Here is a 144,179-nt window from a genome sequence, read left to right as displayed (position 1 = left end):
TTGGGATGCTTTTCAACATAGTTTTAACCCTCTAGATGTAGAAGTAGGGGAATTAAGTGATTTTTCGCAAAACCTGAAAACGTCAAAAAATCTAATACCCGGCCAAGCCAAAAATGGCTGATTTTCAGCCAAAATTTTTTTTTACACAAATCAAACACGCACTATACCTCCTCTTTGGGAACTCTTTTGGGATGCTTTCCAACAGAGTTTTAACCCTCTAGATGTAGAAGTAGGAGAACTAAGTGATTTTTCGCAAAACCTGAAAACGTCAAAAAATCTAATACCCGGCCAAGCCAAAAATGTCTGATTTTCAGCCAAAATTTTTTTTCCCACAAATCAAACACGCACTATACCCCCTCTTTGGGAACTCTTTTGGGATGCTTTCCAACATAGTTTTAACCCCCTAGATGTAGAAGTAGGAGAATTAAGTGATTTTTCGAAAACCTGAAAACGTCAAAAAATCTAATACCCGGCCAAGCCAAAAATGGCTGATTTTCAGCCAAAATGTTTTTTTTCCACAAATCAAACACGCACTATACCCCCTCTTTGGGAACTCTTTTGGGATGCTTTCCAACATAGTTTTAACCCTCTAGATGTAGAAGTAGGGGAATTAAGTGATTTTTCGCAAAACCTGAAAACGTCAAAAAATCTAATACCCGGCCAAGCCAAAAATGGCTGATTTTCAGACAAAATTTTTTTTTCCACAAATCAAACACGCACTATACCCCCTCTTTGGGAACTCTTTTGGGATGCTTTCCAACAGAGTTTTAACCCTCTAGATGTAGAAGTAGGAGAACTAAGTGATTTTTCGCAAAACCTGAAAACGTCAAAAAATCTAATACCCGGCCAAGCCAAAAATGGCTGATTTTCAGCCAAATTTTTTTTTCCACAAATCAAACACGCACTATACCCCCTCTTTGGGAACTCTTTTGGGATGCTTTCCAACATAGTTTTAACCCTCTAGATGTAGAAGTAGGAGAATTAAGTGATTTTTCGCAAAACCTGAAAACGTCAAATAATCTAATAACCGGCCAAGCCAAAAATGGCTGATTTTCAGCCAAAATTTTTTTTCCCACAAATCAAACACGCACTATACCCCCTCTTTGGGAACTCTTTTGGGATGCTTTCCAACATAGTTTTAACCCTCTAGATGTAGAAGTAGGGGAATTAAGTGATTCTTCTGAAAACCTGAAAACGTCAAAAAATCTGATACCCGGCCAAGCCAAAAATGGCTGATTTTCAGCCAAATTTTTTTTTCCACAAATCAAACACGCACTATACCCCCTCTTTGGGAACTCTTTTGGGATGCTTTCCAACATAGTTTTAACCCTCTAGATGTAGAAGTAGGAGAACTAAGTGATTTTTCGCAAAACCTGAAAACGTCAAAAAATCTAATACCCGGCCAAGCAAAAAATGTCTGATTTTCAGCCAAAAATTTTTTTCCCACAAATCAAACACGCACTATACCCCTCTTTGGGAACTCTTTTGGGATGCTTTCCAACATAGTTTTAACCCTCTAGATGTAGAAGTAGGGGAATTAAGTGATTCTTCTCAAAACCTGAAAACGTCAAAAAATCTGATACCCGGCCAAGCCAAAAATGGCTGATTTTCAGCCAAAATTTTTTTTTCCACAAATCACACACGCACTATACCCCCTCTTTGGGAACTCTTTTGGGATGCTTTCCAACATAGTTTTAACCCTCTAGATGTAGAAGTAAGATAATTAAGTGATTTTTCGCAAAACCTGAAAACGTCAAAAAATCTGATACCCGGCCAAGCCAAAATTGGCAGATTTTCAGCCAAAATTTTTTTTTCCACAAATCAAACACGCCCTATACCCCCTCTTTGGGAACTCTTTTGGGATGCTTTCCAACAGAGTTTTAACCCTCTAGATGTAGAAGTAGGAGAACTAAGTGATTTTTCGCAAAACCTGAAAACGTCAAAAAATCTAATACCCGGCCAAGCCAAAAATGGATGATTTTCAGCCAAATTTTTTTTTCCACAAATCAAACACGCATTATACCCCCTCTTTGGGAACTCTTTTGGGATGCATTCCAACATAGTTTTAACCCTCTAGATGTAGAAGTAGGAGAATTAAGTGATTTTTCGCAAAACCTGAAAACGTCAAATAATCTAATAACCGGCCAAGGCAAAAATGGCTGATTTTCAGCCAAAATTTTTTTTTCCACAAATCAAACACGCACTATATCCCCTCTTTGGGAACTCTTTTGGGATGCTTTCCAACATAGTTTTAACTCCCTAGATGTAGAAGTAGGAGAATTAAGTGATTTTTCGAAAACCTGAAAACGTCAAAAAATCTAATACCCGGCCAAGCCAAAAATGGCTGATTTTTAGCCAAAATTTTTTTTTCCACAAATCAAACACGCACTATACCCCCTATTTGGGAACTCTTTTGGGATGCTTTCCAACATAGTTGTAACCCTCTAGATGTAGAAGTAGGAGAATTAAGTGATTTTTCGCAAAACCTGAAAACGTCAAAAAATCTAATACCCGGCCAAGCCAAAAATGGATGATTTTCAGCCAAATTTTTTTTCCCACAAATCAAACACACATTATACCCCCTCTTTGGGAACTCTTTTGGGATGCTTTCCAACATAGTTTTAACCCTCTAGATGTAGAAGTAGGAGAATTAAGTGATTTTTCGCAAAACATAAAAACGTCAAAAAATCTAATACCAGGCCAAGCCAAAAATGGCTGATTTTCAGACAAAAATGTTTTTCCCACAAATCAAACATGCACTATACCCCCTCTTTGGGAACTCTTTTGGGATGCTTTCCAACATAGTTTTAACCCTCTAGATGTAGAAGTAGGAGAATTAAGTGATTTTTCGCAAAACCTGAAAACGTCAAAAAATCTCATACCCGGCCAAAATAAAAATGGCTGATTTTCAGCCAAAATTTTTTTTCCTACAAATCAAACATGCACTATACCCCCTCTTTGGGAACTCTTTTGGGATGCTTTCCAACATAGTTTTAACCCTCTAGATGTAGTAGTAGGAGAACTAAGTGATTTTTCGCAAAACCTGAAAACGTCAAAAAATCTAATACCCGGCCAAGCCAAAAATGTCTGATTTTCAGCCAAATTTTTTTTCCCACAAATCAAACACGCACTATACCCCCTCTTTGGGAACTCTTTTGGGATGCTTTCCAACATAGTTTTAACCCTCTAGATGTAGAAGTAGGGGAATTAAGTGATTCTTCTCAAAACCTGAAAACGTCAAAAAATCTGATACCCGGCCAAGCCAAAAATGGCTGATTTTCAGCCAAATTTTTTTTTCCACAAATCAAACACGCACTATACCCCCTCTTTGGGAACTCTTTTGGGATGCTTTCCAACATAGTTTTAACCCTCTAGATGTAGAAGTAGGAGAACTAAGTGATTTTTCGCAAAACCTGAAAACATCAAAAAATCTAATACCCGGCCAAGCCAAAAATGTCTGATTTTCAGCCAAAATTTTTTTTTCCACAAATCAAACACGCACTATACCCCCTCTTTGGGAACTCTTTTGGGATGCTTTCCAACAGAGTTTTAACCCTCTAGATGTAGAAGTAGGAGAACTAAGTGATTTTTCGCAAAACCTGAAAACGTCAAAAAATCTAATACCCGGCCAAGCCAAAAATGGCTGATTTTCAGCCAAATTTTTTTTTCCACAAATCAAACACGCACTACCCCCTCTTTGGGAACTCTTTTGGGATGCTTTCCAACATAGTTTTAACCCTCTAGATGTAGAAGTAGGAGAATTAAGTGATTTTTCGCAAAACCTGAAAACGTCAAAAAATCTAATGCCCGGCCAAGCCAAAAATGTCTGATTTTCAGCCAAAATTTTTTTCCCACAAATCAAACACGCACTATACACCCTCTTTGGGAACTCTTTTGGGATGCTTTCCAACATAGTTTTAACCCTCTAGATGTAGAAGTAGGAGAACTAAGTGATTTTTCGCAAAACCTGAAAACGTCAAAAAATCTAATACCCGGCCAAGCCAAAAATGGCTGATTTTCAGACAAAAATGTTTTTCCCACAAATCAAACATGCACTATACCCCCTCTTTGGGAACTCTTTTGGGATGCTTTCCAACATAGTTTTAACCCTCTAGATGTAGAAGTAGGAGAATTAAGTGATTTTTCGCAAAACCTGAAAACGTCAAAAAATCTCATACCCGGCCAAAACAAAAATGGCTGATTTTCAGCCAAAATTTTTTTTCCTACAAATCAAACATGCACTATACCCCCTCTTTGGGAACTCTTTTGGGATGCTTTCCAACATAGTTTTAACCCTCTAGATGTAGTAGTAGGAGAACTAAGTGATTTTTCGCAAAACCTGAAAACGTCAAAAAATCTAATACCCGGCCAAGCCAAAAATGTCTGATTTTCAGCCAAATTTTTTTTCCCACAAATCAAACACGCACTATACCCCCTCTTTGGGAACTCTTTTGGGATGCTTTCCAACATAGTTTTAACCCTCTAGATGTAGAAGTAGGGGAATTAAGTGATTCTTCTCAAAACCTGAAAACGTCAAAAAATCTGATACCCGGCCAAGCCAAAAATGGCTGATTTTCAGCCAAATTTTTTTTTCCACAAATCAAACACGCACTATACCCCCTCTTTGGGAACTCTTTTGGGATGCTTTCCAACATAGTTTTAACCCTCTAGATGTAGAAGTAGGAGAACTAAGTGATTTTTCGCAAAACCTGAAAACATAAAAAAATCTAATACCCGGCCAAGCCAAAAATGTCTGATTTTCAGCCAAAATTTTTTTTTCCACAAATCAAACACGCACTATACCCCCTCTTTGGGAACTCTATTGGGATGCTTTCCAACAGAGTTTTAACCCTCTAGATGTAGAAGTAGGAGAACTAAGTGATTTTTCGCAAAACCTGAAAACGTCAAAAAATCTAATACCCGGCCAAGCCAAAAATGGCTGATTTTCAGCCAAATTTTTTTTTCCACAAATCAAACACGCACTACCCCCTCTTTGGGAACTCTTTTGGGATGCTTTCCAACATAGTTTTAACCCTCTAGATGTAGAAGTAGGAGAATTAAGTGATTTTTCGCAAAACCTGAAAACGTCAAAAAATCTAATGCCCGGCCAAGCCAAAAATGTCTGATTTTCAGCCAAAATTTTTTTCCCACAAATCAAACACGCACTATACACCCTCTTTGGGAACTCTTTTGGGATGCTTTCCAACATAGTTTTAACCCTCTAGATGTAGAAGTAGGAGAACTAAGTGATTTTTCGCAAAACCTGAAAACGTCAAAAAATCTAATACCCGGCCAAGCCAAAAAAGTCTGATTTTCAGCCAAAATTTTTTCTTCCACAAATCAAACACGCACTATACCCCCTCTTTGGGAACTCTTTTGGGATGCTTTCCAACATAGTTTTAACCCCCTAGATGTAGAAGTAGGAGAATTAAGTGATTTTTCGAACACCTGAAAACGTCAAAAAATCTAATACCCGGCCAAGCCAAAAATGGCTGATTTTCAGCCAAAATTTTTTTTTCCACAAATCAAACACGCACTATACCCCCTCTTTGGGAACTCTTTTGGGATGCTTTCCAACATAGTTTTAACCCTCTAGATGTAGAAGTAAGATAATTAAGTGATTTTTCGCAAAACCTGAAAACGTCAAAAAATCTGATACCCGGCCAAGCCAAAATTGGCAGATTTTCAGCCAAAATTTTTTTTTCCACAAATCAAACACGCCCTATACCCCCTCTTTGGGAACTCTTTTGGGATGCTTTCCAACAGAGTTTTAACCCTCTAGATGTAGAAGTAGGAGAACTAAGTGATTTTTCGCAAAACCTGAAAACGTCAAAAAATCTAATACCCGGCCAAGCCAAAAATGGCTGATTTTCAGCCAAATTTTTTTTTCCACAAATCAAACACGCACTATACCCCCTCTTTGGGAACTCTTTTGGGATGCTTTCCAACATAGTTTTAACCCTCTAGATGTAGAAGTAAGATAATTAAGTGATTTTTCGCAAAACCTGAAAACGTCAAAAAATCTGATACCCGGCCAAGCCAAAATTGGCAGATTTTCAGCCAAAATTTTTTTTCCCACAAATCAAACACGCACTATACCCCCTCTTTGGGAACTCTTTTGGGATGCTTTCCAACATAGTTTTAACCCTCTAGATGTAGAAGTAGGGGAATTAAGTGATTCTTCTGAAAACCTGAAAAAGTCAAAAAATCTGATACCCGGCCAAGCCAAAAATGGCTGATTTTCAGCCAAATTTTTTTTTCCACAAATCAAACACGCACTATACCCCCTCTTTGGGAACTCTTTTGGGATGCTTTCCAACATAGTTTTAACCCTCTAGATGTAGAAGTAGGAGAACTAAGTGATTTTTCGCAAAACCTGAAAACGTCAAAAAATCTAATACCCGGCCAAGCAAAAAATGTCTGATTTTCAGCCAAAATTTTTTTTCCCACAAATCAAACACGCACTATACCCCTCTTTGGGAACTCTTTTGGGATGCTTTCCAACATAGTTTTAACCCTCTAGATGTAGAAGTAGGGGAATTAAGTGATTCTTCTCAAAACCTGAAAACGTCAAAAAATCTGATACCCGGCCAAGCCAAAAATGGCTGATTTTCAGCCAAATTTTTTTTCCACAAATCAAACACGCACTATACGCCCTCTTTGGGAACTCTTTTGGGATGCTTTCCAACATAGTTTTAACCCTCTAGATGTAGAAGTAGGAGAATTAAGTGATTTTTCGAACACCTGAAAACGTCAAAAAATCTAATACCCGGCCAAGCCAAAAATGGCTGATTTTCAGCCAAAATTTTTTTTTCCACAAATCAAACACGCACTATACCCCCTCTTTGGGAACTCTTTTGGGATGCTTTCCAACATAGTTTTAACCCTCTAGATGTAGAAGTAAGATAATTAAGTGATTTTTCGCAAAACCTGAAAACGTCAAAAGATCTGATACCCGGCCAAGCCAAAATTGGCAGATTTTCAGCCAAAATTTTTTTTTCCACAAATCAAACACGCCCTATACCCCCTCTTTGGGAACTCTTTTGGGATGCTTTCCAACAGAGTTTTAACCCTCTAGATGTAGAAGTAGGAGAACTAAGTGATTTTTCGCAAAACCTGAAAACGTCAAAAAATCTAATACCCGGCCAAGCCAAAAATGGCTGATTTTCAGCCAAATTTTTTTTTCCACAAATCAAACACGCATTATACCCCCTCTTTGGGAACTCTTTTGGGATGCATTCCAACATAGTTTTAACCCTCTAGATGTAGAAGTAGGAGAATTAAGTGATTTTTCGCAAAACCTGAAAACGTCAAATAATCTAATAACCGGCCAAGGCAAAAATGGCTGATTTTCATCCAAAAATTTTTTTTCCACAAATCAAACACGCACTATATCCCCTCTTTGGGAACTCTTTTGGGATGCTTTCCAACATAGTTTTAACTCCCTAGATGTAGAAGTAGGAGAATTAAGTGATTTTTCGAAAACCTGAAAACGTCAAAAAATCTAATACCCGGCCAAGCCAAAAATGGCTGATTTTTAGCCAAAAATTTTTTTTCCACAAATCAAACACGCACTATACCCCCTATTTGGGAACTCTTTTGGGATGCTTTCCAACATAGTTTTAACCCTCTAGATGTAGAAGTAGGAGAATTAAGTGATTTTTCGCAAAACCTGAAAACGTCAAAAAATCTAATACCCGGCCAAGCCAAAAATGGATGATTTTCAGCCAAATTTTTTTTCCCACAAATCAAACACACATTATACCCCCTCTTTGGGAACTCTTTTGGGATGCTTTCCAACATAGTTTTAACCCTCTAGATGTAGAAGTAGGAGAATTAAGTGATTTTTCGCAAAACATAAAAACGTCAAAAAATCTAATACCAGGCCAAGCCAAAAATGGCTGATTTTCAGACAAAAATGTTTTTCCCACAAATCAAACATGCACTATACCCCCTCTTTGGGAACTCTTTTGGGATGCTTTCCAACATAGTTTTAACCCTCTAGATGTAGAAGTAGGAGAATTAAGTGATTTTTCGCAAAACCTGAAAACGTCAAAAAATCTCATACCCGGCCAAAACAAAAATGGCTGATTTTCAGCCAAAAATTTTTTTCCTACAAATCAAACATGCACTATACCCCCTCTTTGGGAACTCTTTTGGGATGCTTTCCAACATAGTTTTAACCCTCTAGATGTAGAAGTAGGAGAACTAAGTGATTTTTCGCAAAACCTGAAAACGTCAAAAAATCTAATACCCGGCCAAGCCAAAAATGTCTGATTTTCAGCCAAATTTTTTTTCCCACAAATCAAACACGCACTATACCCCCTCTTTGGGAACTCTTTTGGGATGCTTTCCAACATAGTTTTAACCCTCTAGATGTAGAAGTAGGGGAATTAAGTGATTCTTCTCAAAACCTGAAAACGTCAAAAAATCTGATACCCGGCCAAGCCAAAAATGTCTGATTTTCAGCCAAATTTTTTTTCCCACAAATCAAACACGCACTATACCCCCTCTTTGGGAACTCTTTTGGGATGCTTTCCAACATAGTTTTAACCCTCTAGATGTAGAAGTAGGGGAATTAAGTGATTCTTCTCAAAACCTGAAAACGTCAAAAAATCTGATACCCGGCCAAGCCAAAAATGTCTGATTTTCAGCCAAATTTTTTTTCCCACAAATCAAACACGCACTATACCCCCTCTTTGGGAACTCTTTTGGGATGCTTTCCAACATAGTTTTAACCCTCTAGATGTAGAAGTAGGAGAATTAAGTGATTTTTCGCAAAACATAAAAACGTCAAAAAATCTAATACCAGGCCAAGCCAAAAATGGCTGATTTTCAGACAAAAATGTTTTTCCCACAAATCAAACATGCACTATACCCCCTCTTTGGGAACTCTTTTGGGATGCTTTCCAACATAGTTTTAACCCTCTAGATGTAGAAGTAGGAGAATTAAGTGATTTTTCGCAAAACCTGAAAACGTCAAAAAATCTCATACCCGGCCAAAACAAAAATGGCTGATTTTCAGCCAAAATTTTTTTTCCTACAAATCAAACATGCACTATACCCCCTCTTTGGGAACTCTTTTGGGATGCTTTCCAACATAGTTTTAACCCTCTAGATGTAGAAGTAGGAGAACTAAGTGATTTTTCGCAAAACCTGAAAACGTCAAAAAATCTAATACCCGGCCAAGCCAAAAATGTCTGATTTTCAGCCAAATTTTTTTTCCCACAAATCAAACACGCACTATACCCCCTCTTTGGGAACTCTTTTGGGATGCTTTCCAACATAGTTTTAACCCTCTAGATGTAGAAGTAGGGGAATTAAGTGATTCTTCTCAAAACCTGAAAACGTCAAAAAATCTGATACCCGGCCAAGCCAAAAATGTCTGATTTTCAGCCAAATTTTTTTTCCCACAAATCAAACACGCACTATACCCCCTCTTTGGGAACTCTTTTGGGATGCTTTCCAACATAGTTTTAACCCTCTAGATGTAGAAGTAGGGGAATTAAGTGATTCTTCTCAAAACCTGAAAACGTCAAAAAATCTGATACCCGGCCAAGCCAAAAATGGCTGATTTTCAGCCAAATTTTTTTTTCCACAAATCAAACACGCACTATACCCCCTCTTTGGGAACTCTTTTGGGATGCTTTCCAACATAGTTTTAACCCTCTAGATGTAGAAGTAGGAGAACTAAGTGATTTTTCGCAAAACCTGAAAACATCAAAAAATCTAATACCCGGCCAAGCCAAAAATGTCTGATTTTCAGCCAAAATTTTTTTTTCCACAAATCAATCACGCACTATACCCCCTCTTTGGGAACTCTTTTGGGATGCTTTCCAACAGAGTTTTAACCCTCTAGATGTAGAAGTAGGAGAACTAAGTGATTTTTCGCAAAACCTGAAAACGTCAAAAAATGTAATACCCGGCCAAGCCAAAAATGGCTGATTTTCAGCCAAATTTTTTTTTCCACAAATCAAACACGCACTACCCCCTCTTTGGGAACTCTTTTGGGATGCTTTCCAACATAGTTTTAACCCTCTAGATGTAGAAGTAGGAGAATTAAGTGATTTTTCGCAAAACCTGAAAACGTCAAAAAATCTAATGCCCGGCCAAGCCAAAAATGTCTGATTTTCAGCCAAAATTTTTTTCCCACAAATCAAACACGCACTATACACCCTCTTTGGGAACTCTTTTGGGATGCTTTCCAACATAGTTTTAACCCTCTAGATGTAGAAGTAGGAGAACTAAGTGATTTTTCGCAAAACCTGAAAACGTCAAAAAATCTAATACCCGGCCAAGCCAAAAATGTCTGATTTTCAGCCAAATTTTTTTTTCCACAAATCAAACACGCACTATACCCCCTCTTTGGGAACTCTTTTGGGATGCTTTCCAACATAGTTTTAACCCTCTAGATGTAGAAGTAGGAGAACTAAGTGATTTTTCGCAAAACCTGAAAACGTCAAAAAATCTAATACCCGGCCAAGCCAAAAATGGCTGATTTTCAGCCAAATTTTTTTTTCCACAAATCAAACACGCACTATACCCCCTCTTTGGGAACTCTTTTGGGATGCTTTCCAACATAGTTTTAACCCTCTAGATGTAGAAGTAGGAGAATTAAGTGATTTTTCGCAAAACCTGAAAACGTCAAAAAATCTAATACCCGGCCAAGCCAAAAATGGCTGATTTTTAGCCAAAAAATTTTTTTCCACAAATCAAACACGCACTATACCCCCTATTTGGGAACTCTTTTGGGATGCTTTCCAACATAGTTTTAACCCTCTAGATGTAGAAGTAGGAGAATTAAGTGATTTTTCGCAAAACCTGAAAACGTCAAAAAATCTAATACCCGGCCAAGCCAAAAATGGATGATTTTCAGCCAAATTTTTTTTCCCACAAATCAAACACACATTATACCCCCTCTTTGGGAACTCTTTTGGGATGCTTTCCAACATAGTTTTAACCCTCTAGATGTAGAAGTAGGAGAATTAAGTGATTTTTCGCAAAACATAAAAACGTCAAAAAATCTAATACCAGGCCAAGCCAAAAATGGCTGATTTTCAGACAAAAATGTTTTTCCCACAAATCAAACATGCACTATACCCCCTCTTTGGGAACTCTTTTGGGATGCTTTCCAACATAGTTTTAACCCTCTAGATGTAGAAGTAGGAGAATTAAGTGATTTTTCGCAAAACCTGAAAACGTCAAAAAATCTCATACCCGGCCAAAACAAAAATGGCTGATTTTCAGCCAAAATTTTTTTTCCTACAAATCAAACATGCACTATACCCCCTCTTTGGGAACTCTTTTGGGATGCTTTCCAACATAGTTTTAACCCTCTAGATGTAGAAGTAGGAGAACTAAGTGATTTTTCGCAAAACCTGAAAACGTCAAAAAATCTAATACCCGGCCAAGCCAAAAATGTCTGATTTTCAGCCAAATTTTTTTTCCCACAAATCAAACACGCACTATACCCCCTCTTTGGGAACTCTTTTGGGATGCTTTCCAACATAGTTTTAACCCTCTAGATGTAGAAGTAGGGGAATTAAGTGATTCTTCTCAAAACCTGAAAACGTCAAAAAATCTGATACCCGGCCAAGCCAAAAATGTCTGATTTTCAGCCAAATTTTTTTCCCCACAAATAAAACACGCACTATACCCCCTCTTTGGGAACTCTTTTGGGATGCTTTCCAACATAGTTTTAACCCTCTAGATGTAGAAGTAGGGGAATTAAGTGATTCTTCTCAAAACCTGAAAACGTCAAAAAATCTGATACCCGGCCAAGCCAAAAATGTCTGATTTTCAGCCAAATTTTTTTTCCCACAAATCAAACACGCACTATACCCCCTCTTTGGGAACTCTTTTGGGATGCTTTCCAACATAGTTTTAACCCTCTAGATGTAGAAGTAGGGGAATTAAGTGATTCTTCTCAAAACCTGAAAACGTCAAAAAATCTGATACCCGGCCAAGCCAAAAATGGCTGATTTTCAGCCAAATTTTTTTTTCCACAAATCAAACACGCACTATACCCCCTCTTTGGGAACTCTTTTGGGATGCTTTCCAACATAGTTTTAACCCTCTAGATGTAGAAGTAGGAGAACTAAGTGATTTTTCGCAAAACCTGAAAACATCAAAAAATCTAATACCCGGCCAAGCCAAAAATGTCTGATTTTCAGCCAAAATTTTTTTTTCCACAAATCAAACACGCACTATACCCCCTCTTTGGGAACTCTTTTGGGATGCTTTCCAACAGAGTTTTAACCCTCTAGATGTAGAAGTAGGAGAACTAAGTGATTTTTCGCAAAACCTGAAAACGTCAAAAAATCTAATACCCGGCCAAGCCAAAAATGGCTGATTTTCAGCCAAATTTTTTTTTCCACAAATCAAACACGCACTACCCCCTCTTTGGGAACTCTTTTGGGATGCTTTCCAACATAGTTTTAACCCTCTAGATGTAGAAGTAGGAGAATTAAGTGATTTTTCGCAAAACCTGAAAACGTCAAAAAATCTAATGCCCGGCCAAGCCAAAAATGTCTGATTTTCAGCCAAAATTTTTTTCCCACAAATCAAACACGCACTATACACCCTCTTTGGGAACTCTTTTGGGATGCTTTCCAACATAGTTTTAACCCTCTAGATGTAGAAGTAGGAGAACTAAGTGATTTTTCGCAAAACCTGAAAACGTCAAAAAATCTAATACCCGGCCAAGCCAAAAATGTCTGATTTTCAGCCAAATTTTTTTTTCCACAAATCAAACACGCACTATACCCCCTCTTTGGGAACTCTTTTGGGATGCTTTCCAACATAGTTTTAACCCTCTAGATGTAGAAGTAGGAGAACTAAGTGATTTTTCGCAAAACCTGAAAACGTCAAAAAATCTAATACCCGGCCAAGCCAAAAATGGCTGATTTTCAGCCAAATTTTTTTTTCCACAAATCAAACACGCACTATACCCCCTCTTTGGGAACTCTTTTGGGATGCTTTCCAACATAGTTTTAACCCTCTAGATGTAGAAGTAGGAGAATTAAGTGATTTTTCGCAAAACCTGAAAACGTCAAAAAATCTAATACCCGGCCAAGCCAAAAATGTCTGATTTTCAGCCAAAATTTTTTTCCCACAAATCAAACACGCACTATACACCCTCTTTGGGAACTCTTTTGGGATGCTTTCCAACATAGTTTTAACCCTCTAGATGTAGAAGTAGGAGAACTAAGTGATTTTTCGCAAAACCTGAAAACGTCAAAAATCTAATACCCGGCCAAGCCAAAAATGTCTGATTTTCAGCCAAATTTTTTTTTCCACAAATCAAACACGCACTATACACCCTCTTTGGGAACTCTTTTGGGATGCTTTCCAACATAGTTTTAACCCTCTAGATGTAGAAGTAGGAGAACTAAGTGATTTTTCGCAAAACCTGAAAACGTCAAAAAATCTAATACCCGGCCAAGCCAAAAATGTCTGATTTTCAGCCAAAATTTTTTTCCCACAAATCAAACACGCACTATACCCCCTCTTTGGGAACTCTTTTGGGATGCTTTCCAACATACTTTTAACCCTCTAGATGTAGAAGTAGGGGAATTAAGTGATTCTTCTCAAAACCTGAAAACGTCAAAAAATCTAATACCCGGCCAAGCCAAAAATGTCTAATTTTCAGCCAAAATTTTTTTCCCACAAATCAAACACGCACTATACCCCCTCTTTGGGAACTCTTTTGGGATGCTTTCCAACATAGTTTTAACCCTCTAGATGTAGAAGTAGGGGAATTAAGTGATTCTTCTCAAAACCTGAAAACGTCAAAAAATCTGATACCCGGCCAAGCCAAAATTGGCAGATTTTCAGCCAAAATTTTTTTTCCCACAAATCAAACATGCACTATACCCCCTCTTTGGGAACTCTTTTGGGATGCTTTCCAACATAGTTTTAACCCCCTAGATGTAGAAGTAGGAGAATTAAGTTATTTTTCGCAAAACCTGAAAACGTCAAAAAATCTAATACCCGGTCAAGCCAAAAATGGCTGATTTTCAGCCAAAATTTTTTTTTCCACAAATCAAACACGCACTATACCCCCTCTTTGGGAACTCTTTTGGGATGCTTTCCAACATAGTTTTAACCCTCTAGATGTAGAAGTAGGAGAACAAAGTGATTTTTCGCAAAACCTGAAAACGTCAAAAAATCTAATACCCGGCCAAGCCAAAAATGTCTGATTTTCAGCCAAAATTTTTTTCCCACAAATCAAACACGCACTATACCCCCTCTTTGGGAACTCTTTTGGGATGCTTTCCAACATAGTTTTAACCCTCTAGATGTAGAAGTAGGGGAATTAAGTGATTCTTCTCAAAACCTGAAAACGTCAAAAAATCTGATACCCGGCCAAGCCAAAAATGGCTGATTTTCAGCCAATTTTTCTTTCCACAAATCAAACACGCACTATACCCCCTTTTTGGGAACTCTTTTGGGATGCTTTCCAACATAGTTTTAACCCTCTAGATGTAGAAGTAGGAGAACTAAGTGATTTTTTGCAAAACCTGAAAACGTCAAAAAATCTAATACCCGGCCAAGCCAAAAATGTCTGATTTTCAGCCAAAATCTTTTTTCCCACAAATCAAACACGCACTATACCCCTCTTTGGGAACTCTTTTGGGATGCTTTCCAACATAGTTTTAACCCTCTAGATGTAGAAGTAGGGGAATTAAGTGATTCTTCTCAAAACCTGAAAACGTCAAAAAATCTGATACCCGGCCAAGCCAAAAATGGCTGATTTTCAGCCAAATTTTTTTTTCCACAAATCAAACACGCACTATACCCCCTCTTTGGGAACTCTTTTGGGATGCTTTCCAACATAGTTTTAACCCTCTAGATGTAGAAGTAAGAGAATTAAGTGATTTTTCGCAAAACTTGAAAACGTCAAAAAATCTAATACCCGGCCAAGCCAAAAATGGCTGATTTTCAGCCAAATTTTTTCTTCCACAAATCAAACACGCACTATACCCCCTCTTTGGGAACTCTTTTGGGATGCTTTCCAACAGAGTTTTAACCCTCTAGATGTAGAAGTAGGAGAACTAAGTGATTTTTCGCAAAACCTGAAAACGTCAAAAAATCTAATACCCGGCCAAGCCAAAAATGGCTGATTTTCAGCCAAATTTTTTTTTCCACAAATCAAACACGCACTATATCCCCTCTTTGGGAACTCTTTTGGGATGCTTTCCAACATAGTTTTAACCCTCTAGATGTAGAAGTAAGAGAATTAAGTGATTTTTCGCAAAACCTTAAAACGTCAAAAAATCTAATACCCGGCCAAGCCAAAAATGTCTGATTTTCAGCCAAAAAATTTTTTCCCACAAATCAAACACGCACTATACCCCCTCTTTGGGAACTCTTTTGGGATGCTTTCCAACATAGTTTTAACCCTCTAGATGTAGAAGTAGGGGAATTAAGTGATTCTTCTCAAAACCTGAAAACGTCAAAAAATCTGATACCCGGCCAAGCAAAAAATGGCTGATTTTCAGCCAAATTTTTTTTCCACAAATCAAACACGCACTATACCCCCTCTTTGGGAACTCTTTTGGGATGCTTTCCAACATAGTTTTATCCCTCTAGATGTAGAAGTAGGTGAACTAAGTGATTTTTCGCAAAACCTGAAAACGTCAAAAAATCTAATACCCGGCCAAGCAAAAAATGTCTGATTTTCAGCCAAAAATTTTTTTCCCAGAAATCAAACACGCACTATACCCCTCTTTGGGAACTCTTTTGGGATGCTTTCCAACATAGTTTTAACCCTCTAGATGTAGAAGTAGGGGAATTAAGTGATTCTTCTCAAAACCTGAAAACGTCAAAAAATCTGATACCCGGCCAAGCCAAAAATGGCTGATTTTCAGCCAAATTTTTTTTTCCACAAATCAAACACGCACTATACCCCCTCTTTGGGAACTCTTTTGGGATGCTTTCCAACATAGTTTTAACCCTCTAGATGTAGAAGTAGGAGAATTAAGTGATTTTTCGCAAAACCTGAAAACGTCAAATAATCTAATAACCGGCCAAGGCAAAAATGGCTGATTTTCAGCCAAAATTTTTTCTTCCACAAATCAAACACGCACTATACCCCCTCTTTGGGAACTCTTTTGGGATGCTTTCCAACATAGTTTTAACCCCCTAGATGTAGAAGTAGGAGAATTAAGTGATTTTTCGAAAACCTGAAAACGTCAAAAAATCTAATACCCGGCCAAGCCAAAAATGGCTGATTTTCAGCCAAAATTTTTTTTTCCACATATCAAACACGCACTATACCCCCTCTTTGGGAACTCTTTTGGGATGCTTTCCAACATAGTTTTAACCCTCTAGATGTAGAAGTACGAGAACTAAGTGATTTTTCGCAAAACCTGAAAACGTCAAAAAATCTAATACCCGGCCAAGCCAAAAATGTCTGATTTTCAGCCAAATTTTTTTTAACACAAATCAAACACGCACTATACCCCCTCTTTGGGAACTCTTTTGGGATGCTTTCCAACATAGTTTTAACCCTCTAGATGTAGAAGTAGGGGAATTAAGTGATTCTTCTCAAAACCTGAAAACGTCAAAAAATCTGATACCCGGCCAAGCCAAAAATGGCTGATTTTCAGCCAAATTTTTTTTTCCACAAATCAAACACGCACTATACCCCCTCTTTGGGAACTCTTTTGGGATGCTTTCCAACATAGTTTTAACCCTCTAGATGTAGAAGTAGGAGAACTGTTGTGTATCCGCTTTTTGGGCTCCCCTGGTGGTTGCTGGTGGTACTGGTGACTTGTTTGCACTTTGCTGCTTCTGTTCACCTGCTTCCATCAGTGTTTGGGAGTTTCCTATTTAGCCTTGCTCTCCAGTCATTTCCTTGCCGGTCATCATTGTAACCTGAGCCTTCGGTTGCATGTTCCTGCTACTAGTCTGCTGATCAGCTAAGTGGACTTTGTCCTTTTGTTTTGTACCTTTTGTCCAGTTTGCAGTTTTTGTAATTCTCTGTAGCTGGAAGCTCTTGCGGGCTGAAATTGCCACTCCTGTGTCATGAGTTGACACAGGAGTCTTAAAGTAATTTCAGGATGGTTCTTGAAAGGGTTTTCAGTTGACCGTGAAGTCCTCTTTTGTATCCTTCTGCTATCTAGTAAGTGGACCTCTCTTTGCTAAATCTACTTTCATACTGTGTATGTCTTTTCCTCTTAATTCACCGTTATTACATGTGGGGGGCTGCTATCATCTTTTGGGGTATTTCCCTAGAGGTAAGCCAGGTCTGTTTCTTCCTCTACCAGGCGTAGTTAGTCCTCCGGCTGGCGCGTGGCATTTAGGAAGCCGTAGGTATACTCCCTGGCTACTGTTAGTTGTGTGGTAGATTTAGCTCACGGTCAACTCGAGTTTCCATCACCCGAGAGCTCGTTTGTTATTTATATGTTTCTTACGTTCCCTTGCCATTGGGAACCATGACAGTATGACCGGCCCGTGTTAAACTTATTGGCAGAAGAAAGGAGAGAAAAAAGAAGTCTGTAAATTTTTTTTTTTTTTTTCGTTTCCCCTATGCTTGCTCCATAGTTGTATCAGTTGTATTTCAGCTCTAATTACTGCCTTTGCCTTTCTCTCCTTATAATCCTTGAATGGCTCTGAGCTCACCTGTTTAAAGATGGACCCTCAGAGTTTGGCTGCAGGTTTAAATAATCTTGCTACGAAGGTTCAAAATTTACAAGATTTTGTTATGCATACTCCTATTTCTGAACCTAAAATCCCTACACCAGAGGTGTTTTCCGGAGATAGATCTCGGTTTCTGAATTTCAAATATAATTGTAAATTATTCCTTTCTCTCAGACCTCACTCCTCAGGAGATCCTGTCCAGCAAGGTTAAGATTGTAATTTCTTTGCTGCGAGGTGACCCTCAAAATTGGGCATTTTCATTGGCACCAGGGGATCCTGCGTTGCTCAATGTGGATGCGTTTTTCCTGGCTTTAGGGTTGCTTTATGAGGAACCTAATTTGGAGATTCAAGCTGAAAAAGCTTTAATAGCCCTATCTCAAGGGCAAGATGAAGCTGAGATATACTGCCAAAAATTTCGTAAATGGTCTGTGCTTACTCAGTGGAATGAGTGCGCCTTAGCGGCAAATTTCAGAGAGGGCCTTTCATAGGGCTCATCCAGATCGCCCTGGCGGTTCTTGTGAGGGTTCGGTGCCCCCTCCTTAAGGGGAGGGTACTGTTGTGTATCCGCTTTATGGGCTCCCCTGGTGGTTGCTGGTGGTACTGGTGACTTGTTTGCACTTTGCTGCTTCTGTTCACCTGCTTCCATCAGTGTTAGGGAGTTTCCTATTTAGCCTTGCTCTCCAGTCATTTCCTTGCCGGTCATCATTGTAACCAGAGCCTTCAGTTGCATGTTCCTGCTACTAGTCTGCTGATCAGCTAAGTGGACTTTGTCCTTTGGTTTTGTACCTTTTGTCCAGTTTGCAGTTTTTGTAATTCTCTGTAGCTGGAAGCTCTTGCGGGCTGAAATTGCCACTCCTGTGTCATGAGTTGACACAGGAGTCTTAAAGTAATTTCAGGATGGTTTTTGAAAGGGTTTTCAGTTGACCGTGAAGTCCTCTTTTATACGTATCCTTCTGCTATCTAGTAAGTGGACCTCTCTTTGCTAAGTCTACTTTCATACTGTGTATGTCTTTTCCTCTTAATTCACCGTTATTACATGTGGGGGGCTGCTATCATCTTTTGGGGTATTTCCCTAGAGGTAAGCCAGGTCTGTTTCTTCCTCTACCAGGCGTAGTTAGTCCTCCGGCTGGCGCGTGGCATTTAGGAAGCCGTAGGTATGCTCCCTGGCTACTGTTAGTTGTGTGGTAGATTTAGCTCACGGTCAACTCGAGTTTCCATCACCCGAGAGCTCGTTCGTTATTTATGTTTCTTACGTTCCCTTGCCATTGGGAACCATGACAGAGAACTAAGTGATTTTTCGCAAAACCTGAAAACGTCAAAAAATCTAATACCCGGCCAAGCCAAAAATGTCTGATTTTCAGCCAAAATTTTTTTTCCCACAAATCAAACACGCACTATACCCCCCTTTGGGAACTCTTTTGGGATGCTTTCCAACATAGTTTTAACCCTCTAGATGTAGAAGTAGGGGAATTAAGTGATTCTTCTCAAAACCTGAAAACGTCAAAAAATCTGATACCCGGCCAAGCCAAAAATGGCTGATTTTCAGCCAAATTTCTTTTTCCACAAATCAAACACGCACTATACCCCCTCTTTGGGAACTCTTTTGGGATGCTTTCCAACATAGTTTTAACCCTCTAGATGTAGAAGTAGGAGAATTAAGTAATTTTTCGCAAAACCTGAAAACGTCAAATAATCTAATAACCGGCCAAGGCAAAAATGGCTGATTTTCAGCCAAAATTTTTTTTTCCACAAATCAGAGACGCACTATACCCCCTCTTTGGGAACTCTTTTGGGATGCTTTCCAACATAGTTTTAACCCCCTAGATGTAGAAGTAGGAGAATTAAGTGATTTTTCGAAAACCTGAAAACGTCAAAAAATCTAATACCCGGCCAAGCCAAAAATGGCTGATTTTCAGCCAAAATTTTTTTTCCCACAAATCAAACACGCACTATACCCCCTCTTTGGGAACTCTTTTGGGATGCTTTCCAACATAGTTTTAACCCTCTAGATGTAGAAGTAGGGGAATTAAGTGATTTTTCGCAAAACCTGAAAACGTCAAAAAATCTGATACCCGGCCAAGCCAAAATTGGCAGATTTTCAGCCAAAATTTTTTTTTCCACAAATCAAACACGCCCTATACCCCCTCTTTGGGAAATCTTTTGGGATGCTTTCCAACATAGTTTTAACCCTCTAGATGTAGAAGTAGGAGAATTAAGTGATTTTTCGCAAAACCTGAAAACGTCAAAAAATCTAATACCCGGCCAAGCCAAAAATGGCTGATTTTCAGCCAAAATTTTTTTTTCCACAAATCAAACACGCACTATACCCCCTCTTTGGGAACTCTTTTGGGATGCTTTCCAACAGAGTTTTAACCCTCTAGATGTAGAAGTAGGAGAACTAAGTGATTTTTCGCAAAACCTGAAAACGTCAAAAAATCTAATACCCGGCCAAGCCAAAAATGGCTGATTTTCAGCCAAATTTTTTTTTCCACAAATCAAACACGCACTATACCCCCTCTTTGGGAACTCTTTTGGGATGCTTTCCAACATAGTTTTAACCCTCTAGATGTAGAAGTAGGAGAATTAAGTGATTTTTCGCAAAACCTGAAAACGTCAAATAATCTAATAACCGGCCAAGGCAAAAATGGCTAATTTTCAGCCAAAATTTTTTTTTCCACAAATCAAACACGCACTATATCCCCTCTTTGGGAACTCTTTTGGGATGCTTTCCAACATAGTTTTAACCCTCTAGATGTAGAAGTAGGGGAATTAAGTGATTCTTCTCAAAACCTGAAAACGTCAAATAATCTAATAACCGGCCAAGGCAAAAATGGCTGATTTTCAGCCAAAATTTTTTCTTCCACAAATCAAACACGCACTATACCCCCTCTTTGGGAACTCTTTTGGGATGCTTTCCAACATAGTTTTAACCCCCTAGATGTAGAAGTAGGAGAATTAAGTGATTTTTCGAACACCTGAAAACGTCAAAAAATCTAATACCCGGCCAAGCAAAAAATGGCTGATTTTCAGCCAAAATTTTTTTTTCCACAAATCAAACACGCACTATACCCCCTCTTTGGGAACTCTTTTGGGATGCTTTCCAACATAGTTTTAACCCTCTAGATGTAGAAGTAAGATAATTAAGTGATTTTTCTCAAAACCTGAAAACGTCAAAAAATCTAATACCCGGCCAAGCCAAAAATGGCTGATTTTCAGCCAAAATTTCTTTTCCCACAAATCAAACACGCACTATACCCCCTCTTTGGGAACTCTTTTGGGATGCTTTCCAACATAGTTTTAACCCTCTAGATGTAGAAGTAGGGGAATTAAGTGATTTTTCGCAAAACCTGAAAACGTCAAAAAATCTGATACCCGGCCAAGCCAAAATTGGCAGATTTTCAGCCAAAATTTTTTTTTCCACAAATCAAACACGCCCTATACCCCCTCTTTGGGAACTCTTTTGGGATGCTTTCCAACAGAGTTTTAACCCTCTAGATGTAGAAGTAGGAGAGCTAAGTGATTTTTCGCAAAACCTGAAAACGTCAAAAAATCTAATACCCGGCCAAGCCAAAAATGGCTGATTTTCAGCCAAATTTTTTTTCCACAAATCAAACACGCATTATACCCCCTCTTTGGGAACTCTTTTGGGATGCTTTCCAACATAGTTTTAACCCTCTAGATGTAGAAGTAGGAGAATTAAGTGATTTTTCGCAAAACCTGAAAACGTCAAATAATCTAATAACCGGCCAAGGCAAAAATGGCTGATTTTCAGCCAAAATTTTTTTTCCCACAAATCAAACACGCACTATATCCCCTCTTTGGGAACTCTTTTGGGATGCTTTCCAACATAGTTTTAACCCCCTAGATGTAGAAGTAGGAGAATTAAGTGATTTTTCGAAAACCTGAAAACGTCAAAAAATCTAATCCCCGGCCAAGCCAAAAATGGCTGATTTTCAGCCAAAATTTGTTTTCCCACAAATCAAACACGCACTATACCCCCTCTTTGGGAACTCTTTTGGGATGCTTTCCAACATAGTTTTAACCCCCTAGATGTAGAAGTAGGAGAATTACGTGATTTTTCGCAAAACATAAAAACGTCAAAAAATCTAATACCAGGCCAAGCCAAAAATGGCTGATTTTCAGACAAAAATGTTTTTCCCACAAATCAAACACGTACTATACCCCCTCTTTGGGAACTCTTTTGGGATGCTTTCCAACATAGTTTTAACCCTCTAGATGTAGAAGTAGGAGAATTAAGTGATTTTTCGCAAAACCTGAAAACGTCAAAAAATCTCATACCCGGCCAAAACAAAAATGGCTGATTTTCAGCCAAAATTTTTTTTCCTACAAATCAAACATGCACTATACCCCCTCTTTGGGAACTCTTTTGGGATGCTTTCCAACATAGTTTTAACCCTCTAGATGTAGAAGTAGGAGACTTAAGTGATTTTTCGCAAAACATAAAAACGTCAAAAAATCTAATACCAGGCCAAGCCAAAAATGGCTGATTTTCAGACAAAAAATTTTTTTCCACAAATCAAACACGCACTATACCCCCTCTTTGGGAACTCTTTTGGGTTGCCTTCCAACATAGTTTTAACCCTCTAGATGTAGAAGTAGGAGAATTAAGTGATTTTTCGCAAAACCTAAAAACGTCAAAAAATCTAATACCCGGCCAAGCCAAAAATGGCTGATTTTAAGCCAAAATTTTTTTTCCACAAATCAAACATGCACTATACCCCCTCTTTGGGAACTCTTTTGGGATGCTTTCCAACATAGTTTTAACCCCCTAAATGTAGAAGTAGGAGAATTAAATGATTTTTCGCAAAACCTGAAAACGTCAAAAAATCTAATACCCGGCCAAGCCAAAAATGGCTGATTTTCAGCCAAAAATTTTTTTTCCACAAATCAAACACGCACTATACCCCCTCTTTGGGAACTCTTTTGGGATGCTTTCCAACATAGTTTTAACCCTCTAGATGTAGAAGTAGGAGAATTAAGTGATTTTTCGCAAAACATAAAAACGTCAAAAAATCTAATACCCAGCCAAGCCAAAAATGGCTGATTTTCAGCCAAAATTTGTTTTTCCACAAATCAAACACGCACTATACCCCCTCTTTGGGAACTCTTTTGGGATGCTTTCCAACATAGTTTTAACCCTCTAGATGTAGAAGTAGGAGAATTAAGTGATTTTTCGCAAAACCTGAAAACGTCAAAAAATCTAATACCCGGCCAATTGGCTGATTATCAGCCAAAATTTTTTTTCCACAAATCAAACACGCACTATACCCCCTCTTTGGGAACCCTTTTGGGATGCTTTCCAACATAGTTTTAACCCTCTAGATGTAGAAGTAGGAGAATTAAGTGATTTTTCGCAAAACCTGAAAACGTCAAAATATCTAATACCCGGCCAAGCCAAAAATGGCTGAGTTTCAGCCAAAAAAATTTTTCCCACAAATCAAACATGCACCATACCCCCTCTTTGGGAACTCTTTTGGGATGCTTTCCAGCATGGTTTTAACCCTCTAGATGTAGAAGTAGGAGAATTAAGTGATTTTTCGCAAAACCTGAACATGTAAAAAAATCTCATACCCGGCCAAGCCAAAAATGGCTGATTTTCAGCCAAATAATTTTTTTCCACAAATCAAACACGCACTATACCCCCTCTTTGGGAACTCTTTTGGGATGCTTTCCAACATAGTTTTAACCCTCTAGATGTAGAAGTAGGAGAATTAAGTGATTTTTCGCAAAAGCTGAAAACGTCAAAAAATCTAATACCCGGCCAAGCCAAAAATGGCTGATTTTCAGCCAAAATTTTTTTTCCCACAAATCAAACACGCACTATACCCCCTCTTTGGGAACTCTTTTGGGATGCTTTCCAACATAGTTTTAACCCTCTAGATGTAGAAGTAGGAGAATTAAGTGATTTTTCGCAAAACCTGAAAACGTCAAAAAATCTAATACCCGGCCAAGCCAAAAATGGCTGATTTTCAGCCAAATTGTTTTTTCCTCAAATCAAACATGCACTATACCCCCTCTTTGGGAACTCTTTTGGGATGCTTTCCAACATAGTTATAACCCTCTAGATGTAGAAGGAGAATTAAGTGATTTTTCGCAAAACCTGAAAACGTTAAAAAATCTAATACCCGGCCAAGCCAAAAATGGCTGATTTTTAGCCAAAAAACTTTTTTTCACAAATCAAACACGCACTATACCCCCTCTTTGGGAACTCTTTTGGGATGCTTTCCAACATAGTTTTAACCCTCTAGATGTAGAAGTAGGAGAATTAAGTGATTTTTCGCAAAACCTGAAAACGTCAAAAAATCTAATACCCGGCCAAGCCAAAAATGGCTGATTTTCAGCCAAAAAATTTTTTCCCACAAATAAAACACGCACTATACCCCCTCTTTGGGAACTCTTTTGGGATGCTTTCCAACATAGTTTTAACCCTCTAGATGTAGAAGTAGGAGAATTAAGTGATTTTTCGCAAAACCTGAAAACGTCAAAAAATCCCGGCCAAGCCAAAAATGGCTGATTTTTAGCCAAAATTTTTTTTTCCACAAATCAAACTCGCACTATACCCCTTTTTTGGGAACTCTTTTGGGATGCTTTCCAACATAGTTTTAACCCTCTAGATGTAGAAGTAGGAGAATTAAGTGATTTTTCGCAAAACCTGAAAACGTCAAAAAATCTAATACCCGGCCAAGCCAAAAATGGCTGATTTTCAGACAAAAATTTTTTTTCCACAAATCAAACACGCACTATACCCCCTCTTTGGGAACTCTTTTGGGTTGCCTTCCAACATAGTTTTAACCCTCTAGATGTAGAAGTAGGAGACTTAAGTGATTTTTCGCAAAACATAAAAACGTCAAAAAATCTAATACCAGGCCAAGCCAAAAATGGCTGATTTTCAGACAAAAAATTTTTTTCCACAAATCAAACACGCACTATACCCCCTCTTTGGGAACTCTTTTGGGTTGCCTTCCAACATAGTTTTAACCCTCTAGATGTAGAAGTAGGAGAATTAAGTGATTTTTCGCAAAACCTAAAAACGTCAAAAAATCTAATACCCGGCCAAGCCAAAAATGGCTGATTTTAAGCCAAAATTTTTTTTCCACAAATCAAACATGCACTATACCCCCTCTTTGGGAACTCTTTTGGGATGCTTTCCAACATAGTTTTAACCCCCTAAATGTAGAAGTAGGAGAATTAAATGATTTTTCGCAAAACCTGAAAACGTCAAAAAATCTAATACCCGGCCAAGCCAAAAATGGCTGATTTTCAGCCAAAAATTTTTTTTCCACAAATCAAACACGCACTATACCCCCTCTTTGGGAACTCTTTTGGGATGCTTTCCAACATAGTTTTAACCCTCTAGATGTAGAAGTAGGAGAATTAAGTGATTTTTCGCAAAACATAAAAACGTCAAAAAATCTAATACCCAGCCAAGCCAAAAATGGCTGATTTTCAGCCAAAATTTGTTTTTCCACAAATCAAACACGCACTATACCCCCTCTTTGGGAACTCTTTTGGGATGCTTTCCAACATAGTTTTAACCCTCTAGATGTAGAAGTAGGAGAATTAAGTGATTTTTCGCAAAACCTGAAAACGTCAAAAAATCTAATACCCGGCCAATTGGCTGATTATCAGCCAAAATTTTTTTTCCACAAATCAAACACGCACTATACCCCCTCTTTGGGAACCCTTTTGGGATGCTTTCCAACATAGTTTTAACCCTCTAGATGTAGAAGTAGGAGAATTAAGTGATTTTTCGCAAAACCTGAAAACGTCAAAATATCTAATACCCGGCCAAGCCAAAAATGGCTGAGTTTCAGCCAAAAAAAATTTTCCCACAAATCAAACATGCACCATACCCCCTCTTTGGGAACTCTTTTGGGATGCTTTCCAGCATGGTTTTAACCCTCTAGATGTAGAAGTAGGAGAATTAAGTGATTTTTCGCAAAACCTGAACATGTAAAAAAATCTCATACCCGGCCAAGCCAAAAATGGCTGATTTTCAGCCAAATAATTTTTTTCCACAAATCAAACACGCACTATACCCCCTCTTTGGGAACTCTTTTGGGATGCTTTCCAACATAGTTTTAACCCTCTAGATGTAGAAGTAGGAGAATTAAGTGATTTTTCGCAAAAGCTGAAAACGTCAAAAAATCTAATACCCGGCCAAGCCAAAAATGGCTGATTTTCAGCCAAAATTTTTTTTCCCACAAATCAAACACGCACTATACCCCCTCTTTGGGAACTCTTTTGGGATGCTTTCCAACATAGTTTTAACCCTCTAGATGTAGAAGTAGGAGAATTAAGTGATTTTTCGCAAAACCTGAAAACGTCAAAAAATCTAATACCCGGCCAAGCCAAAAATGGCTGATTTTCAGCCAAATTGTTTTTTCCTCAAATCAAACATGCACTATACCCCCTCTTTGGGAACTCTTTTGGGATGCTTTCCAACATAGTTATAACCCTCTAGATGTAGAAGGAGAATTAAGTGATTTTTCGCAAAACCTGAAAACGTTAAAAAATCTAATACCCGGCCAAGCCAAAAATGGCTGATTTTTAGCCAAAAAACTTTTTTTCACAAATCAAACACGCACTATACCCCCTCTTTGGGAACTCTTTTGGGATGCTTTCCAACATAGTTTTAACCCTCTAGATGTAGAAGTAGGAGAATTAAGTGATTTTTCGCAAAACCTGAAAACGTCAAAAAATCTAATACCCGGCCAAGCCAAAAATGGCTGATTTTCAGCCAAAAAATTTTTTCCCACAAATAAAACACGCACTATACCCCCTCTTTGGGAACTCTTTTGGGATGCTTTCCAACATAGTTTTAACCCTCTAGATGTAGAAGTAGGAGAATTAAGTGATTTTTCGCAAAACCTGAAAACGTCAAAAAATCCCGGCCAAGCCAAAAATGGCTGATTTTTAGCCAAAATTTTTTTTTCCACAAATCAAACTCGCACTATACCCCTTTTTTGGGAACTCTTTTGGGATGCTTTCCAACATAGTTTTAACCCTCTAGATGTAGAAGTAGGAGAATTAAGTGATTTTTCGCAAAACCTGAAAACGTCAAAAAATCTAATACCCGGCCAAGCCAAAAATGGCTGATTTTCAGCCAAAATTTGTTTTTCCACAAATCAAACACGCACTATACCCCCTATTTGGGAACTCTTTTGGGATGCTTTCCAACATAGTTTTAACCCTCTAGATGTAGAAGTAGGAGAATTAAGTGATTTTTCGCAAAACCTGAAAACGTCAAATAATCTAATAACCGGCCAAGGCAAAAATGGCTGATTTTCAGCCAAAATTTTTTTTCCCACAAATCAAACACGCACTATATCCCCTCTTTGGGAACTCTTTTGGGATGCTTTCCAACATAGTTTTAACCCCCTAGATGTAGAAGTAGGAGAATTAAGTGATTTTTCGAAAACCTGAAAACGTCAAAAAATCTAATCCCCGGCCAAGCCAAAAATGGCTGATTTTCAGCCAAAATTTGTTTTCCCACAAATCAAACACGCACTATACCCCCTCTTTGGGAACTCTTTTGGGATGCTTTCCAACATAGTTTTAACCCCCTAGATGTAGAAGTAGGAGAATTACGTGATTTTTCGCAAAACATAAAAACGTCAAAAAATCTAATACCAGGCCAAGCCAAAAATGGCTGATTTTCAGACAAAAATGTTTTTCCCACAAATCAAACACGTACTATACCCGCTCTTTGGGAACTCTTTTGGGATGCTTTCCAACATAGTTTTAACCCTCTAGATGTAGAAGTAGGAGAATTAAGTGATTTTTCGCAAAACCTGAAAACGTCAAAAAATCTCATACCCGGCCAAAACAAAAATGGCTGATTTTCAGCCAAAATTTTTTTTCCTACAAATCAAACATGCACTATACCCCCTCTTTGGGAACTCTTTTGGGATGCTTTCCAACATAGTTTTAACCCTCTAGATGTAGAAGTAGGAGACTTAAGTGATTTTTCGCAAAACATAAAAACGTCAAAAAATCTAATACCAGGCCAAGCCAAAAATGGCTGATTTTCAGACAAAAATTTTTTTTCCACAAATCAAACACGCACTATACCCCCTCTTTGGGAACTCTTTTGGGTTGCCTTCCAACATAGTTTTAACCCTCTAGATGTAGAAGTAGGAGAATTAAGTGATTTTTCGCAAAACCTAAAAACGTCAAAAAATCTAATACCCGGCCAAGCCAAAAATGGCTGATTTTAAGCCAAAATTTTTTTTCCACAAATCAAACATGCACTATACCCCCTCTTTGGGAACTCTTTTGGGATGCTTTCCAACATAGTTTTAACCCCCTAAATGTAGAAGTAGGAGAATTAAATGATTTTTCGCAAAACCTGAAAACGTCAAAAAATCTAATACCCGGCCAAGCCAAAAATGGCTGATTTTCAGCCAAAAATTTTTTTTCCACAAATCAAACACGCACTATACCCCCTCTTTGGGAACTCTTTTGGGATGCTTTCCAACATAGTTTTAACCCTCTAGATGTAGAAGTAGGAGAATTAAGTGATTTTTCGCAAAACATAAAAACGTCAAAAAATCTAATACCCAGCCAAGCCAAAAATGGCTGATTTTCAGCCAAAATTTGTTTTTCCACAAATCAAACACGCACTATACCCCCTCTTTGGGAACTCTTTTGGGATGCTTTCCAACATAGTTTTAACCCTCTAGATGTAGAAGTAGGAGAATTAAGTGATTTTTCGCAAAACCTGAAAACATCAAAAAATCTAATACCCGGCCAATTGGCTGATTATCAGCCAAAATTTTTTTTCCACAAATCAAACACGCACTATACCCCCTCTTTGGGAACCCTTTTGGGATGCTTTCCAACATAGTTTTAACCCTCTAGATGTAGAAGTAGGAGAATTAAGTGATTTTTCGCAAAACCTGAAAACGTCAAAATATCTAATACCCGGCCAAGCCAAAAATGGCTGAGTTTCAGCCAAAAAATTTTTTCCCACAAATCAAACATGCACCATACCCCCTCTTTGGGAACTCTTTTGGGATGCTTTCCAGCATGGTTTTAACCCTCTAGATGTAGAAGTAGGAGAATTAAGTGATTTTTCGCAAAACCTGAACATGTAAAAAAATCTCATACCCGGCCAAGCCAAAAATGGCTGATTTTCAGCCAAATAATTTTTTTCCACAAATCAAACACGCACTATACCCCCTCTTTGGGAACTCTTTTGGGATGCTTTCCAACATAGTTTTAACCCTCTAGATGTAGAAGTAGGAGAATTAAGTGATTTTTCGCAAAAGCTGAAAACGTCAAAAAATCTAATACCCGGCCAAGCCAAAAATGGCTGATTTTCAGCCAAAATTTTTTTTCCCACAAATCAAACACGCACTATACCCCCTCTTTGGGAACTCTTTTGGGATGCTTTCCAACATAGTTTTAACCCTCTAGATGTAGAAGTAGGAGAATTAAGTGATTTTTCGCAAAACCTGAAAACGTCAAAAAATCTAATACCCGGCCAAGCCAAAAATGGCTGATTTTCAGCCAAATTGTTTTTTCCTCAAATCAAACATGCACTATACCCCCTCTTTGGGAACTCTTTTGGGATGCTTTCCAACATAGTTATAACCCTCTAGATGTAGAAGGAGAATTAAGTGATTTTTCGCAAAACCTGAAAACGTTAAAAAATCTAATACCCGGCCAAGCCAAAAATGGCTGATTTTTAGCCAAAAAACTTTTTTCCACAAATCAAACACGCACTATACCCCCTCTTTGGGAACTCTTTTGGGATGCTTTCCAACATAGTTTTAACCCTCTAGATGTAGAAGTAGGAGAATTAAGTGATTTTTCGCAAAACCTGAAAACGTCAAAAAATCTAATACCCGGCCAAGCCAAAAATGGCTGATTTTCAGCCAAAATTTTTTTTCCCACAAATAAAACACGCACTATACCCCCTCTTTGGGAACTCTTTTGGGATGCTTTCCAACATAGTTTTAACCCTCTAGATGTAGAAGTAGGAGAATTAAGTGATTTTTCGCAAAACCTGAAAACGTCAAAAAATCCCGGCCAAGCCAAAAATGGCTGATTTTTAGCCAAAATTTTTTTTTCCACAAATCAAACTCGCACTATACCCCTTTTTTGGGAACTCTTTTGGGATGCTTTCCAACATAGTTTTAACCCTCTAGATGTAGAAGTAGGAGAATTAAGTGATTTTTCGCAAAACCTGAAAACGTCAAAAAATCTAATACCCGGCCAAGCCAAAAATGGCTGATTTTCAGCCAAAATTTGTTTTTCCACAAATCAAACACGCACTATACCCCCTATTTGGGAACTCTTTTGGGATGCTTTCCAACATAGTTTTAACCCTCTAGATGTAGAAGTAGGAGAATTAAGTGATTTTTCGCAAAACCTGAAAACGTCAAATAATCTAATAACCGGCCAAGGCAAAAATGGCTGATTTTCAGCCAAAATTTTTTTTCCCACAAATCAAACACGCACTATATCCCCTCTTTGGGAACTCTTTTGGGATGCTTTCCAACATAGTTTTAACCCCCTAGATGTAGAAGTAGGAGAATTAAGTGATTTTTCGAAAACCTGAAAACGTCAAAAAATCTAATCCCCGGCCAAGCCAAAAATGGCTGATTTTCAGCCAAAATTTGTTTTCCCACAAATCAAACACGCACTATACCCCCTCTTTGGGAACTCTTTTGGGATGCTTTCCAACATAGTTTTAACCCCCTAGATGTAGAAGTAGGAGAATTACGTGATTTTTCGCAAAACATAAAAACGTCAAAAAATCTAATACCAGGCCAAGCCAAAAATGGCTGATTTTCAGACAAAAATGTTTTTCCCACAAATCAAACACGTACTATACCCCCTCTTTGGGAACTCTTTTGGGATGCTTTCCAACATAGTTTTAACCCTCTAGATGTAGAAGTAGGAGAATTAAGTGATTTTTCGCAAAACCTGAAAACGTCAAAAAATCTCATACCCGGCCAAAACAAAAATGGCTGATTTTCAGCCAAAATTTTTTTTCCTACAAATCAAACATGCACTATACCCCCTCTTTGGGAACTCTTTTGGGATGCTTTCCAACATAGTTTTAACCCTCTAGATGTAGAAGTAGGAGACTTAAGTGATTTTTCGCAAAACATAAAAACGTCAAAAAATCTAATACCAGGCCAAGCCAAAAATGGCTGATTTTCAGACAAAAATTTTTTTTCCACAAATCAAACACGCACTATACCCCCTCTTTGGGAACTCTTTTTTGTTGCCTTCCAACATAGTTTTAACCCTCTAGATGTAGAAGTAGGAGAATTAAGTGATTTTTCGCAAAACCTAAAAACGTCAAAAAATCTAATACCCGGCCAAGCCAAAAATGGCTGATTTTAAGCCAAAATTTTTTTTCCACAAATCAAACATGCACTATACCCCCTCTTTGGGAACTCTTTTGGGATGCTTTCCAACATAGTTTTAACCCCCTAAATGTAGAAGTAGGAGAATTAAATGATTTTTCGCAAAACCTGAAAACGTCAAAAAATCTAATACCCGGCCAAGCCAAAAATGGCTGATTTTCAGCCAAAAATTTTTTTTCCACAAATCAAACACGCACTATACCCCCTCTTTGGGAACTCTTTTGGGATGCTTTCCAACATAGTTTTAACCCTCTAGATGTAGAAGTAGGAGAATTAAGTGATTTTTCGCAAAACATAAAAACGTCAAAAAATCTAATACCCAGCCAAGCCAAAAATGGCTGATTTTCAGCCAAAATTTGTTTTTCCACAAATCAAACACGCACTATACCCCCTCTTTGGGAACTCTTTTGGGATGCTTTCCAACATAGTTTTAACCCTCTAGATGTAGAAGTAGGAGAATTAAGTGATTTTTCGCAAAACCTGAAAACATCAAAAAATCTAATACCCGGCCAATTGGCTGATTATCAGCCAAAATTTTTTTTCCACAAATCAAACACGCACTATACCCCCTCTTTGGGAACCCTTTTGGGATGCTTTCCAACATAGTTTTAACCCTCTAGATGTAGAAGTAGGAGAATTAAGTGATTTTTCGCAAAACCTGAAAACGTCAAAATATCTAATACCCGGCCAAGCCAAAAATGGCTGAGTTTCAGCCAAAAAATTTTTTCCCACAAATCAAACATGCACCATACCCCCTCTTTGGGAACTCTTTTGGGATGCTTTCCAGCATGGTTTTAACCCTCTAGATGTAGAAGTAGGAGAATTAAGTGATTTTTCGCAAAACCTGAACATGTAAAAAAATCTCATACCCGGCCAAGCCAAAAATGGCTGATTTTCAGCCAAATAATTTTTTTCCACAAATCAAACACGCACTATACCCCCTCTTTGGGAACTCTTTTGGGATGCTTTCCAACATAGTTTTAACCCTCTAGATGTAGAAGTAGGAGAATTAAGTGATTTTTCGCAAAAGCTGAAAACGTCAAAAAATCTAATACCCGGCCAAGCCAAAAATGGCTGATTTTCAGCCAAAATTTTTTTTCCCACAAATCAAACACGCACTATACCCCCTCTTTGGGAACTCTTTTGGGATGCTTTCCAACATAGTTTTAACCCTCTAGATGTAGAAGTAGGAGAATTAAGTGATTTTTCGCAAAACCTGAAAACGTCAAAAAATCTAATACCCGGCCAAGCCAAAAATGGCTGATTTTCAGCCAAATTGTTTTTTCCTCAAATCAAACATGCACTATACCCCCTCTTTGGGAACTCTTTTGGGATGCTTTCCAACATAGTTATAACCCTCTAGATGTAGAAGGAGAATTAAGTGATTTTTCGCAAAACCTGAAAACGTTAAAAAATCTAATACCCGGCCAAGCCAAAAATGGCTGATTTTTAGCCAAAAAACTTTTTTCCACAAATCAAACACGCACTATACCCCCTCTTTGGGAACTCTTTTGGGATGCTTTCCAACATAGTTTTAACCCTCTAGATGTAGAAGTAGGAGAATTAAGTGATTTTTCGCAAAACCTGAAAACGTCAAAAAATCTAATACCCGGCCAAGCCAAAAATGGCTGATTTTCAGCCAAAAATTTTTTTCCCACAAATAAAACACGCACTATACCCCCTCTTTGGGAACTCTTTTGGGATGCTTTCCAACATAGTTTTAACCCTCTAGATGTAGAAGTAGGAGAATTAAGTGATTTTTCGCAAAACCTGAAAACGTCAAAAAATCCCGGCCAAGCCAAAAATGGCTGATTTTTAGCCAAAATTTTTTTTTCCACAAATCAAACTCGCACTATACCCCTTTTTTGGGAACTCTTTTGGGATGCTTTCCAACATAGTTTTAACCCTCTAGATGTAGAAGTAGGAGAATTAAGTGATTTTTCGCAAAACCTGAAAACGTCAAAAAATCTAATACCCGGCCAAGCCAAAAATGGCTGATTTTCAGCCAAAATTTGTTTTTCCACAAATCAAACACGCACTATACCCCCTATTTGGGAACTCTTTTGGGATGCTTTCCAACATAGTTTTAACCCTCTAGATGTAGAAGTAGGAGAATTAAGTGATTTTTCGCAAAACCTGAAAACGTCAAATAATCTAATAACCGGCCAAGGCAAAAATGGCTGATTTTCAGCCAAAATTTTTTTTCCCACAAATCAAACACGCACTATATCCCCTCTTTGGGAACTCTTTTGGGATGCTTTCCAACATAGTTTTAACCCCCTAGATGTAGAAGTAGGAGAATTACGTGATTTTTCGCAAAACATAAAAACGTCAAAAAATCTAATACCAGGCCAAGCCAAAAATGGCTGATTTTCAGACAAAAATGTTTTTCCCACAAATCAAACACGTACTATACCCCCTCTTTGGGAACTCTTTTGGGATGCTTTCCAACATAGTTTTAACCCTCTAGATGTAGAAGTAGGAGAATTAAGTGATTTTTCGCAAAACCTGAAAACGTCAAAAAATCTCATACCCGGCCAAAACAAAAATGGCTGATTTTCAGCCAAAATTTTTTTTCCTACAAATCAAACATGCACTATACCCCCTCTTTGGGAACTCTTTTGGGATGCTTTCCAACATAGTTTTAACCCTCTAGATGTAGAAGTAGGAGACTTAAGTGATTTTTCGCAAAACATAAAAACGTCAAAAAATCTAATACCAGGCCAAGCCAAAAATGGCTGATTTTCAGACAAAAATTTTTTTTCCACAAATCAAACACGCACTATACCCCCTCTTTGGGAACTCTTTTTTGTTGCCTTCCAACATAGTTTTAACCCTCTAGATGTAGAAGTAGGAGAATTAAGTGATTTTTCGCAAAACCTAAAAACGTCAAAAAATCTAATACCCGGCCAAGCCAAAAATGGCTGATTTTAAGCCAAAATTTTTTTTCCACAAATCAAACATGCACTATACCCCCTCTTTGGGAACTCTTTTGGGATGCTTTCCAACATAGTTTTAACCCCCTAAATGTAGAAGTAGGAGAATTAAATGATTTTTCGCAAAACCTGAAAACGTCAAAAAATCTAATACCCGGCCAAGCCAAAAATGGCTGATTTTCAGCCAAAAATTTTTTTTCCACAAATCAAACACGCACTATACCCCCTCTTTGGGAACTCTTTTGGGATGCTTTCCAACATAGTTTTAACCCTCTAGATGTAGAAGTAGGAGAATTAAGTGATTTTTCGCAAAACATAAAAACGTCAAAAAATCTAATACCCAGCCAAGCCAAAAATGGCTGATTTTCAGCCAAAATTTGTTTTTCCACAAATCAAACACGCACTATACCCCCTCTTTGGGAACTCTTTTGGGATGCTTTCCAACATAGTTTTAACCCTCTAGATGTAGAAGTAGGAGAATTAAGTGATTTTTCGCAAAACCTGAAAACATCAAAAAATCTAATACCCGGCCAATTGGCTGATTATCAGCCAAAATTTTTTTTCCACAAATCAAACACGCACTATACCCCCTCTTTGGGAACCCTTTTGGGATGCTTTCCAACATAGTTTTAACCCTCTAGATGTAGAAGTAGGAGAATTAAGTGATTTTTCGCAAAACCTGAAAACGTCAAAATATCTAATACCCGGCCAAGCCAAAAATGGCTGAGTTTCAGCCAAAAAATTTTTTCCCACAAATCAAACATGCACCATACCCCCTCTTTGGGAACTCTTTTGGGATGCTTTCCAGCATGGTTTTAACCCTCTAGATGTAGAAGTAGGAGAATTAAGTGATTTTTCGCAAAACCTGAACATGTAAAAAAATCTCATACCCGGCCAAGCCAAAAATGGCTGATTTTCAGCCAAATAATTTTTTTCCACAAATCAAACACGCACTATACCCCCTCTTTGGGAACTCTTTTGGGATGCTTTCCAACATAGTTTTAACCCTCTAGATGTAGAAGTAGGAGAATTAAGTGATTTTTCGCAAAAGCTGAAAACGTCAAAAAATCTAATACCCGGCCAAGCCAAAAATGGCTGATTTTCAGCCAAAATTTTTTTTCCCACAAATCAAACACGCACTATACCCCCTCTTTGGGAACTCTTTTGGGATGCTTTCCAACATAGTTTTAACCCTCTAGATGTAGAAGTAGGAGAATTAAGTGATTTTTCGCAAAACCTGAAAACGTCAAAAAATCTAATACCCGGCCAAGCCAAAAATGGCTGATTTTCAGCCAAATTGTTTTTTCCTCAAATCAAACATGCACTATACCCCCTCTTTGGGAACTCTTTTGGGATGCTTTCCAACATAGTTATAACCCTCTAGATGTAGAAGGAGAATTAAGTGATTTTTCGCAAAACCTGAAAACGTTAAAAAATCTAATACCCGGCCAAGCCAAAAATGGCTGATTTTTAGCCAAAAAACTTTTTTCCACAAATCAAACACGCACTATACCCCCTCTTTGGGAACTCTTTTGGGATGCTTTCCAACATAGTTTTAACCCTCTAGATGTAGAAGTAGGAGAATTAAGTGATTTTTCGCAAAACCTGAAAACGTCAAAAAATCTAATACCCGGCCAAGCCAAAAATGGCTGATTTTCAGCCAAAAATTTTTTTCCCACAAATAAAACACGCACTATACCCCCTCTTTGGGAACTCTTTTGGGATGCTTTCCAACATAGTTTTAACCCTCTAGATGTAGAAGTAGGAGAATTAAGTGATTTTTCGCAAAACCTGAAAACGTCAAAAAATCCCGGCCAAGCCAAAAATGGCTGATTTTTAGCCAAAATTTTTTTTTCCACAAATCAAACTCGCACTATACCCCTTTTTTGGGAACTCTTTTGGGATGCTTTCCAACATAGTTTTAACCCTCTAGATGTAGAAGTAGGAGAATTAAGTGATTTTTCGCAAAACCTGAAAACGTCAAAAAATCTAATACCCGGCCAAGCCAAAAATGGCTGATTTTCAGCCAAAATTTGTTTTTCCACAAATCAAACACGCACTATACCCCCTATTTGGGAACTCTTTTGGGATGCTTTCCAACATAGTTTTAACCCTCTAGATGTAGAAGTAGGAGAATTAAGTGATTTTTCGCAAAACCTGAAAACGTCAAATAATCTAATAACCGGCCAAGGCAAAAATGGCTGATTTTCAGCCAAAATTTTTTTTCCCACAAATCAAACACGCACTATATCCCCTCTTTGGGAACTCTTTTGGGATGCTTTCCAACATAGTTTTAACCCCCTAGATGTAGAAGTAGGAGAATTAAGTGATTTTTCGAAAACCTGAAAACGTCAAAAAATCTAATCCCCGGCCAAGCCAAAAATGGCTGATTTTCAGCCAAAATTTGTTTTCCCACAAATCAAACACGCACTATACCCCCTCTTCGGGAACTCTTTTGGGATGCTTTCCAACATAGTTTTAACCCCCTAGATGTAGAAGTAGGAGAATTACGTGATTTTTCGCAAAACATAAAAACGTCAAAAAATCTAATACCAGGCCAAGCCAAAAATGGCTGATTTTCAGACAAAAATGTTTTTCCCACAAATCAAACACGTACTATACCCCCTCTTTGGGAACTCTTTTGGGATGCTTTCCAACATAGTTTTAACCCTCTAGATGTAGAAGTAGGAGAATTAAGTGATTTTTCGCAAAACCTGAAAACGTCAAAAAATCTCATACCCGGCCAAAACAAAAATGGCTGATTTTCAGCCAAAATTTTTTTTCCTACAAATCAAACATGCACTATACCCCCTCTTTGGGAACTCTTTTGGGATGCTTTCCAACATAGTTTTAACCCTCTAGATGTAGAAGTAGGAGACTTAAGTGATTTTTCGCAAAACATAAAAACGTCAAAAAATCTAATACCAGGCCAAGCCAAAAATGGCTGATTTTCAGACAAAAATTTTTTTTCCACAAATCAAACACGCACTATACCCCCTCTTTGGGAACTCTTTTGGGTTGCCTTCCAACATAGTTTTAACCCTCTAGATGTAGAAGTAGGAGAATTAAGTGATTTTTCGCAAAACCTAAAAACGTCAAAAAATCTAATACCCGGCCAAGCCAAAAATGGCTGATTTTAAGCCAAAATTTTTTTTCCACAAATCAAACATGCACTATACCCCCTCTTTGGGAACTCTTTTGGGATGCTTTCCAACATAGTTTTAACCCCCTAAATGTAGAAGTAGGAGAATTAAATGATTTTTCGCAAAACCTGAAAACGTCAAAAAATCTAATACCCGGCCAAGCCAAAAATGGCTGATTTTCAGCCAAAAATTTTTTTTCCACAAATCAAACACGCACTATACCCCCTCTTTGGGAACTCTTTTGGGATGCTTTCCAACATAGTTTTAACCCTCTAGATGTAGAAGTAGGAGAATTAAGTGATTTTTCGCAAAACATAAAAACGTCAAAAAATCTAATACCCAGCCAAGCCAAAAATGGCTGATTTTCAGCCAAAATTTGTTTTTCCACAAATCAAACACGCACTATACCCCCTCTTTGGGAACTCTTTTGGGATGCTTTCCAACATAGTTTTAACCCTCTAGATGTAGAAGTAGGAGAATTAAGTGATTTTTCGCAAAACCTGAAAACGTCAAAAAATCTAATACCCGGCCAATTGGCTGATTATCAGCCAAATTTTTTTTTCCACAAATCAAACACGCACTATACCCCCTCTTTGGGAACCCTTTTGGGATGCTTTCCAACATAGTTTTAACCCTCTAGATGTAGAAGTAGGAGAATTAAGTGATTTTTCGCAAAACCTGAAAACGTCAAAATATCTAATACCCGGCCAAGCCAAAAATGGCTGAGTTTCAGCCAAAAAATTTTTTCCCACAAATCAAACATGCACCATACCCCCTTTTTGGGAACTCTTTTGGGATGCTTTCCAGCATGGTTTTAACCCTCTAGATGTAGAAGTAGGAGAATTAAGTGATTTTTCGCAAAACCTGAACATGTAAAAAAATCTCATACCCGGCCAAGCCAAAAATGGCTGATTTTCAGCCAAATAATTTTTTTCCACAAATCAAACACGCACTATACCCCCTCCTTGGGAACTCTTTTGGGATGCTTTCCAACATAGTTTTAACCCTCTAGATGTAGAAGTAGGAGAATTAAGTGATTTTTCGCAAAAGCTGAAAACGTCAAAAAATCTAATACCCGGCCAAGCCAAAAATGGCTGATTTTCAGCCAAAATTTTTTTTCCCACAAATCAAACACGCACTATACCCCCTCTTTGGGAACTCTTTTGGGATGCTTTCCAACATAGTTTTAACCCTCTAGATGTAGAAGTAGGAGAATTAAGTGATTTTTCGCAAAACCTGAAAACGTCAAAAAATCTAATACCCGGCCAAGCCAAAAATGGCTGATTTTCAGCCAAATTGTTTTTTCCTCAAATCAAACATGCACTATACCCCCTCTTTGGGAACTCTTTTGGGATGCTTTCCAACATAGTTATAACCCTCTAGATGTAGAAGGAGAATTAAGTGATTTTTCGCAAAACCTGAAAACGTTAAAAAATCTAATACCCGGCCAAGCCAAAAATGGCTGATTTTTAGCCAAAAAACTTTTTTCCACAAATCAAACACGCACTATACCCCCTCTTTGGGAACTCTTTTGGGATGCTTTCCAACATAGTTTTAACCCTCTAGATGTAGAAGTAGGAGAATTAAGTGATTTTTCGCAAAACCTGAAAACGTCAAAAAATCTAATACCCGGCCAAGCCAAAAATGGCTGATTTTCAGCCAAAAATTTTTTTCCCACAAATAAAACACGCACTATACCCCCTCTTTGGGAACTCTTTTGGGATGCTTTCCAACATAGTTTTAACCCTCTAGATGTAGAAGTAGGAGAATTAAGTGATTTTTCGCAAAACCTGAAAACGTCAAAAAATCCCGGCCAAGCCAAAAATGGCTGATTTTTAGCCAAAATTTTTTTTTCCACAAATCAAACTCGCACTATACCCCTTTTTTGGGAACTCTTTTGGGATGCTTTCCAACATAGTTTTAACCCTCTAGATGTAGAAGTAGGAGAATTAAGTGATTTTTCGCAAAACCTGAAAACGTCAAAAAATCTAATACCCGGCCAAGCCAAAAATGGCTGATTTTCAGCCAAAATTTGTTTTTCCACAAATCAAACACGCACTATACCCCCTATTTGGGAACTCTTTTGGGATGCTTTCCAACATAGTTTTAACCCTCTAGATGTAGAAGTAGGAGAATTAAGTGATTTTTCGCAAAACCTGAAAACGTCAAAAAATCTAATACCCGGCCAATTAAAAAATGGCTGATTATCAGCCAAAATTTTTTTTCCACAAATCAAACACGCACTATACCCCCTCTTTGGGAACCCTTTTGGGATGCTTTCCAACATAGTTTTAACCCTCTAGATGTAGAAGTAGGAGAATTAAGTGATTTTTCGCAAAATCTGAAAACGTCAAAATATCTAATACCCGGCCAAGCCAAAAATGGCTGAGTTTCAGCCAAAAAATTTTTTCCCACAAATCAAACATGCACCATACCCCCTCTTTGGGAACTCTTTTGGGATGCTTTCCAGCATGGTTTTAACCCTCTAGATGTAGAAGTAGGAGAATTAAGTGATTTTTCGCAAAACCTGAACATGTAAAAAAATCTAATACCCGGCCAAGCCAAAAATGGCTGATTTTCAGCCAAAATTTTTTTTCCACAAATCAAACACGCACTATACCCCCTCTTTGGGAACTCTTTTGGGATGCTTTCCAACATAGTTTTAACCCTCTAGATGTAGAAGTAGGAGAATTAAGTGATTTTTCGCAAAAGCTGAAAACGTCAAAAAATCTAATACCCGGCGAAGCCAAAAATTGGCTGATTTTCAGCCAAAATTTTTTTTCCCACAAATCAAACACGCACTATACCCCCTCTTTGGGAACTCTTTTGGGATGCTTTCCAACATAGTTTTAACCCTCTAGATGTAGAAGTAGGAGAATTAAGTGATTTTTCGCAAAACCTGAAAACGTCAAATAATCTAATACCCGGCCAAGCCAAAAATGGCTGATTTTTAGCCAAAAAACTTTTTTCCACAAATCAAACACGCACTATACCCCCTCTTTGGGAACTCTTTTGGGATGCTTTCCAACATAGTTTTAACCCTCTAGATGTAGAAGTAGGAGAATTAAGTGATTTTTCGCAAAACCTGAAAACGTCAAAAAATCTAATACCCGGCCAAGCCAAAAATGGCTGATTTTCAGCCAAAAATTTTTTTCCCACAAATAAAACACGCACTATACCCCCTCTTTGGGAACTCTTTTGGGATGCTTTCCAACATAGTTTTAACCCTCTAGATGTAGAAGTAGGAGAATTAAGTGATTTTTCGCAAAACCTGAAAACGTCAAAAAATCTAATACCCGGCCAAGCCAAAAATGGCTGATTTTTAGCCAAAATTTTTTTTTCCACAAATCAAACTCGCACTATACCCCTTTTTTGGGAACTCTTTTGGGATGCTTTTCAACATAGTTTTAACCCTCTAGATGTAGAAGTAGGAGAATTAAGTGATTTTTCGCAAAACCTGAAAACGTCAAAAAATCTAATACCCGGCCAAGCCAAAAATGGCTGATTTTCAGCCAAAATTTGTTTTTCCACAAATCAAACACGCACTATACCCCCTCTTTGGGAACTCTTTTGGGATGCTTTCCAACATAGTTTTAACCCTCTAGATGTAGAAGTAGGAGAATTAAGTGATTTTTCGCAAAACCTGAAAACGTCAAAAAATCTAATACCCGGCCAATTAAAAAATGGCTGATTATCAGCCAAAATTTTTTTTCCACAAATCAAACACGCACTATACCCCCTCTTTGGGAACCCTTTTGGGATGCTTTCCAACATAGTTTTAACCCTCTAGATGTAGAAGTAGGAGAATTAAGTGATTTTTCGCAAAACCTGAAAACGTCAAAATATCTAATACCCGGCCAAGCCAAAAATGGCTGAGTTTCAGCCAAAATTTTTTTTCCCACAAATCAAACATGCACCATACCCCCTCTTTGGGAACTCTTTTGGGATGCTTTCCAACATGGTTTTAACCCTCTAGATGTAGAAGTAGGAGAATTAAGTGATTTTTCGCAAAACCTGAACATGTAAAAAAATCTAATACCCGGCCAAGCCAAAAATGGCTGATTTTCAGCCAAAATTTTTTTTCCACAAATCAAACACGCACTATACCCCCTCTTTGGGAACTCTTTTGGGATGCTTTCCAACATAGTTTTAACCCTCTAGATGTAGAAGTAGGAGAATTAAGTGATTTTTCGCAAAAGCTGAAAACGTCAAAAAATCTAATACCCGGCGAAGCCAAAAATTGGCTGATTTTCAGCCAAAATTTTTTTTCCCACAAATCAAACACGCACTATACCCCCTCTTTGGGAACTCTTTTGGGATGCTTTCCAACATAGTTTTAACCCTCTAGATGTAGAAGTAGGAGAATTAAGTGATTTTTCGCAAAACCTGAAAACGTCAAAATATCTAATACCCGGCCAAGCCAAAAATGGCTGAGTTTCAGCCAAAAAATTTTTTCCCACAAATCAAACATGCACCATACCCCCTCTTTGGGAACTCTTTTGGGATGCTTTCCAGCATGGTTTTAACCCTCTAGATGTAGAAGTAGGAGAATTAAGTGATTTTTCGCAAAACCTGAACATGTAAAAAAATCTAATACCCGGCCAAGCCAAAAATGGCTGATTTTCAGCTAAATAATTTTTTTCCACAAATCAAACACGCACTATACCCCCTCTTTGGGAACTCTTTTGGGATGCTTTCCAACATAGTTTTAACCCTCTAGATGTAGAAGTAGGAGAATTAAGTGATTTTTCGCAAAAGCTGAAAACGTCAAAAAATCTAATACCCGGCCAAGCCAAAAATGGCTGATTTTCAGCCAAAATTTTTTTTCCCACAAATCAAACATGCACTATACCCCCTCTTTGGGAACTCTTTTGGGATGCTTTCCAACATAGTTTTAACCCTCTAGATGTAGAAGTAGGAGAATTAAGTGATTTTTCGCAAAACCTGAAAACGTCAAAAAATCTAATACCCGGCCAAGCCAAAAATGGCTGATTTTCAGCCAAATTGTTTTTTCCTCAAATCAAACATGCACTATACCCCCTCTTTGGGAACTCTTTTGGGATGCTTTCCAACATAGTTATAACCCTCTAGATGTAGAAGGAGAATTAAGTGATTTTTCGCAAAACCTGAAAACGTCAAAAAATCTAATACCCGGCCAAGCCAAAAATGGCTGATTTTCAGCCAAAAAATTTTTTCCCACAAATAAAACACGCACTATACCCCCTCTTTGGGAACTCTTTTGGGATGCTTTCCAACATAGTTTTAACCCTCTAGATGTAGAAGTAGGAGAATTAAGTGATTTTTCGCAAAACCTGAAAACGTCAAAATATCTAATACCCGGCCAAGCCAAAAATGGCTGAGTTTCAGCCAAAAAATTTTTTCCCACAAATCAAACATGCACCATACCCCCTCTTTGGGAACTCTTTTGGGATGCTTTCCAGCATGGTTTTAACCCTCTAGATGTAGAAGTAGGAGAATTAAGTGATTTTTCGCAAAACCTGAACATGTAAAAAAATCTAATACCCGGCCAAGCCAAAAATGGCTGATTTTCAGCTAAATAATTTTTTTCCACAAATCAAACACGCACTATACCCCCTCTTTGGGAACTCTTTTGGGATGCTTTCCAACATAGTTTTAACCCTCTAGATGTAGAAGTAGGAGAATTAAGTGATTTTTCGCAAAAGCTGAAAACGTCAAAAAATCTAATACCCGGCCAAGCCAAAAATGGCTGATTTTCAGCCAAAATTTTTTTTCCCACAAATCAAACATGCACTATACCCCCTCTTTGGGAACTCTTTTGGGATGCTTTCCAACATAGTTTTAACCCTCTAGATGTAGAAGTAGGAGAATTAAGTGATTTTTCGCAAAACCTGAAAACGTCAAAAAATCTAATACCCGGCCAAGCCAAAAATGGCTGATTTTCAGCCAAATTGTTTTTTCCTCAAATCAAACATGCACTATACCCCCTCTTTGGGAACTCTTTTGGGATGCTTTCCAACATAGTTATAACCCTCTAGATGTAGAAGGAGAATTAAGTGATTTTTCGCAAAACCTGAAAACGTCAAAAAATCTAATACCCGGCCAAGCCAAAAATGGCTGATTTTCAGCCAAAAAATTTTTTCCCACAAATAAAACACGCACTATACCCCCTCTTTGGGAACTCTTTTGGGATGCTTTCCAACATAGTTTTAACCCTCTAGATGTAGAAGTAGGAGAATTAAGTGATTTTTCGCAAAACCTGAAAACGTCAAAAAATCTAATACCCGGCCAAGCCAAAAATGGCTGATTTTTAGCCAAAATTTTTTTTTCCACAAATCAAACTCGCACTATACCCCTTTTTTGGGAACTCTTTTGGGATGCTTTCCAACATAGTTTTAACCCTCTAGATGTAGAAGTAGGAGAATTAAGTGATTTTTCGCAAAACCTGAAAACGTCAAAAAATCTAATACCCGGCCAAGCCAAAAATGGCTGATTTTCAGCCAAAATTTGTTTTTCCACAAATCAAACACGCACTATACCCCCTCTTTGGGAACTCTTTTGGGATGCTTTTCAACATAGTTTTAACCCTCTAGATGTAGAAGTAGGAGAATTAAGTGATTTTTCGCAAAACCTGAAAACGTCAAAAAATCTAATACCCGGCCAATTAAAAAATGGCTGATTATCAGCCAAAATTTTTTTTCCACAAATCAAACACGCACTATACCCCCTCTTTGGGAACCCTTTTGGGATGCTTTCCAACATAGTTTTAACCCTCTAGATGTAGAAGTAGGAGAATTAAGTGATTTTTCGCAAAACCTGAAAACGTCAAAATATCTAATACCCGGCCAAGCCAAAAATGGCTGAGTTTCAGTCAAAAATTTTTTTCCCACAAATCAAACATGCACCATACCCCCTCTTTGGGAACTCTTTTGGGATGCTTTCCAACATGGTTTTAACCCTCTAGATGTAGAAGTAGGAGAATTAAGTGATTTTTCGCAAAACCTGAACATGTAAAAAAATCTAATACCCGGCCAAGCCAAAAATGGCTGATTTTCAGCCAAAATTTTTTTTCCACAAATCAAACACGCACTATACCCCCTCTTTGGGAACTCTTTTGGGATGCTTTCCAACATAGTTTTAACCCTCTAGATGTAGAAGTAGGAGAATTAAGTGATTTTTCGCAAAAGCTGAAAACGTCAAAAAATCTAATACCCGGCGAAGCCAAAAATTGGCTGATTTTCAGCCAAAATTTTTTTTCCCACAAATCAAACACGCACTATACCCCCTCTTTGGGAACTCTTTTGGGATGCTTTCCAACATAGTTTTAACCCTCTAGATGTAGAAGTAGGAGAATTAAGTGATTTTTCGCAAAACCTAAAAACGTCAAATAATCTAATACCCGGCCAAGCCAAAAATGGCTGATTTTTAGCCAAAAAACTTTTTTCCACAAATCAAACACGCACTATACCCCCTCTTTGGGAACTCTTTTGGGATGCTTTCCAACATAGTTTTAACCCTCTAGATGTAGAAGTAGGAGAATTAAGTGATTTTTCGCAAAACCTGAAAACGTCAAAAAATCTAATACCCGGCCAAGCCAAAAATGGCTGATTTTCAGCCAAAATTTTTTTTCCCACAAATAAAACACGCACTATACCCCCTCTTTGGGAACTCTTTTGGGATGCTTTCCAACATAGTTTTAACCCTCTAGATGTAGAAGTAGGAGAATTAAGTGATTTTTCGCAAAACCTGAAAACGTCAAAAAATCTAATACCCGGCCAAGCCAAAAATGGCTGATTTTCAGCCAAAATTTTTTTTCCCACAAATCAAACATGCACTATACCCCCTCTTTGGGAACTCTTTTGGGATGCTTTCCAACATAGTTTTAACCCTCTAGATGTAGAAGTAGGAGAATTAAGTGATTTTTCGCAAAACCTGAAAACGTCAAAAAATCTAATACCCGGCCAAGCCAAAAATGGCTGATTTTCAGCCAAATTGTTTTTTCCTCAAATCAAACATGCACTATACCCCCTCTTTGGGAACTCTTTTGGGATGCTTTCCAACATAGTTATAACCCTCTAGATGTAGAAGGAGAATTAAGTGATTTTTCGCAAAACCTGAAAACGTCAAAAAATCTAATACCCGGCCAAGCCAAAAATGGCTGATTTTCAGCCAAAAAATTTTTTCCCACAAATAAAACACGCACTATACCCCCTCTTTGGGAACTCTTTTGGGATGCTTTCCAACATAGTTTTAACCCTCTAGATGTAGAAGTAGGAGAATTAAGTGATTTTTCGCAAAACCTGAAAACGTCAAAATATCTAATACCCGGCCAAGCCAAAAATGGCTGAGTTTCAGCCAAAAAATTTTTTCCCACAAATCAAACATGCACCATACCCCCTCTTTGGGAACTCTTTTGGGATGCTTTCCAGCATGGTTTTAACCCTCTAGATGTAGAAGTAGGAGAATTAAGTGATTTTTCGCAAAACCTGAACATGTAAAAAAATCTAATACCCGGCCAAGCCAAAAATGGCTGATTTTCAGCTAAATAATTTTTTTCCACAAATCAAACACGCACTATACCCCCTCTTTGGGAACTCTTTTGGGATGCTTTCCAACATAGTTTTAACCCTCTAGATGTAGAAGTAGGAGAATTAAGTGATTTTTCGCAAAAGCTGAAAACGTCAAAAAATCTAATACCCGGCCAAGCCAAAAATGGCTGATTTTCAGCCAAAATTTTTTTTCCCACAAATCAAACATGCACTATACCCCCTCTTTGGGAACTCTTTTGGGATGCTTTCCAACATAGTTTTAACCCTCTAGATGTAGAAGTAGGAGAATTAAGTGATTTTTCGCAAAACCTGAAAACGTCAAAAAATCTAATACCCGGCCAAGCCAAAAATGGCTGATTTTCAGCCAAATTGTTTTTTCCTCAAATCAAACATGCACTATACCCCCTCTTTGGGAACTCTTTTGGGATGCTTTCCAACATAGTTATAACCCTCTAGATGTAGAAGGAGAATTAAGTGATTTTTCGCAAAACCTGAAAACGTCAAAAAATCTAATACCCGGCCAAGCCAAAAATGGCTGATTTTCAGCCAAAAAATTTTTTCCCACAAATAAAACACGCACTATACCCCCTCTTTGGGAACTCTTTTGGGATGCTTTCCAACATAGTTTTAACCCTCTAGATGTAGAAGTAGGAGAATTAAGTGATTTTTCGCAAAACCTGAAAACGTCAAAAAATCTAATACCCGGCCAAGCCAAAAATGGCTGATTTTTAGCCAAAATTTTTTTTTCCACAAATCAAACTCGCACTATACCCCTTTTTTGGGAACTCTTTTGGGATGCTTTCCAACATAGTTTTAACCCTCTAGATGTAGAAGTAGGAGAATTAAGTGATTTTTCGCAAAACCTGAAAACGTCAAAAAATCTAATACCCGGCCAAGCCAAAAATGGCTGATTTTCAGCCAAAATTTGTTTTTCCACAAATCAAACACGCACTATACCCCCTCTTTGGGAACTCTTTTGGGATGCTTTTCAACATAGTTTTAACCCTCTAGATGTAGAAGTAGGAGAATTAAGTGATTTTTCGCAAAACCTGAAAACGTCAAAAAATCTAATACCCGGCCAATTAAAAAATGGCTGATTATCAGCCAAAATTTTTTTTCCACAAATCAAACACGCACTATACCCCCTCTTTGGGTACCCTTTTGGGATGCTTTCCAACATAGTTTTAACCCTCTAGATGTAGAAGTAGGAGAATTAAGTGATTTTTCGCAAAACCTGAAAACGTCAAAATATCTAATACCCGGCCAAGCCAAAAATGGCTGAGTTTCAGCCAAAAATTTTTTTCCCACAAATCAAACATGCACCATACCCCCTCTTTGGGAACTCTTTTGGGATGCTTTCCAACATGGTTTTAACCCTCTAGATGTAGAAGTAGGAGAATTAAGTGATTTTTCGCAAAACCTGAACATGTAAAAAAATCTAATACCCGGCCAAGCCAAAAATGGCTGATTTTCAGCCAAAATTTTTTTTCCACAAATCAAACACGCACTATACCCCCTCTTTGGGAACTCTTTTGGGATGCTTTCCAACATAGTTTTAACCCTCTAGATGTAGAAGTAGGAGAATTAAGTGATTTTTCGCAAAAGCTGAAAACATCAAAAAATCTAATACCCGGCGAAGCCAAAAATTGGCTGATTTTCAGCCAAAATTTTTTTTCCCACAAATCAAACACGCACTATACCCCCTCTTTGGGAACTCTTTTGGGATGCTTTCCAACATAGTTTTAACCCTCTAGATGTAGAAGTAGGAGAATTAAGTGATTTTTCGCAAAACCTGAAAACGTCAAAATATCTAATACCCGGCCAAGCCAAAAATGGCTGAGTTTCAGCCAAAAAATTTTTTCCCACAAATCAAACATGCACCATACCCCCTCTTTGGGAACTCTTTTGGGATGCTTTCCAGCATGGTTTTAACCCTCTAGATGTAGAAGTAGGAGAATTAAGTGATTTTTCGCAAAACCTGAACATGTAAAAAAATCTAATACCCGGCCAAGCCAAAAATGGCTGATTTTCAGCTAAATAATTTTTTTCCACAAATCAAACACGCACTATACCCCCTCTTTGGGAACTCTTTTGGGATGCTTTCCAACATAGTTTTAACCCTCTAGATGTAGAAGTAGGAGAATTAAGTGATTTTTCGCAAAAGCTGAAAACGTCAAAAAATCTAATACCCGGCCAAGCCAAAAATGGCTGATTTTCAGCCAAAATTTTTTTTCCCACAAATCAAACATGCACTATACCCCCTCTTTGGGAACTCTTTTGGGATGCTTTCCAACATAGTTTTAACCCTCTAGATGTAGAAGTAGGAGAATTAAGTGATTTTTCGCAAAACCTGAAAACGTCAAAAAATCTAATACCCGGCCAAGCCAAAAATGGCTGATTTTCAGCCAAATTGTTTTTTCCTCAAATCAAACATGCACTATACCCCCTCTTTGGGAACTCTTTTGGGATGCTTTCCAACATAGTTATAACCCTCTAGATGTAGAAGGAGAATTAAGTGATTTTTCGCAAAACCTGAAAACGTCAAAAAATCTAATACCCGGCCAAGCCAAAAATGGCTGATTTTCAGCCAAAAATTTTTTTCCCACAAATAAAACACGCACTATACCCCCTCTTTGGGAACTCTTTTGGGATGCTTTCCAACATAGTTTTAACCCTCTAGATGTAGAAGTAGGAGAATTAAGTGATTTTTCGCAAAACCTGAAAACGTCAAAATATCTAATACCCGGCCAAGCCAAAAATGGCTGAGTTTCAGCCAAAAAATTTTTTCCCACAAATCAAACATGCACCATACCCCCTCTTTGGGAACTCTTTTGGGATGCTTTCCAGCATGGTTTTAACCCTCTAGATGTAGAAGTAGGAGAATTAAGTGATTTTTCGCAAAACCTGAACATGTAAAAAAATCTAATACCCGGCCAAGCCAAAAATGGCTGATTTTCAGCTAAATAATTTTTTTCCACAAATCAAACACGCACTATACCCCCTCTTTGGGAACTCTTTTGGGATGCTTTCCAACATAGTTTTAACCCTCTAGATGTAGAAGTAGGAGAATTAAGTGATTTTTCGCAAAAGCTGAAAACGTCAAAAAATCTAATACCCGGCCAAGCCAAAAATGGCTGATTTTCAGCCAAAATTTTTTTTCCCACAAATCAAACATGCACTATACCCCCTCTTTGGGAACTCTTTTGGGATGCTTTCCAACATAGTTTTAACCCTCTAGATGTAGAAGTAGGAGAATTAAGTGATTTTTCGCAAAACCTGAAAACGTCAAAAAATCTAATACCCGGCCAAGCCAAAAATGGCTGATTTTCAGCCAAATTGTTTTTTCCTCAAATCAAACATGCACTATACCCCCTCTTTGGGAACTCTTTTGGGATGCTTTCCAACATAGTTATAACCCTCTAGATGTAGAAGGAGAATTAAGTGATTTTTCGCAAAACCTGAAAACGTCAAAAAATCTAATACCCGGCCAAGCCAAAAATGGCTGATTTTCAGCCAAAAATTTTTTTCCCACAAATAAAACACGCACTATACCCCCTCTTTGGGAACTCTTTTGGGATGCTTTCCAACATAGTTTTAACCCTCTAGATGTAGAAGTAGGAGAATTAAGTGATTTTTCGCAAAACCTGAAAACGTCAAAAAATCTAATACCCGGCCAAGCCAAAAATGGCTGATTTTTAGCCAAAATTTTTTTTTCCACAAATCAAACTCGCACTATACCCCTTTTTTGGGAACTCTTTTGGGATGCTTTCCAACATAGTTTTAACCCTCTAGATGTAGAAGTAGGAGAATTAAGTGATTTTTCGCAAAACCTGAAAACGTCAAAAAATCTAATACCCGGCCAAGCCAAAAATGGCTGATTTTCAGCCAAAATTTGTTTTTCCACAAATCAAACACGCACTATACCCCCTCTTTGGGAACTCTTTTGGGATGCTTTTCAACATAGTTTTAACCCTCTAGATGTAGAAGTAGGAGAATTAAGTGATTTTTCGCAAAACCTGAAAACGTCAAAAAATCTAATACCCGGCCAATTAAAAAATGGCTGATTATCAGCCAAAATTTTTTTTCCACAAATCAAACACGCACTATACCCCCTCTTTGGGAACCCTTTTGGGATGCTTTCCAACATAGTTTTAACCCTCTAGATGTAGAAGTAGGAGAATTAAGTGATTTTTCGCAAAACCTGAAAACGTCAAAATATCTAATACCCGGCCAAGCCAAAAATGGCTGAGTTTCAGTCAAAAAATTTTTTCCCACAAATCAAACATGCACCATACCCCCTCTTTGGGAACTCTTTTGGGATGCTTTCCAACATGGTTTTAACCCTCTAGATGTAGAAGTAGGAGAATTAAGTGATTTTTCGCAAAACCTGAACATGTAAAAAAATCTAATACCCGGCCAAGCCAAAAATGGCTGATTTTCAGCCAAAATTTTTTTTCCACAAATCAAACACGCACTATACCCCCTCTTTGGGAACTCTTTTGGGATGCTTTCCAACATAGTTTTAACCCTCTAGATGTAGAAGTAGGAGAATTAAGTGATTTTTCGCAAAAGCTGAAAACGTCAAAAAATCTAATACCCGGCGAAGCCAAAAATTGGCTGATTTTCAGCCAAAATTTTTTTTCCCACAAATCAAACACGCACTATACCCCCTCTTTGGGAACTCTTTTGGGATGCTTTCCAACATAGTTTTAACCCTCTAGATGTAGAAGTAGGAGAATTAAGTGATTTTTCGCAAAACCTAAAAACGTCAAATAATCTAATACCCGGCCAAGCCAAAAATGTCTGATTTTTAGCCAAAAAACTTTTTTCCACAAATCAAACACGCACTATACCCCCTCTTTGGGAACTCTTTTGGGATGCTTTCCAACATAGTTTTAACCCTCTAGATGTAGAAGTAGGAGAATTAAGTGATTTTTCGCAAAACCTGAAAACGTCAAAAAATCTAATACCCGGCCAAGCCAAAAATGGCTGATTTTCAGCCAAAATTTTTTTTCCCACAAATAAAACACGCACTATACCCCCTCTTTGGGAACTCTTTTGGGATGCTTTCCAACATAGTTTTAACCCTCTAGATGTAGAAGTAGGAGAATTAAGTGATTTTTCGCAAAACCTGAAAACGTCAAAAAATCTAATACCCGGCCAAGCCAAAAATGGCTGATTTTTAGCCAAAATTTTTTTTTCCACAAATCAAACTCGCACTATACCCCTTTTTTGGGAACTCTTTTGGGATGCTTTCCAACATAGTTTTAACCCTCTAGATGTAGAAGTAGGAGAATTAAGTGATTTTTCGCAAAAGCTGAAAACGTCAAAAAATCTAATACCCGGCCAAGCCAAAAATGGCTGATTTTCAGCCAAAATTTTTTTTCCCACAAATCAAACATGCACTATACCCCCTCTTTGGGAACTCTTTTGGGATGCTTTCCAACATAGTTTTAACCCTCTAGATGTAGAAGTAGGAGAATTAAGTGATTTTTCGCAAAACCTGAAAACGTCAAAAAATCTAATACCCGGCCAAGCCAAAAATGGCTGATTTTCAGCCAAATTGTTTTTTCCTCAAATCAAACATGCACTATACCCCCTCTTTGGGAACTCTTTTGGGATGCTTTCCAACATAGTTATAACCCTCTAGATGTAGAAGGAGAATTAAGTGATTTTTCGCAAAACCTGAAAACGTCAAAAAATCTAATACCCGGCCAAGCCAAAAATGGCTGATTTTCAGCCAAAAAATTTTTTCCCACAAATAAAACACGCACTATACCCCCTCTTTGGGAACTCTTTTGGGATGCTTTCCAACATAGTTTTAACCCTCTAGATGTAGAAGTAGGAGAATTAAGTGATTTTTCGCAAAACCTGAAAACGTCAAAATATCTAATACCCGGCCAAGCCAAAAATGGCTGAGTTTCAGCCAAAAAAATTTTTCCCACAAATCAAACATGCACCATACCCCCTCTTTGGGAACTCTTTTGGGATGCTTTCCAGCATGGTTTTAACCCTCTAGATGTAGAAGTAGGAGAATTAAGTGATTTTTCGCAAAACCTGAACATGTAAAAAAATCTAATACCCGGCCAAGCCAAAAATGGCTGATTTTCAGCTAAATAATTTTTTTCCACAAATCAAACACGCACTATACCCCCTCTTTGGGAACTCTTTTGGGATGCTTTCCAACATAGTTTTAACCCTCTAGATGTAGAAGTAGGAGAATTAAGTGATTTTTCGCAAAAGCTGAAAACGTCAAAAAATCTAATACCCGGCCAAGCCAAAAATGGCTGATTTTCAGCCAAAATTTTTTTTCCCACAAATCAAACATGCACTATACCCCCTCTTTGGGAACTCTTTTGGGATGCTTTCCAACATAGTTTTAACCCTCTAGATGTAGAAGTAGGAGAATTAAGTGATTTTTCGCAAAACCTGAAAACGTCAAAAAATCTAATACCCGGCCAAGCCAAAAATGGCTGATTTTCAGCCAAATTGTTTTTTCCTCAAATCAAACATGCACTATACCCCCTCTTTGGGAACTCTTTTGGGATGCTTTCCAACATAGTTATAACCCTCTAGATGTAGAAGGAGAATTAAGTGATTTTTCGCAAAACCTGAAAACGTCAAAAAATCTAATACCCGGCCAAGCCAAAAATGGCTGATTTTCAGCCAAAAAATTTTTTCCCACAAATAAAACACGCACTATACCCCCTCTTTGGGAACTCTTTTGGGATGCTTTCCAACATAGTTTTAACCCTCTAGATGTAGAAGTAGGAGAATTAAGTGATTTTTCGCAAAACCTGAAAACGTCAAAAAATCTAATACCCGGCCAAGCCAAAAATGGCTGATTTTTAGCCAAAATTTTTTTTTCCACAAATCAAACTCGCACTATACCCCTTTTTTGGGAACTCTTTTGGGATGCTTTCCAACATAGTTTTAACCCTCTAGATGTAGAAGTAGGAGAATTAAGTGATTTTTCGCAAAACCTGAAAACGTCAAAAAATCTAATACCCGGCCAAGCCAAAAATGGCTGATTTTCAGCCAAAATTTGTTTTTCCACAAATCAAACACGCACTATACCCCCTCTTTGGGAACTCTTTTGGGATGCTTTTCAACATAGTTTTAACCCTCTAGATGTAGAAGTAGGAGAATTAAGTGATTTTTCGCAAAACCTGAAAACGTCAAAAAATCTAATACCCGGCCAATTAAAAAATGGCTGATTATCAGCCAAAATTTTTTTTCCACAAATCAAACACGCACTATACCCCCTCTTTGGGAACCCTTTTGGGATGCTTTCCAACATAGTTTTAACCCTCTAGATGTAGAAGTAGGAGAATTAAGTGATTTTTCGCAAAACCTGAAAACGTCAAAATATCTAATACCCGGCCAAGCCAAAAATGGCTGAGTTTCAGTCAAAAAATTTTTTCCCACAAATCAAACATGCACCATACCCCCTCTTTGGGAACTCTTTTGGGATGCTTTCCAACATGGTTTTAACCCTCTAGATGTAGAAGTAGGAGAATTAAGTGATTTTTCGCAAAACCTGAACATGTAAAAAAATCTAATACCCGGCCAAGCCAAAAATGGCTGATTTTCAGCCAAAATTTTTTTTCCACAAATCAAACACGCACTATACCCCCTCTTTGGGAACTCTTTTGGGATGCTTTCCAACATAGTTTTAACCCTCTAGATGTAGAAGTAGGAGAATTAAGTGATTTTTCGCAAAAGCTGAAAACGTCAAAAAATCTAATACCCGGCGAAGCCAAAAATTGGCTGATTTTCAGCCAAAATTTTTTTTCCCACAAATCAAACACGCACTATACCCCCTCTTTGGGAACTCTTTTGGGATGCTTTCCAACATAGTTTTAACCCTCTAGATGTAGAAGTAGGAGAATTAAGTGATTTTTCGCAAAACCTAAAAACGTCAAATAATCTAATACCCGGCCAAGCCAAAAATGGCTGATTTTTAGCCAAAAAACTTTTTTCCACAAATCAAACACGCACTATACCCCCTCTTTGGGAACTCTTTTGGGATGCTTTCCAACATAGTTTTAACCCTCTAGATGTAGAAGTAGGAGAATTAAGTGATTTTTCGCAAAACCTGAAAACGTCAAAAAATCTAATACCCGGCCAAGCCAAAAATGGCTGATTTTCAGCCAAAATTTTTTTTCCCACAAATAAAACACGCACTATACCCCCTCTTTGGGAACTCTTTTGGGATGCTTTCCAACATAGTTTTAACCCTCTAGATGTAGAAGTAGGAGAATTAAGTGATTTTTCGCAAAACCTGAAAACGTCAAAAAATCTAATACCCGGCCAAGCCAAAAATGGCTGATTTTTAGCCAAAATTTTTTTTTCCACAAATCAAACTCGCACTATACCCCTTTTTTGGGAACTCTTTTGGGATGCTTTCCAACATAGTTTTAACCCTCTAGATGTAGAAGTAGGAGAATTAAGTGATTTTTCGCAAAACCTGAAAACGTCAAAAAATCTAATACCCGGCCAAGCCAAAAATGGCTGATTTTCAGCCAAAAATTTTTTTTTCCACAAATCAAACACGCACTATACCCCCTCTTTGGGAACTCTTTTGGGATGCTTTCCAACATAGTTTTAACCCTCTAGATGTAGAAGTAGGAGAATTAAGTGATTTTTCGCAAAACCTGAAAACGTCAAAAAATCTAATACCCGGCCAATTAAAAAATGGCTGATTATCAGCCAAAATTTTTTTTCCACAAATCAAACACGCACTATACCCCCTCTTTGGGAACCCTTTTGGGATGCTTTCCAACATAGTTTTAACCCTCTAGATGTAGAAGTAGGAGAATTAAGTGATTTTTCGCAAAACCTGAAAACGTCAAAATATCTAATACCCGGCCAAGCCAAAAATGGCTGAGTTTCAGCCAAAAAATTTTTTCCCACAAATCAAACATGCACCATACCCCCTCTTTGGGAACTCTTTTGGGATGCTTTCCAACATGGTTTTAACCCTCTAGATGTAGAAGTAGGAGAATTAAGTGATTTTTCGCAAAACCTGAACATGTAAAAAAATCTAATACCCGGCCAAGCCAAAAATGGCTGATTTTCAGCCAAAATTTTTTTTCCACAAATCAAACACGCACTATACCCCCTCTTTGGGAACTCTTTTGGGATGCTTTCCAACATAGTTTTAACCCTCTAGATGTAGAAGTAGGAGAATTAAGTGATTTTTCGCAAAAGCTGAAAACGTCAAAAAATCTAATACCCGGCGAAGCCAAAAATTGGCTGATTTTCAGCCAAAATTTTTTTTCCCACAAATCAAACACGCACTATACCCCCTCTTTGGGAACTCTTTTGGGATGCTTTCCAACATAGTTTTAACCCTCTAGATGTAGAAGTAGGAGAATTAAGTGATTTTTCGCAAAACCTGAAAACGTCAAAATATCTAATACCCGGCCAAGCCAAAAATGGCTGAGTTTCAGCCAAAAAAAATTTTCCCACAAATCAAACATGCACCATACCCCCTCTTTGGGAACTCTTTTGGGATGCTTTCCAGCATGGTTTTAACCCTCTAGATGTAGAAGTAGGAGAATTAAGTGATTTTTCGCAAAACCTGAACATGTAAAAAAATCTAATACCCGGCCAAGCCAAAAATGGCTGATTTTCAGCTAAATAATTTTTTTCCACAAATCAAACACGCACTATACCCCCTCTTTGGGAACTCTTTTGGGATGCTTTCCAACATAGTTTTAACCCTCTAGATGTAGAAGTAGGAGAATTAAGTGATTTTTCGCAAAACCTGAAAACGTCAAAAAATCTAATACCCGGCCAAGCCAAAAATGGCTGATTTTCAGCCAAAATTTTTTTTCCCACAAATCAAACACGCACTATACCCCCTCTTTGGGAACTCTTTTGGGATGCTTTCCAACATAGTTTTAACCCTCTAGATGTAGAAGTAGGAGAATTAAGTGATTTTTCGCAAAACCTGAAAACGTCAAAAAATCTAATACCCGGCCAAGCCAAAAATGGCTGATTTTCAGCCAAATTGTTTTTTCCTCAAATCAAACATGCACTATACCCCCTCTTTGGGAACTCTTTTGGGATGCTTTCCAACATAACCCTCTAGATGTAGAAGGAGAATTAAGTAATTTTTCGCAAAACCTGAAAACGTCAAAAAATCTAATACCCGGCCAAGCCAAAAATGGCTGATTTTCAGCCAAAAATTTTTTTCCCACAAATAAAACACGCACTATACCCCCTCTTTGGGAACTCTTTTGGGATGCTTTCCAACATAGTTTTAACCCTCTAGATGTAGAAGTAGGAGAATTAAGTGATTTTTCGCAAAACCTGAAAACGTCAAAAAATCTAATACCCGGCCAAGCCAAAAATGGCTGATTTTTAGCCAAAATTTTTTTTTCCACAAATCAAACTCGCACTATACCCCTTTTTTGGGAACTCTTTTGGGATGCTTTCCAACATAGTTTTAACCCTCTAGATGTAGAAGTAGGAGAATTAAGTGATTTTTCGCAAAACCTGAAAACGTCAAAAAATCTAATACCCGGCCAAGCCAAAAATGGCTGATTTTCAGCCAAAATTTGTTTTTCCACAAATCAAACACGCACTATACCCCCTCTTTGGGAACTCTTTTGGGATGCTTTCCAACATAGTTTTAACCCTCTAGATGTAGAAGTAGGAGAATTAAGTGATTTTTCGCAAAACCTGAAAACGTCAAAAAATCTAATACCCGGCCAATTAAAAAATGGCTGATTATCAGCCAAAATTTTTTTTCCACAAATCAAAACGCACTATACCCCCTTTTTGGGAACCCTTTTGGGATGCTTTCCAACATAGTTTTAACCCTCTAGATGTAGAAGTAGGAGAATTAAGTGATTTTTCGCAAAACCTGAAAACGTCAAAATATCTAATACCCGGCCAAGCCAAAAATGGCTGAGTTTCAGCCAAAAAATTTTTTCCCACAAATCAAACATGCACCATACCCCCTCTTTGGGAACTCTTTTGGGATGCTTTCCAACATGGTTTTAACCCTCTAGATGTAGAAGTAGGAGAATTAAGTGATTTTTCGCAAAACCTGAACATGTAAAAAAATCTAATACCCGGCCAAGCCAAAAATGGCTGATTTTCAGCCAAAATTTTTTTTCCACAAATCAAACACGCACTATACCCCCTCTTTGGGAACTCTTTTGGGATGCTTTCCAACATAGTTTTAACCCTCTAGATGTAGAAGTAGGAGAATTAAGTGATTTTTCGCAAAAGCTGAAAACGTCAAAAAATCTAATACCCGGCGAAGCCAAAAATTGGCTGATTTTCAGCCAAAATTTTTTTTCCCACAAATCAAACACGCACTATACCCCCTCTTTGGGAACTCTTTTGGGATGCTTTCCAACATAGTTTTAACCCTCTAGATGTAGAAGTAGGAGAATTAAGTGATTTTTCGCAAAACCTGAAAACGTCAAAATATCTAATACCCGGCCAAGCCAAAAATGGCTGAGTTTCAGCCAAAAAATTTTTTCCCACAAATCAAACATGCACCATACCCCCTCTTTGGGAACTCTTTTGGGATGCTTTCCAACATGGTTTTAACCCTCTAGATGTAGAAGTAGGAGAATTAAGTGATTTTTCGCAAAACCTGAACATGTAAAAAAATCTAATACCCGGCCAAGCCAAAAATGGCTGATTTTCAGCCAAAATTTTTTTTCCACAAATCAAACACGCACTATACCCCCTCTTTGGGAACTCTTTTGGGATGCTTTCCAACATAGTTTTAACCCTCTAGATGTAGAAGTAGGAGAATTAAGTGATTTTTCGCAAAAGCTGAAAACGTCAAAAAATCTAATACCCGGCGAAGCCAAAAATTGGCTGATTTTCAGCCAAAATTTTTTTTCCCACAAATCAAACACGCACTATACCCCCTCTTTGGGAACTCTTTTGGGATGCTTTCCAACATAGTTTTAACCCTCTAGATGTAGAAGTAGGAGAATTAAGTGATTTTTCGCAAAACCTGAAAACGTCAAAATATCTAATACCCGGCCAAGCCAAAAATGGCTGAGTTTCAGCCAAAAATTTTTTTCCCACAAATCAAACATGCACCATACCCCCTCTTTGGGAACTCTTTTGGGATGCTTTCCAGCATGGTTTTAACCCTCTAGATGTAGAAGTAGGAGAATTAAGTGATTTTTCGCAAAACCTGAAAACGTCAAAATATCTAATACCCGGCCAAGCCAAAAATGGCTGAGTTTCAGCCAAAAAATTTTTTCCCACAAATCAAACATGCACCATACCCCCTCTTTGGGAACTCTTTTGGGATGCTTTCCAACATGGTTTTAACCCTCTAGATGTAGAAGTAGGAGAATTAAGTGATTTTTCGCAAAACCTGAACATGTAAAAAAATCTAATACCCGGCCAAGCCAAAAATGGCTGATTTTCAGCCAAAATTTTTTTTCCACAAATCAAACACGCACTATACCCCCTCTTTGGGAACTCTTTTGGGATGCTTTCCAACATAGTTTTAACCCTCTAGATGTAGAAGTAGGAGAATTAAGTGATTTTTCGCAAAAGCTGAAAACGTCAAAAAATCTAATACCCGGCGAAGCCAAAAATTGGCTGATTTTCAGCCAAAATTTTTTTTCCCACAAATCAAACACGCACTATACCCCCTCTTTGGGAACTCTTTTGGGATGCTTTCCAACATAGTTTTAACCCTCTAGATGTAGAAGTAGGAGAATTAAGTGATTTTTCGCAAAACCTGAAAACGTCAAAATATCTAATACCCGGCCAAGCCAAAAATGGCTGAGTTTCAGCCAAAAAATTTTTTCCCACAAATCAAACATGCACCATACCCCCTCTTTGGGAACTCTTTTGGGATGCTTTCCAGCATGGTTTTAACCCTCTAGATGTAGAAGTAGGAGAATTAAGTGATTTTTCGCAAAACCTGAACATGTAAAAAAATCTAATACCCGGCCAAGCCAAAAATGGCTGATTTTCAGCTAAATAATTTTTTTCCACAAATCAAACACGCACTATACCCCCTCTTTGGGAACTCTTTTGGGATGCTTTCCAACATAGTTTTAACCCTCTAGATGTAGAAGTAGGAGAATTAAGTGATTTTTCGCAAAAGCTGAAAACGTCAAAAAATCTAATACCCGGCCAAGCCAAAAATGGCTGATTTTCAGCCAAAATTTTTTTTCCCACAAATCAAACACGCACTATACCCCCTCTTTGGGAACTCTTTTGGGATGCTTTCCAACATAGTTTTAACCCTCTAGATGTAGAAGTAGGAGAATTAAGTGATTTTTCGCAAAACCTGAAAACGTCAAAAAATCTAATACCCGGCCAAGCCAAAAATGGCTGATTTTCAGCCAAATTGTTTTTTCCTCAAATCAAACATGCACTATACCCCCTCTTTGGGAACTCTTTTGGGATGCTTTCCAACATAGTTATAACCCTCTAGATGTAGAAGGAGAATTAAGTAATTTTTCGCAAAACCTGAAAACGTCAAAAAATCTAATACCCGGCCAAGCCAAAAATGGCTGATTTTCAGCCAAAAATTTTTTTCCCACAAATAAAACACGCACTATACCCCCTCTTTGGGAACTCTTTTGGGATGCTTTCCAACATAGTTTTAACCCTCTAGATGTAGAAGTAGGAGAATTAAGTGATTTTTCGCAAAACCTGAAAACGTCAAAAAATCTAATACCCGGCCAAGCCAAAAATGGCTGATTTTTAGCCAAAATTTTTTTTTCCACAAATCAAACTCGCACTATACCCCTTTTTTGGGAACTCTTTTGGGATGCTTTCCAACATAGTTTTAACCCTCTAGATGTAGAAGTAGGAGAATTAAGTGATTTTTCGCAAAACCTGAAAACGTCAAAAAATCTAATACCCGGCCAAGCCAAAAATGGCTGATTTTCAGCCAAAATTTGTTTTTCCACAAATCAAACACGCACTATACCCCCTCTTTGGGAACTCTTTTGGGATGCTTTCCAACATAGTTTTAACCCTCTAGATGTAGAAGTAGGAGAATTAAGTGATTTTTCGCAAAACCTGAAAACGTCAAAAAATCTAATACCCGGCCAATTAAAAAATGGCTGATTATCAGCCAAAATTTTTTTTCCACAAATCAAACACGCACTATACCCCCTTTTTGGGAACCCTTTTGGGATGCTTTCCAACATAGTTTTAACCCTCTAGATGTAGAAGTAGGAGAATTAAGTGATTTTTCGCAAAACCTGAAAACGTCAAAATATCTAATACCCGGCCAAGCCAAAAATGGCTGAGTTTCAGCCAAAAATTTTTTTCCCACAAATCAAACATGCACCATACCCCCTCTTTGGGAACTCTTTTGGGATGCTTTCCAACATGGTTTTAACCCTCTAGATGTAGAAGTAGGAGAATTAAGTGATTTTTCGCAAAACCTGAACATGTAAAAAAATCTAATACCCGGCCAAGCCAAAAATGGCTGATTTTCAGCCAAAATTTTTTTTCCACAAATCAAACACGCACTATACCCCCTCTTTGGGAACTCTTTTGGGATGCTTTCCAACATAGTTTTAACCCTCTAGATGTAGAAGTAGGAGAATTAAGTGATTTTTCGCAAAAGCTGAAAACGTCAAAAAATCTAATACCCGGCGAAGCCAAAAATTGGCTGATTTTCAGCCAAAATTTTTTTTCCCACAAATCAAACACGCACTATACCCCCTCTTTGGGAACTCTTTTGGGATGCTTTCCAACATAGTTTTAACCCTCTAGATGTAGAAGTAGGAGAATTAAGTGATTTTTCGCAAAACCTGAAAACGTCAAAATATCTAATACCCGGCCAAGCCAAAAATGGCTGAGTTTCAGCCAAAAATTTTTTTCCCACAAATCAAACATGCACCATACCCCCTCTTTGGGAACTCTTTTGGGATGCTTTCCAACATGGTTTTAACCCTCTAGATGTAGAAGTAGGAGAATTAAGTGATTTTTCGCAAAACCTGAACATGTAAAAAAATCTAATACCCGGCCAAGCCAAAAATGGCTGATTTTCAGCCAAAATTTTTTTTCCACAAATCAAACACGCACTATACCCCCTCTTTGGGAACTCTTTTGGGATGCTTTCCAACATAGTTTTAACCCTCTAGATGTAGAAGTAGGAGAATTAAGTGATTTTTCGCAAAAGCTGAAAACGTCAAAAAATCTAATACCCGGCGAAGCCAAAAATTGGCTGATTTTCAGCCAAAATTTTTTTTCCCACAAATCAAACACGCACTATACCCCCTCTTTGGGAACTCTTTTGGGATGCTTTCCAACATAGTTTTAACCCTCTAGATGTAGAAGTAGGAGAATTAAGTGATTTTTCGCAAAACCTGAAAACGTCAAAATATCTATTACCCGGCCAAGCCAAAAATGGCTGAGTTTCAGCCAAAAAATTTTTTCCCACAAATCAAACATGCACCATACCCCCTCTTTGGGAACTCTTTTGGGATGCTTTCCAGCATGGTTTTAACCCTCTAGATGTAGAAGTAGGAGAATTAAGTGATTTTTCGCAAAACCTGAAAACGTCAAAATATCTAATACCCGGCCAAGCCAAAAATGGCTGAGTTTCAGCCAAAAAATTTTTTCCCACAAATCAAACATGCACCATACCCCCTCTTTGGGAACTCTTTTGGGATGCTTTCCAACATGGTTTTAACCCTCTAGATGTAGAAGTAGGAGAATTAAGTGATTTTTCGCAAAACCTGAACATGTAAAAAAATCTAATACCCGGCCAAGCCAAAAATGGCTGATTTTCAGCCAAAATTTTTTTTCCACAAATCAAACACGCACTATACCCCCTCTTTGGGAACTCTTTTGGGATGCTTTCCAACATAGTTTTAACCCTCTAGATGTAGAAGTAGGAGAATTAAGTGATTTTTCGCAAAAGCTGAAAACGTCAAAAAATCTAATACCCGGCGAAGCCAAAAATTGGCTGATTTTCAGCCAAAATTTTTTTTCCCACAAATCAAACACGCACTATACCCCCTCTTTGGGAACTCTTTTGGGATGCTTTCCAACATAGTTATAACCCTCTAGATGTAGAAGGAGAATTAAGTGATTTTTCGCAAAACCTGAAAACGTCAAAAAATCTAATACCCGGCCAAGCCAAAAATGGCTGATTTTCAGCCAAAAAATTTTTTCCCACAAATAAAACACGCACTATACCCCCTCTTTGGGAACTCTTTTGGGATGCTTTCCAACATAGTTTTAACCCTCTAGATGTAGAAGTAGGAGAATTAAGTGATTTTTCGCAAAACCTGAAAACGTCAAAAAATCTAATACCCGGCCAAGCCAAAAATGGCTGATTTTTAGCCAAAATTTTTTTTTCCACAAATCAAACTCGCACTATACCCCTTTTTTGGGAACTCTTTTGGGATGCTTTCCAACATAGTTTTAACCCTCTAGATGTAGAAGTAGGAGAATTAAGTGATTTTTCGCAAAACCTGAAAACGTCAAAAAATCTAATACCCGGCCAATTAAAAAATGGCTGATTATCAGCCAAAATTTTTTTTCCACAAATCAAACACGCACTATACCCCCTCTTTGGGAACCCTTTTGGGATGCTTTCCAACATAGTTTTAACCCTCTAGATGTAGAAGTAGGAGAATTAAGTGATTTTTCGCAAAACCTGAAAACGTCAAAATATCTAATACCCGGCCAAGCCAAAAATGGCTGAGTTTCAGCCAAAAATTTTTTTCCCACAAATCAAACATGCACCATACCCCCTCTTTGGGAACTCTTTTGGGATGCTTTCCAACATGGTTTTAACCCTCTAGATGTAGAAGTAGGAGAATTAAGTGATTTTTCGCAAAACCTGAACATGTAAAAAAATCTAATACCCGGCCAAGCCAAAAATGGCTGATTTTCAGCCAAAATTTTTTTTCCACAAATCAAACACGCACTATACCCCCTCTTTGGGAACTCTTTTGGGATGCTTTCCAACATAGTTTTAACCCTCTAGATGTAGAAGTAGGAGAATTAAGTGATTTTTCGCAAAAGCTGAAAACGTCAAAAAATCTAATACCCGGCGAAGCCAAAAATTGGCTGATTTTCAGCCAAAATTTTTTTTCCCACAAATCAAACACGCACTATACCCCCTCTTTGGGAACTCTTTTGGGATGCTTTCCAACATAGTTTTAACCCTCTAGATGTAGAAGTAGGAGAATTAAGTGATTTTTCGCAAAACCTAAAAACGTCAAATAATCTAATACCCGGCCAAGCCAAAAATGGCTGATTTTTAGCCAAAAAACTTTTTTCCACAAATCAAACACGCACTATACCCCCTCTTTGGGAACTCTTTTGGGATGCTTTCCAACATAGTTTTAACCCTCTAGATGTAGAAGTAGGAGAATTAAGTGATTTTTCGCAAAACCTGAAAACGTCAAAAAATCTAATACCCGGCCAAGCCAAAAATGGCTGATTTTCAGCCAAAATTTTTTTTCCCACAAATAAAACACGCACTATACCCCCTCTTTGGGAACTCTTTTGGGATGCTTTCCAACATAGTTTTAACCCTCTAGATGTAGAAGTAGGAGAATTAAGTGATTTTTCGCAAAACCTGAAAACGTCAAAATATCTAATACCCGGCCAAGCCAAAAATGGCTGAGTTTCAGCCAAAAAATTTTTTCCCACAAATCAAACATGCACCATACCCCCTCTTTGGGAACTCTTTTGGGATGCTTTCCAACATGGTTTTAACCCTCTAGATGTAGAAGTAGGAGAATTAAGTGATTTTTCGCAAAACCTGAACATGTAAAAAAATCTAATACCCGGCCAAGCCAAAAATGGCTGATTTTCAGCCAAAATTTTTTTTCCACAAATCAAACACGCACTATACCCCCTCTTTGGGAACTCTTTTGGGATGCTTTCCAACATAGTTTTAACCCTCTAGATGTAGAAGTAGGAGAATTAAGTGATTTTTCGCAAAAGCTGAAAACGTCAAAAAATCTAATACCCGGCGAAGCCAAAAATTGGCTGATTTTCAGCCAAAATTTTTTTTCCCACAAATCAAACACGCACTATACCCCCTCTTTGGGAACTCTTTTGGGATGCTTTCCAACATAGTTATAACCCTCTAGATGTAGAAGGAGAATTAAGTGATTTTTCGCAAAACCTGAAAACGTCAAAAAATCTAATACCCGGCCAAGCCAAAAATGGCTGATTTTCAGCCAAAAAATTTTTTCCCACAAATAAAACACGCACTATACCCCCTCTTTGGGAACTCTTTTGGGATGCTTTCCAACATAGTTTTAACCCTCTAGATGTAGAAGTAGGAGAATTAAGTGATTTTTCGCAAAACCTGAAAACGTCAAAAAATCTAATACCCGGCCAAGCCAAAAATGGCTGATTTTTAGCCAAAATTTTTTTTTCCACAAATCAAACTCGCACTATACCCCTTTTTTGGGAACTCTTTTGGGATGCTTTCCAACATAGTTTTAACCCTCTAGATGTAGAAGTAGGAGAATTAAGTGATTTTTCGCAAAACCTGAAAACGTCAAAAAATCTAATACCCGGCCAAGCCAAAAATGGCTGATTTTCAGCCAAAATTTGTTTTTCCACAAATCAAACACGCACTATACCCCCTCTTTGGGAACTCTTTTGGGATGCTTTCCAACATAGTTTTAACCCTCTAGATGTAGAAGTAGGAGAATTAAGTGATTTTTCGCAAAACCTGAAAACGTCAAAAAATCTAATACCCGGCCAATTAAAAAATGGCTGATTATCAGCCAAAATTTTTTTTCCACAAATCAAACACGCACTATACCCCCTCTTTGGGAACCCTTTTGGGATGCTTTCCAACATAGTTTTAACCCTCTAGATGTAGAAGTAGGAGAATTAAGTGATTTTTCGCAAAACCTGAAAACGTCAAAATATCTAATACCCGGCCAAGCCAAAAATGGCTGAGTTTCAGCCAAAAAATTTTTTCCCACAAATCAAACATGCACCATACCCCCTCTTTGGGAACTCTTTTGGGATGCTTTCCAACATGGTTTTAACCCTCTAGATGTAGAAGTAGGAGAATTAAGTGATTTTTCGCAAAACCTGAACATGTAAAAAAATCTAATACCCGGCCAAGCCAAAAATGGCTGATTTTCAGCCAAAATTTTTTTTCCACAAATCAAACACGCACTATACCCCCTCTTTGGGAACTCTTTTGGGATGCTTTCCAACATAGTTTTAACCCTCTAGATGTAGAAGTAGGAGAATTAAGTGATTTTTCGCAAAAGCTGAAAACGTCAAAAAATCTAATACCCGGCGAAGCCAAAAATTGGCTGATTTTCAGCCAAAATTTTTTTTCCCACAAATCAAACACGCACTATACCCCCTCTTTGGGAACTCTTTTGGGATGCTTTCCAACATAGTTTTAACCCTCTAGATGTAGAAGTAGGAGAATTAAGTGATTTTTCGCAAAACCTAAAAACGTCAAATAATCTAATACCCGGCCAAGCCAAAAATGGCTGATTTTTAGCCAAAAAACTTTTTTCCACAAATCAAACACGCACTATACCCCCTCTTTGGGAACTCTTTTGGGATGCTTTCCAACATAGTTTTAACCCTCTAGATGTAGAAGTAGGAGAATTAAGTGATTTTTCGCAAAACCTGAAAACGTCAAAAAATCTAATACCCGGCCAAGCCAAAAATGGCTGATTTTCAGCCAAAATTTGTTTTTCCACAAATCAAACACGCACTATACCCCCTCTTTGGGAACTCTTTTGGGATGCTTTCCAACATAGTTTTAACCCTCTAGATGTAGAAGTAGGAGAATTAAGTGATTTTTCGCAAAACCTGAAAACGTCAAAAAATCTAATACCCGGCCAATTAAAAAATGGCTCATTATCAGCCAAAATTTTTTTTCCACAAATCAAACACGCACTATACCCCCTCTTTGGGAACCCTTTTGGGATGCTTTCCAACATAGTTTTAACCCTCTAGATGTAGAAGTAGGAGAATTAAGTGATTTTTCGCAAAACCTGAAAACGTCAAAATATCTAATACCCGGCCAAGCCAAAAATGGCTGAGTTTCAGCCAAAATTTTTTTTCCCACAAATCAAACATGCACCATACCCCCTCTTTGGGAACTCTTTTGGGATGCTTTCCAACATGGTTTTAACCCTCTAGATGTAGAAGTAGGAGAATTAAGTGATTTTTCGCAAAACCTGAACATGTAAAAATATCTAATACCCGGCCAAGCCAAAAATGGCTGATTTTCAGCCAAAATTTTTTTTCCACAAATCAAACACGCACTATACCCCCTCTTTGGGAACTCTTTTGGGATGCTTTCCAACATAGTTTTAACCCTCTAGATGTAGAAGTAGGAGAATTAAGTGATTTTTCGCAAAAGCTGAAAACGTCAAAAAATCTAATACCCGGCGAAGCCAAAAATTGGCTGATTTTCAGCCAAAATTTTTTTTCCCACAAATCAAACACGCACTATACCCCCTCTTTGGGAACTCTTTTGGGATGCTTTCCAACATAGTTTTAACCCTCTAGATGTAGAAGTAGGAGAATTAAGTGATTTTTCGCAAAACCTGAAAACGTCAAAATATCTAATACCCGGCCAAGCCAAAAATGGCTGAGTTTCAGCCAAAAAATTTTTTCCCACAAATCAAACATGCACCATACCCCCTCTTTGGGAACTCTTTTGGGATGCTTTCCAGCATGGTTTTAACCCTCTAGATGTAGAAGTAGGAGAATTAAGTGATTTTTCGCAAAACCTGAACATGTAAAAAAATCTAATACCCGGCCAAGCCAAAAATGGCTGATTTTCAGCTAAATAATTTTTTTCCACAAATCAAACACGCACTATACCCCCTCTTTGGGAACTCTTTTGGGATGCTTTCCAACATAGTTTTAACCCTCTAGATGTAGAAGTAGGAGAATTAAGTGATTTTTCGCAACAGCTGAAAACGTCAAAAAATCTAATACCCGGCCAAGCCAAAAATGGCTGATTTTCAGCCAAAATTTTTTTTCCCACAAATCAAACACGCACTATACCCCCTCTTTGGGAACTCTTTTGGGATGCTTTCCAACATAGTTTTAACCCTCTAGATGTAGAAGTAGGAGAATTAAGTGATTTTTCGCAAAACCTGAAAACGTCAAAAAATCTAATACCCGGCCAAGCCAAAAATGGCTGATTTTCAGCCAAATTGTTTTTTCCTCAAATCAAACATGCACTATACCCCCTCTTTGGGAACTCTTTTGGGATGCTTTCCAACATAGTTATAACCCTCTAGATGTAGAAGGAGAATTAAGTGATTTTTCGCAAAACCTGAAAACGTCAAAAAATCTAATACCCGGCCAAGCCAAAAATGGCTGATTTTCAGCCAAAAAATTTTTTCCCACAAATAAAACACGCACTATACCCCCTCTTTGGGAACTCTTTTGGGATGCTTTCCAACATAGTTTTAACCCTCTAGATGTAGAAGTAGGAGAATTAAGTGATTTTTCGCAAAACCTGAAAACGTCAAAAAATCTAATACCCGGCCAAGCCAAAAATGGCTGATTTTTAGCCAAAATTTTTTTTTCCACAAATCAAACTCGCACTATACCCCTTTTTTGGGAACTCTTTTGGGATGCTTTCCAACATAGTTTTAACCCTCTAGATGTAGAAGTAGGAGAATTAAGTGATTTTTCGCAAAACCTGAAAACGTCAAAAAATCTAATACCCGGCCAAGCCAAAAATGGCTGATTTTCAGCCAAAATTTGTTTTTCCACAAATCAAACACGCACTATACCCCCTCTTTGGGAACTCTTTTGGGATGCTTTCCAACATAGTTTTAACCCTCTAGATGTAGAAGTAGGAGAATTAAGTGATTTTTCGCAAAACCTGAAAACGACAAAAAAACTAATACCCGGCCAATTAAAAAATGGCTGATTATCAGCCAAAATTTTTTTTCCACAAATCAAACACGCACTATACCCCCTCTTTGGGAACCCTTTTGGGATGCTTTCCAACATAGTTTTAACCCTCTAGATGTAGAAGTAGGAGAATTAAGTGATTTTTCGCAAAACCTGAAAACGTCAAAATATCTAATACCCGGCCAAGCCAAAAATGGCTGAGTTTCAGCCAAAAAATTTTTTCCCACAAATCAAACATGCACCATACCCCCTCTTTGGGAACTCTTTTGGGATGCTTTCCAACATGGTTTTAACCCTCTAGATGTAGAAGTAGGAGAATTAAGTGATTTTTCGCAAAACCTGAACATGTAAAAAAATCTAATACCCGGCCAAGCCAAAAATGGCTGATTTTCAGCCAAAATTTTTTTTCCACAAATCAAACACGCACTATACCCCCTCTTTGGGAACTCTTTTGGGATGCTTTCCAACATAGTTTTAACCCTCTAGATGTAGAAGTAGGAGAATTAAGTGATTTTTCGCAAAAGCTGAAAACGTCAAAAAATCTAATACCCGGCCAAGCCAAAAATTGGCTGATTTTCAGCCAAAATTTTTTTTCCCACAAATCAAACACGCACTATACCCCCTCTTTGGGAACTCTTTTGGGATGCTTTCCAACATAGTTTTAACCCTCTAGATGTAGAAGTAGGAGAATTAAGTGATTTTTCGCAAAACCTGAAAACGTCAAAATATCTAATACCCGGCCAAGCCAAAAATGGCTGAGTTTCAGCCAAAAAATTTTTTCCCACAAATCAAACATGCACCATACCCCCTCTTTGGGAACTCTTTTGGGATGCTTTCCAGCATGGTTTTAACCCTCTAGATGTAGAAGTAGGAGAATTAAGTGATTTTTCGCAAAACCTGAACATGTAAAAAAATCTAATACCCGGCCAAGCCAAAAATGGCTGATTTTCAGCTAAATAATTTTTTTCCACAAATCAAACACGCACTATACCCCCTCTTTGGGAACTCTTTTGGGATGCTTTCCAACATAGTTTTAACCCTCTAGATGTAGAAGTAGGAGAATTAAGTGATTTTTCGCAAAAGCTGAAAACGTCAAAAAATCTAATACCCGGCCAAGCCAAAAATGGCTGATTTTCAGCCAAAAATTTTTTTCCCACAAATCAAACACGCACTATACCCCCTCTTTGGGAACTCTTTTGGGATGCTTTCCAACATAGTTTTAACCCTCTAGATGTAGAAGTAGGAGAATTAAGTGATTTTTCGCAAAACCTGAAAACGTCAAAAAATCTAATACCCGGCCAAGCCAAAAATGGCTGATTTTCAGCCAAATTGTTTTTTCCTCAAATCAAACATGCACTATACCCCCTCTTTGGGAACTCTTTTGGGATGCTTTCCAACATAGTTATAACCCTCTAGATGTAGAAGGAGAATTAAGTGATTTTTCGCAAAACCTGAAAACGTCAAAAAATCTAATACCCGGCCAAGCCAAAAATGGCTGATTTTTAGCCAAAAAACTTTTTTCCACAAATCAAACACGCACTATACCCCCTCTTTGGGAACTCTTTTGGGATGCTTTCCAACATAGTTTTAACGCTCTAGATGTAGAAGTAGGAGAATTAAGTGATTTTTCGCAAAACCTGAAAACGTCAAAAAATCTAATACCCGGCCAAGCCAAAAATGGCTGATTTTCAGCCAAAAATGTTTTTCCCACAAATAAAACACGCACTATACCCCCTCTTTGGGAACTCTTTTGGGATGCTTTCCAACATAGTTTTAACCCTCTAGATGTAGAAGTAGGAGAATTAAGTGATTTTTCGCAAAACCTGAAAACGTCAAAAAATCTAATACCCGGCCAAGCCAAAAATGGCTGATTTTCAGCCAAAATTTGTTTTTCCACAAATCAAACACGCACTATACCCCCTCTTTGGGAACTCTTTTGGGATGCTTTCCAACATAGTTTTAACCCTCTAGATGTAGAAGTAGGAGAATTAAGTGATTTTTCGCAAAACCTGAAAACGTCAAAAAATCTAATACCCGGCCAATTAAAAAATGGCTGATTATCAGCCAAAATTTTTTTTCCACAAATCAAACACGCACTATACCCCCTCTTTGAAAACCCTTTTGGGATGCTTTCCAACATAGTTTTAACCCTCTAGATGTAGAAGTAGGAGAATTAAGTGATTTTTCGCAAAACCTGAAAACGTCAAAATATCTAATACCCGGCCAAGCCAAAAATGGCTGAGTTTCAGCCAAAAAATTTTTTCCCACAAATCAAACATGCATCATACCCCTTCTTTGGGAACTCTTTTGGGATGCTTTCCAACATGGTTTTAACCCTCTAGATGTAGAAGTAGGAGAATTAAGTGATTTTTCGCAAAAGCTGAAAACGTCAAAAAATCTAATACCCGGCCAAGCCAAAAATTGGCTGATTTTCAGCCAAAAATTTTTTTCCCACAAATCAAACACGCACTATACCCCCTCTTTGGGAACTCTTTTGGGATGCTTTCCAGCATGGTTTTAACCCTCTAGATGTAGAAGTAGGAGAATTAAGTGATTTTTCGCAAAACCTGAACATGTAAAAAAATCTAATACCCGGCCAAGCCAAAAATGGCTGATTTTCAGCCAAATAATTTTTTTCCACAAATCAAACACGCACTATACCCCCTCTTTGGGAACTCTTTTGGGATGCTTTCCAACATAGTTTTAACCCTCTAGATGTAGAAGTAGGAGAATTAAGTGATTTTTCGCAAAAGCTGAAAACGTCAAAAAATCTAATACCCGGCCAAGCCAAAAATGGCTGATTTTCAGCCAAATTGTTTTTTCCTCAAATCAAACATGCACTATACCCCCTCTTTGGGAACTCTTTTGGGATGCTTTCCAACATAGTTATAACCCTCTAGATGTAGAAGGAGAATTAAGTGATTTTTCGCAACACCTGAAAACGTCAAAAAATCTAATACCCGGCCAAGCCAAAAATGGCTGATTTTTAGCCAAAAAACTTTTTTCCACAAATCAAACACGCACTATACCCCCTCTTTGGGAACTCTTTTGGGATGCTTTCCAACATAGTTTTAACCCTCTAGATGTAGAAGTAGGAGAATTAAGTGATTTTTCGCAAAACCTGAAAACGTCAAAAAATCTAATACCCGGCCAAGCCAAAAATGGCTGATTATCAGCCAAAAATTTTTTCCCACAAATCAAACACGCACTATACCCCCTCTTTGGGAACTCTTTTGGGATGCTTTCCAACATAGTTTTAACCCTCTAGATGTAGAAGTAGGAGAATTAAGTGATTTTTCGCAAAACCTGAAAACGTCAAAAAATCTAATACCCGGCCAAGCCAAAAATTGGCTGATTTTCAGCCAAAATTTTTTTTCCACAAATCAAACTCGCACTAAACCCCCTCTTTGGGAACTCTTTTGGGATGCTTTCCAACATAGTTTTAACCCTCTAGATGTAGAAGTAGGAGAATTAAGTGATTTTTCGCAAAACCTGAAAACGTCAAAAAATCTAATACCCGGCCAAGCCAAAAATGGCTGATTTTCAGCCAAAATTTTTTTTTCCACGAATCAAACACGCACTATACCCCCTCTTTGGGAACTCTTTTGGGATGCTTTCCAACATAGTTTTAACCCCCTAAATGTAGAAGTAGGAGAATTAAGTGATTTTTCGCAAAACCTGAAAACGTCAAAAAATCTAATACCCGGCCAAGCCAAAAATGGCTGATTTTCAGCCAAAATTTGTTTTTCCACAAATCAAACACGCGCTATACCCCCTCTTTGGGAACTCTTTTGGGATGCTTTCCAACATAGTTTTAACCCTCTAGATGTAGAAGTAGGAGAATTAAGTGATTTTTCGCAAAACCTGAAAACGTCAAAAAATCTAATACCCGGCCAATTAAAAAATGGCTGATTATCAGCCAAAATTTTTTTTCCACAAATCAAACACGCATTATACCCCCTCTTTGGGAACCCTTTTGGGATGCTTTCCAACATAGTTTTAACCCTCTAGATGTAGAAGTAGGAGAATTAAGTGATTTTTCGCAAAACCTGAAAACGTCAAAATATCTAATACCCGGCCAAGCCAAAAATGGCTGAGTTTCAGCCAAAATTTTTTTTCCCACAAATCAAACATGCACCATACCCTCTCTTTGGGAACTCTTTTGGGATGCTTTCCAGCATGGTTTTAACCCTCTAGATGTAGAAGTAGGAGAATTAAGTGATTTTTCGCAAAACCTGAACATGTAAAAAAATCTAATACCCGGCCAAGCCAAAAATGGCTGATTTTCAGCCAAATAATTTTTTTCCACAAATCAAACACGCACTATACCCCCTCTTTGGGAACTCTTTTGGGATGCTTTCCAACATAGTTTTAACCCTCTAGATGTAGAAATAGGAGAATTAAGTGATTTTTCGCAAAAGCTGAAAACGTCAAAAAATCTAATACCCGGCCAAGCCAAAAATGGCTGATTTTCAGCCAAATTGTTTTTTCCTCAAATCAAACATGCACTATACCCCCCTTTGGGAACTCTTTTGGGATGCTTTCCAACATAGTTATAACCCTCTAGATGTAGAAGGAGAATTAAGTGATTTTTCGCAAAACCTGAAAACGTCAAAAAATCTAATACCCGGCCAAGCCAAAAATGGCTGATTTTTAGCCAAAAAACTTTTTTCCACAAATCAAACACGCACTATACCCCCTCTTTGGGAACTCTTTTGGGATGCTTTCCAACATAGTTTTAACCCTCTAGATGTAGAAGTAGGAGAATTAAGTGATTTTTCGCAAAACCTGAAAACGTCAAAAAATCTAATACCCGGCCAAGCCAAAAATTGGCTGATTTTCAGCCAAAATTTTTTTTCCCACAAATCAAACACGCACTATACCCCCTCTTTGGGAACTCTTTTGGGATGCTTTCCAACATAGTTTTAACCCTCTAGATGTAGAAGTAGGAGAATTAAGTGATTTTTCGCAAAACCTGAAAACGTCAAAATATCTAATACCCGGCCAAGCCAAAAATGGCTGAGTTTCAGCCAAAACATTTTTTCCCACAAATCAAACATGCACCATACCCCCTATTTGGGAGCTCTTTTGGGATGCTTTCCAGCATGGTTTTAACCCTCTAGATGTAGAAGTAGGAGAATTAAGTGATTTTTCGCAAAACCTGAACATGTAAAAAAATCTAATACCCGGCCAAGCCAAAAATGGCTGATTTTCAGCCAAATAATTTTTTTCCACAAATCAAACACGCACTATACCCCCTCTTTGGGAACTCTTTTGGGATGCTTTCCAACATAGTTTTAACCCTCTAGATGTAGAAGTAGGAGAATTAAGTGATTTTTCGCAAAAGCTGAAAACGTCAAAAAATCTAATACCCGGCCAAGCCAAAAATGGCTGATTTTCAGCCAAATTGTTTTTTCCTCAAATCAAACATGCACTATACCCCCTCTTTGGGAACTCTTTTGGGATGCTTTCCAACATAGTTATAACCCTCTAGATGTAGAAGGAGAATTAAGTAATTTTTCGCAAAACCTGAAAACGTCAAAAAATCTAATACCCGGCCAAGCCAAAAATTGGCTGATTTTCAGCCAAAATTTTTTTTCCACAAATCAAACTCGCACTAAACCCCCTCTTTGGGAACTCTTTTGGGATGCTTTCCAACATAGTTTTAACCCTCTAGATGTAGAAGTAGGAGAATTAAGTGATTTTTCGCAAAACCTGAAAACGTCAAAAAATCTAATACCCGGCCAAGCCAAAAATGGCTGATTTTCAGCCAAAATTTTTTTTTCCACAAATCAAACACGCACTATACCCCCTCTTTGGGAACTCTTTTGGGATGCTTTCCAACATAGTTTTAACCCCCTAAATGTAGAAGTAGGAGAATTAAGTGATTTTTCGCAAAACCTGAAAACGTCAAAAAATCTAATACCCGGCCAAGCCAAAAATGGCTGATTTTCAGCCTAAATTTTTTTTCCACAAATCAAACACGCACTATACCCCCTTTTTGGGAACCCTTTTGGGATGCTTTCCAACATAGTTTTAACCCTCTAGATGTAGAAGTAGGAGAATTAAGTGATTTTTTGCAAAACCTGAAAACGTCAAAATATCTAATACCCGGCCAAGCCAAAAATGGCTGAGTTTCAGCCAAAAATTTTTTTCCCACAAATCAAACATGCACCATACCCCCTCTTTGGGAACTCTTTTGGGATGCTTTCCAACATGGTTTTAACCCTCTAGATGTAGAAGTAGGAGAATTAAGTGATTTTTCGCAAAACCTGAACATGTAAAAAAATCTAATACCCGGCCAAGCCAAAAATGGCTGATTTTCAGCCAAAATTTTTTTTCCACAAATCAAACACGCACTATACCCCCTCTTTGGGAACTCTTTTGGGATGCTTTCCAACATAGTTTTAACCCTCTAGATGTAGAAGTAGGAGAATTAAGTGATTTTTCGCAAAAGCTGAAAACGTCAAAAAATCTAATACCCGGCGAAGCCAAAAATTGGCTGATTTTCAGCCAAAATTTTTTTTCCCACAAATCAAACACGCACTATACCCCCTCTTTGGGAACTCTTTTGGGATGCTTTCCAACATAGTTTTAACCCTCTAGATGTAGAAGTAGGAGAATTAAGTGATTTTTCGCAAAACCTGAAAACGTCAAAATATCTAATACCCGGCCAAGCCAAAAATGGCTGAGTTTCAGCCAAAAAAATTTTTCCCACAAATCAAACATGCACCATACCCCCTCTTTGGGAACTCTTTTGGGATGCTTTCCAGCATGGTTTTAACCCTCTAGATGTAGAAGTAGGAGAATTAAGTGATTTTTCGCAAAACCTGAACATGTAAAAAAATCTAATACCCGGCCAAGCCAAAAATGGCTGATTTTCAGCTAAATAATTTTTTTCCACAAATCAAACACGCACTATACCCCCTCTTTGGGAACTCTTTTGGGATGCTTTCCAACATAGTTTTAACCTTCTAGATGTAGAAGTAGGAGAATTAAGTGATTTTTCGCAAAAGCTGAAAACGTCAAAAAATCTAATACCCGGCCAAGCCAAAAATGGCTGATTTTCAGCCAAAATTTTTTTTCCCACAAATCAAACACGCACTATACCCCCTCTTTGGGAACTCTTTTGGGATGCTTTCCAACATAGTTTTAACCCTCTAGATGTAGAAGTAGGAGAATTAAGTGATTTTTCGCAAAACCTGAAAACGTCAAAAAATCTAATACCCGGCCAAGCCAAAAATGGCTGATTTTCAGCCAAATTGTTTTTTCCTCAAATCAAACATGCACTATACCCCCTCTTTGGGAACTCTTTTGGGATGCTTTCCAACATAGTTATAACCCTCTAGATGTAGAAGGAGAATTAAGTGATTTTTCGCAAAACCTGAAAACGTCAAAAAATCTAATACCCGGCCAAGCCAAAAATGGCTGATTTTCAGCCAAAAATTTTTTTCCCACAAATAAAACACGCACTATACCCCCTCTTTGGGAACTCTTTTGGGATGCTTTCCAACATAGTTTTAACCCTCTAGATGTAGAAGTAGGAGAATTAAGTGATTTTTCGCAAAACCTGAAAACGTCAAAAAATCTAATACCCGGCCAAGCCAAAAATGGCTGATTTTTAGCCAAAATTTTTTTTTCCACAAATCAAACTCGCACTATACCCCTTTTTTGGGAACTCTTTTGGGATGCTTTCCAACATAGTTTTAACCCTCTAGATGTAGAAGTAGGAGAATTAAGTGATTTTTCGCAAAACCTGAAAACGTCAAAAAATCTAATACCCGGCCAAGCCAAAAATGGCTGATTTTCAGCCAAAATTTGTTTTTCCACAAATCAAACACGCACTATACCCCCTCTTTGGGAACTCTTTTGGGATGCTTTCCAACATAGTTTTAACCCTCTAGATGTAGAAGTAGGAGAATTAAGTGATTTTTCGCAAAACCTGAAAACGTCAAAAAATCTAATACCCGGCCAATTAAAAAATGGCTGATTATCAGCCAAAATTTTTTTTCCACAAATCAAACACGCACTATACCCCCTCTTTGGGAACCCTTTTGGGATGCTTTCCAACATAGTTTTAACCCTCTAGATGTAGAAGTAGGAGAATTAAGTGATTTTTCGCAAAACCTGAAAACGTCAAAATATCTAATACCCGGCCAAGCCAAAAATGGCTGAGTTTCAGCCAAAAATTTTTTTCCCACAAATCAAACATGCACCATACCCCCTCTTTGGGAACTCTTTTGGGATGCTTTCCAACATGGTTTTAACCCTCTAGATGTAGAAGTAGGAGAATTAAGTGATTTTTCGCAAAACCTGAACATGTAAAAAAATCTAATACCCGGCCAAGCCAAAAATGGCTGATTTTCAGCCAAAATTTTTTTTCCACAAATCAAACACGCACTATACCCCCTCTTTGGGAACTCTTTTGGGATGCTTTCCAACATAGTTTTAACCCTCTAGATGTAGAAGTAGGAGAATTAAGTGATTTTTCGCAAAACCTAAAAACGTCAAATAATCTAATACCCGGCCAAGCCAAAAATGGCTGATTTTTAGCCAAAAAACTTTTTTCCACAAATCAAACACGCACTATACCCCCTCTTTGGGAACTCTTTTGGGATGCTTTCCAACATAGTTTTAACCCTCTAGATGTAGAAGTAGGAGAATTAAGTGATTTTTCGCAAAACCTGAAAACGTCAAAAAATCTAATACCCGGCCAAGCCAAAAATGGCTGATTTTCAGCCAAAATTTTTTTTCCCACAAATAAAACACGCACTATACCCCCTCTTTGGGAACTCTTTTGGGATGCTTTCCAACATAGTTTTAACCCTCTAGATGTAGAAGTAGGAGAATTAAGTGATTTTTCGCAAAACCTGAAAACGTCAAAAAATCTAATACCCGGCCAAGCCAAAAATGGCTGATTTTTAGCCAAAAATTTTTTTTCCACAAATCAAACTCGCACTATACCCCTTTTTTGGGAACTCTTTTGGGATGCTTTCCAACATAGTTTTAACCCTCTAGATGTAGAAGTAGGAGAATTAAGTGATTTTTCGCAAAACCTGAAAACGTCAAAAAATCTAATACCCGGCCAAGCCAAAAATGGCTGATTTTCAGCCAAAATTTGTTTTTCCACAAATCAAACACGCACTATACCCCCTCTTTGGGAACTCTTTTGGGATGCTTTCCAACATAGTTTTAACCCTCTAGATGTAGAAGTAGGAGAATTAAGTGATTTTTCGCAAAACCTGAAAACGTCAAAAAATCTAATACCCGGCCAATTAAAAAATGGCTCATTATCAGCCAAAAATTTTTTTCCACAAATCAAACACGCACTATACCCCCTCTTTGGGAACCCTTTTGGGATGCTTTCCAACATAGTTTTAACCCTCTAGATGTAGAAGTAGGAGAATTAAGTGATTTTTCGCAAAACCTGAAAACGTCAAAATATCTAATACCCGGCCAAGCCAAAAATGGCTGAGTTTCAGCCAAAAAATTTTTTCCCACAAATCAAACATGCACCATACCCCCTCTTTGGGAACTCTTTTGGGATGCTTTCCAACATGGTTTTAACCCTCTAGATGTAGAAGTAGGAGAATTAAGTGATTTTTCGCAAAACTTGAACATGTAAAAATATCTAATACCCGGCCAAGCCAAAAATGGCTGATTTTCAGCCAAAATTTTTTTTCCACAAATCAAACACGCACTATACCCCCTCTTTGGGAACTCTTTTGGGATGCTTTCCAACATAGTTTTAACCCTCTAGATGTAGAAGTAGGAGAATTAAGTGATTTTTCGCAAAAGCTGAAAACGTCAAAAAATCTAATACCCGGCGAAGCCAAAAATTGGCTGATTTTCAGCCAAAATTTTTTTTCCCACAAATCAAACACGCACTATACCCCCTCTTTGGGAACTCTTTTGGGATGCTTTCCAACATAGTTTTAACCCTCTAGATGTAGAAGTAGGAGAATTAAGTGATTTTTCGCAAAACCTGAAAACGTCAAAATATCTAATACCCGGCCAAGCCAAAAATGGCTGAGTTTCAGCCAAAAAATTTTTTCCCACAAATCAAACATGCACCATACCCCCTCTTTGGGAACTCTTTTGGGATGCTTTCCAGCATGGTTTTAACCCTCTAGATGTAGAAGTAGGAGAATTAAGTGATTTTTCGCAAAACCTGAACATGTAAAAAAATCTAATACCCGGCCAAGCCAAAAATGGCTGATTTTCAGCTAAATAATTTTTTTCCACAAATCAAACACGCACTATACCCCCTCTTTGGGAACTCTTTTGGGATGCTTTCCAACATAGTTTTAACCCTCTAGATGTAGAAGTAGGAGAATTAAGTGATTTTTCGCAAAAGCTGAAAACGTCAAAAAATCTAATACCCGGCCAAGCCAAAAATGGCTGATTTTCAGCCAAAATTTTTTTTCCCACAAATCAAACACGCACTATACCCCCTCTTTGGGAACTCTTTTGGGATGCTTTCCAACATAGTTTTAACCCTCTAGATGTAGAAGTAGGAGAATTAAGTGATTTTTCGCAAAACCTGAAAACGTCAAAAAATCTAATACCCGGCCAAGCCAAAAATGGCTGATTTTCAGCCAAATTGTTTTTTCCTCAAATCAAACATGCACTATACCCCCTCTTTGGGAACTCTTTTGGGATGCTTTCCAACATAGTTATAACCCTCTAGATGTAGAAGGAGAATTAAGTGATTTTTCGCAAAACCTGAAAACGTCAAAAAATCTAATACCCGGCCAAGCCAAAAATGGCTGATTTTCAGCCAAAAAATTTTTTCCCACAAATAAAACACGCACTATACCCCCTCTTTGGGAACTCTTTTGGGATGCTTTCCAACATAGTTTTAACCCTCTAGATGTAGAAGTAGGAGAATTAAGTGATTTTTCGCAAAACCTGAAAACGTCAAAAAATCTAATACCCGGCCAAGCCAAAAATGGCTGATTTTTAGCCAAAATTTTTTTTTCCACAAATCAAACTCGCACTATACCCCTTTTTTGGGAACTCTTTTGGGATGCTTTCCAACATAGTTTTAACCCTCTAGATGTAGAAGTAGGAGAATTAAGTGATTTTTCGCAAAACCTGAAAACGTCAAAAAATCTAATACCCGGCCAAGCCAAAAATGGCTGATTTTCAGCCAAAATTTGTTTTTCCACAAATCAAACACGCACTATACCCCCTCTTTGGGAACTCTTTTGGGATGCTTTCCAACATAGTTTTAACCCTCTAGATGTAGAAGTAGGAGAATTAAGTGATTTTTCGCAAAACCTGAAAACGACAAAAAAACTAATACCCGGCCAATTAAAAAATGGCTGATTATCAGCCAAAATTTTTTTTCCACAAATCAAACACGCACTATACCCCCTCTTTGGGAACCCTTTTGGGATGCTTTCCAACATAGTTTTAACCCTCTAGATGTAGAAGTAGGAGAATTAAGTGATTTTTCGCAAAACCTGAAAACGTCAAAATATCTAATACCCGGCCAAGCCAAAAATGGCTGAGTTTCAGCCAAAAATTTTTTTCCCACAAATCAAACATGCACCATACCCCCTCTTTGGGAACTCTTTTGGGATGCTTTCCAACATGGTTTTAACCCTCTAGATGTAGAAGTAGGAGAATTAAGTGATTTTTCGCAAAACCTGAACATGTAAAAAAATCTAATACCCGGCCAAGCCAAAAATGGCTGATTTTCAGCCAAAATTTTTTTTCCACAAATCAAACACGCACTATACCCCCTCTTTGGGAACTCTTTTGGGATGCTTTCCAACATAGTTTTAACCCTCTAGATGTAGAAGTAGGAGAATTAAGTGATTTTTCGCAAAAGCTGAAAACGTCAAAAAATCTAATACCCGGCCAAGCCAAAAATGGCTGATTTTCAGCCAAAATTTTTTTTCCACAAATCAAACACGCACTATACCCCCTCTTTGGGAACTCTTTTGGGATGCTTTCCAACATAGTTTTAACCCTCTAGATGTAGAAGTAGGAGAATTAAGTGATTTTTCGCAAAAGCTGAAAACGTCAAAAAATCTAATACCCGGCCAAGCCAAAAATTGGCTGATTTTCAGCCAAAATTTTTTTTCCCACAAATCAAACACGCACTATACCCCCTCTTTGGGAACTCTTTTGGGATGCTTTCCAACATAGTTTTAACCCTCTAGATGTAGAAGTAGGAGAATTAAGTGATTTTTCGCAAAACCTGAAAACGTCAAAATATCTAATACCCGGCCAAGCCAAAAATGGCTGAGTTTCAGCCAAAAATTTTTTTCCCACAAATCAAACATGCACCATACCCCCTCTTTGGGAACTCTTTTGGGATGCTTTCCAGCATGGTTTTAACCCTCTAGATGTAGAAGTAGGAGAATTAAGTGATTTTTCGCAAAACCTGAACATGTAAAAAAATCTAATACCCGGCCAAGCCAAAAATGGCTGATTTTCAGCTAAATAATTTTTTTCCACAAATCAAACACGCACTATACCCCCTCTTTGGGAACTCTTTTGGGATGCTTTCCAACATAGTTTTAACCCTCTAGATGTAGAAGTAGGAGAATTAAGTGATTTTTCGCAAAAGCTGAAAACGTCAAAAAATCTAATACCCGGCCAAGCCAAAAATGGCTGATTTTCAGCCAAAAATTTTTTTCCCACAAATCAAACACGCACTATACCCCCTCTTTGGGAACTCTTTTGGGATGCTTTCCAACATAGTTTTAACCCTCTAGATGTAGAAGTAGGAGAATTAAGTGATTTTTCGCAAAACCTGAAAACGTCAAAAAATCTAATACCCGGCCAAGCCAAAAATGGCTGATTTTTAGCCAAAAAACTTTTTTCCACAAATCAAACACGCACTATACCCCCTCTTTGGGAACTCTTTTGGGATGCTTTCCAACATAGTTTTAACCCTCTAGATGTAGAAGTAGGAGAATTAAGTGATTTTTCGCAAAACCTGAAAACGTCAAAAAATCTAATACCCGGCCAAGCCAAAAATGGCTGATTTTCAGCCAAAAATGTTTTTCTCACAAATAAAACACGCACTATACCCCCTCTTTGGGAACTCTTTTGGGATGCTTTCCAACATAGTTTTAACCCTCTAGATGTAGAAGTAGGAGAATTAAGTGATTTTTCGCAAAACCTGAAAACGTCAAAAAATCTAATACCCGGCCAAGCCAAAAATGGCTGATTTTCAGCCAAAATTTGTTTTTCCACAAATCAAACACGCACTATACCCCCTCTTTGGGAACTCTTTTGGGATGCTTTCCAACATAGTTTTAACCCTCTAGATGTAGAAGTAGGAGAATTAAGTGATTTTTCGCAAAACCTGAAAACGTCAAAAAATCTAATACCCGGCCAATTAAAAAATGGCTGATTATCAGCCAAAATTTTTTTTCCACAAATCAAACACGCACTATACCCCCTCTTTGAAAACCCTTTTGGGATGCTTTCCAACATAGTTTTAACCCTCTAGATGTAGAAGTAGGAGAATTAAGTGATTTTTCGCAAAACCTGAAAACGTCAAAATATCTAATACCCGGCCAAGCCAAAAATGGCTGAGTTTCAGCCAAAAAATTTTTTCCCACAAATCAAACATGCATCATACCCCTTCTTTGGGAACTCTTTTGGGATGCTTTCCAACATGGTTTTAACCCTCTAGATGTAGAAGTAGGAGAATTAAGTGATTTTTCGCAAAAGCTGAAAACGTCAAAAAATCTAATACCCGGCCAAGCCAAAAATTGGCTGATTTTCAGCCAAAAATTTTTTTCCCACAAATCAAACACGCACTATACCCCCTCTTTGGGAACTCTTTTGGGATGCTTTCCAGCATGGTTTTAACCCTCTAGATGTAGAAGTAGGAGAATTAAGTGATTTTTCGCAAAACCTGAACATGTAAAAAAATCTAATACCCGGCCAAGCCAAAAATGGCTGATTTTCAGCCAAATAATTTTTTTCCACAAATCAAACACGCACTATACCCCCTCTTTGGGAACTCTTTTGGGATGCTTTCCAACATAGTTTTAACCCTCTAGATGTAGAAGTAGGAGAATTAAGTGATTTTTCGCAAAAGCTGAAAACGTCAAAAAATCTAATACCCGGCCAAGCCAAAAATGGCTGATTTTCAGCCAAATTGTTTTTTCCTCAAATCAAACATGCACTATACCCCCTCTTTGGGAACTCTTTTGGGATGCTTTCCAACATAGTTATAACCCTCTAGATGTAGAAGGAGAATTAAGTGATTTTTCGCAAAACCTGAAAACGTCAAAAAATCTAATACCCGGCCAAGCCAAAAATGGCTGATTTTTAGCCAAAAAACTTTTTTCCACAAATCAAACACGCACTATACCCCCTCTTTGGGAACTCTTTTGGGATGCTTTCCAACATAGTTTTAACCCTCTAGATGTAGAAGTAGGAGAATTAAGTGATTTTTCGCAAAACCTGAAAACGTCAAAAAATCTAATACCCGGCCAAGCCAAAAATGGCTGATTATCAGCCAAAAATTTTTTCCCACAAATCAAACACGCACTATACCCCCTCTTTGGGAACTCTTTTGGGATGCTTTCCAACATAGTTTTAACCCTCTAGATGTAGAAGTAGGAGAATTAAGTGATTTTTCGCAAAACCTGAAAACGTCAAAAAATCTAATACCCGGCCAAGCCAAAAATTGGCTGATTTTCAGCCAAAATTTTTTTTCCACAAATCAAACTCGCACTAAACCCCCTCTTTGGGAACTCTTTTGGGATGCTTTCCAACATAGTTTTAACCCTCTAGATGTAGAAGTAGGAGAATTAAGTGATTTTTCGCAAAACCTGAAAACGTCAAAAAATCTAATACCCGGCCAAGCCAAAAATGGCTGATTTTCAGCCAAAATTTTTTTTTCCACGAATCAAACACGCACTATACCCCCTCTTTGGGAACTCTTTTGGGATGCTTTCCAACATAGTTTTAACCCCCTAAATGTAGAAGTAGGAGAATTAAGTGATTTTTCGCAAAACCTGAAAACGTCAAAAAATCTAATACCCGGCCAAGCCAAAAATGGCTGATTTTCAGCCAAAATTTGTTTTTCCACAAATCAAACACGCGCTATACCCCCTCTTTGGGAACTCTTTTGGGATGCTTTCCAACATAGTTTTAACCCTCTAGATGTAGAAGTAGGAGAATTAAGTGATTTTTCGCAAAACCTGAAAACGTCAAAAAATCTAATACCCGGCCAATTAAAAAATGGCTGATTATCAGCCAAAATTTTTTTTCCACAAATCAAACACGCATTATACCCCCTCTTTGGGAACCCTTTTGGGATGCTTTCCAACATAGTTTTAACCCTCTAGATGTAGAAGTAGGAGAATTAAGTGATTTTTCGCAAAACCTGAAAACGTCAAAATATCTAATACCCGGCCAAGCCAAAAATGGCTGAGTTTCAGCCAAAATTTTTTTTCCCACAAATCAAACATGCACCATACCCTCTCTTTGGGAACTCTTTTGGGATGCTTTCCAGCATGGTTTTAACCCTCTAGATGTAGAAGTAGGAGAATTAAGTGATTTTTCGCAAAACCTGAACATGTAAAAAAATCTAATACCCGGCCAAGCCAAAAATGGCTGATTTTCAGCCAAATAATTTTTTTCCACAAATCAAACACGCACTATACCCCCTCTTTGGGAACTCTTTTGGGATGCTTTCCAACATAGTTTTAACCCTCTAGATGTAGAAATAGGAGAATTAAGTGATTTTTCGCAAAAGCTGAAAACGTCAAAAAATCTAATACCCGGCCAAGCCAAAAATGGCTGATTTTCAGCCAAATTGTTTTTTCCTCAAATCAAACATGCACTATACCCCCCTTTGGGAACTCTTTTGGGATGCTTTCCAACATAGTTATAACCCTCTAGATGTAGAAGGAGAATTAAGTGATTTTTCGCAAAACCTGAAAACGTCAAAAAATCTAATACCCGGCCAAGCCAAAAATGGCTGATTTTTAGCCAAAAAACTTTTTTCCACAAATCAAACACGCACTATACCCCCTCTTTGGGAACTCTTTTGGGATGCTTTCCAACATAGTTTTAACCCTCTAGATGTAGAAGTAGGAGAATTAAGTGATTTTTCGCAAAACCTGAAAACGTCAAAAAATCTAATACCCGGCCAAGCCAAAAATTGGCTGATTTTCAGCCAAAATTTTTTTTCCCACAAATCAAACACGCACTATACCCCCTCTTTGGGAACTCTTTTGGGATGCTTTCCAACATAGTTTTAACCCTCTAGATGTAGAAGTAGGAGAATTAAGTGATTTTTCACAAAACCTGAAAACGTCAAAATATCTAATACCCGGCCAAGCCAAAAATGGCTGAGTTTCAGCCAAAACATTTTTTCCCACAAATCAAACATGCACCATACCCCCTATTTGGGAGCTCTTTTGGGATGCTTTCCAGCATGGTTTTAACCCTCTAGATGTAGAAGTAGGAGAATTAAGTGATTTTTCGCAAAACCTGAACATGTAAAAAAATCTAATACCCGGCCAAGCCAAAAATGGCTGATTTTCAGCCAAATAATTTTTTTCCACAAATCAAACACGCACTATACCCCCTCTTTGGGAACTCTTTTGGGATGCTTTCCAACATAGTTTTAACCCTCTAGATGTAGAAGTAGGAGAATTAAGTGATTTTTCGCAAAAGCTGAAAACGTCAAAAAATCTAATACCCGGCCAAGCCAAAAATGGCTGATTTTCAGCCAAATTGTTTTTTCCTCAAATCAAACATGCACTATACCCCCTCTTTGGGAACTCTTTTGGGATGCTTTCCAACATAGTTATAACCCTCTAGATGTAGAAGGAGAATTAAGTAATTTTTCGCAAAACCTGAAAACGTCAAAAAATCTAATACCCGGCCAAGCCAAAAATTGGCTGATTTTCAGCCAAAATTTTTTTTCCACAAATCAAACTCGCACTAAACCCCCTCTTTGGGAACTCTTTTGGGATGCTTTCCAACATAGTTTTAACCCTCTAGATGTAGAAGTAGGAGAATTAAGTGATTTTTCGCAAAACCTGAAAACGTCAAAAAATCTAATACCCGGCCAAGCCAAAAATGGCTGATTTTCAGCCAAAATTTTTTTTTCCACAAATCAAACACGCACTATACCCCCTCTTTGGGAACTCTTTTGGGATGCTTTCCAACATAGTTTTAACCCCCTAAATGTAGAAGTAGGAGAATTAAGTGATTTTTCGCAAAACCTGAAAACGTCAAAAAATCTAATACCCGGCCAAGCCAAAAATGGCTGATTTTCAGCCAAAATTTGTTTTTCCACAAATCAAACACGCGCTATACCCCCTCTTTGGGAACTCTTTTGGGATGCTTTCCAACATAGTTTTAACCCTCTAGATGTAGAAGTAGGAGAATTAAGTGATTTTTCGCAAAACCTGAAAACGTCAAAAAATCTAATACCCGGCCAAGCCAAAAATGGCTGATTTTCAGCCAAAATTTGTTTTTCCACAAATCAAACACGCGCTATACCCCCTCTTTGGGAACTCTTTTGGGATGCTTTCCAACATAGTTTTAACCCTCTAGATGTAGAAGTAGGAGAATTAAGTGATTTTTCGCAAAACCTGAAAACGTCAAAAAATCTAATACCCGGCCAATTAAAAAATGGCTGATTATCAGCCAAAAATTTTTTTCCACAAATCAAACACGCACTATACCCCCTCTTTGGGAACCCTTTTGGGATGCTTTCCAACATAGTTTTAACCCTCTAGATGTAGAAGTAGGAGAATTAAGTGATTTTTCGCAAAACCTGAAAACGTCAAAATATCTAATACCCGGCCAAGCCAAAAATGGCTGATTTTCAGCCAAATAATTTTTTTCAACAAATCAAACACGCACTATACCCCCTCTTTGGGAACTCTTTTGGGATGCTTTCCAACATAGTTTTAACCCTCTAGATGTAGAAGTAGGAGAATTAAGTGATTTTTCGCAAAAGCTGAAAACGTCAAAAAATCTAATACCCGGCCAAGCCAAAAATGGCTGATTTTCAGCCAAATTGTTTTTTCCTCAAATCAAACATGCACTATACCCCCTCTTTGGGAACTCTTTTGGGATGCTTTCCAACATAGTTATAACCCTCTAGATGTAGAAGGAGAATTAAGTGATTTTTCGCAAAACCTGAAAACGTCAAAAAATCTAATACCCGGCCAAGCCAAAAATGGCTGATTTTTAGCCAAAAAACTTTTTTCCACAAATCAAACACGCACTATACCCCCTCTTTGGGAACTCTTTTGGGATGCTTTCCAACATAGTTTTAACCCTCTAGATGTAGAAGTAGGAGAATTAAGTGATTTTTCGCAAAACCTGAAAACGTCAAAAAATCTAATACCCGGCCAAGCCAAAAATGGCTGATTTTCAGCCAAAAATTTTTTTCCCACAAACAAAACACGCACTATACCCCCTCTTTGGGAACTCTTTTGGGATGCTTTCCAACATAGTTTTAACCCTCTAGATGTAGAAGTAGGAGAATTAAGTGATTTTTCGCAAAACCTGAAAACGTCAAAAAATCTAATACCCGGCCAAGCCAAAAATGGCTGATTTTTAGCCAAAATTTTTTTTTCCACAAATCAAACTCGCACTATACCCCTTTTTTGGGAACTCTTTTGGGATGCTTTCCAACATAGTTTTAACCCTCTAGATGTAGAAGTAGGAGAATTACGTGATTTTTCGCAAAACCTGAACATGTAAAAAAATCTAATACCCGGCCAAGCCAAAAATGGCTGATTTTCAGCCAAATAATTTTTTTCCACAAATCAAACACGCACTATACCCCCTCTTTGGGAACTCTTTTGGGATGCTTTCCAACATAGTTTTAACCCTCTAGATGTAGAAGTAGGAGAATTAAGTGATTTTTCGCAAAAGCTGAAAACGTCAAAAAATCTAATACCCGGCCGAGCCAAAAATGGCTGATTTTCAGCCAAAATTTTTTTTCCCACAAATCAAACACGCACTATACCCCCTCTTTGGGAACTCTTTTGGGATGCTTTCCAACATAGTTTTAACCCTCTAGATGTAGAAGTAGGAGAATTAAGTGATTTTTCGCAAAACCTGAAAACGTCAAAAAATCTAATACCCGGCCAAGCCAAAAATGGCTGATTTTCAGCCAAATTGTTTTTTCCTCAAATCAAACATGCACTATACCCCCTCTTTGGGAACTCTTTTGGGATGCTTTCCAACATAGTTATAACCCTCTAGATGTAGAAGGAGAATTAAGTGATTTTTCGCAAAACCTGAAAACGTCAAAAAATCTAATACCCGGCCAAGCCAAAAATGGCTGATTTTTAGCCAAAAAACTTTTTTCCACAAATCAAACACGCACTATACCCCCTCTTTGGGAACTCTTTTGGGATGCTTTCCAACATAGTTTTAACCCTCTAGATGTAGAAGTAGGAGAATTAAGTGATTTTTCGCAAAACCTGAAAACGTCAAAAAATCTAATACCCGGCCAAGCCAAAAATGGCTGATTATCAGCCAAAATTTTTTTCCCACAAATCAAACACGCACTATACCCCCTCTTTGGGAACTCTTTTGGGATGCTTTCCAACATAGTTTTAACCCTCTAGATGTAGAAGTAGGAGAATTAAGTGATTTTTCGCAAAACCTGAAAACGTCAAAAAATCTAATACCCGGCCAAGCCAAAAATGGCTGATTTTTAGCCAAAATTTTTTTTTCCACAAATCAAACTCGCACTATACCCCTTTTTTGGGAACTCTTTTGGGATGCTTTCCAACATAGTTTTAACCCTCTAGATGTAGAAGTAGGAGAATTAAGTGATTTTTCGCAAAACCTGAAAACGTCAAAAAATCTAATACCCGGCCAAGCCAAAAATGGCTGAGTTTCAGCCAAAATTTGTTTTTCCACAAATCAAACACGCACTATACCCCCTCTTTGGGAACTCTTTTGGGATGCTTTCCAACATAGTTTTAACCCTCTAGATGTAGAAGTAGGAGAATTAAGTGATTTTTCGCAAAACCTGAAAACGTCAAAAAATCTAATACCCGGCCAATTAAAAAATGGCTGATTATCAGCCAAAATTTATTTTCCACAAATCAAACACGCACTATACCCCCTCTTTGGGAACCCTTTTGGGATGCTTTCCAACATAGTTTTAACCCTCTAGATGTAGAAGTAGGAGAATTAAGTGATTTTTCGCAAAAGCTGAAAACGTCAAAAAATCTAATACCCGGCCAAGCCAAAAATGGCTGATTTTCAGCCAAAAATTTTTTTCCCACAAATCAAACACGCACTATACCCCCTCTTTGGGAACTCTTTTGGGATGCTTTCCAACATAGTTTTAACCCTCTAGATGTAGAAGTAGGAGAATTAAGCGATTTTTCGCAAAACCTGAAAACGTCAAAAAATCTAATACCCGGCCAAGCCAAAAATGGCTGATTTTCAGCCAAATTGTTTTTTCCTCAAATCAAACATGCACTATACCCCCTCTTTGGGAACTCTTTTGGGATGCTTTCCAACATAGTTATAACCCTCTAGATGTAGAAGGAGAATTAAGTAATTTTTCGCAAAACCTGAAAACGTCAAAAAATCTAATACCCGGCCAAGCCAAAAATGGCTGATTTTTAGCCAAAAAACTTTTTTCCACAAATCAAACACGCACTATACCCCCTCTTTGGGAACTCTTTTGGGATGCTTTCCAACATAGTTTTAACCCTCTAGATGTAGAAGTAGGAGAATTAAGTGATTTTTCGCAAAACCTGAAAACGTCAAAAAATCTAATACCCGGCCAAGCCAAAAATGGCTGATTATCAGCCAAAAATTTTTTCCCACAAATCAAACACGCACTATACCCCCTCTTTGGGAACTCTTTTGGGATGCTTTCCAACATAGTTTTAACCCTCTAGATGTAGAAGTAGGAGAATTAAGTGATTTTTCGCAAAACCTGAAAACGTCAAAATATCTAATACCCGGCCAAGCCAAAAATGGCTGAGTTTCAGCCAAAAATTTTTTTCCCACAAATCAAACATGCACCATACCCCCTCTTTGGGAGCTCTTTTGGGATGCTTTCCAGCATGGTTTTAACCCTCTAGATGTAGAAGTAGGAGAATTAAGTGATTTTTCGCAAAACCTGAACATGTAAAAAAATCTAATACCCGGCCAAGCCAAAAATGGCTGATTTTCAGCCAAATAATTTTTTTCCACAAATCAAACACGCACTATACCCCCTCTTTGGGAACTCTTTTGGGATGCTTTCCAACATAGTTTTAACCCTCTAGATGTAGAAGTAGGAGAATTAAGTGATTTTTCGCAAAAGCTGAAAACGTCAAAAAATCTAATACCCGGCCAAGCCAAAAATGGCTGATTTTCAGCCAAAATTTTTTTTCCCACAAATCAAACACGCACTATACCCCCTCTTTGGGAACTCTTTTGGGATGCTTTCCAACATAGTTTTAACCCTCTAGATGTAGAAGTAGGAGAATTAAGTGATTTTTCGCAAAACCTGAAAACGTCAAAAAATCTAATACCCGGCCAAGCCAAAAATTGGCTGATTTTCAGCCAAAATTTTTTTTCCACAAATCAAACTCGCACTAAACCCCCTCTTTGGGAACTCTTTTGGGATGCTTTCCAACATAGTTTTAACCCTCTAGATGTAGAAGTAGGAGAATTAAGTGATTTTTCGCAAAACCTGAAAACGTCAAAAAATCTAATACCCGGCCAAGCCAAAAATGGCTGATTTTCAGCCAAAATTTTTTTTTCCACAAATCAAACACGCACTATACCCCCTCTTTGGGAACTCTTTTGGGATGCTTTCCAACATAGTTTTAACCCCCTAAATGTAGAAGTAGGAGAATTAAGTGATTTTTCGCAAAACCTGAAAACGTCAAAAAATCTAATACCCGGCCAAGCCAAAAATGGCTGATTTTCAGCCAAAATTTGTTTTTCCACAAATCAAACACGCGCTATACCCCCTCTTTGGGAACTCTTTTGGGATGCTTTCCAACATAGTTTTAACCCTCTAGATGTAGAAGTAGGAGAATTAAGTGATTTTTCGCAAAACCTGAAAACGTCAAAAAATCTAATACCCGGCCAATTAAAAAATGGCTGATTATCAGCCAAAATTTTTTTTCCACAAATCAAACACGCACTATACCCCCTCTTTGGGAACCCTTTTGGGATGCTTTCCAACATAGTTTTAACCCTCTAGATGTAGAAGTAGGAGAATTAAGTGATTTTTCGCAAAACCTGAAAACGTCAAAATATCTAATACCCGGCCAAGCCAAAAATGGCTGAGTTTCAGTCAAAATTTTTTTTCCCACAAATCAAACATGCACCATACCCCCTCTTTGGGAACTCTTTTGGGATGCTTTCCAGCATGGTTTTAACCCTCTAGATGTAGAAGTAGGAGAATTAAGTGATTTTTCGCAAAACTTGAACATGTAAAAAAATCTAATACCCGGCCAAGCCAAAAATGGCTGATTTTCAGCCAAATAATTTTTTTCCACAAATCAAACACGCACTATACCCCCTCTTTGGGAACTCTTTTGGGATGCTTTCCAACATAGTTTTAACCCTCTAGATGTAGAAGTAGGAGAATTAAGTGATTTTTCGCAAAAGCTGAAAACGTCAAAAAATCTAATACCCGGCCAAGCCAAAAATGGCTGATTTTCAGCCAAATTGTTTTTTCCTCAAATCAAACATGCACTATACCCCCTCTTTGGGAACTCTTTTGGGATGCTTTCCAACATAGTTATAACCCTCTAGATGTAGAAGGAGAATTAAGTGATTTTTCGCAAAACCTGAAAACGTCAAAAAATCTAATACCCGGCCAAGCCAAAAATGGCTGATTTTTAGCCAAAAAACTTTTTTCCACAAATCAAACGCGCACTATACCCCCTCTTTGGGAACTCTTTTGGGATGCTTTCCAACATAGTTTTAACCCTCTAGATGTAGAAGTAGGAGAATTAAGTGATTTTTCGCAAAACCTGAAAACGTCAAAAAATCTAATACCCGGCCAAGCCAAAAATGGCTGATTTTCAGCCAAAAAATTTTTTCCCACAAACAAAACACGCACTATACCCCCTCTTTGGGAACTCTTTTGGGATGCTTTCCAACATAGTTTTAACCCTCTAGATGTAGAAGTAGGAGAATTAAGTGATTTTTCGCAAAACCTGAAAACGTCAAAAAATCTAATACCCGGCCAAGCCAAAAATGGCTGATTTTTAGCCAAAAAACTTTTTTCCACAAATCAAACACGCACTATACCCCCTCTTTGGGAACTCTTTTGGGATGCTTTCCAACATAGTTTTAACCCTCTAGATGTAGAAGTAGGAGAATTAAGTGATTTTTCGCAAAACCTGAAAACGTCAAAAAATCTAATACCCGGCCAAGCCAAAAATGGCTGATTATCAGCCAAAATTTTTTTCCCACAAATCAAACACGCACTATACCCCCTCTTTGGGAACTCTTTTGGGATGCTTTCCAACATAGTTTTAACCCTCTAGATGTAGAAGTAGGAGAATTAAGTGATTTTTCGCAAAACCTGAAAACGTCAAAAAATCTAATACCCGGCCAAGCCAAAAATGGCTGATTTTTAGCCAAAATTTTTTTTTCCACAAATCAAACTCGCACTATACCCCTTTTTTGGGAACTCTTTTGGGATGCTTTCCAACATAGTTTTAACCCTCTAGATGTAGAAGTAGGAGAATTAAGTGATTTTTCGCAAAACCTGAAAACGTCAAAAAATCTAATACCCGGCCAAGCCAAAAATGGCTGATTTTCAGCCAAAATTTGTTTTTCCACAAATCAAACACGCACTATACCCCCTCTTTGGGAACTCTTTTGGGATGCTTTCCAACATAGTTTTAACCCTCTAGATGTAGAAGTAGGAGAATTAAGTGATTTTTCGCAAAACCTGAAAACGTCAAAAAATCTAATACCCGGCCAATTAAAAAATGGCTGATTATCAGCCAAAATTTATTTTCCACAAATCAAACACGCACTATACCCCCTCTTTGGGAACCCTTTTGGGATGCTTTCCAACATAGTTTTAACCCTCTAGATGTAGAAGTAGGAGAATTAAGTGATTTTTCGCAAAACCTGAAAACGTCAAAATATCTAATACCCGGCCAAGCCAAAAATGGCTGAGTTTCAGCCAAAAAAATTTTTCCCACAAATCAAACATGCACCATACCCCCTCTTTGGGAACTCTTTTGGGATGCTTTCCAACATGGTTTTAACCCTCTAGATGTAGAAGTAGGAGAATTAAGTGATTTTTCGCAAAACCTGAACATGTAAAAAAATCTAATACCCGGCCAAGCCAAAAATGGCTGATTTTCAGCCAAAAATTTTTTTCCACAAATCAAACACGCACTATACCCCCTCTTTGGGAACTCTTTTGGGATGCTTTCCAACATAGTTTTAACCCTCTAGATGTAGAAGTAGGAGAATTAAGTGATTTTTCGCAAAAGCTGAAAACGTCAAAAAATCTAATACCCGGCCAAGCCAAAAATTGGCTGATTTTCAGCCAAAATTTTTTTTCCCACAAATCAAACACGCACTATACCCCCTCTTTGGGAACTCTTTTGGGATGCTTTCCAACATAGTTTTAACCCTCTAGATGTAGAAGTAGGAGAATTAAGTGATTTTTCGCAAAACCTGAAAACGTCAAAATATCTAATACCCGGCCAAGCCAAAAATGGCTGAGTTTCAGCCAAAAATTTTTTCCCACAAATCAAACATGCACCATACCCCCTCTTTGGGAGCTTTTTTGGGATGCTTTCCAGCATGGTTTTAACCCTCTAGATGTAGAAGTAGGAGAATTAAGTGATTTTTCGCAAAACCTGAACATGAAAAAAAATCTAATACCCGGCCAAGCCAAAAATGGCTGATTTTCAGCCAAATAATTTTTTTCCACAAATCAAACACGCACTATACCCCCTCTTTGGGAACTCTTTTGGGATGCTTTCCAACATAGTTTTAACCCTCTAGATGTAGAAGTAGGAGAATTAAGTGATTTTTCGCAAAAGCTGAAAACGTCAAAAAATCTAATACCCGGCCAAGCCAAAAATGGCTGATTTTCAGCCAAAATTTTTTTTCCCACAAATCAAACACGCACTATACCCCCTCTTTGGGAACTCTTTTGGGATGCTTTCCAACATAGTTTTAACCCTCTAGATGTAGAAGTAGGAGAATTAAGTGATTTTTCGCAAAACCTGAAAACGTCAAAAAATCTAATACCCGGCCAAGCCAAAAATGGCTGATTTTTAGCCAAAATTTTTTTTTCCACAAATCAAACTCGCACTATACCCCTTTTTTGGGAACTCTTTTGGGATGCTTTCCAACATAGTTTTAACCCTCTAGATGTAGAAGTAGGAGAATTACGTGATTTTTCGCAAAACCTGAACATGTAAAAAAATCTAATACCCGGCCAAGCCAAAAATGGCTGATTTTCAGCCAAATAATTTTTTTCCACAAATCAAACACGCACTATACCCCCTCTTTGGGAACTCTTTTGGGATGCTTTCCAACATAGTTTTAACCCTCTAGATGTAGAAGTAGGAGAATTAAGTGATTTTTCGCAAAAGCTGAAAACGTCAAAAAATCTAATACCCGGCCGAGCCAAAAATGGCTGATTTTCAGCCAAAATTTTTTTTCCCACAAATCAAACACGCACTATACCCCCTCTTTGGGAACTCTTTTGGGATGCTTTCCAACATAGTTTTAACCCTCTAGATGTAGAAGTAGGAGAATTAAGTGATTTTTCGCAAAACCTGAAAACGTCAAAAAATCTAATACCCGGCCAAGCCAAAAATGGCTGATTTTCAGCCAAATTGTTTTTTCCTCAAATCAAACATGCACTATACCCCCTCTTTGGGAACTCTTTTGGGATGCTTTCCAACATAGTTATAACCCTCTAGATGTAGAAGGAGAATTAAGTGATTTTTCGCAAAACCTGAAAACGTCAAAAAATCTAATACCCGGCCAAGCCAAAAATGGCTGATTTTTAGCCAAAAAACTTTTTTCCACAAATCAAACACGCACTATACCCCCTCTTTGGGAACTCTTTTGGGATGCTTTCCAACATAGTTTTAACCCTCTAGATGTAGAAGTAGGAGAATTAAGTGATTTTTCGCAAAACCTGAAAACGTCAAAAAATCTAATACCCGGCCAAGCCAAAAATGGCTGATTATCAGCCAAAATTTTTTTCCCACAAATCAAACACGCACTATACCCCCTCTTTGGGAACTCTTTTGGGATGCTTTCCAACATAGTTTTAACCCTCTAGATGTAGAAGTAGGAGAATTAAGTGATTTTTCGCAAAACCTGAAAACGTCAAAAAATCTAATACCCGGCCAAGCCAAAAATGGCTGATTTTTAGCCAAAATTTTTTTTTCCACAAATCAAACTCGCACTATACCCCTTTTTTGGGAACTCTTTTGGGATGCTTTCCAACATAGTTTTAACCCTCTAGATGTAGAAGTAGGAGAATTAAGTGATTTTTCGCAAAACCTGAAAACGTCAAAAAATCTAATACCCGGCCAAGCCAAAAATGGCTGAGTTTCAGCCAAAATTTGTTTTTCCACAAATCAAACACGCACTATACCCCCTCTTTGGGAACTCTTTTGGGATGCTTTCCAACATAGTTTTAACCCTCTAGATGTAGAAGTAGGAGAATTAAGTGATTTTTCGCAAAACCTGAAAACGTCAAAAAATCTAATACCCGGCCAATTAAAAAATGGCTGATTATCAGCCAAAATTTTTTTTCCACAAATCAAACACGCACTATACCCCCTCTTTGGGAACCCTTTTGGGATGCTTTCCAACATAGTTTTAACCCTCTAGATGTAGAAGTAGGAGAATTAAGTGATTTTTCGCAAAAGCTGAAAACGTCAAAAAATCTAATACCCGGCCAAGCCAAAAATGGCTGATTTTCAGCCAAAATTTTTTTTCCCACAAATCAAACACGCACTATACCCCCTCTTTGGGAACTCTTTTGGGATGCTTTCCAACATAGTTTTAACCCTCTAGATGTAGAAGTAGGAGAATTAAGCGATTTTTCGCAAAACCTGAAAACGTCAAAAAATCTAATACCCGGCCAAGCCAAAAATGGCTGATTTTCAGCCAAATTGTTTTTTCCTCAAATCAAACATGCACTATACCCCCTCTTTGGGAACTCTTTTGGGATGCTTTCCAACATAGTTATAACCCTCTAGATGTAGAAGGAGAATTAAGTAATTTTTCGCAAAACCTGAAAACGTCAAAAAATCTAATACCCGGCCAAGCCAAAAATGGCTGATTTTTAGCCAAAAAACTTTTTTCCACAAATCAAACACGCACTATACCCCCTCTTTGGGAACTCTTTTGGGATGCTTTCCAACATAGTTTTAACCCTCTAGATGTAGAAGTAGGAGAATTAAGTGATTTTTCGCAAAACCTGAAAACGTCAAAAAATCTAATACCCGGCCAAGCCAAAAATGGCTGATTATCAGCCAAAAATTTTTTCCCACAAATCAAACACGCACTATACCCCCTCTTTGGGAACTCTTTTGGGATGCTTTCCAACATAGTTTTAACCCTCTAGATGTAGAAGTAGGAGAATTAAGTGATTTTTCGCAAAACCTGAAAACGTCAAAATATCTAATACCCGGCCAAGCCAAAAATGGCTGAGTTTCAGCCAAAAATTTTTTTCCCACAAATCAAACATGCACCATACCCCCTCTTTGGGAGCTCTTTTGGGATGCTTTCCAGCATGGTTTTAACCCTCTAGATGTAGAAGTAGGAGAATTAAGTGATTTTTCGCAAAACCTGAACATGTAAAAAAATCTAATACCCGGCCAAGCCAAAAATGGCTGATTTTCAGCCAAATAATTTTTTTCCACAAATCAAACACGCACTATACCCCCTCTTTGGGAACTCTTTTGGGATGCTTTCCAACATAGTTTTAACCCTCTAGATGTAGAAGTAGGAGAATTAAGTGATTTTTCGCAAAAGCTGAAAACGTCAAAAAATCTAATACCCGGCCAAGCCAAAAATGGCTGATTTTCAGCCAAAATTTTTTTTCCCACAAATCAAACACGCACTATACCCCCTCTTTGGGAACTCTTTTGGGATGCTTTCCAACATAGTTTTAACCCTCTAGATGTAGAAGTAGGAGAATTAAGTGATTTTTCGCAAAACCTGAAAACGTCAAAAAATCTAATACCCGGCCAAGCCAAAAATTGGCTGATTTTCAGCCAAAATTTTTTTTCCACAAATCAAACTCGCACTAAACCCCCTCTTTGGGAACTCTTTTGGGATGCTTTCCAACATAGTTTTAACCCTCTAGATGTAGAAGTAGGAGAATTAAGTGATTTTTCGCAAAACCTGAAAACGTCAAAAAATCTAATACCCGGCCAAGCCAAAAATGGCTGATTTTCAGCCAAAATTTTTTTTTCCACAAATCAAACACGCACTATACCCCCTCTTTGGGAACTCTTTTGGGATGCTTTCCAACATAGTTTTAACCCCCTAAATGTAGAAGTAGGAGAATTAAGTGATTTTTCGCAAAACCTGAAAACGTCAAAAAATCTAATACCCGGCCAAGCCAAAAATGGCTGATTTTCAGCCAAAATTTGTTTTTCCACAAATCAAACACGCGCTATACCCCCTCTTTGGGAACTCTTTTGGGATGCTTTCCAACATAGTTTTAACCCTCTAGATGTAGAAGTAGGAGAATTAAGTGATTTTTCGCAAAACCTGAAAACGTCAAAAAATCTAATACCCGGCCAATTAAAAAATGGCTGATTATCAGCCAAAATTTTTTTTCCACAAATCAAACACGCACTATACCCCCTCTTTGGGAACCCTTTTGGGATGCTTTCCAACATAGTTTTAACCCTCTAGATGTAGAAGTAGGAGAATTAAGTGATTTTTCGCAAAACCTGAAAACGTCAAAATATCTAATACCCGGCCAAGCCAAAAATGGCTGAGTTTCAGTCAAAATTTTTTTTCCCACAAATCAAACATGCACCATACCCCCTCTTTGGGAACTCTTTTGGGATGCTTTCCAGCATGGTTTTAACCCTCTAGATGTAGAAGTAGGAGAATTAAGTGATTTTTCGCAAAACTTGAACATGTAAAAAAATCTAATACCCGGCCAAGCCAAAAATGGCTGATTTTCAGCCAAATAATTTTTTTCCACAAATCAAACACGCACTATACCCCCTCTTTGGGAACTCTTTTGGGATGCTTTCCAACATAGTTTTAACCCTCTAGATGTAGAAGTAGGAGAATTAAGTGATTTTTCGCAAAAGCTGAAAACGTCAAAAAATCTAATACCCGGCCAAGCCAAAAATGGCTGATTTTCAGCCAAATTGTTTTTTCCTCAAATCAAACATGCACTATACCCCCTCTTTGGGAACTCTTTTGGGATGCTTTCCAACATAGTTATAACCCTCTAGATGTAGAAGGAGAATTAAGTGATTTTTCGCAAAACCTGAAAACGTCAAAAAATCTAATACCCGGCCAAGCCAAAAATGGCTGATTTTTAGCCAAAAAACTTTTTTCCACAAATCAAACGCGCACTATACCCCCTCTTTGGGAACTCTTTTGGGATGCTTTCCAACATAGTTTTAACCCTCTAGATGTAGAAGTAGGAGAATTAAGTGATTTTTCGCAAAACCTGAAAACGTCAAAAAATCTAATACCCGGCCAAGCCAAAAATGGCTGATTTTCAGCCAAAAAATTTTTTCCCACAAACAAAACACGCACTATACCCCCTCTTTGGGAACTCTTTTGGGATGCTTTCCAACATAGTTTTAACCCTCTAGATGTAGAAGTAGGAGAATTAAGTGATTTTTCGCAAAACCTGAAAACGTCAAAAAATCTAATACCCGGCCAAGCCAAAAATGGCTGATTTTCAGCCAAATTGTTTTTTCCTCAAATCAAACATGCACTATACCCCCTCTTTGGGAACTCTTTTGGGATGCTTTCCAACATAGTTATAACCCTCTAGATGTAGAAGGAGAATTAAGTGATTTTTCGCAAAACCTGAAAACGTCAAAAAATCTAATACCCGGCCAAGCCAAAAATGGCTGATTTTTAGCCAAAAAACTTTTTTCCACAAATCAAACACGCACTATACCCCCTCTTTGGGAACTCTTTTGGGATGCTTTCCAACATAGTTTTAACCCTCTAGATGTAGAAGTAGGAGAATTAAGTGATTTTTCGCAAAACCTGAAAACGTCAAAAAATCTAATACCCGGCCAAGCCAAAAATGGCTGATTATCAGCCAAAATTTTTTTCCCACAAATCAAACACGCACTATACCCCCTCTTTGGGAACTCTTTTGGGATGCTTTCCAACATAGTTTTAACCCTCTAGATGTAGAAGTAGGAGAATTAAGTGATTTTTCGCAAAACCTGAAAACGTCAAAAAATCTAATACCCGGCCAAGCCAAAAATGGCTGATTTTTAGCCAAAATTTTTTTTTCCACAAATCAAACTCGCACTATACCCCTTTTTTGGGAACTCTTTTGGGATGCTTTCCAACATAGTTTTAACCCTCTAGATGTAGAAGTAGGAGAATTAAGTGATTTTTCGCAAAACCTGAAAACGTCAAAAAATCTAATACCCGGCCAAGCCAAAAATGGCTGATTTTCAGCCAAAATTTGTTTTTCCACAAATCAAACACGCACTATACCCCCTCTTTGGGAACTCTTTTGGGATGCTTTCCAACATAGTTTTAACCCTCTAGATGTAGAAGTAGGAGAATTAAGTGATTTTTCGCAAAACCTGAAAACGTCAAAAAATCTAATACCCGGCCAATTAAAAAATGGCTGATTATCAGCCAAAATTTTTTTTCCACAAATCAAACACGCACTATACCCCCTCTTTGGGAACCCTTTTGGGATGCTTTCCAACATAGTTTTAACCCTCTAGATGTAGAAGTAGGAGAATTAAGTGATTTTTCGCAAAACCTGAAAACGTCAAAATATCTAATACCCGGCCAAGCCAAAAATGGCTGAGTTTCAGCCAAAAATTTTTTTCCCACAAATCAAACATGCACCATACCCCCTCTTTGGGAACTCTTTTGGGATGCTTTCCAACATGGTTTTAACCCTCTAGATGTAGAAGTAGGAGAATTAAGTGATTTTTCGCAAAACCTGAACATGTAAAAAAATCTAATACCCGGCCAAGCCAAAAATGGCTGATTTTCAGCCAAAAATTTTTTTCCACAAATCAAACACGCACTATACCCCCTCTTTGGGAACTCTTTTGGGATGCTTTCCAACATAGTTTTAACCCTCTAGATGTAGAAGTAGGAGAATTAAGTGATTTTTCGCAAAAGCTGAAAACGTCAAAAAATCTAATACCCGGCCAAGCCAAAAATTGGCTGATTTTCAGCCAAAATTTTTTTTCCCACAAATCAAACACGCACTATACCCCCTCTTTGGGAACTCTTTTGGGATGCTTTCCAACATAGTTTTAACCCTCTAGATGTAGAAGTAGGAGAATTAAGTGATTTTTCGCAAAACCTGAAAACGTCAAAATATCTAATACCCGGCCAAGCCAAAAATGGCTGAGTTTCAGCCAAAAAATTTTTCCCACAAATCAAACATGCACCATACCCCCTCTTTGGGAGCTTTTTTGGGATGCTTTCCAGCATGGTTTTAACCCTCTAGATGTAGAAGTAGGAGAATTAAGTGATTTTTCGCAAAACCTGAACATGTAAAAAAATCTAATACCCGGCCAAGCCAAAAATGGCTGATTTTCAGCCAAATAATTTTTTTCCACAAATCAAACACGCACTATACCCCCTCTTTGGGAACTCTTTTGGGATGCTTTCCAACATAGTTTTAACCCTCTAGATGTAGAAGTAGGAGAATTAAGTGATTTTTCGCAAAAGCTGAAAACGTCAAAAAATCTAATACCCGGCCAAGCCAAAAATGGCTGATTTTCAGCCAAAATTTTTTTTCCCACAAATCAAACACGCACTATACCCCCTCTTTGGGAACTCTTTTGGGATGCTTTCCAACATAGTTTTAACCCTCTAGATGTAGAAGTAGGAGAATTAAGTGATTTTTCGCAAAACCTGAAAACGTCAAAAAATCTAATACCCGGCCAAGCCAAAAATGGCTGATTTTTAGCCAAAATTTTTTTTTCCACAAATCAAACTCACACTATACCCCCTCTTTGGGAACTCTTTTGGGATGCTTTCCAACATAGTTTTAACCCTCTAGATGTAGAAGTAGGAGAATTAAGTGATTTTTCGCAAAACCTGAAAACGTCAAAAAATTTAATACCCGGCCAAGCCAAAAATGGCTGATTTTCAGCCAAAATTTTTTTTTCCACAAATCAAACACGCACTATACCCCCTCTTTGGGAACTCTTTTGGGATGCTTTCCAACATAGTTTTAACCCCCTAAATGTAGAAGTAGGAGAATTAAGTAATTTTTCGCAAAACCTGAAAACGTCAAAAAATCTAATACCAAGCCAAAGCCAAAAATGGCTGATTTTCAGCCAAAATTTGTTTTTCCACAAATCAAACACGCACTATACCCCCTCTTTGGGAACTCTTTTGGGATGCTTTCCAACATAGTTTTAACCCTCTAGATGTAGAAGTAGGAGAATTAAGTGATTTTTCGCAAAACCTGAAAACGTCAAAAAATCTAATACCCGGCCAATTAAAAAATAGCTGATTATCAGCCAAAATTTTTTTTCCACAAATCAAACACGCACTATACCCCCTCTTTGGGAACCCATTTGGGATGCTTTCCAACATAGTTTTAACCCTCTAGATGTAGAAGTAGGAGAATTAAGTGATTTTTCACAAAACCTGAAAACGTCAAAATATCTAATACCCGGCCAAGCCAAAAATGGCTGAGTTTCAGCCAAAAATTTTTTTCCCACAAATCAAACATGCACCATACCCCCTCTTTGGGAACTCTTTTGGGATGCTTTCCAGCATGGTTTTAACCCTCTAGATGTAGAAGTAGGAGAATTAAGTGATTTTTCGCAAAACCTGAACATGAAAAAAAATCTAATACCCGGCCAAGCCAAAAATGGCTGATTTTCAGCCAAATAATTTTTTTCCACAAATCAAACACGCACTATACCCCCTCTTTGGGAACTCTTTTGGGATGCTTTCCAACATAGTTTTAACCCTCTAGATGTAGAAGTAGGAGAATTAAGTGATTTTTCGCAAAAGCTGAAAACGTCAAAAAATCTAATACCCGGCCAAGCCAAAAATGGCTGATTTTCAGCCAAAATTTTTTTTCCCACAAATCAAACACGCACTATACCCCCTTTTTGGGAACTCTTTTGGGATGCTTTCCAACATAGTTTTAACCCTCTAGATGTAGAAGTAGGAGAATTAAGTGATTTTTCACAAAACCTGAAAACGTCAAAAAATCTAATACCCGGCCAAGCCAAAAATGGCTGATTTTCAGCCAAATTGTTTTTTCCTCAAATCAAACATGCACTATACCCCCTCTTTGGGAACTCTTTTGGGATGCTTTCCAACATAGTTATAACCCTCTAGATGTAGAAGGAGAATTAAGTGATTTTTCGCAAAACCTGAAAACGTCAAAAAATCTAATACCCGGCCAAGCCAAAAATGGCTGATTTTTAGCCAAAATTTTTCTTTCCACAAATCAAACTCGCACTATACCCCTTTTTTGGGAACTCTTTTGGGATGCTTTCCAACATAGTTTTAACCCTCTAGATGTAGAAGTAGGAGAATTAAGTGATTTTTCGCAAAACCTGAAAACGTCAAAAAATCTAATACCCGGCCAAGCCAAAAATGGCTGATTTTCAGCCAAAATTTGTTTTTCCACAAATCAAACACGCACTATACCCCCTCTTTGGGAACTCTTTTGGGATGCTTTCCAACATAGTTTTAACCCTCTAGATGTAGAAGTAGGAGAATTAAGTGATTTTTCGCAAAACCTGAAAACGTCAAAAAATCTAATACCCGGCCAATTAAAAAATAGCTGATTATCAGCCAAAAATTTTTTTCCACAAATCAAACACGCACTATACCCCCTCTTTGGGAACCCTTTTGGGATGCTTTCCAACATAGTTTTAACCCTCTAGATGTAGAAGTAGGAGAATTAAGTGATTTTTCGCAAAACCTGAAAACGTCAAAATATCTAATACCCGGCCAAGCCAAAAATGGCTGAGTTTCAGCCAAAATTTTTTTTCCCACAAATCAAACATGCACCATACCCCCTCTTTGGGAACTCTTTTGGGATGCTTTCCAACATGGTTTTAACCCTCTAGATGTAGAAGTAGGAGAATTAAGTGATTTTTCGCAAAACCTGAACATGTAAAAAAATCTAATACCCGGCCAAGCCAAAAATGGCTGATTTTCAGCCAAAATTTTTTTTCCACAAATCAAACACGCACTATATCCCCTCTTTGGGAACTCTTTTGGGATGCTTTCCAACATAGTTTTAACCCTCTAGATGTAGAAGTAGGAGAATTAAGTGATTTTTCGCAAAAGCTGAAAACGTCAAAAAATCTAATACCCGGCCAAGCCAAAAATTGGCTGATTTTCAGCCAAAATTTTTTTCCCACAAATCAAACACGCACTATACCCCCTCTTTGGGAACTCTTTTGGGATGCTTTCCAACATAGTTTTAACCCTCTAGATGTAGAAGTAGGAGAATTAAGTGATTTTTCGCAAAACCTGAAAACGTCAAAAAATCTAATACCCGGCCAAGCCAAAAATGGCTGATTTTCAGCCAAATTGTTTTTTCCTCAAATCAAACATGCACTATACCCCCTCTTTGGGAACTCTTTTGGGATGCTTTCCAACATAGTTATAACCCTCTAGATGTAGAAGGAGAATTAAGTGATTTTTCGCAAAACCTGAAAACGTCAAAAAATCTAATACCCGGACAAGCCAAAAATGGCTGATTTTTAGCCAAAAAACTTTTTTCCACAAATCAAACACGCACTATACCCCCTCTTTGGGAACTCTTTTGGGATCCTTTCCAACATAGTTTTAACCCTCTAGATGTAGAAGTAGGAGAATTAAGTGATTTTTCGCAAAACCTGAAAACGTCAAAAAATCTAATACCCGGCCAAGCCAAAAATGGCTGATTATCAGCCAAAATTTTTTTCCCACAAATCAAACACGCACTATACCCCCTCTTTGGGAACTCTTTTGGGATGCTTTCCAACATAGTTTTAACCCTCTAGATGTAGAAGTAGGAGAATTAAGTGATTTTTCGCAAAACCTGAAAACGTCAAAAAATCTAATACCCGGCCAAGCCAAAAATGGCTGATTTTCAGCCAAAATTTTTTTTCCCACAAATAAAACACGCACTATACCCCCTCTTTGGGAACTCTTTTGGGATGCTTTCCAACATAGTTTTAACCCTCTAGATGTAGAAGTAGGAGAATTAAGTGATTTTTCGCAAAACCTGAAAACGTCAAAAAATCTAATACCCGGCCAAGCCAAAAATGGCTGATTTTTAGCCAACATTTTTTTTTCCACAAATCAAACTCGCACTATACCCCTTTTTTGGGAACTCTTTTGGGATGCTTTCCAACATAGTTTTAACCCTCTAGATGTAGAAGTAGGAGAATTAAGTGATTTTTCGCAAAACCTGAAAACGTCAAAAAATCTAATACCCGTCCAAGCCAAAAATGGCTGATTTTCAGCCAAAATTTGTTTTTCCACAAATCAAACACGCACTATACCCCCTCTTTGGGAACTCTTTTGGGATGCTTTCCAACATAGTTTTAACCCTCTAGATGTAGAAGTAGGAGAATTAAGTGATTTTTCGCAAAACCTGAAAACGTCAAAAAATCTAATACCCGGCCAATTAAAAAATGGCTGATTTTCAGCCAAAATTTTTTTTCCACAAATCAAACACGCACTATACCCCCTCTTTGGGAACCCTTTTGGGATGCTTTCCAACATAGTTTTAACCCTCTAGATGTAGAAGTAGGAGAATTAAGTGATTTTTCGCAAAACCTGAAAACGTCAAAATATCTAATACCCGGCCAAGCCAAAAATGGCTGAGTTTCAGCCAAAAAATGTTTTCCCACAAATCAAACATGCACCATACCCCCTCTTTGGGAACTCTTTTGGGATGCTTTCCAACATGGTTTTAACCCTCTAGATGTAGAAGTAGGAGAATTAAGTGATTTTTCGCAAAACCTGAACATGTAAAAAAATCTAATACCCGGCCAAGCCAAAAATGGCTGATTTTCAGCCAAAAATTTTTTTCCACAAATCAAACACGCACTATACCCCCTCTTTGGGAACTCTTTTGGGATGCTTTCCAACATAGTTTTAACCCTCTAGATGTAGAAGTAGGAGAATTAAGTGATTTTTCGCAAAAGCTGAAAACGTCAAAAAATCTAATACCCGGCCAAGCCAAAAATTGGCTGATTTTCAGCCAAAATTTTTTTTCCCACAAATCAAACACGCACTATACCCCCTCTTTGGGAACTCTTTTGGGATGCTTTCCAACATAGTTTTAACCCTCTAGATGTAGAAGTAGGAGAATTAGGTGATTTTTCGCAAAACCTGAAAACGTCAAAATATGTAATACCCGGCCAAGCCAAAAATGGCTGAGTTTCAGCCAAAAAATTTTTTCCCACAAATCAAACATGCACCATACCCCCTCTTTGGGAGCTCTTTTGGGATGCTTTCCAGCATGGTTTTAACCCTCTAGATGTAGAAGTAGGAGAATTAAGTGATTTTTCGCAAAACCTGAACATGTAAAAAAATCTAATACCCGGCCAAGCCAAAAATGGCTGATTTTCAGCCAAATAATTTTTTTTCCACAAATCAAACATGCACTATACCCCCTCTTTGGGAACTCTTTTGGGATGCTTTCCAACAGTTTTAACCCTCTAGATGTAGAAGTAGGAGAATTAAGTGATTTTTCGCAAAAGCTGAAAACGTCAAAAAATCTAATACCCGGCCAAGCCAAAAATGGCTGATTTTCAGCCAAAAATTTTTTTCCCACAAATCAAACACGCACTATACCCCCTCTTTGGGAACTCTTTTGGGATGCTTTCCAACATAGTTTTAACCCTCTAGATGTAGAAGTAGGAGAATTAAGTGATTTTTCGCAAAACCTGAAAACGTCAAAAAATCTAATACCCGGCCAAGCCAAAAATGGCTGATTTTTAGCCAAAATTTTTTTTTCCACAAATCAAACTCGCACTATACCCCCTCTTTGGGAACTCTTTTGGGATGCTTTCCAACATAGTTTTAACCCTCTAGATGTAGAAGTAGGAGAATTAAGTGATTTTTCGCAAAACCTGAAAACGTCAAAAAATCTAATACCCGGCCAAGCCAAAAATGGCTGATTTTCAGCCAAAATTTTTTTTTCCACAAATCAAACACGCACTATACCCCCTTTTTGGGAACTCTTTTGGGATGCTTTCCAACATAGTTTTAACCCCCTAAATGTAGAAGTAGGAGAATTAAGTGATTTTTCGCAAAACCTGAAAACGTCAAAAAATCTAATACCCGGCCAAGCCAAAAATGGCTGATTTTCAGCCAAAATTTGTTTTTCCACAAATCAAACACGCACTATACCCCCTCTTTGGGAACTCTTTTGGGATGCTTTCCAACATAGTTTTAACCCTCTAGATGTAGAAGTAGGAGAATTAAGTGATTTTTCGCAAAACCTGAAAACGTCAAAAAATCTAATACCCGGCCAATTAAAAAATGGCTGATTATCAGCCAAAATTCTTTTTCCACAAATCAAACACGCACTATACCCCCTCTTTGGGAACCCTTTTGGGATGCTTTCCAACATAGTTTTAACCCTCTAGATGTAGAAGTAGGAGAATTAAGTGATTTTTCGCAAAACCTGAAAACGTCAAAATATCTAATACCTGGCCAAGCCAAAAATGGCTGAGTTTCAGCCAAAAAATTTTTTCCCACAAATCAAACATGCACCATACCCCCTCTTTGGGAACTCTTTTGGGATGCTTTCCAGCATGGTTTTAACCCTCTAGATGTAGAAGTAGGAGAATTAAGTGATTTTTCGCAAAACCTGAACATGTAAAAAAATCTAATACCCGGCCAAGCCAAAAATGGCTGATTTTCAGCCAAATAATTTTTTTCCACAAATCAAACACGCACTATACCCCCTCTTTGGGAATTCTTTTGGGATGCTTTCCAACATAGTTTTAACCCTCTAGATGTAGAAGTAGGAGTATTAAGTGATTTTTCGCAAAACCTGAACATGTAAAAAAATCTAATACCCGGCCAAGCCAAAAATGGCTGATTTTCAGCCAAATAATTTTTTTCCACAAATCAAACACGCACTATACCCCCTCTTTGGGAACTCTTTTGGGATGCTTTCCAACATAGTTTTAACCCTCTAGATGTAGAAGTAGGAGAATTAAGTGATTTTTCGCAAAACCTGAAAACGTCAAAAAATCTAATACCCGGCCAAGCCAAAAATGGCTGATTTTTAGCCAAAAAACTTTTTTCCACAAATCAAACGCGCACTATACCCCCTCTTTGGGAACTCTTTTGGGATGCTTTCCAACATAGTTTTAACTCTCTAGATGTAGAAGTAGGAGAATTAAGTGATTTTTCGCAAAACCTGAAAACGTCAAAAAATCTAATACCCGGCCAAGCCAAAAATGGCTGATTTTCAGCCAAAAAATTTTTTCCCACAAACAAAACACGCACTATACCCCCTCTTTGGGAACTCTTTTGGGATGCTTTCCAACATAGTTTTAACCCTCTAGATGTAGAAGTAGGAGAATTAAGTGATTTTTCGCAAAACCTGAAAACGTCAAAAAATCTAATACCCGGCCAAGCCAAAAATGGCTGATTTTCAGCCAAATTGTTTTTTCCTCAAATCAAACATGCACTATACCCCCTCTTTGGGAACTCTTTTGGGATGCTTTCCAACATAGTTATAACCCTCTAGATGTAGAAGGAGAATTAAGTGATTTTTCGCAAAACCTGAAAACGTCAAAAAATCTAATACCCGGCCAAGCCAAAAATGGCTGATTTTTAGCCAAAAAACTTTTTCCCACAAATCAAACTCGCACTATACCCCTTTTTTGGGAACTCTTTTGGGATGCTTTCCAACATAGTTTTAACCCTCTAGATGTAGAAGTAGGAGAATTAAGTGATTTTTCGCAAAACCTGAAAACGTCAAAAAATCTAATACCCGGCCAAGCCAAAAATGGCTGATTTTCAGCCAAAATTTGTTTTTCCACAAATCAAACACGCACTATACCCCCTCTTTGGGAACTCTTTTGGGATGCTTTCCAACATAGTTTTAACCCTCTAGATGTAGAAGTAGGAGAATTAAGTGATTTTTCGCAAAACCTGAAAACGTCAAAAAATCTAATACCCGGCCAATTAAAAAATGGCTGATTATCAGCCAAAATTTTTTTTCCACAAATCAAACACGCACTATACCCCCTCTTTGGGAACCCTTTTGGGATGCTTTCCAACATAGTTTTAACCCTCTAGATGTAGAAGTAGGAGAATTAAGTGATTTTTCGCAAAACCTGAAAACGTCAAAATATCTAATACCCGGCCAAGCCAAAAATGGCTGAGTTTCAGCCAAAAATTTTTTTCCCACAAATCAAACATGCACCATACCCCCTCTTTGGGAACTCTTTTGGGATGCTTTCCAACATGGTTTTAACCCTCTAGATGTAGAAGTAGGAGAATTAAGTGATTTTTCGCAAAACCTGAACATGTAAAAAAATCTAATACCCGGCCAAGCCAAAAATGGCTGATTTTCAGCCAAATAATTTTTTTCCACAAATCAAACACGCACTATACCCCCTCTTTGGGAACTCTTTTGGGATGCTTTCCAACATAGTTTTAACCCTCTAGATGTAGAAGTAGGAGAATTAAGTGATTTTTCGCAAAACCTGAAAACGTCAAAAAATCTAATACCCGGCCAAGCCAAAAATGGCTGATTTTTAGCCAAAATTTTTTTTTCCACAAATCAAACTCACACTATACCCCCTCTTTGGGAACTCTTTTGGGATGCTTTCCAACATAGTTTTAACCCTCTAGATGTAGAAGTAGGAGAATTAAGTGATTTTTCGCAAAACCTGAAAACGTCAAAAAATTTAATACCCGGCCAAGCCAAAAATGGCTGATTTTCAGCCAAAATTTTTTTTTCCACAAATCAAACACGCACTATACCCCCTCTTTGGGAACTCTTTTGGGATGCTTTCCAACATAGTTTTAACCCCCTAAATGTAGAAGTAGGAGAATTAAGTAATTTTTCGCAAAACCTGAAAACGTCAAAAAATCTAATACCAAGCCAAAGCCAAAAATGGCTGATTTTCAGCCAAAATTTGTTTTTCCACAAATCAAACACGCACTATACCCCCTCTTTGGGAACTCTTTTGGGATGCTTTCCAACATAGTTTTAACCCTCTAGATGTAGAAGTAGGAGAATTAAGTGATTTTTCGCAAAACCTGAAAACGTCAAAAAATCTAATACCCGGCCAATTAAAAAATAGCTGATTATCAGCCAAAATTTTTTTTCCACAAATCAAACACGCACTATACCCCCTCTTTGGGAACCCTTTTGGGATGCTTTCCAACATAGTTTTAACCCTCTAGATGTAGAAGTAGGAGAATTAAGTGATTTTTCACAAAACCTGAAAACGTCAAAATATCTAATACCCGGCCAAGCCAAAAATGGCTGATTTTCAGCCAAATAATTTTTTTCCACAAATCAAACACGCACTATACCCCCTCTTTGGGAACTCTTTTGGGATGCTTTCCAACATAGTTTTAACCCTCTAGATGTAGAAGTAGGAGAATTAAGTGATTTTTCGCAAAACCTGAACATGAAAAAAAATCTAATACCCGGCCAAGCCAAAAATGGCTGATTTTCAGCCAAAATTTTTTTTCCCACAAATCAAACACGCACTATACCCCCTCTTTGGGAACTCTTTTGGGATGCTTTCCAACATAGTTTTAACCCTCTAGATGTAGAAGTAGGAGAATTAAGTGATTTTTCACAAAACCTGAAAACGTCAAAAAATCTAATACCCGGCCAAGCCAAAAATGGCTGATTTTCAGCCAAATTGTTTTTTCCTCAAATCAAACATGCACTATACCCCCTCTTTGGGAACTCTTTTGGGATGCTTTCCAACATAGTTATAACCCTCTAGATGTAGAAGGAGAATTAAGTGATTTTTCGCAAAACCTGAAAACGTCAAAAAATCTAATACCCGGCCAAGCCAAAAATGGCTGATTTTTAGCCAAAATTTTTCTTTCCACAAATCAAACTCGCACTATACCCCTTTTTTGGGAACTCTTTTGGGATGCTTTCCAACATAGTTTTAACCCTCTAGATGTAGAAGTAGGAGAATTAAGTGATTTTTCGCAAAACCTGAAAACGTCAAAAAATCTAATACCCGGCCAAGCCAAAAATGGCTGATTTTCAGCCAAAATTTGTTTTTCCACAAATCAAACACGCACTATACCCCCTCTTTGGGAACTCTTTTGGGATGCTTTCCAACATAGTTTTAACCCTCTAGATGTAGAAGTAGGAGAATTGTCATGATCTCTGCAGGCAGAGATCATAGCAAGCCTATAGAGGGACAAGCTCTCGGAAGATGGAACTATACTGACCATGAACTAAGCCTGCCGCGCAACTAGAAATAGCCAGGTAGCATTTCCTATTTATCGCTAGATGCCCAGCTCTGGCCTAAGACCTAAATAGCTAGCAGAGGGAAATATAAGACCTGGCTCACCTCTAGAGAAATATTCCAAAGAAGACAGTAGCCCCCCACATATAATGACGGTGAGTTCAGATGAAACAACAAACGCAGCAGGAAAATAGTCTTAGCAAATTTGAGGTCCGCTTACTAGATAGCAGAAGACAGATAGTATACTTTCATGGTCAGCAGAAAAACACTAACAAAACACCATCCAGAGATTACCTTAAACTCTGGCATTAACTCATAACGCCAGAGTAGCAATCCCTGATCATCGAGAGCTTTCCAGACACAGTAACAAAACTTCAGCTGTGAACTGGAACAAATAGGCAAAACAAAACATGGACAAAAGTCCAACTTATCAGTAGTTGTCTAGAAGCAGGAACAAGCACTGAGAGGCATCAGATAACATTGTTGACCGGCAAGAAACCACCAGAGAAATGAGCTTAAATAGCGACACCCACTACTGATGGAACCAGGTGAAACAGGAAAGAGGATGACAAGTCCAATTCCACAAGCGGCCACCGGGGGAGCCCAGAATCCAAATTCACAACAGTACCCCCCCCTCAAGGAGGGGGCACCGAACCCTCACCAGATCCACCAGGGCGACCAGGATGAGCCCTATGGAAAGCACGAACAAGATCAGAAGCATGAACATCAGATGCATTGACCCAAGAATTATCCTCCTGGCCGTAACCCTTCCAGTTGACCAGATACTGGAGTTTCCGTCTGGAAACACGAGAGTCCAAAATTTTCTCCACAACGTACTCCAACTCACCCTCAACCAACACCGGAGCAGGAGGCTCAACTGAAGGTACAACAGGTACCTCATACCTGCGCAATAACGACCGATGAAAAACGTTATGAATGGAAAAGGACGCAGGGAGGTCCAAACGGAAAGAAACAGGATTAAGAATCTCCAATATTCTATAAGGGCCGATGAACCGAGGTTTAAACTTAGGAGAAGAGACCCTCATAGGGACAAAACGAGAAGACAACCACACTAAATCTCCAACACAAAGCCGAGAACCAACACGACGATGACGGTTGGCAAAACGCTGAGTCTTCTCCTGGGACAACTTCAAATTGTCCATAACCTGCCCCCAGATGTGATGCAATCTCTCCACCACCGCATCCACTCCAGGACAATCCGAGGATTCCACCTGACCGGAGGAAAATCGAGGGTGAAACCCCGAATTACAGAAAAACGGGGACACCAAGGTGGAAGAACTGGCCCGATTATTGAGGGCGAACTCTGCCAATGGCAAAAAAGCAACCCAATCATCCTGGTCAGCAGAGACAAAACACCTCAGATATGTCTCAAGGGTCTGATTAGTCCGCTCGGTCTGGCCATTAGTCTGAGGGTGAAAAGCAGATGAAAAAGACAAATCTATGCCCATCCTAGCACAGAATGCCCGCCAAAATCTAGACACAAATTGGGTACCTCTGTCAGAAACAATATTCTCAGGAATACCGTGCAATCGGACAACATTCTGAAAAAACAGAGGAACCAACTCAGAAGAAGAAGGCAACTTGGGCAGAGGAACCAAATGGACCATTTTAGAGAAACGGTCACAGACCACCCAGATGACAGACATCTTCTGGGAAACAGGCAGATCTGAAATAAAATCCATCGAGATGTGTGTCCAAGGCCTCTTAGGAATAGGCAAGGGCAACAGCAGTCCGCTAGCCCGAGAACTACAAGACTTGGCCCGAGCACAAACGTCACATGACTGCACAAAAACTCGCACATCTCGTGACAGGGAAGGCCACCAGAAGGATCTTGCCACCAAATCCCTGGTACCAAAAATTCCGGGATGACCTGCCAATGCAGAAGAATGTACCTCAGAGATGACTCTGCTGGTCCAATCATCCGGAACAAACAGTCTATCAGGCGGACAACGATCCGGTCTATCCGCCTGAAACTCTTGCAAGGACCGCCGCAGATCAGGAGAAACGGCCGACAAAATTACTCCCTCCCTAAGGATACCTGTGGGTTCAGAATTACCAGGAGAGTCCGGGTCAAAACTCCTAGAAAGGGCATCTGCCTTAACATTCTTAGAACCCGGTAGGTATGACACCACAAAATTAAAGCGAGAAAAAAATAAAGACCAGCGCGCCTGTCTAGGATTCAGGCGTCTGGCAGTCTCAAGATAAATCAAATTTTTGTGGTCAGTCAATACCACCACCTGATGCCTAGCCCCCTCGAGCCAATGGCGCCACTCCTCAAACGCCCACTTCATGGCCAAAAGCTCCCGATTCCCAACATCATAATTCCGCTCTGCGGGCGAAAATTTGCGAGAAAAGAAAGCACAAGGCCTAATGACGGAGCAGTCGGAACCTTTCTGCGACAACACTGCCCCAGCTCCGATCTCCGAAGCGTCAACCTCAACCTGAAAAGGCAGATTCACATCAGGCTGACGCAACACAGGGGCAGAGGCAAAACGGCGCTTAAGCTCCTGAAAGGCCTCTACAGCATGAGGGGACCAATTAGCAACATCAGCGCCTTGTCTGGTCAAATCAGTCAGTGGTTTAACGACATCCGAAAAACCAGCAATAAATCGGCGGTAAAAGTTGGCAAAGCCCAAAAATCTCTGAAGACCCTTAAGAGAGGAGGGCTGAGTCCAGTCACAAATAGCTTGCACCTTGACGGGATCCATCTCAATGGAAGAGGGAGAAAAAATATACCCCAAAAAGGAAATTTTCTGGACCCCAAAAACGCACTTAGACCCCTTCACACATAAAGAATTAGACCGCAGAACCTGAAAAACTCTCCTGACCTGCTGGACATGAGAGTCCCAGTCATCAGAAAAAATCAGAATATCATCCAGATATATTATCATAAATTTATCCAGAAAATCGCGGAAAATATCATGCATAAAAGACTGGAAAACTGAAGGGGCATTAGAAAGACCAAAAGGCATGACCAAATACTCAAAGTGGCCCTCGGGCGTATTAAATGCGGTCTTCCACTCATCCCCCTGCCTGATCCGCACCAAATTATACGCCCCACGAAGATCAATTTTAGAGAACCACTTAGCACCCTCTATACGAGCAAACAAATCAGTAAGCAATGGCAATGGGTATTGATACTTAACAGTGATCTTATTCAGAAGCCGATAATCAATACATGGTCTCAAAGAGCCGTCTTTTTTTGAGACAAAGAAAAACCCAGCTCCCAAGGGAGAAGAAGATGGACGAATATGTCCCTTTTCCAAAGACTCCTTTATATATTCCCGCATAGCAGCATGTTCCGGCACAGACAAATTAAACAAACGACCCTTTGGATATTTACAACCCGGTATCAAATCTATGGCACAATCGCACTCACGGTGCGGAGGTAACGACCCAAGCTTGGGTTCGTCAAAGACGTCTTGATAATCAGAGAGGAACTCAGGGACTTCAGAGGGAATGGACGACGAAATAGAAACCAAAGGTACGTCCCCATGAATACCCTTACATCCCCAGCTCAACACAGACATTGCTCTCCAGTCCAAGACTGGGTTGTGAGACTGCAACCATGGCAATCCCAGTACCAAATCGTCATGTAAATTATACAGCACCAGGAAACGAATAATCTCCTGGTGATCCGGATTGATACGCATGGTTACTTGTGTCCAGTATTGTGGTTTATTATTAGCCAATGGGGTGGAGTCAATCCCCTTCAGAGGAATAAGAGTCTCCAAAGGCTCTAAATAAAAACCACAACGATTGGCAAAGGACCAATCCATAAGACTCAGAGCGGCGCCAGAGTCAACATAGGCGTCCGTGGCAATGGATGACAAAGAGCAAATCAGGGTTACAGACAAAATAAACTTAGACTGAATGGTGCCAATGGAAACAGACTTATCAAGCTTCTTTGTACGCCTAGAGCATGCTGATATAACATGAGTAGAATCCCCACAATAGAAACACAATCCATTCTTCCGTCTAAAATTCTGTCGCTCGCTCCTGGACAGAATTCTATCACACTGCATACTTTCTGGCGTCTTTTCCATAGACACCGCCAGATGGTGCACCGGTTTGCGCTCCCGCAGACGCCTATCAATCTGAATAGCCATTGTCATGGACTCATTCAGACCTGCAGGCAAAGGGAACCCCACCATAACATCCTTAACGGCATCAGAGAGACCTTCTCTGAAAGTTGCCGCCAAGGCGCACTCATTCCACTGAGTAAGCACAGACCATTTACGGAATTTTTGGCAGAAAACTTCAGCTTCATCTTGCCCCTGAGATAGTGCCATCAAAGTTTTTTCTGCCTGAAGTTCCAAATGAGGTTCCTCATAAAGCAAGCCCAAGGCCAGAAAAAACGCATCCACATCGCGTAACGCAGGATCCCCTGCTGGCAATGAGAAGGCCCAATCTTGAGGGTCACCCCTGAGCAAGGAAATCACAATCCTAACCTGCTGAGCAGGGTCTCCAGCTGAACGAGACTTCAGGGACAAATAAAGCTTACAATTATTTCGGAAATTCTGGAAGCTAGCTCTATTCCCTGTGAAGAACTCCGGCAAAGGAATTCTCGGTTCAGATACCGGAGCATGTACCACAAAATCTTGTAAATTTTGTACTTTCGTGATGAGATTATTCAAACCCGCATTTACACTCTGGAGATCCATTATTGTCAGGTGCACACAGAGCATACAGAGATTAGGAGGAGAGAGAGAAAAAAGACTGCAGCAAGGCAGACTGGAGGAAAAAAAAAAAAAAAAAAAAAATTCCAGCAGACTTCTTATAACTCTCCTTTCTCAACCTGGGTCTTTAACACTTTATTGGCCGGTCAAACTGTCATGATCTCTGCAGGCAGAGATCATAGCAAGCCTATAGAGGGACAAGCTCTCGGAAGATGGAACTATACTGACCATGAACTAAGCCTGCCGCGCAACTAGAAATAGCCAGGTAGCATTTCCTATTTATCGCTAGATGCCCAGCTCTGGCCTAAGACCTAAATAGCTAGCAGAGGGAAATATAAGACCTGGCTCACCTCTAGAGAAATATTCCAAAGAAGACAGTAGCCCCCCACATATAATGACGGTGAGTTCAGATGAAACAACAAACGCAGCAGGAAAATAGTCTTAGCAAATTTGAGGTCCGCTTACTAGATAGCAGAAGACAGATAGTATACTTTCATGGTCAGCAGAAAAACACTAACAAAACACCATCCAGAGATTACCTTAAACTCTGGCATTAACTCATAACGCCAGAGTAGCAATCCCTGATCATCGAGAGCTTTCCAGACACAGTAACAAAACTTCAGCTGTGAACTGGAACAAATAGGCAAAACAAAACATGGACAAAAGTCCAACTTATCAGTAGTTGTCTAGAAGCAGGAACAAGCACTGAGAGGCATCAGATAACATTGTTGACCGGCAAGAAACCACCAGAGAAATGAGCTTAAATAGCGACACCCACTACTGATGGAACCAGGTGAAACAGGAAAGAGGATGACAAGTCCAATTCCACAAGCGGCCACCGGGGGAGCCCAGAATCCAAATTCACAACAGAGAATTAAGTGATTTTTCGCAAAACCTGAAAACGTCAAAAAATCTAATACCCGGCCAATTAAAAAATAGCTGATTATCAGCCAAAAATTTTTTTCCACAAATCAAACACGCACTATACCCCCTCTTTGGGAACCCTTTTGGGATGCTTTCCAACATAGTTTTAACCCTCTAGATGTAGAAGTAGGAGAATTAAGTGATTTTTCGCAAAACCTGAAAACGTCAAAATATCTAATACCCGGCCAAGCCAAAAATGGCTGAGTTTCAGCCAAAATTTTTTTTCCCACAAATCAAACATGCACCATACCCCCTCTTTGGGAACTCTTTTGGGATGCTTTCCAACATGGTTTTAACCCTCTAGATGTAGAAGTAGGAGAATTAAGTGATTTTTCGCAAAACCTGAACATGTAAAAAAATCTAATACCCGGCCAAGCCAAAAATGGCTGATTTTCAGCCAAATTTTTTTTTCCACAAATCAAACATGCACTATATCCCCTCTTTGGGAACTCTTTTGGGATGCTTTCCAACATAGTTTTAACCCTCTAGATGTAGAAGTAGGAGAATTAAGTGATTTTTCGCAAAAGCTGAAAACGTCAAAAAATCTAATACCCGGCCAAGCCAAAAATTGGCTGATTTTCAGCCAAAATTTTTTTCCCACAAATCAAACACGCACTATACCCCCTCTTTGGGAACTCTTTTGGGATGCTTTCCAACATAGTTTTAACCCTCTAGATGTAGAAGTAGGAGAATTAAGTGATTTTTCGCAAAACCTGAAAACGTCAAAAAATCTAATACCCGGCCAAGCCAAAAATGGCTGATTTTCAGCCAAATTGTTTTTTCCTCAAATCAAACATGCACTATACCCCCTCTTTGGGAACTCTTTTGGGATGCTTTCCAACATAGTTATAACCCTCTAGATGTAGAAGGAGAATTAAGTGATTTTTCGCAAAACCTGAAAACGTCAAAAAATCTAATACCCGGACAAGCCAAAAATGGCTGATTTTTAGCCAAAAAACTTTTTTCCACAAATCAAACACGCACTATACCCCCTCTTTGGGAACTCTTTTGGGATGCTTTCCAACATAGTTTTAACCCTCTAGATGTAGAAGTAGGAGAATTAAGTGATTTTTCGCAAAACCTGAAAACGTCAAAAAATCTAATACCCGGCCAAGCCAAAAATGGCTGATTATCAGCCAAAATTATTTTCCCACAAATCAAACACGCACTATACCCCCTCTTTGGGAACTCTTTTGGGATGCTTTCCAACATAGTTTTAACCCTCTAGATGTAGAAGTAGGAGAATTAAGTGATTTTTCGCAAAACCTGAAAACGTCAAAAAATCTAATACCCGGCCAAGCCAAAAATGGCTGATTTTCAGCCAAAATTTTTTTTCCCACAAATAAAACACGCACTATACCCCCTCTTTGGGAACTCTTTTGGGATGCTTTCCAACATAGTTTTAACCCTCTAGATGTAGAAGTAGGAGAATTAAGTGATTTTTCGCAAAACCTGAAAACGTCAAAAAATCTAATACCCGGCCAAGCCAAAAATGGCTGATTTTTAGCCAACATTTTTTTTTCCACAAATCAAACTCGCACTATACCCCTTTTTTGGGAACTCTTTTGGGATGCTTTCCAACATAGTTTTAACCCTCTTGATGTAGAAGTAGGAGAATTAAGTGATTTTTCGCAAAACCTGAAAACGTCAAAAAATCTAATACCCGTCCAAGCCAAAAATGGCTGATTTTCAGCCAAAATTTGTTTTTCCACAAATCAAACACGCACTATACCCCCTCTTTGGGAACTCTTTTGGGATGCTTTCCAACATAGTTTTAACCCTCTAGATGTAGAAGTAGGAGAATTAAGTGATTTTTCGCAAAACCTGAAAACGTCAAAAAATCTAATACCCGGCCAATTAAAAAATGGCTGATTTTCAGCCAAAATTTTTTTTCCACAAATCAAACACGCACTATACCCCCTCTTTGGGAACCCTTTTGGGATGCTTTCCAACATAGTTTTAACCCTCTAGATGTAGAAGTAGGAGAATTAAGTGATTTTTCGCAAAACCTGAAAACGTCAAAATATCTAATACCCGGCCAAGCCAAAAATGGCTGAGTTTCAGCCAAAAAATGTTTTCCCACAAATCAAACATGCACCATACCCCCTCTTTGGGAACTCTTTTGGGATGCTTTCCAACATGGTTTTAACCCTCTAGATGTAGAAGTAGGAGAATTAAGTGATTTTTCGCAAAACCTGAACATGTAAAAAAATCTAATACCCGGCCAAGCCAAAAATGGCTGATTTTCAGCCAAAAATTTTTTTCCACAAATCAAACACGCACTATACCCCCTCTTTGGGAACTCTTTTGGGATGCTTTCCAACATAGTTTTAACCCTCTAGATGTAGAAGTAGGAGAATTAAGTGATTTTTCGCAAAAGCTGAAAACGTCAAAAAATCTAATACCCGGCCAAGCCAAAAATTGGCTGATTTTCAGCCAAAATTTTTTTTCCCACAAATCAAACACGCACTATACCCCCTCTTTGGGAACTCTTTTGGGATGCTTTCCAACATAGTTTTAACCCTCTAGATGTAGAAGTAGGAGAATTAGGTGATTTTTCGCAAAACCTGAAAACGTCAAAATATGTAATACCCGGCCAAGCCAAAAATGGCTGAGTTTCAGCCAAAAAATTTTTTTCCACAAATCAAACATGCACCATACCCCCTCTTTGGGAGCTCTTTTGGGATGCTTTCCAGCATGGTTTTAACCCTCTAGATGTAGAAGTAGGAGAATTAAGTGATTTTTCGCAAAACCTGAACATGTAAAAAAATCTAATACCCGGCCAAGCCAAAAATGGCTGATTTTCAGCCAAATAATTTTTTTTCCACAAATCAAACATGCACTATACCCCCTCTTTGGGAACTCTTTTGGGATGCTTTCCAACATAGTTTTAACCCTCTAGATGTAGAAGTAGGAGAATTAAGTGATTTTTCGCAAAAGCTGAAAACGTCAAAAAATCTAATACCCGGCCAAGCCAAAAATGGCTGATTTTCAGCCAAAAATTTTTTTCCCACAAATCAAACACGCACTATACCCCCTCTTTGGGAACTCTTTTGGGATGCTTTCCAACATAGTTTTAACCCTCTAGATGTAGAAGTAGGAGAATTAAGTGATTTTTCGCAAAACCTGAAAACGTCAAAAAATCTAATACCCGGCCAAGCCAAAAATGGCTGATTTTTAGCCAAAATTTTTTTTTCCACAAATCAAACTCGCACTATACCCCCTCTTTGGGAACTCTTTTGGGATGCTTTCCAACATAGTTTTAACCCTCTAGATGTAGAAGTAGGAGAATTAAGTGATTTTTCGCAAAACCTGAAAACGTCAAAAAATCTAATACCCGGCCAAGCCAAAAATGGCTGATTTTCAGCCCAAATTTTTTTTTCCACAAATCAAACACGCACTATACCCCCTTTTTGGGAACTCTTTTGGGATGCTTTCCAACATAGTTTTAACCCCCTAAATGTAGAAGTAGGAGAATTAAGTGATTTTTCGCAAAACCTGAAAACGTCAAAAAATCTAATACCCGGCCAAGCCAAAAATGGCTGATTTTCAGCCAAAATTTGTTTTTCCACAAATCAAACACGCACTATACCCCCTCTTTGGGAACTCTTTTGGGATGCTTTCCAACATAGTTTTAACCCTCTAGATGTAGAAGTAGGAGAATTAAGTGATTTTTCGCAAAACCTGAAAACGTCAAAAAATCTAATACCCGGCCAATTAAAAAATGGCTGATTATCAGCCAAAATTCTTTTTCCACAAATCAAACACGCACTATACCCCCTCTTTGGGAACCCTTTTGGGATGCTTTCCAACATAGTTTTAACCCTCTAGATGTAGAAGTAGGAGAATTAAGTGATTTTTCGCAAAACCTGAAAACGTCAAAATATCTAATACCTGGCCAAGCCAAAAATGGCTGAGTTTCAGCCAAAAAAATTTTTCCCACAAATCAAACATGCACCATACCCCCTCTTTGGGAACTCTTTTGGGATGCTTTCCAGCATGGTTTTAACCCTCTAGATGTAGAAGTAGGAGAATTAAGTGATTTTTCGCAAAACCTGAACATGTAAAAAAATCTAATACCCGGCCAAGCCAAAAATGGCTGATTTTCAGCCAAATAATTTTTTTCCACAAATCAAACACGCACTATACCCCCTCTTTGGGAACTCTTTTGGGATGCTTTCCAACATAGTTTTAACCCTCTAGATGTAGAAGTAGGAGTATTAAGTGATTTTTCGCAAAACCTGAACATGTAAAAAAATCTAATACCCGGCCAAGCCAAAAATGGCTGATTTTCAGCCAAATAATTTTTTTCCACAAATCAAACACGCACTATACCCCCTCTTTGGGAACTCTTTTGGGATGCTTTCCAACATAGTTTTAACCCTCTAGATGTAGAAGTAGGAGAATTAAGTGATTTTTCGCAAAAGCTGAAAACGTCAAAAAATCTAATACCCGGCCAAGCCAAAAATGGCAGATTTTCAGCCAAAAATTTTTTTCCCACAAATCAAACACGCACTATACCCCCTCTTTGGGAACTCTTTTGGGATGCTTTCCAACATAGTTTTAACCCTCTAGATGTAGAAGTAGGAGAATTAAGTGATTTTTCGCAAAACCTGAAAACGTCAAAAAATCTAATACCCGGCCAAGCCAAAAATGGCTGATTTTTAGCCAAAATTTTTTTTTCCACAAATCAAACTCGCACTATACCCCCTCTTTGGGAACTCTTTTGGGATGCTTTCCAACATAGTTTTAACCCTCTAGATGTAGAAGTAGGAGAATTAAGTGATTTTTCGCAAAACCTGAAAACGTCAAAAAATCTAATACCCGGCCAAGCCAAAAATGGCTGATTTTCAGCCAAAATTTTTTTTTCCACAAATCAAACACGCACTATACCCCCTCTTTGGGAACTCTTTTGGGATGCTTTCCAACATAGTTTTAACCCCCTAAATGTAGAAGTAGGAGAATTAAGTGATTTTTCGCAAAACCTGAAAACGTCAAAAAATCTAATACCCGGCCAAGCCAAAAATGGCTGATTTTCAGCCAAAATTTGTTTTTCCACAAATCAAACACGCACTATACCCCCTCTTTGGGAACTCTTTTGGGATGCTTTCCAACATAGTTTTAACCCTCTAGATGTAGAAGTAGGAGAATTAAGTGATTTTTCGCAAAACCTGAAAACGTCAAAAAATCTAATACCCGGCCAATTAAAAAATGGCTGATTATCAGCCAAAAATTTTTTTCCACAAATCAAACACGCACTATACCCCCTCTTTGGGAACCCTTTTGGGATGCTTTCCAACATAGTTTTAACCCTCTAGATGTAGAAGTAGGAGAATTAAGTGATTTTTCGCAAAACCTGAAAACGTCAAAATATCTAATACCTGGCCAAGCCAAAAATGGCTGAGTTTCAGCCAAAAATTTTTTTCCCACAAATCAAACATGCACCATACCCCCTCTTTGGGAACTCTTTTGGGATGCTTTCCAGCATGGTTTTAACCCTCTAGATGTAGAAGTAGGAGAATTAAGTGATTTTTCGCAAAACCTGAACATGTAAAAAAATCTAATACCCGGCCAAGCCAAAAATGGCTGATTTTCAGCCAAATAATTTTTTTCCACAAATCAAACACGCACTATACCCCCTCTTTGGGAACTCTTTTGGGATGCTTTCCAACATAGTTTTAACCCTCTAGATGTAGAAGTAGGAGAATTAAGTGATTTTTCGCAAAAGCTGAAAACGTCAAAAAATCTAATACCCGGCCAAGCCAAAAATGGCTGATTTTCAGCCAAAATTTTTTTTCCCACAAATCAAACACGCACTATACCCCCTCTTTGGGAACTCTTTTGGGATGCTTTCCAACATAGTTGTAACCCTCTAGATGTAGAAGTAGGAGAATTAAGTGATTTTTCGCAAAACCTGAAAACGTCAAAGAATCTAATACCCGGCCAAGCCAAAAATGGCTGATTTTCAGCCAAATTGTTTTTTCCTCAAATCAAACATGCACTATACCCCCTCTTTGGGAACTCTTTTGGGATGCTTTCCAACATAGTTATAACCCTCTAGATGTAGGAGAATTAAGTGATTTTTCGCAAAACCTGAAAACGTCAAAAAATCTAATACCCGGCCAAGCCAAAAATGGCTGATTTTTAGCCAAAAAAGTTTTTTCCACAAATCAAACACGCACTATACCCCCTCTTTGAGAACTCTTTTGGGATGCTTTCCAACATAGTTTTAACCCTCTAGATGTAGAAGTAGGAGAATTAAGTGATTTTTCGCAAAACCTGAAAACGTCAAAAAATCTAATACCCGGCCAAGCCAAAAATGGCTGATTATCAGCCAAAATTTTTTTCCCACAAATCAAACACGCACTATACCCCCTCTTTGGGAACTCTTTTGGGATGCTTTCCAACATAGTTTTAACCCTCTAGATGTAGAAGTAGGAGAATTAAGTGATTTTTCGCAAAACCTGAAAACGTCAAAAAATCTAATACCCGGCCAAGCCAAAAATGGCTGATTTTCAGCCAAAAATTTTTTTCCCACAAATAAAACACGCACTATACCCCCCTCTGGGAACTCTTTTGGGATGCTTTCCAACATAGTTTTAACCCTCTAGATGTAGAAGTAGGAGAATTAAGTGATTTTTCGCAAAACCTGAAAACGTCAAAAAATCTAATACCCGGCCAAGCCAAAAATGGCTGATTTTTAGCCAAAAAACTTTTTTCCACAAATCAAACACGCACTATACCCCCTCTTTGGGAACTCTTTTGGGATGCTTTCCAACATAGTTGTAACCCTCTAGATGTAGAAGTAGGAGAATTAAGTGATTTTTCGCAAAACCTGAAAACGTCAAAATATCTAATACCTGGCCAAGCCAAAAATGGCTGAGTTTCAGCCAAAAATTTTTTTCCCACAAATCAAACATGCACCATACCCCCTCTTTGGGAACTCTTTTGGGATGCTTTCCAGCATGGTTTTAACCCTCTAGATGTAGAAGTAGGAGAATTAAGTGATTTTTCGCAAAACCTGAACATGTAAAAAAATCTAATACCCGGCCAAGCCAAAAATGGCTGATTTTCAGCCAAATAATTTTTTTCCACAAATCAAACACGCACTATACCCCCTCTTTGGGAACTCTTTTGGGATGCTTTCCAACATAGTTTTAACCCTCTAGATGTAGAAGTAGGAGAATTAAGTGATTTTTCGCAAAACCTGAAAACGTCAAAAAATCTAATACCCGGCCAAGCCAAAAATGGCTGATTTTCAGCCAAAATTTTTTTTCCCACAAATCAAACACGCACTATACCCCCTCTTTGGGAACTCTTTTGGGATGCTTTCCAACATAGTTGTAACCCTCTAGATGTAGAAGTAGGAGAATTAAGTGATTTTTCGCAAAACCTGAAAACGTCAAAAAATCTAATACCCGGCCAAGCCAAAAATGGCTGATTTTCAGCCAAATTGTTTTTTCCTCAAATCAAACATGCACTATACCCCCTCTTTGGGAACTCTTTTGGGATGCTTTCCAACATAGTTATAACCCTCTAGATGTAGGAGAATTAAGTGATTTTTCGCAAAACCTGAAAACGTCAAAAAATCTAATACCCGGCCAAGCCAAAAATGGCTGATTTTTAGCCAAAAAACTTTTTTCCACAAATCAAACACGCACTATACCCCCTCTTTGGGAACTCTTTTGGGATGCTTTCCAACATAGTTTTAACCCTCTAGATGTAGAAGTAGGAGAATTAAGTGATTTTTCGCAAAACCTGAAAACGTCAAAAAATCTAATACCCGGCCAAGCCAAAAATGGCTGATTATCAGCCAAAATTTTTTTCCCACAAATCAAACACGCACTATACCCCCTCTTTGGGAACTCTTTTGGGATGCTTTCCAACATAGTTTTAACCCTCTAGATGTAGAAGTAGGAGAATTAAGTGATTTTTCGCAAAACCTGAAAACGTCAAAAAATCTAATACCCGGCCAAGCCAAAAATGGCTGATTTTCAGCCAAAAATTTTTTTCCCACAAATAAAACACGCACTATACCCCCCTCTGGGAACTCTTTTGGGATGCTTTCCAACATAGTTTTAACCCTCTAGATGTAGAAGTAGGAGAATTAAGTGATTTTTCGCAAAACCTGAAAACGTCAAAAAATCTAATACCCGGCCAAGCCAAAAATGGCTGATTTTCAGCCAAATTGTTTTTTCCTCAAATCAAACATGCACTATACCCCCTCTTTGGGAACTCTTTTGGGATGCTTTCCAACATAGTCATAACCCTCTAGATGTAGAAGGAGAATTAAGTGATTTTTCGCAAAACCTGAACATGTAAAAAAATCTAATACCCGGCCAAGCCAAAAATGGCTGATTTTCAGCCAAATAATTTTTTTCCACAAATCAAACACGCACTATACCCCCTCTTTGGGAACTCTTTTGGGATGCTTTCCAACATAGTTTTAACCCTCTAGATGTAGAAGTAGGAGAATTAAGTGATTTTTCGCAAAACCTGAAAACGTCAAAAAATCTAATACCCGGCCAAGCCAAAAATGGCTGATTTTCAGCCAAAATTTTTTTTCCCACAAATCAAACACGCACTATACCCCCTCTTTGGGAACTCTTTTGGGATGCTTTCCAACATAGTTTTAACCCTCTAGATGTAGAAGTAGGAGAATTAAGTGATTTTTCGCAAAACCTGAAAACGTCAAAAAATCTAATACCCGGCCAAGCCAAAAATGGCTGATTTTCAGCCAAATTGTTTTTTCCTCAAATCAAACATGCACTATACCCCCTCTTTGGGAACTCTTTTGGGATGCTTTCCAACATAGTTATAACCCTCTAGATGTAGAAGGAGAATTAAGTGATTTTTCGCAAAACCTGAAAACGTCAAAAAATCTAATACCCGGCCAAGCCAAAAATGGCTGATTTTTAGCCAAAAAACTTTTTTCCACAAATCAAACACGCACTATACCCCCTCTTTGGGAACTTTTTTGGGATGCTTTCCAACATAGTTTTAACCCTCTAGATGTAGAAGTAGGGGAATTAAGTGATTTTTCACAAAACCTGAAAACGTCAAAAAATCTAATACCCGGCCAAGCCAAAAATGGCTGATTATCAGCCAAAATTTTTTTCCCACAAATCAAACACGCACTATACCCCCTCTTTGGGAACTCTTTTGGGATGCTTTCCAACATAGTTTTAACCCTCTAGATGTAGAAGTAGGAGAATTAAGTGATTTTTCGCAAAACCTGAAAACGTCAAAAAATCTAATACCCGGCCAAGACAAAAATGGCTGATTTTCACCCAAAAATTTTTTTCCCACAAATAAAACACGCACTATACCCCCTCTCTGGGAACTCTTTTGGGATGCTTTCCAACATAGTTTTAACCCTCTAGATGTAGAAGTAGGAGAATTAAGTGATTTTTCGCAAAACCTGAAAACGTCAAAAAATCTAATACCCGGCCAAGCCAAAAATGGCTGATTTTCAGCCAAATTGTTTTTTCCTCAAATCAAACATGCACTATACCCCCTCTTTGGGAACTCTTTTGGGATGCTTTCCAACATAGTTATAACCCTCTAGATGTAGAAGGAGAGTTAAGTGATTTTTCGCAAAACCTGAACATGTAAAAAAATCTAATACCCGGCCAAGCCAAAAATGGCTGATTTTCAGCCAAATAATTTTTTTCCACAAATCAAACACGCACTATACCCCCTCTTTGGGAACTCTTTTCGGATGCTTTCCAACATAGTTTTAACCCTCTAGATGTAGAAGTAGGAGAATTAAGTGATTTTTCGCAAAACCTGAAAACGTCAAAAAATCTAATACCCGGCCAAGCCAAAAATGGCTGATTTTCAGCCAAAATTTTTTTTCCCACAAATCAAACACGCACTATACCCCCTCTTTGGGAACTCTTTTGGGATGCTTTCCAACATAGTTTTAACCCTCTAGATGTAGAAGTAGGAGAATTAAGTGATTTTTCGCAAAACCTAAAAACGTCAAAAAATCTAATACCCGGCCAAGCCAAAAATGGCTGATTTTCAGCCAAATTGTTTTTTCCTCAAATCAAACATGCACTATACCCCCTCTTTGGGAACTCTTTTGGGATGCTTTCCAACATAGTTATAACCATCTAGATGTAGAAGGAGAATTAAGTGATTTTTCGCAAAACCTGAAAACGTCAAAAAATCTAATACCCGGCCAAGCCAAAAATGGCTGATTTTTAGCCAAAAAACTTTTTTCCACAAATCAAACACGCACTATACCCCCTCTTTGGGAACTCTTTTGGGATGCTTTCCAACATAGTTTTAACCCTCTAGATGTAGAAGTAGGAGAATTAAGTGATTTTTCGCAAAACCTGAAAACGTCAAAAAATCTAATACCCGGCCAAGCCAAAAATGGCTGATTATCAGCCAAAATTTTTTTCCCACAAATCAAACACGCACTATACCCCCTCTTTGGGAACTCTTTTGGGATGCTTTCCAACATAGTTTTAACCCTCTAGATGTAGAAGTAGGAGAATTAAGTGATTTTTCGCAAAACCTGAAAACGTCAAAAAATCTAATACCCGGCCAAGCCAAAAATGGCTGATTTTTAGCCAAAATTTTTTTTTCCACAAATCAAACTCGCACTATACCCCTTTTTTGGGAACTCTTTTGGGATGCTTTCCAACATAGTTTTAACCCTCTAGATGTAGAAGTAGGAGAATTAAGTGATTTTTCGCAAAACCTGAAAACGTCAAAAAATCTAATACCCGGCCAAGCCAAAAATGGCTGATTTTCAGCCAAAATTTGTTTTTCCACAAATCAAACACGCACTATACCCCCTCTTTGGGAACTCTTTTGGGTTGCTTTCCAACATAGTTTTAACCCTCTAGATGTAGAAGTAGGAGAATTAAGTGATTTTTCGCAAAACCTAAAAACGTCAAAAAATCTAATACCCGGCCAAGCCAAAAATGGCTGATTTTCAGCCAAATTGTTTTTTCCTCAAATCAAACATGCACTATACCCCCTCTTTGGGAACTCTTTTGGGATGCTTTCCAACATAGTTATAACCCTCTAGATGTAGAAGGAGAATTAAGTGATTTTTCGCAAAACCTGAAAATGTCAAAAAATCTAATACCCGGCCAAGCCAAAAATGGCTGATTTTTAGCCAAAAAACTTTTTTCCACAAATCAAACACGCACTATACCCCCTCTTTGGGAACTCTTTTGGGATGCTTTCCAACATAGTTTTAACCCTCTAGATGTAGAAGTAGGAGAATTAAGTGATTTTTCGCAAAACCTGAAAACGTCAAAAAATCTAATACCCGGCCAAGCCAAAAATGGCTGATTATCAGCCAAAATTTTTTTCCCACAAATCAAACTCGCACTATACCCCCTCTTTGGGAACTCTTTTGGGATGCTTTCCAACATAGTTTTAACCCTCTAGATGTAGAAGTAGGAGAATTAAGTGATTTTTCGCAAAACCTGAAAACGTCAAAAAATCTAATACCCGGCCAAGCCAAAAATGGCTGATTTTTAGCCAAAATTTTTTTTTCCACAAATCAAACTCGCACTATACCCCTTTTTTGGGAACTCTTTTGGGATGCTTTCCAACATAGTTTTAACCCTCTAGATGTAGAAGTAGGAGAATTAAGTGATTTTTCGCAAAACCTGAAAACGTCAAAAAATCTAATACCCGGCCAAGCCAAAAATGGCTGATTTTCAGCCAAAATTTGTTTTTCCACAAATCAAACACGCACTATACCCCCTCTTTGGGAACTCTTTTGGGATGCTTTCCAACATAGTTTTAACCCTCTAGATGTAGAAGTAGGAGAATTAAGTGAATTTTCGCAAAACCTGAAAACGTCAAAAAATCTAATACCCGGCCAATTAAAAAATGGCTGATTATCAGCCAAATTTTTTTTTCCACAAATCAAACACGCACTATACCCCCTCTTTGGGAACCCTTTTGGGATGCTTTCCAACAGTTTTAACCCTCTAGATGTAGAAGTAGGAGAATTAAGTGATTTTTCGCAAAACCTGAAAACGTCAAAATATCTAATACCCGGCCAAGCCAAAAATGGCTGAGTTTCAGCCAAAAAATGTTTTCCCACAAATCAAACATGCACCATACCCCCTCTTTGGGAACTCTTTTGGGATGCTTTCCAACATGGTTTTAACCCTCTAGATGTAGAAGTAGGAGAATTAAGTGATTTTTCGCAAAACCTGATCATGTAAAAAAATCTAATAACCCGGCAAAGCCAAAAATGGCTGATTTTCAGCCAAAAATTTTTTTCCACAAATCAAACACGCACTATACCCCCTCTTTGGGAACTCTTTTGGGATGCTTTCCAACATAGTTTTAACCCTCTAGATGTAGAAGTAGGAGAATTAAGTGATTTTTCGCAAAAGCTGAAAACGTCAAAAAATCTAATACCCGGCCAAGCCAAAAATTGGCTGATTTTCAGCCAAAATTTGTTTTCCCACAAATCAAACACGCACTATACCCCCTCTTTGGGAACTCTTTTGGGATGCTTTCCAACATAGTTTTAACCCTCTAGATGTAGAAGTAGGAGAATTAAGTGATTTTTCGCAAAACCTGAAAACGTCAAAAAATCTAATACCGGCCAAGCCAAAAATGGCTGATTTTCAGCCAAATTGTTTTTTCCTCAAATCAAACACGCACTATACCCCCTCGTTGGGAACTCTTTTGGGATGCTTTCCAACATAGTTATAACCCTCTAGATGTAGGAGAATTAAGTGATTTTTCGCAAAACCTGAAAACGTCAAAAAATCTAATACCCGGCCAAGCCAAAAATGGCTGATTTTTAGCCAAAAAACTTTTTTCCACAAATCAAACACGCACTATACCCCCTCTTTGGGAACTCTTTTGGGATGCTTTCCAACATAGTTTTAACCCTCTAGATGTAGAAGTAGGAGAATTAAGTGATTTTTCACAAAACCTGAAAACGTCAAAAAATCTAATACCCGGCCAAGCCAAAAATGGCTGATTATCAGCCAAAATTTTTTTCCCACAAATCAAACACGCACTATACCCCCTCTTTGGGAACTCTTTTGGGATGCTTTCCAACATAGTTTTAACCCTCTAGATGTAGAAGTAGGAGAATTAAGTGATTTTTCGCAAAACCTGAAAACGTCAAAAAATCTAATACCCGACCAAGCCAAAAATGGCTGATTTTCAGCCAAAAATATTTTTCCCACAAATAAAACACGCACTATACCCCCTCTCTGGGAACTCTTTTGGGATGCTTTCCAACATAGTTTTAACACTCTAGATGTAGAAGTAGGAGAATTAAGTGATTTTTCGCAAAACCTGAAAACGTCAAAAAATCTAATACCCGGCCAAGCCAAAAATGGCTGATTTTCAGCCAAATTGTTTTTTCCTCAAATCAAACATGCACTATACCCCCTCTTTGGGAACTCTTTTGGGATGCTTTCCAACATAGTTATAACCCTCTAGATGTAGAAGGAGAATTAAGTGATTTTTCGCAAAACCTGAACATGTAAAAAAATCTAATACCCGGCCAAGCCAAAAATGGCTGATTTTCAGCCAAATAATTTTTTTCCACAAATCAAACACGCACTATACCCCCTCTTTGGGAACTCTTTTGGGATGCTTTCCAACATAGTTTTAACCCTCTAGATGTAGAAGTAGGAGAATTAAGTGATTTTTCGCAAAACCTGAAAACGTCAAAAAATCTAATACCCGGCCAAGCCAAAAATGGCTGATTTTCAGCCAAAAATTTTTTTCCCACAAATCAAACACGCACTATACCCCCTCTTTGGGAACTCTTTTGGGATGCTTTCCAACATAGTTTTAACCCTCTAGATGTAGAAGTAGGAGAATTAAGTGATTTTTCGCAAAACCTGAAAACGTCAAAAAATCTAATACCCGGCCAAGCCAAAAATGGCTGATTTTCAGCCAAATTGTTTTTTCCTCAAATCAAACATGCACTATACCCCCTCTTTGGGAACTCTTTTGGGATGCTTTCCAACATAGTTATAACCCTCTAGATGTAGAAGGAGAATTAAGTGATTTTTCGCAAAACCTGAAAACGTCAAAAAATCTAATACCCGGCCAAGCCAAAAATGGCTGATTTTTAGCCAAAAAACTTTTTCCCACAAATCAAACACGCACTATACCCCCTCTTTGGGAACTCTTTTGGGATGCTTTCCAACATAGTTTTAACCCTCTAGATGTAGAAGTAGGAGAATTAAGTGATTTTTCGCAAAACCTGAAAACGTCAAAAAATCTAATACCCGGCCAAGCCAAAAATGGCTGATTATCAGCCAAAATTTTTTTCCCACAAATCAAACACGCACTATACCCCCTCTTTGGGAACTCTTTTGGGATGCTTTCCAACATAGTTTTAACCCTCTAGATGTAGAAGTAGGAGAATTAAGTGATTTTTCGCAAAACCTGAAAACGTCAAAAAATCTAATACCCGGCCAAGCCAAAAATGGCTGATTTTTAGCCAAAATTTTTTTTTCCACAAATCAAACTCGCACTATACCCCTTTTTTGGGAACTCTTTTGGGATGCTTTCCAACATAGTTTTAACCCTCTAGATGTAGAAGTAGGAGAATTAAGTGATTTTTCGCAAAACCTGAAAACGTCAAAAAATCTAATACCCGGCCAAGCCAAAAATGGCTGATTTTCAGCCAAAATTTGTTTTTCCACAAATCAAACACGCACTATACCCCCTCTTTGGGAACTCTTTTGGGATGCTTTCCAACATAGTTTTAACCCTCTAGATGTAGAAGTAGGAGAATTAAGTGAATTTTCGCAAAACCTGAAAACGTCAAAAAATCTAATACCCGGCCAAGCCAAAAATGGCTGATTTTCAGCCAAAAAAATTTTTCCCACAAATCAAACACGCACTATATTCCCTCTTTGGGAACTCTTTTGGGATGCTTTCCAACATAGTTTTAACCCTCTAGATGTAGAAGTAGGAGAATTAAGTGATTTTTCGCAAAACCTGAAAACGTCAAAAAATCTAATACCCGGCCAAGCCAAAAATGGCTGATTTTCAGCCAAATTGTTTTTTCCTCAAATCAAACATGCACTATACCCCCTCTTTGGGAACTCTTTTGGGATGCTTTCCAACATAGTTATAACCCTCTAGATGTAGAAGGAGAATTAAGTGATTTTTCGCAAAACCTGAAAACATCAAAAAATCTAATACCCGGCCAAGCCAAAAATGGCTGATTTTTAGCCAAAAAACTTTTTTCCACAAATCAAACACGCACTATACCCCCTCTTTGGGAACTCTTTTGGGATGCTTTCCATCATAGTTTTAACCCTCTAGATGTAGAAGTAGGAGAATTAAGTAATTTTTCGCAAAACCTGAAAACGTCAAAAAATCTAATACCCGGCCAAGCCAAAAATGGCTGATTTTCAGCCAAAATTTGTTTTTCCACAAATCAAACACACACTATACCCCCTCTTTGGGAACTCTTTTGGGATGCTTTCCAACATAGTTTTAACCCTCTAGATGTAGAAGTAGGAGAATTAAGTGATTTTTCGCAAAACCTGAAAACGTCAAAAAATCTAATACCCGGCCAATTAAAAAATGGCTGATTATCAGCCAAATTTTTTTTTCCACAAATCAAACACGCACTATACCCCCTCTTTGGGAACCCTTTTGGGATGCTTTCCAACAGTTTTAACCCTCTAGATGTAGAAGTAGGAGAATTAAGTGATTTTTCGCAAAACCTGAAAACGTCAAAATATCTAATACCCGGCCAAGCCAAAAATGGCTGAGTTTCAGCCAAAAAATGTTTTCCCACAAATCAAACATGCACCATACCCCCTCTTTGGGAACTCTTTTGGGATGCTTTCCAACATGGTTTTAACCCTCTAGATGTAGAAGTAGGAGAATTAAGTGATTTTTCGCAAAACCTGAACATGTAAAAAAATCTAATAACCCGGCAAAGCCAAAAATGGCTGATTTTCAGCCAAAAATTTTTTTCCACAAATCAAACACGCACTATACCCCCTCTTTGGGAACTCTTTTGGGATGCTTTCCAACATAGTTTTAACCCTCTAGATGTAGAAGTAGGAGAATTAAGTGATTTTTCGCAAAAGCTGAAAACGTCAAAAAATCTAATACCCGGCCAAGCCAAAAATTGGCTGATTTTCAGCCAAAATTTGTTTTCCCACAAATCAAACACGCACTATACCCCCTCTTTGGGAACTCTTTTGGGATGCTTTCCAACATAGTTTTAACCCTCTAGATGTAGAAGTAGGAGAATTAAGTGATTTTTCGCAAAACCTGAAAACGTCAAAAAATCTAATACCGGCCAAGCCAAAAATGGCTGATTTTCAGCCAAATTGTTTTTTCCTCAAATCAAACACGCACTATACCCCCTCGTTGGGAACTCTTTTGGGATGCTTTCCAACATAGTTATAACCCTCTAGATGTAGGAGAATTAAGTGATTTTTCGCAAAACCTGAAAACGTCAAAAAATCTAATACCCGGCCAAGCCAAAAATGGCTGATTTTTAGCCAAAAAACTTTTTTCCACAAATCAAACACGCACTATACCCCCTCTTTGGGAACTCTTTTGGGATGCTTTCCAACATAGTTTTAACCCTCTAGATGTAGAAGTAGGAGAATTAAGTGATTTTTCACAAAACCTGAAAACGTCAAAAAATCTAATACCCGGCCAAGCCAAAAATGGCTGATTATCAGCCAAAATTTTTTTCCCACAAATCAAACACGCACTATACCCCCTCTTTGGGAACTCTTTTGGGATGCTTTCCAACATAGTTTTAACCCTCTAGATGTAGAAGTAGGAGAATTAAGTGATTTTTCGCAAAACCTGAAAACGTCAAAAAATCTAATACCCGGCCAAGCCAAAAATGGCTGATTTTCAGCCAAAAATTTTTTTCCCACAAATAAAACACGCACTATACCCCCTCTCTGGGAACTCTTTTGGGATGCTTTCCAACATAGTTTTAACCCTCTAGATGTAGAAGTAGGAGAATTAAGTGATTTTTCGCAAAACCTGAAAACGTCAAAAAATCTAATACCCGGCCAAGCCAAAAATGGCTGATTTTCAGCCAAATTGTTTTTTCCTCAAATCAAACATGCACTATACCCCCTCTTTGGGAACTCTTTTGGGATGCTTTCCAACATAGTTATAACCCTCTAGATGTAGAAGGAGAATTAAGTGATTTTTCGCAAAACCTGAACATGTAAAAAAATCTAATACCCGGCCAAGCCAAAAATGGCTGATTTTCAGCCAAATAATTTTTTTCCACAAATCAAACACGCACTATACCCCCTCTTTGGGAACTCTTTTGGGATGCTTTCCAACATAGTTTTAACCCTCTAGATGTAGAAGTAGGAGAATTAAGTGATTTTTCGCAAAACCTGAAAACGTCAAAATATCTAATACCCGGCCAAGCCAAAAATGGCTGAGTTTCAGCCAAAAATTTTTTTCCCACAAATCAAACATGCACCATACCCCCTCTCTGGGAACTCTTTTGGGATGCTTTCCAACATAGTTTTAACCCTCTAGATGTAGAAGTAGGAGAATTAAGTGATTTTTCGCAAAACCTGAAAACGTCAAAAAATCTAATACCCGGCCAAGCCAAAAATGGCTGATTTTCAGCCAAATTGTTTTTTCCTCAAATCAAACATGCACTATACCCCCTCTTTGGGAACTCTTTTGGGATGCTTTCCAACATAGTTATAACCCTCTAGATGTAGAAGGAGAATTAAGTGATTTTTCGCAAAACCTGAACATGTAAAAAAATCTAATACCCGGCCAAGCCAAAAATGGCTGATTTTCAGCCAAATAATTTTTTTCCACAAATCAAACACGCACTATACCCCCTCTTTGGGAACTCTTTTGGGATGCTTTCCAACATAGTTTTAACCCTCTAGATGTAGAAGTAGGAGAATTAAGTGATTTTTCGCAAAACCTGAAAACGTCAAAATATCTAATACCCGGCCAAGCCAAAAATGGCTGAGTTTCAGCCAAAATTTTTTTTCCCACAAATCAAACATGCACCATACCCCCTCTTTGGGAGCTCTTTTGGGATGCTTTCCAGCATGGTTTTAACCCTCTAGATGTAGAAGTAGGAGAATTAAGTGATTTTTCGCAAAACCTGAACATGTAAAAAAATCTAATACCCGGCCAAGCCAAAAATGGCTGATTTTCAGCCAAATAATTTTTTTCCACAAATCAAACACGCACTATACCCCCTCTTTGGGAACTCTTTTGGGATGCTTTCCAACATAGTTTTAACCCTCTAGATGTAGAAGTAGGAGAATTAAGTGATTTTTCGCAAAAGCTGAAAACGTCAAAAAATCTAATACCCGGCCAAGCCAAAAATGGCTGATTTTCAGCCAAAATTTTTTTTCCCACAAATCAAACACGCACTATACCCCCTCTTTGGGAACTCTTTTGGGATGCTTTCCAACATAGTTTTAACCCTCTAGATGTAGAAGTAGGAGAATTAAGTGATTTTTCGCAAAACCTGAAAACGTCAAAAAATCTAATACCCGGCCAAGCCAAAAATTGGCTGATTTTCAGCCAAAATTTTTTTTCCACAAATCAAACTCGCACTAAACCCCCTCTTTGGGAACTCTTTTGGGATGCTTTCCAACATAGTTTTAACCCTCTAGATGTAGAAGTAGGAGAATTAAGTGATTTTTCGCAAAACCTGAAAACGTCAAAAAATCTAATACCCGGCCAAGCCAAAAATGGCTGATTTTCAGCCAAAATTTTTTTTTCCACAAATCAAACACGCACTATACCCCCTCTTTGGGAACTCTTTTGGGATGCTTTCCAACATAGTTTTAACCCCCTAAATGTAGAAGTAGGAGAATTAAGTGATTTTTCGCAAAACCTGAAAACGTCAAAAAATCTAATACCCGGCCAAGCCAAAAATGGCTGATTTTCAGCCAAAATTTGTTTTTCCACAAATCAAACACGCGCTATACCCCCTCTTTGGGAACTCTTTTGGGATGCTTTCCAACATAGTTTTAACCCTCTAGATGTAGAAGTAGGAGAATTAAGTGATTTTTCGCAAAACCTGAAAACGTCAAAAAATCTAATACCCGGCCAATTAAAAAATGGCTGATTATCAGCCAAAATTTTTTTTCCACAAATCAAACACGCACTATACCCCCTCTTTGGGAACCCTTTTGGGATGCTTTCCAACATAGTTTTAACCCTCTAGATGTAGAAGTAGGAGAATTAAGTGATTTTTCGCAAAACCTGAAAACGTCAAAATATCTAATACCCGGCCAAGCCAAAAATGGCTGAGTTTCAGTCAAAATTTTTTTTCCCACAAATCAAACATGCACCATACCCCCTCTTTGGGAACTCTTTTGGGATGCTTTCCAGCATGGTTTTAACCCTCTAGATGTAGAAGTAGGAGAATTAAGTGATTTTTCGCAAAACTTGAACATGTAAAAAAATCTAATACCCGGCCAAGCCAAAAATGGCTGATTTTCAGCCAAATAATTTTTTTCCACAAATCAAACACGCACTATACCCCCTCTTTGGGAACTCTTTTGGGATGCTTTCCAACATAGTTTTAACCCTCTAGATGTAGAAGTAGGAGAATTAAGTGATTTTTCGCAAAAGCTGAAAACGTCAAAAAATCTAATACCCGGCCAAGCCAAAAATGGCTGATTTTCAGCCAAATTGTTTTTTCCTCAAATCAAACATGCACTATACCCCCTCTTTGGGAACTCTTTTGGGATGCTTTCCAACATAGTTATAACCCTCTAGATGTAGAAGGAGAATTAAGTGATTTTTCGCAAAACCTGAAAACGTCAAAAAATCTAATACCCGGCCAAGCCAAAAATGGCTGATTTTTAGCCAAAAAACTTTTTTCCACAAATCAAACGCGCACTATACCCCCTCTTTGGGAACTCTTTTGGGATGCTTTCCAACATAGTTTTAACCCTCTAGATGTAGAAGTAGGAGAATTAAGTGATTTTTCGCAAAACCTGAAAACGTCAAAAAATCTAATACCCGGCCAAGCCAAAAATGGCTGATTTTCAGCCAAAAAATTTTTTCCCACAAACAAAACACGCACTATACCCCCTCTTTGGGAACTCTTTTGGGATGCTTTCCAACATAGTTTTAACCCTCTAGATGTAGAAGTAGGAGAATTAAGTGATTTTTCGCAAAACCTGAAAACGTCAAAAAATCTAATACCCGGCCAAGCCAAAAATGGCTGATTTTCAGCCAAATTGTTTTTTCCTCAAATCAAACATGCACTATACCCCCTCTTTGGGAACTCTTTTGGGATGCTTTCCAACATAGTTATAACCCTCTAGATGTAGAAGGAGAATTAAGTGATTTTTCGCAAAACCTGAAAACGTCAAAAAATCTAATACCCGGCCAAGCCAAAAATGGCTGATTTTTAGCCAAAAAACTTTTTTCCACAAATCAAACACGCACTATACCCCCTCTTTGGGAACTCTTTTGGGATGCTTTCCAACATAGTTTTAACCCTCTAGATGTAGAAGTAGGAGAATTAAGTGATTTTTCGCAAAACCTGAAAACGTCAAAAAATCTAATACCCGGCCAAGCCAAAAATGGCTGATTATCAGCCAAAATTTTTTTCCCACAAATCAAACACGCACTATACCCCCTCTTTGGGAACTCTTTTGGGATGCTTTCCAACATAGTTTTAACCCTCTAGATGTAGAAGTAGGAGAATTAAGTGATTTTTCGCAAAACCTGAAAACGTCAAAAAATCTAATACCCGGCCAAGCCAAAAATGGCTGATTTTTAGCCAAAATTTTTTTTCCACAAATCAAACTCGCACTATACCCCTTTTTTGGGAACTCTTTTGGGATGCTTTCCAACATAGTTTTAACCCTCTAGATGTAGAAGTAGGAGAATTAAGTGATTTTTCGCAAAACCTGAAAACGTCAAAAAATCTAATACCCGGCCAAGCCAAAAATGGCTGATTTTCAGCCAAAATTTGTTTTTCCACAAATCAAACACGCACTATACCCCCTCTTTGGGAACTCTTTTGGGATGCTTTCCAACATAGTTTTAACCCTCTAGATGTAGAAGTAGGAGAATTAAGTGATTTTTCGCAAAACCTGAAAACGTCAAAAAATCTAATACCCGGCCAATTAAAAAATGGCTGATTATCAGCCAAAATTTTTTTTCCACAAATCAAACACGCACTATACCCCCTCTTTGGGAACCCTTTTGGGATGCTTTCCAACATAGTTTTAACCCTCTAGATGTAGAAGTAGGAGAATTAAGTGATTTTTCGCAAAACCTGAAAACGTCAAAATATCTAATACCCGGCCAAGCCAAAAATGGCTGAGTTTCAGCCAAAAATTTTTTTCCCACAAATCAAACATGCACCATACCCCCTCTTTGGGAACTCTTTTGGGATGCTTTCCAACATGGTTTTAACCCTCTAGATGTAGAAGTAGGAGAATTAAGTGATTTTTCGCAAAACCTGAACATGTAAAAAAATCTAATACCCGGCCAAGCCAAAAATGGCTGATTTTCAGCCAAAAATTTTTTTCCACAAATCAAACACGCACTATACCCCCTCTTTGGGAACTCTTTTGGGATGCTTTCCAACATAGTTTTAACCCTCTAGATGTAGAAGTAGGAGAATTAAGTGATTTTTCGCAAAAGCTGAAAACGTCAAAAAATCTAATACCCGGCCAAGCCAAAAATTGGCTGATTTTCAGCCAAAATTTTTTTTCCCACAAATCAAACACGCACTATACCCCCTCTTTGGGAACTCTTTTGGGATGCTTTCCAACATAGTTTTAACCCTCTAGATGTAGAAGTAGGAGAATTAAGTGATTTTTCGCAAAACCTGAAAACGTCAAAATATCTAATACCCGGCCAAGCCAAAAATGGCTGAGTTTCAGCCAAAAATTTTTTCCCACAAATCAAACATGCACCATACCCCCTCTTTGGGAGCTTTTTTGGGATGCTTTCCAGCATGGTTTTAACCCTCTAGATGTAGAAGTAGGAGAATTAAGTGATTTTTCGCAAAACCTGAACATGTAAAAAAATCTAATACCCGGCCAAGCCAAAAATGGCTGATTTTCAGCCAAATAATTTTTTTCCACAAATCAAACACGCACTATACCCCCTCTTTGGGAACTCTTTTGGGATGCTTTCCAACATAGTTTTAACCCTCTAGATGTAGAAGTAGGAGAATTAAGTGATTTTTCGCAAAAGCTGAAAACGTCAAAAAATCTAATACCCGGCCAAGCCAAAAATGGCTGATTTTCAGCCAAAATTTTTTTTCCCACAAATCAAACACGCACTATACCCCCTCTTTGGGAACTCTTTTGGGATGCTTTCCAACATAGTTTTAACCCTCTAGATGTAGAAGTAGGAGAATTAAGTGATTTTTCGCAAAACCTGAAAACGTCAAAAAATCTAATACCCGGCCAAGCCAAAAATGGCTGATTTTTAGCCAAAATTTTTTTTTCCACAAATCAAACTCACACTATACCCCCTCTTTGGGAACTCTTTTGAGATGCTTTCCAACATAGTTTTAACCCTCTAGATGTAGAAGTAGGAGAATTAAGTGATTTTTCGCAAAACCTGAAAACGTCAAAAAATTTAATACCCGGCCAAGCCAAAAATGGCTGATTTTCAGCCAAAAATTTTTTTTCCACAAATCAAACACGCACTATACCCCCTCTTTGGGAACTCTTTTGGGATGCTTTCCAACATAGTTTTAACCCCCTAAATGTAGAAGTAGGAGAATTAAGTAATTTTTCGCAAAACCTGAAAACGTCAAAAAATCTAATACCAAGCCAAAGCCAAAAATGGCTGATTTTCAGCCAAAATTTGTTTTTCCACAAATCAAACACGCACTATACCCCCTCTTTGGGAACTCTTTTGGGATGCTTTCCAACATAGTTTTAACCCTCTAGATGTAGAAGTAGGAGAATTAAGTGATTTTTCGCAAAACCTGAAAACGTCAAAAAATCTAATACCCGGCCAATTAAAAAATAGCTGATTATCAGCCAAAATTTTTTTTCCACAAATCAAACACGCACTATACCCCCTCTTTGGGAACCCATTTGGGATGCTTTCCAACATAGTTTTAACCCTCTAGATGTAGAAGTAGGAGAATTAAGTGATTTTTCACAAAACCTGAAAACGTCAAAATATCTAATACCCGGCCAAGCCAAAAATGGCTGAGTTTCAGCCAAAAATTTTTTTCCCACAAATCAAACATGCACCATACCCCCTCTTTGGGAACTCTTTTGGGATGCTTTCCAGCATGGTTTTAACCCTCTAGATGTAGAAGTAGGAGAATTAAGTGATTTTTCGCAAAACCTGAACATGAAAAAAAATCTAATACCCGGCCAAGCCAAAAATGGCTGATTTTCAGCCAAATAATTTTTTTCCACAAATCAAACACGCACTATACCCCCTCTTTGGGAACTCTTTTGGGATGCTTTCCAACATAGTTTTAACCCTCTAGATGTAGAAGTAGGAGAATTAAGTGATTTTTCGCAAAAGCTGAAAACGTCAAAAAATCTAATACCCGGCCAAGCCAAAAATGGCTGATTTTCAGCCAAAATTTTTTTTCCCACAAATCAAACACGCACTATACCCCCTCTTTGGGAACTCTTTTGGGATGCTTTCCAACATAGTTTTAACCCTCTAGATGTAGAAGTAGGAGAATTAAGTGATTTTTCACAAAACCTGAAAACGTCAAAAAATCTAATACCCGGCCAAGCCAAAAATGGCTGATTTTCAGCCAAATTGTTTTTTCCTCAAATCAAACATGCACTATACCCCCTCTTTGGGAACTCTTTTGGGATGCTTTCCAACATAGTTATAACCCTCTAGATGTAGAAGGAGAATTAAGTGATTTTTCGCAAAACCTGAAAACGTCAAAAAATCTAATACCCGGCCAAGCCAAAAATGGCTGATTTTTAGCCAAAATTTTTCTTTCCACAAATCAAACTCGCACTATACCCCTTTTTTGGGAACTCTTTTGGGATGCTTTCCAACATAGTTTTAACCCTCTAGATGTAGAAGTAGGAGAATTAAGTGATTTTTCGCAAAACCTGAAAACGTCAAAAAATCTAATACCCGGCCAAGCCAAAAATGGCTGATTTTCAGCCAAAATTTGTTTTTCCACAAATCAAACACGCACTATACCCCCTCTTTGGGAACTCTTTTGGGATGCTTTCCAACATAGTTTTAACCCTCTAGATGTAGAAGTAGGAGAATTAAGTGATTTTTCGCAAAACCTGAAAACGTCAAAAAATCTAATACCCGGCCAATTAAAAAATAGCTGATTATCAGCCAAAAATTTTTTTCCACAAATCAAACACGCACTATACCCCCTCTTTGGGAACCCTTTTGGGATGCTTTCCAACATAGTTTTAACCCTCTAGATGTAGAAGTAGGAGAATTAAGTGATTTTTCGCAAAACCTGAAAACGTCAAAATATCTAATACCCGGCCAAGCCAAAAATGGCTGAGTTTCAGCCAAAATTTTTTTTCCCACAAATCAAACATGCACCATACCCCCTCTTTGGGAACTCTTTTGGGATGCTTTCCAACATGGTTTTAACCCTCTAGATGTAGAAGTAGGAGAATTAAGTGATTTTTCGCAAAACCTGAACATGTAAAAAAATCTAATACCCGGCCAAGCCAAAAATGGCTGATTTTCAGCCAAAATTTTTTTTCCACAAATCAAACACGCACTATATCCCCTCTTTGGGAACTCTTTTGGGATGCTTTCCAACATAGTTTTAACCCTCTAGATGTAGAAGTAGGAGAATTAAGTGATTTTTCGCAAAAGCTGAAAACGTCAAAAAATCTAATACCCGGCCAAGCCAAAAATTGGCTGATTTTCAGCCAAAATTTTTTTCCCACAAATCAAACACGCACTATACCCCCTCTTTGGGAACTCTTTTGGGATGCTTTCCAACATAGTTTTAACCCTCTAGATGTAGAAGTAGGAGAATTAAGTGATTTTTCGCAAAACCTGAAAACGTCAAAAAATCTAATACCCAGCCAAGCCAAAAATGGCTGATTTTCAGCCAAATTGTTTTTTCCTCAAATCAAACATGCACTATACCCCCTCTTTGGGAACTCTTTTGGGATGCTTTCCAACATAGTTATAACCCTCTAGATGTAGAAGGAGAATTAAGTGATTTTTCGCAAAACCTGAAAACGTCAAAAAATCTAATACCCGGACAAGCCAAAAATGGCTGATTTTTAGCCAAAAAACTTTTTTCCACAAATCAAACACGCACTATACCCCCTCTTTGGGAACTCTTTTGGGATCCTTTCCAACATAGTTTTAACCCTCTAGATGTAGAAGTAGGAGAATTAAGTGATTTTTCGCAAAACCTGAAAACGTCAAAAAATCTAATACCCGGCCAAGCCAAAAATGGCTGATTATCAGCCAAAATTTTTTTCCCACAAATCAAACACGCACTATACCCCCTCTTTGGGAACTCTTTTGGGATGCTTTCCAACATAGTTTTAACCCTCTAGATGTAGAAGTAGGAGAATTAAGTGATTTTTCGCAAAACCTGAAAACGTCAAAAAATCTAATACCCGGCCAAGCCAAAAATGGCTGATTTTCAGCCAAAATTTTTTTTCCCACAAATAAAACACGCACTATACCCCCTCTTTGGGAACTCTTTTGGGATGCTTTCCAACATAGTTTTAACCCTCTAGATGTAGAAGTAGGAGAATTAAGTGATTTTTCGCAAAACCTGAAAACGTCAAAAAATCTAATACCCGGCCAAGCCAAAAATGGCTGATTTTTAGCCAACATTTTTTTTTCCACAAATCAAACTCGCACTATACCCCTTTTTTGGGAACTCTTTTGGGATGCTTTCCAACATAGTTTTAACCCTCTAGATGTAGAAGTAGGAGAATTAAGTGATTTTTCGCAAAACCTGAAAACGTCAAAAAATCTAATACCCGTCCAAGCCAAAAATGGCTGATTTTCAGCCAAAATTTGTTTTTCCACAAATCAAACACGCACTATACCCCCTCTTTGGGAACTCTTTTGGGATGCTTTCCAACATAGTTTTAACCCTCTAGATGTAGAAGTAGGAGAATTAAGTGATTTTTCGCAAAACCTGAAAACGTCAAAAAATCTAATACCCGGCCAATTAAAAAATGGCTGATTTTCAGCCAAAAATTTTTTTCCACAAATCAAACACGCACTATACCCCCTCTTTGGGAACCCTTTTGGGATGCTTTCCAACATAGTTTTAACCCTCTAGATGTAGAAGTAGGAGAATTAAGTGATTTTTCGCAAAACCTGAAAACGTCAAAATATCTAATACCCGGCCAAGCCAAAAATGGCTGAGTTTCAGCCAAAAAATGTTTTCCCACAAATCAAACATGCACCATACCCCCTCTTTGGGAACTCTTTTGGGATGCTTTCCAACATGGTTTTAACCCTCTAGATGTAGAAGTAGGAGAATTAAGTGATTTTTCGCAAAACCTGAACATGTAAAAAAATCTAATACCCGGCCAAGCCAAAAATGGCTGATTTTCAGCCAAAAATTTTTTTCCACAAATCAAACACGCACTATACCCCCTCTTTGGGAACTCTTTTGGGATGCTTTCCAACATAGTTTTAACCCTCTAGATGTAGAAGTAGGAGAATTAAGTGATTTTTCGCAAAAGCTGAAAACGTCAAAAAATCTAATACCCGGCCAAGCCAAAAATTGGCTGATTTTCAGCCAAAATTTTTTTTCCCACAAATCAAACACGCACTATACCCCCTCTTTGGGAACTCTTTTGGGATGCTTTCCAACATAGTTTTAACCCTCTAGATGTAGAAGTAGGAGAATTAGGTGATTTTTCGCAAAACCTGAAAACGTCAAAATATGTAATACCCGGCCAAGCCAAAAATGGCTGAGTTTCAGCCAAAAAAATTTTTCCCACAAATCAAACATGCACCATACCCCCTCTTTGGGAGCTCTTTTGGGATGCTTTCCAGCATGGTTTTAACCCTCTAGATGTAGAAGTAGGAGAATTAAGTGATTTTTCGCAAAACCTGAACATGTAAAAAAATCTAATACCCGGCCAAGCCAAAAATGGCTGATTTTCAGCCAAATAATTTTTTTTCCACAAATCAAACATGCACTATACCCCCTCTTTGGGAACTCTTTTGGGATGCTTTCCAACATAGTTTTAACCCTCTAGATGTAGAAGTAGGAGAATTAAGTGATTTTTCGCAAAAGCTGAAAACGTCAAAAAATCTAATACCCGGCCAAGCCAAAAATGGCTGATTTTCAGCCAAAAATTTTTTTCCCACAAATCAAACACGCACTATACCCCCTCTTTGGGAACTCTTTTGGGATGCTTTCCAACATAGTTTTAACCCTCTAGATGTAGAAGTAGGAGAATTAAGTGATTTTTCGCAAAACCTGAAAACGTCAAAAAATCTAATACCCGGCCAAGCCAAAAATGGCTGATTTTTAGCCAAAATTTTTTTTTCCACAAATCAAACTCGCACTATACCCCCTCTTTGGGAACTCTTTTGGGATGCTTTCCAACATAGTTTTAACCCTCTAGATGTAGAAGTAGGAGAATTAAGTGATTTTTCGCAAAACCTGAAAACGTCAAAAAATCTAATACCCGGCCAAGCCAAAAATGGCTGATTTTCAGCCAAAATTTTTTTTTCCACAAATCAAACACGCACTATACCCCCTTTTTGGGAACTCTTTTGGGATGCTTTCCAACATAGTTTTAACCCCCTAAATGTAGAAGTAGGAGAATTAAGTGATTTTTCGCAAAACCTGAAAACGTCAAAAAATCTAATACCCGGCCAAGCCAAAAATGGCTGATTTTCAGCCAAAATTTGTTTTTCCACAAATCAAACATGCACTATACCCCCTCTTTGGGAACTCTTTTGGGATGCTTTCCAACATAGTTTTAACCCTCTAGATGTAGAAGTAGGAGAATTAAGTGATTTTTCGCAAAACCTGAAAACGTCAAAAAATCTAATACCCGGCCAATTAAAAAATGGCTGATTATCAGCCAAAATTCTTTTTCCACAAATCAAACACGCACTATACCCCCTCTTTGGGAACCCTTTTGGGATGCTTTCCAACATAGTTTTAACCCTCTAGATGTAGAAGTAGGAGAATTAAGTGATTTTTCGCAAAACCTGAAAACGTCAAAATATCTAATACCTGGCCAAGCCAAAAATGGCTGAGTTTCAGCCAAAAAATTTTTTCCCACAAATCAAACATGCACCATACCCCCTCTTTGGGAACTCTTTTGGGATGCTTTCCAGCATGGTTTTAACCCTCTAGATGTAGAAGTAGGAGAATTAAGTGATTTTTCGCAAAACCTGAACATGTAAAAAAATCTAATACCCGGCCAAGCCAAAAATGGCTGATTTTCAGCCAAATAATTTTTTTCCACAAATCAAACACGCACTATACCCCCTCTTTGGGAATTCTTTTGGGATGCTTTCCAACATAGTTTTAACCCTCTAGATGTAGAAGTAGGAGTATTAAGTGATTTTTCGCAAAACCTGAACATGTAAAAAAATCTAATACCCGGCCAAGCCAAAAATGGCTGATTTTCAGCCAAATAATTTTTTTCCACAAATCAAACACGCACTATACCCCCTCTTTGGGAACTCTTTTGGGATGCTTTCCAACATAGTTTTAACCCTCTAGATGTAGAAGTAGGAGAATTAAGTGATTTTTCGCAAAACCTGAAAACGTCAAAAAATCTAATACCCGGCCAAGCCAAAAATGGCTGATTTTTAGCCAAAAAACTTTTTTCCACAAATCAAACGCGCACTATACCCCCTCTTTGGGAACTCTTTTGGGATGCTTTCCAACATAGTTTTAACTCTCTAGATGTAGAAGTAGGAGAATTAAGTGATTTTTCGCAAAACCTGAAAACGTCAAAAAATCTAATACCCGGCCAAGCCAAAAATGGCTGATTTTCAGCCAAAAAATTTTTTCCCACAAACAAAACACGCACTATACCCCCTCTTTGGGAACTCTTTTGGGATGCTTTCCAACATAGTTTTAACCCTCTAGATGTAGAAGTAGGAGAATTAAGTGATTTTTCGCAAAACCTGAAAACGTCAAAAAATCTAATACCCGGCCAAGCCAAAAATGGCTGATTTTCAGCCAAATTGTTTTTTCCTCAAATCAAACATGCACTATACCCCCTCTTTGGGAACTCTTTTGGGATGCTTTCCAACATAGTTATAACCCTCTAGATGTAGAAGGAGAATTAAGTGATTTTTCGCAAAACCTGAAAACGTCAAAAAATCTAATACCCGGCCAAGCCAAAAATGGCTGATTTTTAGCCAAAAAACTTTTTTCCACAAATCAAACACGCACTATACCCCCTCTTTGGGAACTCTTTTGGGATGCTTTCCAACATAGTTTTAACCCTCTAGATGTAGAAGTAGGAGAATTAAGTGATTTTTCGCAAAACCTGAAAACGTCAAAAAATCTA

This window comes from Ranitomeya variabilis, chromosome 6 (assembly GCF_051348905.1).
Source record: "Ranitomeya variabilis isolate aRanVar5 chromosome 6, aRanVar5.hap1, whole genome shotgun sequence".
Lineage (NCBI taxonomy): Eukaryota > Metazoa > Chordata > Amphibia > Anura > Dendrobatidae > Ranitomeya > Ranitomeya variabilis.
The sequence above is the reverse complement of the archived record's forward strand: the minus strand, read 5'-3'. Positions refer to the sequence as shown.